Raw genomic sequence first — 120,043 nt, 5'->3', positions numbered from 1 at the left:
CAAAATGTCTACCAAAAAAATCTTAAACAAAAGAAAAAACAAACAACCAAACAACCCTCAAACAACGTCGGTGTTGATATGTGCAACTCGATGTTACAAGATAGCACTCAACACAATATTGTAGTTCCGAGAACTACATCATCTTCTATCCCCCAAGGCGGGTTCCGTACCTCCACAACAAAATTTCGGGTTTGGATACGGACTTCCACAAGGCGGGTCCTCGGGTTACGCACCGCATCAAGGCGGGTTCTCGGGTTACGCGCCTCAGCAAGGCGGTTTGTCACGACCCTACTTTTTCCGTTATCTTTTTTCGTTAATTATTTAACGACCGTTAACTGTTAGTGCGCCACGTCATTTCTATGACCTATATTATTATTTTTGTAATAATATATATATATATATATATATATATATATATATATATATATATATATATATATATATTAATTATTATGTGTTATGTGAATATATGTATTCATATTTTAATTTATACGTTTCTAAGTCTCGCGGATTTCCATCCGGCGAATCTTTTCGGTTTTTAAACCAACGGACGAGCTTTCGGGATTTTTAAATCCTAAATAATTTAAATATGATATTTTATAATCATATTATTAATATGTGTATTTATATTTATTTTTCGTCGCGCGTTTGATATCTTTCCGGATTTTTAATCGCGTAAGCGTGTTTTCGCGTTTCGGGCTTCGTTCGGGATTTCGGGCCACAAGGAAATTAACATTTATCAAAGTTGGACCCATGGGGCCCACCCCCATGTAAATTCGGCCGAAGCCAAGGGGGGGGGGGAGGGGGTTACTCCTCCTTGTTTTTCTTTTTTTGAGATTTTATCTTATCACTTTCCATTTTATTCTAAAACCTAAATTAATTTTTGCTCTCCTCTTCTCCCTCTCCCTTTGCCATCGCCATCACCAACCCTAGCATCATCATCATCAAAAATTATTGCTTGATTCAAGAATTGAAGATCATAATCGCGTTCCTTGTTCCGTTCTCTACACGATTCTACTCTTTGATTCTCGATTTGGGTATAAACCCTAACCCTAGCTTTTTGATTTTTCATATATATTACTGATTTTGTATGTTATATTATTAGTATGATGTTTATTAGTTGTTGTAATGTTGTTTGGATGCGTAGAATTACTCGTTTGCATATGATTTTGGTTTGTAAATTTTGGACAGCAGCATAATTCGTATATTCTGACTTTGTAACTGATATGAATGTTAAAATAAAGTACATAAATGAGTTCCTCTCATCAAGACATTAATTTTAGACTCCGGATTCATGTCGTTTCGATTCCCGGAGCCCTAGATATGCTAAATTTGATTTTTGTTAAAGATTGAAAGGTGTTCTTGGCATGAACAAGGTTGGGTCCGACTTTGTGACCATCCTTGGTGTCTTTAGGGTGTCTCATTTGGTTAGGACTGATGGTGGGACGAATTTTCATGTTCGGGTCACCTAAATCCGAGCCACGGTTCACCCGTTGTGCCCGAATTACTGTTTTGAGTAAATTGATTTCCCAAATGTTGTCATGGCTGATATCCACGACCTAGAGACTGTTCTTGGAGTGTTCTTGAGTTCATAATTGTGTCGGGTGGTTTGAGTAGGTGAAGTTGCATATGTGGCTTGCCCGAAACCGACACCCGGGGCTCAAGATACGACCCGATGAACTTTTAAACTTAAAACTTATGGTTAATGATTTAACTTATGATAAAAATTATGGATTTCATTATTAATTAATTACTTATGATAAAAGAAGTAATTATTATTATTTAAGACCTATGATATAAATATTTATTATATCATTTAATTATTAATTATGATTTAATTATTAAATACTTATGATTTAATAATTTTAATTAGAAACTTATGATATAATTAATAATTCATTATTAATTTATAATACTTATGATATGATTTAAAATTATTATTAATTAATAATATTTATATTATGATTAATATTTAATTAATTAATTAAATACTTATGTTATACTAATTATAACATTTTAACTTATATTAACTTTAATAATTCATTTTATTTAATTAAACTTATGTTAAGACATATTTATACACTTTTGACTTTAATAAACATTATAACCTATGTTATTATTATAATTTACACTTTTCAAATTTATGTTGACTATGTTTGACCAAGGTTGACTTTTGAGTTGACTTTCGGTTGACTTTGACTTTTAGTTGACTTCTGTTGACTTTCTAAATAAGGAAACTTTCCTAACTTCAAAACTTTCTAAAAATAGAAGTTTCTAAATTTGGAAACTTTCCTAAAATAGAAAACTTTCCAAAAATGGAAACCTGCTAAATATAGAAACTTTCTAAAAATAGAAAGTGTGTGTCCTTATGTTGTTCCAATCAAACCGATGCTTGATGAGTAATGTTCTATGTCTACTTGCAACATGTACAATAGCTATCATACTAAGACTTGACCTAAGTTAGTTATTTATATCGACCTGCTTTATTTATAGGTCGGCGTTGTGATCTTTCTTGATCACTTTACTTTACTTGCTGTTCGTTTGTTTGTGAGATTTCTTCAGTTGCTATTTAAGGTGAGTTATAGTCCCGTTTTTAAATACTTTTCAAAGTATACTTTTTGGGATGTGATTACATGCATATTTTTATTTACGGTTAGACACAAGTAACAGTTAAATTTAATTATTCATTGTGAGTTGGACAAAAATATTCTCTAGTCTGGTAACTGTAATCATTGGTTTCTACCGGTGAACGCGAATCCTACGGATAGATCTATCGGGTTTGACAACCCCATTTCGAGCTAGTCGCGCTAGCAATTTGTTTATCGAAATGTTTAGTACTTCGTATTTTGTTGTAGATACACTGTCCAAGTGTATATTTTTATTGTGTTTGGTAAGGGTAATTAAAGGGTTAAGTGGTTACCAGGTGGCTCATTGATAATGGAATAATGTTTAATGTTTTCTAACATTTTTAAATCTTGTGGTCTAAAGTTTACTTATTTATTTAAACCTATAATTCACTCAACCTTTGTGTTGACAGTTTACTTGCATGTTTTCACAGGTACTTGAGTTATTTGATGCTTCCGCTGTCGTTAGAAGAGTCTGCATGCATTTGGGCAGATATTATGAAACAATTTATGAAACTTAAGTTTGCATTCTATTTTTGGATAATTTAAAGTGTGGTTTTGTTGGCAATGTTTGGTGTCAACTTTTGGTTTATTACTATGGTTGGTTGATTTTAAATTACTTAATTTGGTTTGTTTCCTTTTTGGGCAACATTTTGAAATAAAAGAATGCAACTTTATTTATTTAATTCATTTAAGTCCGATCAAGCTATGGGACCAAGTGACGGATCCGTTAAGTGTTTTGACGGGGTCGTCACATGTGGTATTAGAGCTCTGGTTGTAGGGAACTAGGCGGTCTTAATGTGGTCAACTCGTGGTTCTTAGGGTGCATTAGAGTCTAGTCTACAGCCTGACCTTTTTGCTATAGCATTAATATGCATTTCATTCCATATTAGTTTTATATCTTTTGGTATGTGGTTTGCGGTTTTGCTGTTTGCAGATGTCGACTTCGAGTGATAGCTCCGTTGCTGCTCCTGCCCCGCCGTCTCCTGCTAGACGTCATGTTCATCAACCTCGGATCGATGATCCCGTTCCTTACTATTTTACTACTATTACTCATATGACTCGGGCCTTCAATCATGAGACACGTATCAACGCCCTTAGTGATTGCTTGCGCACTTTACCGCATAATAAGGTTATGGACGAGATTCGTGCGGACATGGCGGAATTTATCAGTTTTAAGTATAAGGTTGAGGATGGTAACCGCAAGCGTGATCGTGAAACTACTGCAAAGTTCGAGGCTCTTGAGAGCACTGTTCGTGTGCTGAAGGAAGAGTTGGAAGTTGTGAAAGGGAAGTTGCGTAAGTATGAGGATCCTCCCGAGACTCATACTGGACCAGCTCATCACACCCGCTCTAAGCGAATGTGATATGATTATTCATTTTGATTATCTATTTCATCAGACTTAATGTCCTTTTCATACATACATTTTGGGTTATGTACGGCGTTTTGCCGAGGATTTAATTAAGATTTTGTTATGGGATATTTCTTTCATTATGTATGGATGGTTATTTTATGACATCTATGATCATTATCATGTTTTATTTCGGATGTTGTGACTCTTGGCATGTTATATTATGCGTAATATATGTTCATGTATGTTAGGTGCTATGTATGTTGTATGATGTTATCATAAAATATGTATGCATGTGATGGTTATTTCTATAACAATCATAACTATCATGTTATTACTCATAGTGTTAGTTGGCTAATATCTTAATGGTTAGTCTTTTCGTGGTTGATCTATTTCTTTATGACACTAGTATTATTCTTGGTACTAATTAATGTGTTATTCTATTTTGAAGATCATGCCTCCAAGAGAGTCTGCTGAAGCGCGTATGCAACGCTTGATCAATGAAGGAATTGCTGCTGCTATGGCAGCGAATGCTAATGTTAATGCGAATGTCAACAACAACAACCAGGTGGGATGTTCCCACAAGACTTTTATGGCTGGTCGACCTCAGGAATTCAGTGGTACGGAGGGACCGATAGGACTCACTCGATGGTTTGAGAAAATCGAATCAATTTTCAGGGTTAGTCGGGTCCGTGAAGAGGACAAAGTTAGTTTTGCGAGTTGCACCCTCAAGGATAGCGCCTTGACATGGTGGAACAATCTAGTTGGTAGTTTGGGTAACGATGTTGCTTATGGTTTAACGTGGAATGATTTTAAGGAGAGATTGATCACCCGCTATAGACCTCGGGGTGAACTCAAGAAGCTAGAAGTTGAGCTTAAGAATCTGAAAATGCATGGCACCGAGTTAGATGCCTATGAACGCAAGTTTTTCGAGTTAACTTTACTGTGTCCTAGGGTTTATGCGGATGAGGACCGCAAAATTGAGGCTTATATTGATGGTTTGTCGGAGAAGATTGAACACGGGGTTGAGTCTAGTAAACCCCAGACTATTGAGGCGGCTATGTCTATGGCCCACAAGTTGAATGACAAAGTGTTGAGGAGAAGTAAGACTCCTGTTACTGAAACTAGTGAAGAGGTTGTCAAAAAGGCTGATAATGGGAAACGAAAGTGGGATAATAACCGCAATCAGAACCAAAATCAGCAAAAGAGACAGGATACCTCGGGTGCTGCTAATAGAAATCAGCGTGTGTGTCCCCGTTGCTATAAGGCTCATGAAGGTTACTGTACTATTACTTGTAAGAGGTGCTCTAAGCAAGGGAACATTGCGAAAGATTGCACAGTGTTGTTACCGGGTTCTGCTACTCCCGCGGCTGGTGGTAATAATGTTGGTAATAGAATGGTAATGGTAATGGTAATGGTAATGGAAAGTCTAATAATGGAGGTAATCAAAGGGTTTGCTATGAGTGTGGGAAGCCAGGGCATTTTTGAGATGCTTGTCCGAACAAGAAGACTACCGAAGCTGCACGCGGCCGAGCGTTCAACATTAATGCGAAGGATGCTGAAGAAGATCCTAAGCTTGTTACTGGTACGTTCTCAGTCAACGATTTATCAGTTTATGTTCTATTTGATTCAGGGGCTGATTTAAGTTTTGTGTCGAATAAGTTAAGTCCAAAGATCAAAACGCCGTTAACTCCCTTAGACAATACTTATGTTGTTGAAGTAGCTAATGGTAAAGAACTTACTGCTAAGACTGTATACCGTAAATGTAACATTAATTTGGGTGGTAGGGATTTTGACATAGATTTGATACCGATTGAACTTGGTAGTTTTGATGTTGTTATTGGTATGGATTGGTTGTTTGCGAACCGTGTCGAGATCGTCTGTTATGATAAGGCTATTCGTGTTACTGATGTTATTGGAGAGCCACTGATGGTCTATGGAGATAAGAAATGTGCACAGTTAAACCTTATTAGCTGTATGAAAGTTCGTAAACATCTCCGTAAGGGCTGTCATGCTATTCTTGCTCATGTTGTTGATTCTAGTAAAGAAGTGATGAACGTTGAAGATGTTCACATTGTTAGGGATTTTCCCGAAGTGTTTCCTGATGATTTACCGGGTCTTCCGCCACAACGCGCGGTAGAATTCCAAATTGATCTTGTTCCCGGTGCTGCTCCTGTAGCACGTGCTCCTTATCGTCTTGCGCCTTCTGAACTTCAAGAATTGTCGAGTCAACTCCGCGAGTTGTTAGACAAAGGTTTTATTCGTCCGAGTTCGTCCCCTTGGGGAGCTCCTGTTCTGTTTGTTAAAAAGAAGGATGGTTCATTTCGTTTATGTATTGATTATCGTGAGTTGAATAAACTTACTGTTAAAAATCGTTATCCTCTTCCGAGAATTGATGATCTGTTCGATCAACTTCAAGGTTCTTCTGTTTATTCAAAGATTGATCTTCGTTCTGGCTATCATCAGTTGCGCGTTAAAGAATCTGATGTTTCGAAAACTGCCTTTCGCACGCGTTACGGTCATTTTGAATTTCTTGTTATGCCGTTCGGATTGACGAATGCACCTGCTGTGTTCATGGACCTCATGAATCGTGTGTGCAGACCCTATCTGGACAAGTTCGTTATAGTTTTCATCGATGACATTCTTATCTATTCTAAGAGTGATGAAGAGCACGAAGAACATTTGAGTTTAGTGCTTGATCTGTTAAAGAAAGAAGAGTTGTACGCTAAGTTTTCTAAGTGTGCATTTTGGTTAAAAGAAGTTCAGTTCCTTGGTCACATTGTTAGCAAACAAGGAATACAAGTTGATCCTGCTAAAATTGAGGCGATTGAAAAGTGGGAAACTCCGAAAACTCCTACTCAAATTCGTCAGTTCTTAGGATTGGCAGGTTACTATCGAAGGTTCATTCAGGATTTCTCTCGTATAGCGAAACCTCTGACTGCTTTAACGCATAAGGGGAAGAAGTATGAGTGGAAGGATGAACAAGAGAAAGCTTTTCAGATTTTGAAGAAAAAGTTGACTACCGCTCCGATATTGTCTTTACCGGAGGGTAATGATGATTTTGTAGTTTATTGCGATGCATCACGCCAAGGCTATGGTTGTGTTTTGATGCAACGAAAGAAGGTTATTGCGTATGCGTCACGTCAGTTGAAGGTTCACGAACAGAATTATACAACTCATGATTTAGAGTTGGGGGCTGTTATTTTCGCACTTAAGATTTGGAGACACTATCTTTTAGGTGTTAAGAGTACTGTGTACACCGATCACAAGAGTCTTCAACATATCCTCGATCAAAAACATTTGAACATGAGACAACGAAGATGGATTGAGACGTTGAATGATTACGATTGTGACCTTTTATATCATCCGGGTAAAGCCAATGTTGTGGCTGATGCGTTGAGTCGTAAAGAAAGAGCTGAACCTCGAAGGGTTAGAGCTTTGAATATGACAGTTAGATCAAACCTCGTTAGGCAGATTCTTGAGGCACAACAAGAAGCCTTAAAGGAGGAGAATTTTGTGAAAGAGAATGCAGCCAAGGTAGCTAAGAAGTTTGAAGTTCGAGCTGATGGTACTAGGTACTTTGCGGGACGTCTTTGGGTTCCGAAGTTTGGAGGTCTTCGACAGTTGATTCTAGATGAGGCTCATAAGTCTAGATACTCTATTCATCCTGGTTCAGGAAAGATGTATCAGGATCTTAAGGAGTTGTATTGGTGGCATAATTTGAAGGGTGACATAGCTAAGTATGTGTCTAAGTGTTTGACCTGTTCTAAGGTCAAAGCTGAGCATCAAAAACCGTCCGGATTGTTGATACAACCAGAAATTCCCGAGTGGAAGTGGGAAGGTATCACTATGGATTTTATCACTAAGTTATCAAGAGTTTCGGGTGGCTATGATGCGATTTGGGTGATCGTAGATCGACTCACTAAGTCGGCCCACTTTTTGCCGATTAGGGAAACCGATTCGATGGAGAAACTCACCCATTTGTATTTGAAAGAGATTGTTTCGAGGCATGGTGTTCCCGTTTCTATTATTTCCGACAGAGATAGTCGATTTGTATCGAGATTTTGGCAATCGTTGCAAGAAGCCTTGGGCACTAGATTGGATATGAGCACCGCTTATCATCCTCAAACAGATGGTCAAAGTGAGAGGACCATTCAGACATTAGAAGATATGTTGCGAGCTTGTGTGATTGATTTTGGAAATGGGTGGGATAAGTATTTGCCGTTAGCTGAGTTTTCTTATAACAACAGTTATCATGCGAGTATTAAAGCCGCACCGTTTGAAGCTTTGTACGGTAGGAAATGTAGGTCTCCTATTTGTTGGAATGAGGTTGGGGATGCTCAACTTACAGGTCCGGAGATTATTCACGAGACTACAGAGAAGATTGTTCAAATTAAAGAAAGGTTAAGAACTGCTAGAAGTCGGCAAAAGAGTTATGCCGATAAAGGAAGGAAAGATGTTGAATTTCAAGCTGGTGATCATGTTATGTTAAAAGTTTCACCTTGGAAGGGTGTTATTCGTTTTGGTAAAAGAGGGAAGTTAAGTCCTCGTTATGTGGGACCGTTTTAGATTATCGAAAGAGTTGGACCGGTGGCTTATCGTTTGAAGTTGCCACAAGAACTCAGTGCTGGTTACGATGTTTTTCATATTTCGAACTTAAAGAAGTGTTTGGCTGAATATGATCAGACTATTCCATTGGAGGAACTTCAGGTTGACAAGCAATTGCATTTTATTGAGGAGCCCGTTGAGATTATGGACCGAGAGGTAAAGACTCTTAAACAGAGCAGAATTCCTATTGTTCGGGTTCGATGGAACGCTAGACGCGGTCCCGAGTTCACTTGGGAGCGTGAGGACCAAACGAAGCAGAAGTACCCGCATTTGTTCTCAGATGCCGAGTCAACCCCTGCGCCTGCTTAAATTTCGGGACGAAATTTCCGTAACGGGAAGGTACTGTCACGACCCTACTTTTTCCGTTATCTTTTTCCGTTAATTATTTAACGACCGTTAACTGTTAGTGCGCCACGTCATTTCTATGACCTATATTATTATTTTTGTAATAATATATATATTAATTATTATGTGTTATGTGAATATATGTATTCATATTTTAATTTATACGTTTCTAAGTCTCGCGGATTTCCATCCGGCGAATCTTTTCGGTTTTTAAACCAACGGACGAGCTTTCGGGATTTTTAAATCCTAAATAATTTAAATATGATATTTTATAATCATATTATTAATATGTGTATTTATATTTATTTTTCGTCGCGCGTTTGATATCTTTCCGGATTTTTAATCGCGTAAGCGTGTTTTCGCGTTTCGGGCTTCGTTCGGGATTTCGGGCCACAAGGAAATTAACATTTATCAAAGTTGGACCCATGGGGCCCACCCCCATGTAAATTCGGTTGAAGCCAAGGGGGGGAGGGGGTTACTCCTCCTTGTTTTTCTTTTTTTGAGATTTTATCTTATCACTTTCCATTTTATTCTAAAACCTAAATTAATTTTTGCTCTCCTCTTCTCCCTCTCCCTTTGCCGTCGCCATCACCAACCCTAGCATCATCATCATCAAAAATTATTGCTTGATTCAAGAATTGAAGATCATAATCGCGTTCCTTGTTCCGTTCTCTACACGATTCTACTCTTTGATTCTCGATTTGGGTATAAACCCTAACCCTAGCTTTTTGATTTTTCATATATATTACTGATTTTGTATGTTATATTATTAGTATGATGTTTATTAGTTGTTGTAATGTTGTTTGGATGCGTAGAATTACTCGTTTGCATATGATTTCGGTTTGTAAATTTTGGACAGCAGCATAATTCGTATATTCTGACTTTTTAACTGATATGAATGTTAAAATAAAGTACATAAATGAGTTCCTCTCATCAAGACATTAATTTTAGACTCCGGATTCATGTCGTTTCGATTCCCGGAGCCCTAGATATGCTAAATTTGATTTTTGTTAAAGATTGAAAGGTGTTCTTGGCATGAACAAGGTTGGGTCCGACTTTGTGACCATCCTTGATGTCTTTAGGGTGTCTCATTTGGTTAGGACTGATGGTGGGACGAATTTTCATGTTCGGGTCACCTAAATCCGAGCCACGGTTCACCCGTTGTGCCCGAATTACTGTTTTGAGTAAATTGATTTCCCAAATGTTGTCATGGCTGATATCCACGACCTAGGGACTGTTCTTGGAGTGTTCTTGTGTTCATAATTGTGTCGGGTGGTTTGAGTAGGTGAAGTTGCATATGTGGCTTGCCCGAAACACACACTCGGGGCTCAAGATACGACCCGATGAACTTTTAAACTTAAAACTTATGGTTAATGATTTAACTTATGATAAAAATTATGAATTTCATTATTAATTAATTACTTATGATAAAAGAAGTAATTATTATTATTTAAGACCTATGATATAAATATTTATTATATCATTTAATTATTAATTATGATTTAATTATTAAATACTTATGATTTAATAATTTTAATTAGAAACTTATGATATAATTAATAATTCATTATTAATTTATAATACTTATGATATGATTTAAAATTATTATTAATTAATAATATTTATATTATGATTAATATTTAATTAATTAATTAAATACTTATGTTATACTAATTATAACATTTTAACTTATATTAACTTTAATAATTCATTTTATTTAATTAAACTTATGTTAAGACATATTTATACACTTTTGACTTTAATAAACATTATAACCTATGTTATTATTATAATTTACACTTTTCAAATTTATGTTGACTATGTTTGACCAAGGTTGACTTTTGAGTTGACTTTCGGTTGACTTTGACTTTCAGTTGACTTCTGTTGACTTTCTAAATAAGGAAACTTTCCTAACTTCAAAACTTTCTAAAAATAGAACTTTCTAAATTTGGAAACTTTCATAAAATAGAAAATTTTTCAAAAATGGAAACCTGCTAAAAATAGAAACTTTCTAAAAATAGAAAGTGTGTGTCCTTATGCTGTTCCAATCAAACCGATGCTTGATGAGTAATGTTCTATGTCTACTTGCAACATGTACAATAGCTATCATACTAAGACTTGACCTAAGTTAGTTATTTATATCGACCTGCTTTATTTATAGGTCGGCGTTGTGATCTTTCTTGATCACTTTACTTTACTTGCTGTTCGTTTGTTTGTGAGATTTCTTCAGTTGCTATTTAAGGTGAGTTATAGTCCCGTTTTTAAATACTTTTCAAAGTATACTTTTTGGGATGTGATTACATGCATATTTTTATTTACGGTTAGACACAAGTAACAGTTAAATTTAATTATTCATTGTGAGTTGGACAAAAATATTCCCTAGTCTGGTAACTGTAATCATTGGTTTCTACCGGTGAACGCGAATCCTACGGATAGATCTATCGGGTTTGACAACCCCATTTCGAGCTAGTCGCGCTAGCAATTTGTTTATCGGAATGTTTAGTACTTCGTAATTTGTTGTAGATACACTGTCCAAGTGTATATTTTTGTGTTTGGTAAGGGTAATTAAAGGGTTAAGTGGTTACCAGGTGGCTCATTGATAATGGAATAATGTTTAATGTTTTCTAACATTTTTAAATCTTGTGGTCTAAAGTTTACTTATTTATTTAAACCTATAATTCACTCAACCTTTGTGTTGACAGTTTACTTGCATGTTTTCACAGGTACTTGAGTTATTTGATGCTTCCGCTGTCGTTAGAAGAGTCTGCATGCATTTGGGCAGATATTATGAAACAATTTATGAAACTTAAGTTTGCATTCTATTTTTGGATAATTTAAAGTGTGGTTTTGTTGGCAATGTTTGGTGTCAACTTTTGGTTTATTACTATGGTTGGTTGATTTTAAACTACTTAATTTGGTTTGTTTCCTTTTTGGGCAACATTTTGAAATAAAAGAATGCAACTTTGTTTATTTAATTCATTTAAGTCCGATCAAGCTATGGGACCAACTGACGGATCCGTTAAGTGTTTTGACGGGGTCGTCACACGGTTTTTCGGGTTACGAACCCGTGTATCACCCGACCTCCCCTACACCAAATGTCATACCGTCCGAAAATTCGCAACCCGATGTAGATGAGGTCCAAGAAACTCAATTTGATGAGGAAGAAGTTGAAGAACAGGGAAAAAGGAAAACGCGCCAAGGTTATGTGGTCCGAAGAAGAAAGCCGAATTTTAAAGAGTGTTGGGCACGAGCTTCTGAAAACAACATTGTCGGGAACTCGCAAAGTACGAGGACATTTCGGTGCACCGTCCGAGCCGAGTACAACTCTTTGGTTCGTGATCCTCGCCGACAAGATCAATTAACACGTAAATGGAGTAACATGTGTAAAGACGTCAAGCTCTTCATTGCAATTTACGAAAAGCTTGCAAAACATTGACAAAGTGGACACTCGGATGGCGATATTAAGAAACTTGCGAAAAAACACTTCAAATTGCAAACTAAAAATAGGTCATTTGTTTATGAAGAAGCTTGGTGAAGTTTAAAAGATTGTCCGCAATTTTTAACTTATGAAGGTTTTAATCACAAACGCTCCCAACCCGAGCCAATTAATCTCGAAGATCCTGACCCGACACCGACACCGAACATGAGTGCACCAAGTGTGGAGCCTTCATTCCGAGGAGATCCTATCTGTCGTCCTCGAGGTCGGGATAGTTCAAAAGCTGCTCGAAGTTCCGGTTCGTCGGATGCAACTTCTCGGTTATCTTCGGAGGAGGCTCGAGCTCGTGTTATTGATTCGGCGACTGCTACAAGACTTAATATGGAGGAGTTACGAAAGGAAGCACAAACGCGGCGAAATTTGATGGTTTAAGGCATTTATCTCAACCGGTTTCGACCGACATTCCTCCCGAACAATGTGATTTGGTCATGAAATATCGTAACAAACTCACCAAGAAATACGCCAAGGAGTACCAGTCCGAAGACGATGAAGAGTTTAGATTTCTAGTTTTAAATTATGTATTTTATTATTATTATTTGTGCTTTTTTTATGTAATGTGTGTTTTTAATTTAATGGAAGTTTTTAGTTTATTAAAAAATATATTTCGTTCCAAAATAAAATACATTTTAAATTTATAAATATAATTATAAAATTAATAATCATAAATAATAATAATAATAATAATAATAATAATAATATATAAAAATATAAAATATTGATGTGGGGTCAATGTAGTTGGTGTGATGGTTGATCGATGTCGAAGGGTCAATCAAAAATAGCCTAATTACTCTAACTTAGCTAGGGTAAGCAGGATTCGTTCCACGGGAAGTTATGGTCAACAAGCAAGCAATTTCCAGATTTTGTTGTTTGATTAACTAACTTAACTAAATTGAAAACTAGAGAAATAACTAAAATGTAACTTGAATAGCTAAAACAATGAATTAAACGAAAGTTGTAAGCAATGGATTAAAAGCCTTTATCCCTTCACAATCCCAATCTAACATGCATTCAATTCAAACAAGTATTGTGCTCACCATTCATTAACCAAATCTCATAGACAAGATTTCCTTAAGTTTATCGATTCTAACTATTTTGAGATTGAATCATGCAACCTATACACTTTGTCTTTCTCCCTAATCTAACTTAATGCTAAGTGGATTCAGCACAAAATGTTAAATCACTATAATTCAACTTGCAACAATCACAATCAACAAAACTTGCATTGATCAACAAATAATCGATTCATAACATTACAATTCAACAGACTGAAGTTTCATAATATCATAAATCACACAACTTGAATGAATAAATACATGTATCAATTGTTCATGGAAGGAATAAAGTTTAAGAGACTAGCCAAGCATAGTGACGAAGACAACCAACGAATTTCTTGATGATTGCATGATGATTAGCACTTCGATCTTGACTTGAATCTTGAAAGAATGGTGATTTGAGTGATGATTTTTGGTGTTTTTAGGTGTTCTCTGCTGCAAAAACTGGTAGGAAAAAGTTGTTTTTCGTAACCCTAAAGACCTCCTTAAATAGGGGTTAAGAAATCCTATCCAAAAGCTAATTTTCATATTTCCCGGATCCTGAATTTTTGTACTGGCGTAATTTACGCCCAGCCAGGCGTAATTTGCGCCTTTGTTAAATCTGCTCAGCGTATTTTTACGGCTCCAAACGATTTCTGTTCTGAGAGGCATCTGAGTACTGGCGTAATTTACGCCAGATCAGGCGTAAATTACGCCTTTGTTAATTCAGCTGCTCCTGTTTTTGCTTCCAAATCACGTCCATCTTCCACTGTCTTTCACTCAAAATGCCATTTTTGCACGATCTTTTGCACCAACACCTTTAATACCTGTAAAAACATAAAACTCCATAAAAGTATCTCCTTGTTCACTTGCGTAACGTTAATTTTGCGTAATTAGTTAGAATTAATCGTGACAATTAAGGAACGATCAAATCCCCCACACTTGGCTTTTGCTTGTCCTCAAGCAAATCTGTTTTTAGCTACAAGACAATAACACCTAGGTGGTATTAACTCAAACAATTTTTCCACAAGCAAAATTAACTATAAATCAAGATGTAAAAACGATATGGGTTAACCACTCAAAACCTCAAATAACTTTCATCCTCTAAAACCTTCAATCATAACTTACTTTATCACAAATCATTTTCTTATTTCAACAATTCCTCCATTAATCATATTCTCATAATCCTCAAACATTTTCCTTAAATCATCATATGGACCAAAACTTAGCACTAAATCAAACAATTATCCTTAACAACTTCATGATCCACACTTATTCTTTTTAAGATCAAAATAAATGTATCTAAGTAACATGTCAAAAGAAACACAACATGGGTTAAATTAAATCCGGATTAATTTCATTGGGTTGGCCATGACTCAAATAAAAATGGTGTAAAACGGTTACGAATGTTGAACCAATCAAACTTTATAAGGTTTAGAAATTTTAACGTGACCCTCATCCGTACCAAGATAAATTAAAGTAAACCGGAATGTCAAACATAACTAGAATTGTGCACATGTTTGTGTTTTTGGTCCTCCTTAACTTTTCCATTAGCCAAACTCATGCCCTTGTCTACACTAGTACTAAGTGCATACCTTCTAAGTCTCGACACCAATGAACCCCCTAAGTCTAGTTAGAAGTACCCCATACCACAAGCTCGGTAAGGTGGAATTTTGGTTACATTGCCCATTTGTGCGAGGCATTCATGGAAGGTATAGGTTTTTGCGAGGTTATAAGGAATCTTATATTCTAAACTTAAACTTCAACGAGACGAATTTTATGCCTCAGTGGTCCATGCTTTATAAGGCACTCATTTCACAATTTTTGGCATACTCTTCTTCTACTCTTTTTTATTCTTTTAAATTCGTCTCTTCACTTCCTCCTTTCATAACATTTTTTTTTTCACAATCAACAACTTCAATGAACTAGCACATATCATATGAAACATTGAGAACATTTGGGATGCAATGGTGAATATATGGTGATGATGACAATGATATATATAGATGTATGTATGTAACATGGATAATGGGTGTTGGGTGTGGTGAATATCATTGCCAAAGCTTGTGATATAAAGTACCCCCTTTCGACCTTTGCCTAGGGAAGAGTAAACTCTACAAGTGTTGCATTGGTGACTATCATCATTGTTATGCACTTTCATACTAGTGAGTAAATCGTGGACTCCATTGTGGAACCCCGGAGACCACTTTGAGTCAAACTAATCAAAAAGCCACAAACACTATAACATAATAGCTAGTTATACTTGCCATGCTATTTTAAACTAATTATGTCTTAGCAAAAATGAGTTGCGTTGTCACCTAGCGTTACCAAATCTAAACAAGATAAAGTAAGATTAATTCAACATCAATAACCAAAAATAAGGGTAGGAATGGGAAGTTGGTTTGCTTTTTCTCAGATTTTTATATCACTTTTCTAAAGGTTTAGGCTGCTAATGGTCACTAATTGATTCTAGTACACAATTTGTGTACTAACGACCTGGGTAGACTGGCTGCAAAAATAAAAAGAATTGGTTTAAAAAGAAAAATCCTAAAGTGTTTCTTTATTATCCATGTTACCTAGCATACAACCTAGGGATCTTTTCCTTCTTTTCTTTTTAAACTTTCTTTTCTCCACAAAAGTATATTTCCTTAAAGTTACTTGTCAAGGTCAACAAGGTCAAATGCCTAACACTATCATTCCTCACCGGCCAAGTCCAAAAACTTCAAAGAAATTCCAAATTAATCCCTAATCACTAAGGTTACTCTCATGGGTCAACATCTTGATTATAGCCTTGAAATTAAAATTTTTCAAATTTTTACCACCTAGGCCATTTAAAACCATTTAAGTCATAAACCTTTAAACAACAAACATTTCCAAGCTAAGCCAAATGTGCAAATTTCCTTCCTCCCCCCCACACTTAAATCATGCTACGTCCTCGTACGCATGTTAAAAAGTTATGTTAAATTAAAGTGAGGAAATTAAATAAGGAGAAAGAAAAAGAACAATATTACCCGGGATTAAAAAGCAACTTCCCAAAATACCACTCGTGACAACGACACCAATCTCCCATTTTGTAATGACCCGAAAATTTCCGACCAAATTTAAACCTTAATCTTTATATGTTTCCGACACGATAAGCAAAATCTGTAATATTGAGTCTAGAAAGTTCAAAATCTATATTCGGATAATCAGTTACCCTTTTGACCTAGCCTGATGATTCACGAACAATTGTATGTAACTAAATAAGTAATACTATATATATTGTAATATATATATATATATATATATATATATATATATATATATATATATATAATTTATAAGGATTAAATATTCAAATATGTTATTTGATATAATATGATACAATTAATAAACTGATATATTAAAATACTAAAGGTGATTACAAGTCGAAAATATATTTGTTACTTTTAATAATATCAATATCTGTATTACAAATATTTTTTTTAAAAAAAATATATTTATATACATATGAAATTTGGTACAGTTAAAATTGTTATTATGATTATTAAATGTTATTGTTATCATTATTAATTTTGATAAACAGTATTATTAGAAATTATTATTTTTAGTTATTATTATCAGTACTTTTATTAGTATTATTATGATTGTTATATTCATTACTATTATTATTAGTTTTATTAATATTAATAATATTATTGATATTTTTATAGAAATCATTATTTTGATATCATTATGTTATTAATACTTTTATTATTAATATAATTGTTATAAATTTTATAAGTATTAGTATTAATATCATTAATAATTATATTATTGGTATTATCATTGTTAGTAAAATTATTAAAAATGTTATAACTTTAGATATAATACAATTTATTATTTTTTTTTATTAACATCATTATTATTATTATTATTACTATATTTGATATTTATATTATTATTTTTAGTATTTTTAATATTAAACATCTATTTAATATATTTATTAATATATTACTATATTTAATATAATTAATAATTTATAATACTGAATATATAATATATAGGATATAGAATCAGAAACGCGTATCTACCTGTCAATTAATCCAAACGACTTCTGTTTACCTGTGACTAGCTGTCGACTATCTACATAATCCAACAATTAAACTACTTCTCCAACGTTGAAAATTAACATCTGTATTCTTGTTAAATACCGAATTGCATCTGTTATCATAGGAAAAAAAAAACCAGAAGTTTAAGTAAACCAGAACCGTTTATCTCTGTTTTCGAACTCGTTTGGCCAACCCTCAATTTCGAATCGAATTTCAAATTGTATAAACGTAGTTCTGTTAGGAATCTCATGCTTAAATTAATTGCAAAGTTTCAAATCCCAAATCATTTTATCGAGAACGAATTGGACAGTCAAAGTTAAAAAATTTAAAAGACAAATTTTGTGTTCATCACAAAATTCGTTTGTGGAGTAATGTTTCTGTTGAAATTAAGGACCCAGAAAGTTTTTAGGAAGGATTTCAAATGTTTTTCATGTTGAAAGTTTTAATTAAAACGACCTAAAATTTTGAAATCGATTTGGAGTTCATCAATGACGTTAACGAGCTGTTATGGCTTTTCTTTTTATTTTTTTTCGTTTCTAATTAATTTCAAAAACAGATATTCGAATTATATTTTAGTTTAGTGCTCTGAAAACAATACTTAATTTGTGTTTATGAATATCCTACGGGTTGTAATCAATTGTGGTTATGGGAAGAAGATGAAGTTGGGGAATTAACTGGGTACGGGTTATAGCCAAATAAAATGGAAATAAATCAGAAAAGAATGGAGTGGAGGAGTGGTAAAGGGGCGTGTGTCTAATCGAGGGGTCTCGGGTTCGAACCCGGGCATGGACTGTTATTTCTTTTTAGGCCAGTTTCATTAAGGTAATCTTCTAATTTATTATTAATATTATTATTATTATTATTATTATTATTATTATTATTATTACAATAATATAAGTTGTCATTAATCTCATTAATAATAGTATTAGTATCAATTTTGTAACTATTGGTATAATTATTTTATTACTAAACAAATGTATTATTAATAGTAATATTATTAAATTTTTTTATGCTATCATTCTTAATAAAATTATTATTATTATTAGTAAATCATTAATAACTCTCATAAACAAGAAAAATAATATTTTACAAGTATTATTATTAATATCATAATTTTTATCATTAATAGGATTATTATTTTTTTAGTATCTATACAAAATTTAACAAATAAAAGATATATATACATTTAAATATACAAAAATGTATTAAATATATATAACATAACAAAATTAATATTTTCATTTAATTTAAATATATAAAATAAATATATGAAAAATATAAGTTATTAATATAACTTATAAATTATTATATATAAATTTATTCGATTATAATTATGTGTATTGATAAATAAACAAATGATATAGGTTCGTGAATCCGAGGCCAACCTTATACTTGATCAATGATGTTATATGTATTTTTACTACAAAATACAGTATGGTGAGTATATAGTCCCTTTTAAACTCTAAATATTTTTGGACTGAGAATACATGCGCTGTTTTTATAAATGATTTACGTTATGGACACAAGTGATCAAATTAAATTCTACGTTGAGTTGTACCATGGCATATCTCTTTATACTTGGTAACTGCTAATTACGTGAGGAGCGTAAACGCGAATCCTGTTGATAGATCTATCGGGCTGACATCCCCAACCGGGCTGGACGACCAGCATTTAACGGTTGCACAGTACTTCGTTCTCGTTACTACACTTTGGTACGGTGTAGGGTTTATTTAAGAGTATGCTGCTGTGACTTTTAGTTAAGTATGGTTACCAAGTGCTCAACGTCTTTTCTATACACGAGGAGTGTATTATGTATAAACTTAAAATCTTGTGGTCCATAGTTATTACGCTGCTAGCATCAAACCTATATATCTCACCAACTTTATGTTGACATTTTAAAGCATGTTATTCTCATGTACGAATTTAGTCTTCCGCTGTGCATTAGCTCATATTAAGGACATTACTTGGAGTCGATCATCGCGATGGGACCAACTGTTGATGACTTCATCCGGGAGGATTAGGACCAGTTGTTAAAGTTGGTATCAGAGCGTTGGTCTTAGTGAACCAGGTCTTGCATTAGTGTGTCTGACTAGTAGTTGTTAGGATACATTAATGAGTCTGGACTTTGACCGTGTCTGCATGTCGAAAGTTTTGCTTATCATATCTAATCGAAAATCATCTACTTATCATCCTTAGGAAGTTGCCTGCTTATTATTCTTAAGTCTAGACACGTCTTACTGCATTTGCTGCATTGATAGTGTATAGACGAAATTCATATCTTAGCTTATTTGATAATTCATATCTTAGCGCATCTGTAGACTTGCCTGACATATGCTGTAGGTTCCTCTGTAGTCTACGAAATCTTTAGGATTATAGATATTCTATCTAGTTAGAATATCATCCGACATCCGAAAAATCATTTCACATCGAAGATCTCTTCCATTCACCAAATTGCCCTTTTCAACCCGAAGCGCTTACCGGCGAACCTGTTCGAGAAACCATTTTCTCTCCCCTTTTTCCGAGTATTTCATCACGATTACATACTATCCCATATTTCGAATCTTATTCATTCGCTCGCTTCAACCGTCAATCATCCCGTAGTACTAGAAGAAGTTAACGGACTACGCGCTCGTGTGACGACTTTGGAGAACCTGGTGCGAAGGTTACGAACACCAGCAGCAGCACCAGCAGCATAACCAGTACCACCATCATCGACGTCGACAGTACCCCTATCATTCCTAAACCATAACCACACCGTAACTCTCAACATCACAATCTGTACCTCGAATATCAACATTACACGCCTCAATATCATCATCTGTACTTCGAGTATGAACTTCGTTCTACATATCGATCTACATCGACTATCTTCGCTTTACGTATCATTCTACCTCATTTTTTTTCTTCGTTCAACATGGTGATTATGAAATCTCTAATGTTTTAGAGATCATGTAATCCAGTATTAACAATAAATCAAATGAGTTTAATACCTTATTGACTCATTAGATTCGTGATTACATCTGAAGAAAATATATATGCAAGTATATTTTTATAAAGATTGTAATTAAAAATTCTTTTGTACAAACTGTTAATGATGAAAATATTTTAACGGGTGGGTAGTACCCGAGGAATATTTAGAATTCACATTAATAAGTTACACTGTACATTCTTCGAATCTGATTCAACAATCATTTACTATCCTACTCACAACTACCGATATACGTATCCGTTCACCACAGAATAACCATTTCTATTCAAATTTCATATTTGGATTTTGACCTATCAGAATCCAACAAGTGGCATAACGAAGAAAACATTGGACAAAAATAAAAAGTGTTAGAAACAAACGAATTAATTAATTGAAATTGTGATAGGATTTCACGCTAACTGTTCCAGCTAACTGTTCCCAGCTAACTGATTAACATTTAATTTATCGCAATTTACCTTCTCGCAATTTTAATTTCCGCACTGTACATACTGTCAGGACACATGTACAATAATACGACGGATAAATTCTGAGACAACACGTTGTATAATGGGTCATGATATATATTTATTTATTTTACGCATTTAAAATAACGGGACACGTATGCAAGGTTTCGACTTATCATATTGACCCATCTATATATATATTTTGGAACAACCATAGACACTCTATATGTGAAGGTGGGAGTTGGCTATACAGGGTCGGAGTTGATTCCAAAATATATATATACTTTGAGTTGTGATCGACACTGAGACCGGTACACGGGTCACGATACGTATTAATTATGTATATTAAATTATATATGAATATATTGAATTGTTGAACTATTGGACCATTGGACAATCAGACTATTGGACTGCTAACTTTGGACAAGTAAAATGAATTAAAATATTGATTATAACATATGAAACTAAACTAATCTTCAAGTTTGCCACTTGATTCTATCATAAACCTCATTCGTATCTTGACGATTACAATTCGCATTCACAACTTTTTATGATTCTTGAAAACACCTCGATCGAAAAGATGAACCAACCGCACTTCATCTACGGAAGAAAAGATTGATGCACCTGAAAAACTTTCGAATCCAAATTCATAGTTTAACACATATCGTGTTGAATCCTTTGCCATTTTTTTAGCAAAAACAACCCTACAATTTCTTTTCAGGAAGCTAATTCTGTCACAGCTCCACTTCGACTTCTCAGTGAGACTACTCCTATTATAATCTCGATATTTATACCTTGTCCTTTCGCCGTCATTACCGGAGAACCTTTTATATTTCACAACGTCATCAGCAGACGTATCAGCAACTCGTTATCTCTTTGGCGAAATCCGCAATTAGTATTTTGAAAATCTCGTAGAAATTCTCCCAGTTTTACCGAAAACGTCTATCCCTAAGAGTTACATATTTCGAATGTGAAGTCTCTGAAAAACACCCTGGACTATGAAGTAGTACTTGAAATGCTGATGAAGCAGCAAAAACTGTAAACGACATTAACGGTCAGAAGTTTGATGATATAGTACAGTGTATTGGTAAAGCTCCGAAAAAGAGAAGGTTGAGAACTGGAAAACGGATTGAGCAAAGTATGAAGGAGACCGGGGACAAATCATGAAAACTAAACCCGACTTCAAAGAATCCAAACAATTCAGTGCCTGCTGAAACCGTTAGTAAAAAACCCTACTCCTTATTCTAAACCTTTTCGGATGATATTCTTCATCATCATCTTATCTTAGATATTATAAGATATCTTCATATCTTCCGTTATACATATTCTCCATATTTCTGGAGATATTTTCACAACTATTCCTATCTGCGATCATGTATCTCTCCGTAATATCTGCGTTATAAAATAAAAGAAACTGTGTTATTTTTAAATTCTGAAACCTTCGAAATTAAAATATGAATGTTTTGAAGTAGTGTTGGGAACTAATGCATGAATTAGTATAATATAATGAAACTTGATCAACTTCATTATATTACAGTAAGTCATGTTAAGTTTCTAATGGGATGTAATGATTCACAGTACCGTCATCATGTGCCATGTTACACGGCTCTTACATTCTATCCAATCCCCAAACGTATTAGGAACATATCGTCTTGATAGTTCTAACTTTTCCAGGGTATACTGGTAATTTAACAAGTCAAAATCGTGTCAATACCCTTTATTTCTTAGAGCATTAGCTATGTTCATTCCAAATCTCATACCTACGAATTCCGGACCATTACAAGAGACGCTTAAACGCAAGAAGAGGAAACGAAAGAATGAAGCTTCGAAATAGAAATTAGGGTATAGATCGCAGCAAATAGGAGAAAGCATTAACTGTGGATGACAATGATTATAGAAAACAAAAGCAAGGACATCGAAGTATAAGGGAAGATATAAAACCCAACAATCACCCAGAAACTACAAACTGTGTATATCAATACGTATTGCGACGTAAAGACACGGGAGAATTAGAAACATTATAATTCCAATGAAATCATAAAAGTGAATAGATTCTTCTGGCGGCAAATGAAAAAGAAGAATGAAAGATATGAAAGTTAGAAGTATAATAAGAATCAGGATTGGATGGAGCATATTAAGAAAGAGTAGAGGGAGAAAGAATAGAAGGTGTGGAGAATAAGAAAAACGAAGGGGTGGATTTATAATGAATTATCCGACAAAGAAATCGAAACAGATTGCCGCATTAAATCAAAGAAGATCCTGATCGCCGAAGAACCAAATCTTATTACGTAAGAATTTCTTTAAATTCCGCGAATTCCGGAAATCAATCATAATTACGTCATCGGTTAAAACGAGTATATCTTACTCATCTCACTCTTTTGCGATAGCTTCATTCATATCCTTCGCGCAATCGAATCGTTTTATCTACATTACTTAATGATGATAAAACTCCATTATCACCTCATATTCGTCATGAAACTATTTTTATTGTTATCTATGACGACCTCTATCAAATTTCGGGGATGAAATTTTTTTTAACGGGTGGGTACTGTAATGACCCGGAAATTTCCGACCAAATTTAAACCTTAATCTTTATATGTTTCCGACACGATAAGCAAAATCTGTAATATTGAGTCTAGAAAGTTCAAAATCTATATTCGGATAATCAGTTACCCTTTTGACCTAGCCTGATGATTCACGAACAATTGTATGTAACTAAATAAGTAATACTATATATATTGTAATATATATATAGATATATATATATATATATATATATATATATATATATATATATATATATGTATATATATATATATATGTATATATATATATATATATATATATAGAATTTATAAGGATTAAATATTCAAATATGTTATTTGATATAATATGATACAATTAATAAACTGATATATTAAAATACTAAAGGTGATTACAAGTCGAAAATATATTTGTTACTTTTAATAATATCAATATCTGTATTACTAATATTTTAAAAAAATATATATATATTTATATACATATGAAATTTGGTACAGTTAAAATTGTTATTATGATTATTAAATGTTATTGTTATCATTATTAATTTTGATAAACAGTATTATTAGAAATTATTATTTTTAGTTATTATTATCAGTACTTTTATTAGTATTATTATGATTGTTATATTCATTACTATTATTATTAGTTTTATTAATATTAATAATATTATTGATATTTTTATAGAAATCATTATTTTGATATCATTATGTTATTAATACTTTTATTATTAATATAATTGTTATAAATTTTATAAGTATTAGTATTAATATCATTAATAATTATATTATTGGTATTATCATTGTTAGTAAAATTATTAAAAATGTTATAACTTTAGATATAATACAATTTATTGATTTTTTTTATTAACATCATTATTATTATTATTATTATTACTATATTTGATATTTATATTATTATTTTTAGTATTTTTAATATTAAACATCTATTTAATATATTTATTAATATATTACTATATTTAATATAATTAATAATTTATAATACTGAATATATAATATATAGGATATAGAATCAGAAACGCGTATCTACCTGTCAATTAATCCAAACGACTTCTGTTTACCTGTGACTAGCTGTCGACTATCTACATAATCCAACAATTAAACTACTGCTCCAACGTTGAAAATTAACATCTGTATTCTTGTTAAATACCGAATTGCATCTGTTATCATAGGAAAAAAAAACAGAAGTTTAAGTAAACCAGAACCGTTTATCTCTGTTTTCGAACTCGTTTGGCCAACCCTCAATTTCGAATCGAATTTCAAATTGTATAAACGTAGTTCTGTTAGGAATCTCATGCTTAAATTAATTACAAAGTTTCAAATCCCAAATCATTTTATCGAGAACGAATTGGACAGTCAAAGTTAAAAAATTTAAAAGACAAATTTTATGTTCATCACAAAATTCGTTTGTGGTGTAATGTTTCTGTTGAAATTAAGGACCCAGAAAGTTTTTAGGAAGGATTTCAAATGTTTTTCATGTTGAAAGTTTTAATTAAAACGACCTAAAATTTTAAAATCGATTTGGAGTTCATCAATGACGTTAACGAGCTGTTATGGCTTTTCTTTTTATTTTTTTTCGTTTCTAATTAATTTCAAACACAGATAGTCGAATTATATTTTAGTTTAGTGCTCTGAAAACAATACTTAATTTGTGTTTATGAATATCCTACGGGTTGTAATCAATTGTGGTTATGAGAAGAAGATGAAGTTGGGGAATTAACTGGGTACGAGTTATAGCCAAATAAAATGGAAATAAATTAGAAAAGAATGGAGTGGAGGAGTGGTAAAGGGGCGTGTGTCTAACCGAGGGGTCTCGAGTTCGAACCCGGGCATGGACTGTTATTTCTTTTTAGGCCAGTTTCATTAAGGTAGTCTTCTAATTTATTATTATTATTATTATTATTATTATTATTATTATTATTATTATTATTATTATTATTATTATTATTATTATTATTATTATTACAATAATATAAGTTTTCATTAATCTCATTAATAATAGTATTAGTATCAATTTTGTAACTATTGGTATAATTATTTTATTACTAAACAAATGTATTATTAATAGTAATATTATTATATTTTTTTTATGCTATCATTCTTAATAAAATTATTATTATTATTATTAGTAAATCATTAATAACTCTCATAAACAAGAAAATTAATATTTTACAAGTATTATTATTAATATCATAATTTTTATCATTAATAGGATTATTATTTTTTTAGTATCTATACAAAATTTAACAAATAAAAGATATATATACATTTAAATATACAAAAATGTATTAAATATATATAACATAACAAAATTAATATTTTCATTTAATTTAAATATATAAAATAAATATATGAAAAATATAAGTTATTAATATAACTTATAAATTATTATATATAAATTTATTCGATTATAATTATGTGTATTGATAAATAAACAAATGATATAGGTTCGTGAATCCGAGGCCAACCTTATACTTGATCAATGATGTTATATGTATTTTTACTACAAAATACAGTATGGTGAGTATATAGTCCCTTTTAAACTCTAAATATTTTTGGGCTGAGAATACATGCGCTGTTTTTATAAATGATTTACGTTATGGACACAAGTGATCAAATTAAATTCTACGTTGAGTTGTACCATGGCATATCTCTTTATACTTGGTAACTGCTAATTACGTGAGGAGCGTAAACGCGAATCCTGTTGATAGATCTATCGGGCTGACATCCCCAACCGGGCTGGACGACCAGCATTTAACGGTTGCACAGTACTTCGTTCTCGTTACTACACTTTGGTACGGTGTAGGGTTTATTTAAGAGTATGCTGCTGTGACTTTTAGTTAAGTATGGTTACCAAGTGCTCAACGTCTTTTCTATACACGAGGAGTGTATTATGTATAAACTTAAAATCTTGTGGTCCATAGTTATTACGCTGCTAGCATCAAACCTATATATCTCACCAACTTTATGTTGACATTTTAAAGCATGTTATTCTCAGGTACGAATTTAGTCTTCCGCTGTGCATTAGCTCATATTAAGGACATTACTTGGAGTCGATCATCACGATGGGACCAACTGTTGATGACTTCGTTCGGGAGGATTAGGACCGGTTGTTAAACATTTCATCTCACAACATGTTTCCTTCCATCCAATTTTATTCTCACAAAACAAAAACAAAAGAAAAAGTAAAAACTAACTAGCCCTTTTACGGAGGGATCCCGCTTTAAACCACCCGATAGCTCGGGTGGACGAGTTTTGTCTCGTGAGGGCTTATAGCGAACATACCCACAAATTTCATTTAACTACTAAAAATAAAAAGAAAAATAAAAATGAAAATAAAGGAAAAATTAAAAGAAAAGTAAGTGTACATGTTTATTACAGACGGAGCACAGGACCTGATAAAAATCAGAGAGGCTCATTCCATTCGGGAATCAGGACCAAAAATACTCTCAAACATACTCTTCGCCAACGGTGCCATGTCAAACACCGACTTCCTCCCTTCTTCCCGAACTCTCTCCATCTCCGGTGGTAATGGTGTAGGCTGCTGATAGAACAATGGTGGTGCAATAGATGGTGCGGGTGGGGCCACATATCCCATCCCGGGTGCAGATCCCGAAGCATAAGTAGTATAATCAATCGGCTCATAATATGGTGTATGATAACTCCTAAATTATACAGTTTTTTAATAACATTTCGAGGAGTTATCTTAGTGTTTTTAAGTCATTTTTATTCCAAAACACACTAAAATGGGTAAAAAGGGGAAAATGTTATTTTTAATGATTATGTTCAAGTTTTGTATCAAACAGGATCAAAAATACAAGAAAAATGCAGATTGGCTGATGAAGCCGCCGGCCTGGTTATGATGAAGCCGCCGGCTTGGGGTTGAATGTTCCAGAAAGTCTGAAATTCGATAAAATATTGAAAGAACTTGTTGATCAAGCAAAAAGGCAATGAAGCCGCCGGCTTTACACTGAAGCCGCCGGCCTGGATAACACGGTTTTCTACTTATTGATCAAGTCAAGTAAAAATGGAAACAAAATCAAGATAAAAGCAGAAAGATCCGGCAAAAAGTTGAAGCCGCCGGCCTGGCTTTGAAGCCGCCGGCTTTGCTAGGACGGTTACAAAGTTTACTTGTTGATTACGTATAACTTGCACAAGGAGTCACCGACTCAAGGGCAAGCCGCCGGCTTCCCACTGAAGCCGCCGGCTTGGTCTGGCCGACTCAAAACACTATAAATTGAAGTTTTCTGTTCAGTTTTTCATATGTTCGAAAGTTAAAAGCTTTTGTAGAGTAGTTGGTTCGTTTAGGGGTTCTCTCTAAACCCTATTAGAGTAGATTTGGTATTTTGTAATCAAGATTCAAGTTTTAATCAAGTTATTTTACATCTACCTTCATTTATAAGGTATGATTCTATCCTTATTTTATTATTTTGTCTCATTTATTTACTGTTTCTGTTTCTGTTCGTCTTTTATTATGAATTAAACGTTTACGTGGATTAAAAGTCACTTCATCTGGAATTCAGATGAAGCCGCCGGCTTGGAGTGAGCAAAGCCGCCGGCTTTGGGCTTTATTCTGTGCAGTTTCTGGTTCTTTTCCAGATCTGTATGGTTGAGTTTCTGTGATGATATTTGAACTATTTTAAATCTGTTTTGTTTGATTATGCTTGTTTGCCATGCTTAATGTTTAAATAACATGATTTTAGGATTGATTAGTCCTTGATCTTATAAATCTACTTATTTGATTCATGCTACTTGTTTAGATCTAGTCCATCAAACTTGTTAAATTGAATTGCATGCAACTAAGTTAAAGAACTTAATAGAGATAAATGTGTTTAATTGGAGTTACGCTTATATAATAAAGATTGATTTTGTTAGGTTTAATCAAAGATCCTTCGTTTGGATTTGTTTAATTAATGATTGCATGAGAACTTAGTAGTAATTGACTTTCAGCTAGTAACTTGAGTTGATCTACTTGGTGTTTAATAGCTTATATAATTTGTCAGTCTATTTGCATATTGGTCCTCATCACAAGATTGATATGTATCATGTAATTGAATTAAACATGAAGAATTGAGATGTTAGTTATGCACATCACATATCTAGCATATGCTTTAAATCCTACTTATTAATTGATATGCGACACTTAGTTTAACCTGTTAAGGGATAATGATTGGTCTATGATTATTATTCTACTTTGTGTTAATATAAGTTATGATCTCTTCTAAATATGAATTCCGTATGATTTGATTATCCATGTAATTGCTTGTATAATAGTTTGTATTTTGAATTTTTAATTCCTTGTTTTGTTTTATTTATATCTTGAAAAACCCAAAACTCTTTCTTAAGAGAAATCTATCCTTTAAAACTACAAAAATATATCTTTAATTCTTTAATAAGAATTAAATAATAATAACAACTTTATTCGTTTACAAGTTTCTCTCTTGGGACGATCACCTTAAATACTACACTTGATCGGGTTATCTTGCTCGTTAGGGTGTTAAAAGTGTATTAAATAAAGGTTATATAAATTTAAAAGTTTGAAAGGCAAATTAAGCACTACACACTTTTGCACATCAACTTTTTGGCGCCGCTGCCGGGGAGAGAAGCAAGCTGTCTTTCTTTGGTTTTTACCAAGGATCAGCGCGGTAAATATGGAATTTGGATATACTTTGGTTATTGATATTTCTTGAAAACGAGTGATGACTGCCTTCCTCTAGGAAGAGGGTTGCTGGGGTTCCGATTTAAAGGCTCCTGCCCAAACCTAGACGCGGACGGGTCACTTAAGTATTGAAAGACTCAATAGGCCGAGTATGTTTGATTATTCGTTGTTATGCGATAAAAGTTGTTAGATAAATTTATTATTATTAATTATTATATATATTTAATATAATTAAATTTTTAATTTAAAATATTTCTTAAATAGAAAATTAAAAAGAGAAACATAAATCCGTTAAGACTTAAATTTTTCTTCTAAAACATTTCTTTTTATGATTCTAGATTAAATGAATACTCGATCCAAGAAACCGGTCTTACAAAGAACTTTGTCAAATCCTGATATATTACTTAAACGTCCTAAGGAATTGAAAATAGTTAAGAAATTAGATTTTCAAGAAGGAACTACTTCTGATGATGATTCGTTATCTAGTCCCCCATCTAATCCTAGTTCTAATGTGGGATGTCTTTTTGGTTCAGAAATTAGAATGACTGATTCAATGGAAGCGTTAATGAAAGCTGGTCGAGAGGGGTTAGGTCATGCTATTACTCAGCCCGTAATTAAAGAGAATTTTGATATTAAGGGGCCGATTTTTCATTTGTTAAAAGATAATCAATTTAGGGGTACGGAGAAGGAAGATGCTAATGCTCACATTCGAAATTTTAAAGATATCTGTAATCTGTTTAATATTAATAATGTGGAGAGTAATGTTATTTATCTTCGTCTCTTCCCATGGTCACTAAAGGATGAAGCTAGGGAATGGTTGAATTCGTTACCTGCTGGAGATATTACTAGTTGGGATACGATGGGTGAAAAATTTCTTACTAGATTCTTTCCTGCATCTAAAACTGTCACGCTGCAAACTGAAATTGCTAATTTTCGTCAGAAAACTAATGAATCTCTTTATTCTGCGTGGGTTCGATTTGGTCAAATGCTTAGAGGTTGTCCGCAACATGGTTTGGATAAGTTTAAGATAGTAACTACTTTTTATAAGGGTTGTGATATTGCTACTAGAAGGGAAATTGATACATCTGCTGGAGGAAACATTATGAGCAAAACTGCTGAAGAAGCCGAATCTCTTATTAACAAGTTGGCTGCTCATTCCCACGAATGGCACCAAGACTTAGATATTTCTCGTTCGGTGAAATCTGTTAGTTATGATTCTGAAGATATGGTTAAAGCTATGAATGTGCAACTGGGTAATTTAGGCAGGCAGATTGAGAAGCTTACTAAGGAAATGCATATGATTAAAGTAGGTTGTGAAAAATGCCAAGGTCCTCATGCTACTAAGGATTGTGTTGCTAGTCTTACCATGGAGCAAGTTGAGAATGTTTCGTATGTTAATCAATTTCAAGGAAACCCGAATTACAGAAATAATTATAATACACCTTATCCTAATAATAATAACAATAATAAAAACCCACCTGGTTTCTTTCCTGTTAGAGCACCTTTTATTCCGAATTCTAATGTTCAAAAGTCTAATCTTGAAGAAAGCATCCTCACGTTTATTAAAAATCAAAATGAAGCTAATGATAACATAAAAGCTCAACTTTCCCAAGTGCAAAATAATCATCAAGCGTCGATACAAAACTTAGAGCGTAATGTTACTAAGTTATTCAAACTTGTCGAGGGAAAAGTTCCGGTTGAATCTGAAGTTTCTAAGGATGTTCGTTGTGAAAAGGTGAATGTTATTAGAGAAGTAAATAGGGTTGATGTTTATGAGCCTGGTGTAAAGTACTTGTGGGAGTTTGATATGGTTGAGGAAGAGTATGAAAAAGAAATAAAGAAGTTAACTGCTGTTGAGGAAGATAAGTCAAAGGATGTGAAGGTTCGAGGTCTTGATCGTGATGAGGTAATTTTTATGCATGAGTTGTTTGATGAAGAGGAGGTTAGTAAAAAGGATGACGAAAAAGATGTCGTTGAGAGTGAGAAAGTTGAAAAATCGGAAGGTGAAAATAAGGAAGATTGGTTAGCTGATAATATGAGGGAGTTAGAAAGAAGAAGAAAGGAAGGTTTCCGTCCTCTTTATTCATTCACCATTAATCCGGTAGATCCGTATTCATCACCTGAAGTTCCTATTGCCATGTGCACTGATCCTGGGGAATTTCAAATTCCGTGTTTGATTCAAGGTCCAATACCTGTTATGGGGTTGGCGGACACTGGTTCTAGTATTAACGTTATGCCGTTTTCTGTCTATAACCGTTTGGGGTTACCATCATTAGAACCAATCAGAGGGAATGTTTGTTTTGCTGATAGTCATCCACATAAGCCGTTGGGGATTGTTAAAAATATTGAAGTTATTGTTGGTTTTGCTTTTTATAAGATTGATTTTATTGTGATGGACATGAAAGAAGATCCGATAACTCCGTTAATCTTAGGATCTCCGTTTTTAGCCACTGCTCGTGCTACCATTAACTACGCTGATAATTCATTAACTATCCGTTATGGTGCAATATTCGAGACTATTCCGTTAGTTCCGAGATCTAAGGTTCCCCGCTCTAATGTTAAGATGGTTAAAGTTGATAAGGAGGAGGATGATGACTTCACAGTAGATAGAATTGTTACTAGATTCATACAAGAACAATATAAGCTTAGTACTGAAGTAAGAAAGCATATCCATGATTTAAGTGTTTCGTTCGAAATGTCGTTCCGTAGGGGTCTTGACACTACATTGAACTTCTTACATGAAATTAAAGCTTTGAATGAGTATGAAAAGAGTAAGAGTGAAGGAAATAAGTCTAAGGAGTAATTGGTTGAGGAAGAAAGAGACGCGAAAACGACTCTATAATCTAAACTACCTATCCCTATATGTTTTGTTTATTAGGACTATATTATTGTCCAAGTGTTTTAAGTATTTTAATTATTTTTGTTATGGTTGTAAGAGCAATATAGCTCATAAGTGTTTAAGTGTTTTAATGATTAAGTAATGATTGAATAATGAATAAAATATTATGTTTGTGTTATTTTTGTTATTTAATATTTCTGTTAAGTTATCTATTTAATTCAAAAGAAATCTGCAAAAGTAAAAATCAAAATCTATGATGATCCTGCAAATCAAGTAACATCACTCTTTCCCTTATTTTTATTTATGTCCTTTAAATTAATTATTTTATTCTTTCATAAATGCAATGAGGACATTGCATAATCTAAGTGTGGGGAGGGAAGTGATTAATCACTTAAGTATAATGAACATAAAAAAATTGTTAAATTTTCCCGAAAAGGTTGAAAAATGGGTATAATTTTAAAATTTTTCGATTTTTCGAAAGTATAAATTCTTAGTCAAACGTATGTCTTTCTAACTAACTTAATTATAAAATTAATAAAAGAACTATTCTCAATTTCGAGATCGGATTATTTGTTTAAGATAAGTAAGTTGAAAGCCAAAAATTGTGAAACGAGTGCGAACTTATAGCCACTACCATATGGCATAATAAGCATGGACCACTGAGGCAAAAGTAAAAGAGTCCCAATGAAGGGCCAAATTAGAAAATTGCAAAGTGTAAAGCTAAAAGCTAAGCATAAAAGCAAAAGAAATGAAAAGGAAAAAGAGCCCAATGAAGGCCAATGAATGAAAAGAGTTCCAATGAGAACCATACACTTATAAAAGTTAGAAAACAAAAGAGTCCAATGATGACCAAACTGTATAAATTTGACTTAATAACCATTAGGATTGCTTATAATCCTTGGTCTGGTTCGGATTAGTTCTTATGAATAATAAATACTAACTTTTTAGTAAGACATATTTTTGCCTTTGTAATTTTACTTTGAAATACCCATGATAAAAGTTCTAAGTTTTACTTGAGGACAAGTAAAGTTTAAGTGTGGGGAATTTGATAACTCCTAAATTATACAGTTTTTTAATAACATTTCGAGGAGTTATCTTAGTGTTTTTAAGTCATTTTTATTCCAAAACACACAAAAATGGGTAAAAAGGGGAAAATGTTATTTCTAATGATTATGTTCAAGTTTTGTATCAAACATGATCAAAAATACAGGAAAAATGCAGATTGGCTGATGAAGCCGCCGGCCTGGTTATGATGAAGCCGCCGGCTTGGGGTTGAATGTTCCAGAAAGTCTGAAATTCGATAAAATATTGAAAGAACTTGTTGATCAAGCAAAAAGGCAATGAAGCCGCCGGCTTTACACTGAAGCCGCCGGCCTGGATAACACGGTTTTCTACTTATTGATCAAGTCAAGTAAAAATGGAAACAAAATCAAGATAAAAGCAGAAAGATCCGGCAAAAAGTTGAAGCCGCCGGCCTGGCTTTGAAGCCGCCGGCTTTGCTAGGACGGTTACAAAGTTTACTTGTTGATTACGTATAACTTGCACAAGGAGTCACCGACTCAAGGGCAAGCCGCCGGCTTCCCACTGAAGCCGCCGGCTTGGTCTGGCCGACTCAAAACACTATAAATTGAAGTTTTCTGTTCAGTTTTTCATATGTTCGAAAGTTAAAAGCTTTTGTAGAGTAGTTGGTTCGTTTAGGGGTTCTCTCTAAACCCTATTAGAGTAGATTTGGTATTTTGTAATCAAGATTCAAGTTTTAATCAAGTTATTTTACATCTACCTTCATTTATAAGGTATGATTCTATCCTTATTTTATTATTTTGTCTCATTTATTTACTGTTTCTGTTTCTGTTCGTCTTTTATTATGAATTAAACGTTTACGTGGATTAAAAGTCACTTCATCTGGAATTCAGATGAAGCCGCCGGCTTCACTCCCAAGCCGCCGGCTTGGAGTGAGCAAAGCCGCCGGCTTTGGGCTTTATTCTGTGCAGTTTCTGGTTCTTTTCCAGATCTGTATGGTTGAGTTTCTGTGATGATATTTGAACTATTTTAAATCTGTTTTGTTTGATTATGCTTGTTTGCCATGCTTAATGTTTAAATAACATGATTTTAGGATTGATTAGTCCTTGATCTTATAAATCTACTTATTTGATTCATGCTACTTGTTTAGATCTAGTCCATCAAACTTGTTAAATTGAATTGCATGCAACTAAGTTAAAGAACTTAATAGAGATAAATGTGTTTAATTGGAGTTACGCTTATATAATAAAGATTGATTTTGTTAGGTTTAATCGAAGATCCTTCGTTTGGATTTGTTTAATTAATGATTGCATGAGAACTTAGTAGTAATTGACTTTCAGCTAGTAACTTGAGTTAATCTACTTGGTGTTTAATAGCTTATATAATTTGTCAGTCTATTTGCATATTAGTCCTCATCACAAGATTGATATGTATCATGTAATTGAATTAAACATGAAGAATTGAGATGTTAGTTATGCACATCACATATCTAGCATATGCTTTAAATCCTACTTATTAATTGATATGCGACACTTAGTTTAACCTGTTAAGGGATAATGATTGGTCTATGATTATTATTCTACTTTGTGTTAATATAAGTTATGATCTCTTCTAAATATGAATTCCGTATGATTTGATTATCCATGTAATTGCTTGTATAATAGTTTGTATTTTGAATTTTTAATTCCTTGTTTTGTTTTATTTATATCTTGAAAAACCCAAAACTCTTTCTTAAGAGAAATCTATCCTTTAAAACTACAAAAATATATCTTTAATTCTTTAATAAGAATTAAATAATAATAACAACTTTATTCGTTTACAAGTTTCTCTCTTGGGACGATCACCTTAAATACTACACTTGATCGGGTTATCTTGCTCGTTAGGGTGTTAAAAGTGTATTAAATAAAGGTTATATAAATTTAAAAGTTTGAAAGGCAAATTAAGCACTACACACTTTTGCACATCAGTGTAACTGGCCGATTATGCACCAAATCATCATACTGCCGCCTCCGGTTATCCCTCTCAAATACCTCCTGCTGATATCACTCAGTCATGTAAATCTGAGCCCTAGCTATGTCCATGAGGGTACCCTGCTGCTCCTCCATTCGCACCCACTGTCGTTCATCCACCTGAACATAACGCCTGCCCCTACTCGATCCCTCGCCATGAGGGTTAAAATCCGGATCGTCCCTTTCCTCTAACTCATCCAATTGTCGCCCGAGCCGCTCATTTGAATCATCCGTATCATACTCTGCTTCCTCCGCAGGAAGATTATCATCATTAACCCCAAAAGTATACCTTTCCACATAAGCCGCATTCTCAATCACATAACCCGCTCCTTCTCTCATAAACTGTAGCCCAGCCACATTTTCCTTAACATACCTCATTGTTTCCTTAGTACCCCTGGGATTATTAGAAAGTGCTCCCTTTCTCCACAAGAAAAACGACAAGAACCTCATGTAAGGGATCACCGCCCTTTGCTTTAGCTGCTGTCGACACTCCCATATCCACGTCATCATAACCAACCGCGAAGAAGGCACCATCGAATTAGTCACCATAGCATACAACAATGGTAACTCATACGACCGAACATGAGTGAGATCACTTTTTCGTTGAAATATGTTGTAATGCATCACAGTTGACAACAACTTCGGAATGATTCTCAGTTTACTTCTTTCTAACTCGAAATTCTCAATGTCATTCCGGTCGACATGAAACAATGTCCTTATCACATGAGCATACTGATCAGCTGGAACCTCAAACAATTGTTTTTCAGTTGGGTAGTCATACGCATCTTTCCCCGGAATAAGAATTCCCGAATCATATGGAATATCGGGATGAGCTAACTCATTGAAAGTCTCCATCCTAAGCGGAACCACGGTGTTACCCACCTTGCCCTCCAAGATTAATGTTTCTGGAAAATTATCCCCGGGAATCCATTTTAAAGTGGACATCCATTGAAAAACCTGACTGGGATAGGTCATTTCCCAAGAACACTCTAATGGTGCCTGCTCGAACCCTGTTTGAATCGGTTGAAGCATAGCACTCCAACCCCAATCGACAAACACTTTAAAAACCCCGTATTTTTGCCACTCGCTTGAAGTGATAAACCTTTCGCAAAAGGCATTCCTCAAAAGTTGATCCTTTTTTCAGTATACAACCGAACCTGCAAATCATAAGGCAATTCACTTAACCATCTCTTGTCTTCCCACTTCTGTGCCCAAGTTTGGTTACTACCACGACCTCTTTTAAGTCCTTTCAACATTTTCTGCAATTACACATCTCAACAAACTCATTAGTACTTAACAAAATACCTCACATGTTATTGCTCAACATATCACATGTAAACATCTAGCAATACATGTCATTCCTACTCTCATGCACTAACATATCATCCTTGCCTACTTAATTCAACCACAAACACATATTTCAACATGTTTCACATTAACATTTACACTAGTCAACTCCTTTTCTCAAGTATCAATCACATAAGCATGGTAATCATCATATTAACGAAAACTATAAACTTTACTAATGAACATTATTGCATTGACTCGTAACACACATCAATTGAAACATTAAACACTTAGAAACACACAATCAAATTACTAACATTATCAATTCTTGGTCAAAGTCAACCCTAGTCAACTACTTGAAAGCAATTAACAAGTTTTAACCCTAACTTCCAAATTAATTATGCACACAAGCTACATTGACATATTTAAACACAATTAACACAAGCTAGAACAAAAACAATAATCAAACATCACTAATTCGGACTAACCCTAGCACATAAACATGAACATAGCAAAAACCTTAAATTAACAACAAAAAACAATGAAAAACACAAGAATAATGATTACCTTGATGTTTAAAACACACGAATTGGATGATTACTCGAAGAATTGAACTCACAAACCAAAACCCCCAAACTTGATTTTTACCCAAGAACACCAATTAAACCCAATTTGTATGATTTGAGAAGGATTTGGATGTTTAATTAAAGTGTTATAACGAATTGATGATGATTCAAGCTTAGATTGGATGTTTAGATGAAGAAAATTAGAGTTTGGAGTGTGTGTGTTCGTGTTTATGGCTGCGTGGTTTGTGGGTTTTAAATAAATAAATTTTTCACCAATTTTTGAACCCTTATCCCGGCATCAGCAATTTTGAACTGGCGTAATTTACGCCGGACCGGGCGTAAATTACGCCTTTGTATTTTCAGGCGTAAAAACTGGGCTTAATTGTACGCCTCCAACTCGATTTTTGACTGAATTTACACATTATAAAGGCGTAAATTACGCCCAGAATGGCGTAATTTACGCCATCATGCAGCATTTTTCAGTTTTTTAATTTTTCAATTTTCGCCTTGTTTTCGCACGAAACTTCCGTTTTTCTCGTTTCCTTTTCACAAAACATTTTAGGGACTAAAAACCTTGACCCCCTCCCACACTTTAAGCATTGCATTGTCCTCAATGCAAAAAGTTAGAGATAGTCTTTTAAACCGTTCCCGTTTTAAAATTTACCATTTTGGTACTTTGCCCCGCCCGCATGTACAAAACAAAATAAAAACTTACAAACTTTACAAGGGTGTGCGTGTTTTTGATGGAGTCGCGCACTCGACTCCTTTTCCGGCTTAGTTTTCGTCCGAATCATCGGCTCCTTTGTTACCGAAGCCGAATCCATCCTCCATGCCAAACGTGAGCATATTATCTCGATCTCTAATCGTCAACGTTCTCGCATCAAAATCTAAAGTCATTCTTGCGGTCGCTGGAAATCCTCGTCCCAATATGAGTGGCGTGAATTCGTCCGGTTCACAATCCCTAATGAAGAAATCCTCCTTATACCCAATACCATGAATAGTGAAACGAACATCTTCCGCAATCCCAATTGGATCATCAATCGTTTGGTTAGCCATCCGAATATTCGTAGTAGTTCGAACCAACTCTCGAATGCCTATTTCTTTTGCAATTTTAGTTGGCATCATGTTAACACTTGCACCCGAATCTAGCAATGCTCGGTAGGCCCCTTTCTTCTTGAATTGACAAATAACCGCAAATTCACCCGGATCTCTATATTTAATACGAGGCTTAAACTCACATTTCGGGTTAGGCTTAACATACTCTACTTCAACCGTCCAACCCTCATCATCAACAAAAGACGTCTTATTATTATTCATGAATCTATCCGTGTTCTTCTTACCCCACATACTCTCAAGCGTCTTTCGAATCTCGTCTACATCTACCTCTTTTCCTTTATCCAACTCCAGAGTTTCCTTAACCGTGCTAACACCTATATTTTCAACTCCCTCCGAATTCTCATTACTTTTCTCAAAATCCAAGTGTTGATCAAGGGAAATGCCCCCACACTCAACATTTTGACAGCTTTCACCTATATCTACCGTGTCATCCATCACATTCTCACCGACTTCTTCACTTACTCCATTCTTTTCTACCTTAAGTTTCCTGCAATAATTTTCATCAAACTCTCTTTCTACTAAATAGGCTGAAGGGAAACGCATATTTTCTGAGTTACAAAACCTAAATGTCCCGTCTCCTCCTTCAAAAGTGATGCATCCCGCCCCCGGATCTAATTTACCACCCGCGGTTGAAATGAACCCCCTACCTACTAGCAATAGAACATCGTGATCGGTTGGCATATCAAAGACGGTGAACGGTACCTCTATAAAAACACCTTTCACACTAACCATAACCTTATTAACCACCCCGAGTGCCCTACATGTAGTATTATTACCAAGCGTGATTTCGGCATCGGATTTCTTCAACTTACACAACGAACATCCATCATGAAAAAGTTGCTTGTACGTCTCATATGACATTATGTTAATCGAAGACCCCGAATCGGCTATCACCTTAAACTCCCGATGACTACTAAAAAAGTGAGGTAACACCCCTATAATACTTAACTCAAATAGTATCTCGCCCGGATCATCTTCTTGGTAAAGAATCACCGGTTTACCACGTGCACTCTCATCCAAAGGTGATTCTTCATAAAGGTCATCAAAACATTCATCCGAAATAACTTCGGACACCTCATCATCGGGCGCATCATCAAATCGCCCATCATCTTCCCACTCAACGGAATCAGGCACATGACTAATAGAAACATTTTGATCAAGCCATGAGTCAACACTTTCTTTGCTATCACCTTTTCTCGGTTCATTCACTCTAATCACCCTAAGTTGTTGCATTTGCATAGGTTCAAACCGGATTGTTTCAGCTACTTTAGCATCATCAAGTGACAACCCGGTAGCAATCTCCACTCGTTGCCCATTAACTAAGAACGGTTCCCCACCTTTCGGATCCTTAATTTCAATTGCCCCATACGGAGTAACCTTAGTAACCACATAAGGACCGTTCCACTTACTTCTCAACTTACCCGCAAACAACTTTAACCTAGAGTTGAACAACCATACACTTTGCCCCACTTCAAACGTCCTTCTACTAATTTGCTTGTCATGAAAAGCTTTCGTTTTCTCCTTGTAAATCTTTGAGCTTTCATATGCCTCACGTCTAAGTTCCTCTAATGCTGTCAATTCCAACTTTCTTGCATTTCCTGCCTCATCTAAACTCATGTTCACCTGTTTAATAGCCCATTCTGCACGATGCTCAATTTCAACAGGTAAGTGACATGCCTTTCCATAAACTAGTCGGTAAGGTGAAGTACCAATAGGGGTTTTAAAAGCTGTCCGATAAGCCCAAAGCGCATCGTCTAGTCTTAGAGACCAATCTTTGCGATTAGGATTTACGATTTTTTCCAAAATTCTTTTTAATTCCCTATTAGGTACCTCCACTTGCCCACTTGTTTGGGGATGGTAAGGCGTAGCAATTCGGTGATTTACCCCATAATCCCTTAAAAGTTTAGCAAAGTAGGAGTTCTTAAAGTGTGAACCCCCATCACTAATTATGGCCTTAGGTACACCATGACGACAGAAAATGTTTTTCTTGACAAATTTAAGGACAACTTTGTGGTCATTTGTTCGTGTAGCCTCAGCCTCCACCCACTTGGAGACATAATCCACGGCTACCAGAATATATTCAAAACCAAAAGACGGGGGAAAAGGTCCCATAAAATCAATACCCCAAACATCAAAGATCTCACAAACCAAAATTGGGTTCATGGGCATTTCATTACGTTTATATATTCCCCCCATTCTTTGACACCTAGCACAATTTTTGACATATTCAAATGCATCTTTAAAAATAGAAGGCCAAAAGAAACCTGAATCGAGTACTTTGTACCCGGTTTTCTTTACCCCATAGTGTCCTCCACATGCAAAAGTATGACAATGTGCCAAAATGTCCTTATGCTCCTCTTCCGCCACGCATCTCCTAATGATTTGGTCGGGTCCAATTCGGTAAAGAACCGGATCCTCCCAAATATAATGCTTAACCTGCGACAAAAAGTAATCCCTCTTTTGCTTGCTCCAATGTTCCGGTATCTTGTTAGTCACCAAATAATTCACAATATGAGCGAACCAAGGTACCTGCACAACACTAAACAAACATTCGTCCGGGAAATTCTCCTGGATCGGTTTAGTAGGGTCAAATGGTGGTGGGGGTATCCTAGATAAATGGTCAGCTACCACATTTTCTATACCCTTTTTATCCCGGATCTCTAAATCAAATTCCTGTAGCAACAATATCCACCTAATCAATCTAGGCTTAGACTCTTTCTTCTCAAGCAAGTGCCTTAAAGCACTATGGTCCGAAAACACTACTACCTTAGACCCCCACAAATACGATCTAAACTTGTCTAAGGCAAACACAACTGCTAGTAACTCTTTCTCGGTGGTGGTGTAATTGATTTGGGCATCTGAGAACGTCTTACTAGCATAATAAATCACTACCGGTTTCCTATCAACTCTTTGTCCTAAAACAGCCCCTGCTGCATAATCATTAGCATCACACATTATTTCAAAAGGTTTGGTCCAATCGGGTGACTGTAAGATGGGTGCTTCGGTCAACTTTCGCTTAAGGGTGTTAAAAGCTTCTTTACATTGGTCATCAAAGTCAAATGGTGCGTCCTTTAGTAGTAAATTACATAATGGCTTAGAAATGACGCTAAAGTCCTTGATAAACCTACGGTAAAAACCCGCGTGTCCCAAAAACAATCTCACCCCCTTAACATTGGTCGGGTAAGGTAGGGTAGAAATAAGTTGAACCTTTGCCCTATCGACTTCAAATCCCCGTTCAGACACAATATGTCCCAAAACCACCCCTTCCCTAACCATGAAGTGGCTCTTTTCCCAACTAAGAACTAGGTTGGTTTCGGTACATCTTTTCAAAACTTTTTCCAACATACTCAAACACGACTCAAAAGATTTGCCAAAAATTGAAAAGTCATTCATAAAAATCTCTAACGACTCACCTATTAATTCAGAAAAAATGCTCATCATACACCTTTGAAAAGTCGCGGGTGCATTACATAAACCGAAAGGCATACGCCTAAAAGCATAGGTTCCGTATGGACAAGTAAAAGTCGTTTTCTCTTGGTCATTAGGATGAATAGGTATTTGATTATAACCCGAATACCCATCCAAGAAACAATAAAACTTCTGATCTGACAGTTTTTCAATGATCTGATCAATAAATGGCAAAGGAAAGTGATCCTTTGAAGTTGCAGCGTTCAGCTTCCTGTAATCAATGCACACCCTCCAACCCGTCACGGGACGAGTTGTGATCTTTTCACCTTCCTCAGTCTCCATCACTGTTATTCCTGCTTTCTTCGGCACTGTTTGTGTGGGACTTACCCACTGACTGTCTGAGATAGGGAAGATTATCCCTGCATCCAACCACTTAAGAACTTCCTTTTTCACCACCTCCTGCATATTTGGGTTTAACCTGCTTTGTGTATCGCGAGCAGGTTTAACCTCCGGATCGGTAACTATCCTATGCATACATACCGAGGGACTTATCCCTTTCAAATCAGCTATTGTCCACCCTATTGCAGCTTTGTACTTATGAAGAACTTCCATCAAAGCCTTTTCCTGCACACCTGTCAAATCTGAAGCAATAATAACTGGCAAAGTGCCGTTAGTTCCCAAAAACGCATATTTCAAATGAGACGGTAAGGGTTTTAACTCAAGAGTCGGTGGTGACTCTAGTGAAGGTCTCGTGTTAGTATCAATGGATTTAGGTAGTGGCTCATATTTATGAGTCCAAGGTGGCAACTTAGAATCCATTGTACTTGCTACCGCTAATTCTACCGCTTTGACCTCTTCACACTCAACATCCTCTTCATCACCTAAACAAAATATTTCTACCGGGTCATCGGTTATTAGGTGAGAAGTATGCTTATCCACTAATTCATCAATCACATCTATCCTATAGCACTCATGGACATCCGGTGCGCGAAGAGAATTAAAGATGTTAATCCTCATCTTGCGATTACCGAAAGATATGTCCATAGCACCCGTTCTACAATTAATGTGAGCATTAATGGTGGCCAAGAACGGGCATCCCAAAATTATAGTGGGTTGGGTATCTCTATTCCTAGTCTCAATATCCATAACAAAAAAGTATACCGGGTAATAGAAATCCTCCACTTTTACTATTACATCCTCTAGTATCCCCCTAGGCGTTTTAATTGATTGGTCCGCTAATTGAATGATTATGTCGGTTCATTTCATTAGGCCCAATTCAAGTCGGTCAACTAGATAAAAAGGTAAAATATTAATGCTAGCACCTAAATCCAACAACGCCTTTTTAACATTCACATTCCCTAAGCTCACAGCTATCAATGGGGTTCCTGGATCCTTAAACTTAGGTGGAAGTGTACCCGAGACAACCGCACTTAGGTGCTCGGTTAACTCCACCTTCTTAGGCAAGTTTGCCCTTTGCTTTCTCTTTTGAGTGCAAAGGTCCTTCAAAAATTTAGCATAAGAAGGAACTTGCCTAATAGCATCAAGAAGGGGTAAATTTATTTTAACCTGTTGAAAAGTTTCCCACATGTCCTCTTGTTGTGGTCCCTTTTTCCCATAAGGGAATTAGTTCGGGGACTCTAGGGCCTTGGGAAATGGGACGGTTTTTGATTCCGTCTCCACTTTCTCGGTCTCAGTAACAGTTGGTTCGGTCAATTTCACCCCCTCCCCATTGTTATCACTTTTACTTACCTCATCCTCGTCAAGAACAATAGGAGACTTACTTGACTCCGGTTGCATTACCTCTTTTTCACCAACTTTATTATCATACTTTTTCCCGCTTCTCAAGGTACCTACCATATTAACACTATGACCTTTTCCTTGCTCTTTGTGATTTGGATTCAAAACCGTATAGCTTGGAATGGTTCCCGGTTCCCGATTACCCTTACTTTCCGCAACATTACCTATCTCCTTGGCCAACGCACCAATCAACTTATTTTGCACTTCTATCATCTTTCGCATTTCGGATATGAACGCATCCATCTTAGCATCCGTGCTAGGTGGTTGGTTGGATGAAGTACTAGTTTGGTTATGGTTATGGTTTTGGTTTTGGCTCTGAATTTGGTAATTGTTTTGGTTTCGGTTGTTACGGTAAGGATTTTGGTAGTTTCGTTGGTAGTTGCCTTGATTCTGAAAATTACCCTGATTTTGGAAGTTGTTTGGTGGTCTAAGTTGGTTCCTTTGGTTAGCATTCAGCGCGTTGTTATTACTCCAACTAAAATTCGGATGATTTCTCCAACCTGGGTTATATGTGTTAGAGTATGGATCAAACCGCCTTCCCTGAACCTCATTGACTTGTTCCTCCACCATTTGTTGATTTACCGGTGGAATCCCATTTCTGCATCCGTATGCATAGTGAGAAGGATCTCCACAAATCTCACACACTTCCTGTACCTGCGAAACATTACAAGCAAGACCCTGGTTTGGGCTGTTAAATATAAGCATTTTTAAATCATCCAATTCTTACTCTAAATTCCTAGATGAACTTCCCGAGTCGGAAACATGGTTTACTCGGGAAGTACTAGGTTGCTTACGACTAACCGAAGCTTGGGTCTTTGAACCCTTGCTTAACTGTTCAAAGAAGGTCCACTCTTCCTCACTAGGTCGAGTTAAAAACGCCCCCCACTAGCGGCCAAAAGAAACTGCCTGTTTTGGGAATCTAGACTATCATAGAAAACTTTTACCAATTCCCACTTGGGTATCTCATGATGTGGACACGCCCTAAGTAACTCCTTCAGACGCTCGTACGCTTCATGAAATAGTTCACCTGGTAACTGTTTAAAAGATTTAATTTGCGTACGCATATCTGAAGTTTTACTTATGGGATAGAATTCCTCTAAAAACCGTTTTTTCATTTCCTCCCAAGTATTAATACTACGGGCGGGCAAGGAGAGAAACCATCTTTTTGCCTTTTCCTTAAGTGAGTAAGGAAATAATCGGAGACGTACCTCATCATCAGTGAAACCGTTTACCTGATTAGTAGCACAGATCTCATTAAATTCGGTGATATGTTCGTATGGTTCCTCATTAGCCATACCTCGGTAGGTTGGCAAGATCGAAATAAGTTGAGGTCGGACCTCAAATCGTTGGTTGTTTCCTCCTGCCGGTGCAGGATAAACAATGGGTGAATGATCCTCGAAATCACCCGGTTGGTAGTAGGTATCTACTCCTCTTGGTTGGTCAGCCATATCGTCTCGTTGCTCAAAAACTTCCTCTTCAGTATCGGAATCTGACTTAAGAGAGTTTGGTGGAACAATGGTATGTGACTCTAACTGTGCTTGACTTGATGCTGAAGCCACTGTTGAACCCTTAAGAATTCTTGAAGCTTTTCGATTAGCATTTGCTGATTTCTCGATTTCCGGGTCTAAAGGTTTAAGATTTTTGTCTCCCAAACTCCGAGTTTGCATACACTAACCTGAAATGCAACAAAAACAAGAACACCGAGCGTAAAACTGACAAAAATAAGAATAAACAAAATAATATTTTTGGATTTTTTTTTGTTGGTTTTATGATTTTTATGGTTTTTTAGTTTAACAAGAAAGCAAATAAAATAAGAGCTTGCAAATCAAGCGCACACCTCCCCGGCAGCGGCGCCAAAATTTGATCGATGTCGAAGGGTCAATCAAAAATAGCCTAATTACTCTAACTTAGCTAGGGTAAGCAGGATTCGTTCCACGGGAAGTTATGGTCAACAAGCAAGCAATTTCCAGATTTTGTTGTTTGATTAACTAACTTAACTAAATTGAAAACTAGAGAAATAACTAAAATGTAACTTGAATAGCTAAAACAATGAATTAAACGAAAGTTGTAAGCAATGGATTAAAAGCCTTTATCCCTTCACAATCCCAATCTAACATGCATTCAATTCAAACAAGTATTGTGCTCACCATTCATTAACCAAATCTCATAGACAAGATTTCCTTAAGTTTATCGATTCTAACTATTTTGAGATTGAATCATGCAACCTATACACTTTGTCTTTCTCCCTAATCTAACTTAATGCTAAGTGGATTCAGCACAAAATGTTAAATCACTATAATTCAACTTGCAACAATCACAATCAACAAAACTTGCATTGATCAACAAATAATCGATTCATAACATTACAATTCAACAGACTGAAGTTTCATAATATCATAAATCACACAACTTGAATGAATAAATACATGTATCAATTGTTCATGGAAGGAATAAAGTTAAAGAGACTAGCCAAGCATAGTGACGAAGACAACCAACGAATTTCTTGATGATTGCATGATGATTAGCACTTCGATCTTGACTTGAATCTTGAAAGAATGGTGATTTGAGTGATGATTTTTGGTGTTTTTAGGTGTTCTCTGCTGCAAAAACTGGTAGGAAAAAGTTGTTTTTCGTAACCCTAAAGACCTCCTTAAATAGGGGTTAAGAAATCCTATCCAAAAGCTAATTTTCGTATTTCCCGGATCCTGAATTTTTGTACTGGCGTAATTTACGCCCAGCCAGGCGTAATTTACGCCTTTGTTAAATCTGCTCAGCGTATTTTTACGGCTCCAAACGATTTCTGTTCTGAGAGGCATCTGAGTACTGGCGTAATTTACGCCAGATCAGGCGTAAATTACGCCTTTGTTAATTCAGCTACTCCTGTTTTTGCTTCCAAATCACGTCCATCTTCCACTGTCTTTCACTCAAAACGCCATTTTTGCACGATCTTTTGCACCAACACCTTTAATACCTGTAAACACATAAAACTCCATAAAAGTATCTCCTTGTTCACTTGCGTAACGTTAATTTTGCGTAATTAGTTAGAATTAATCGTGACAATTAAGGAACGATCAATGGTTGTTAGTGAATGTGGTTGGAAGAAGCTGTCGAGGTGACACTGATGTGGCAGAGTATGGTTGAAAAAATGTAGTGATGGTTAAGACTTAAGAGTGATCTTAAGAATTCAAAACCTTTTTCTTTATATGAAAAATGAAAAAATATACATCCAAATCAAATGTAGAAAATGAAATGAAATAGAATGTAGTATGTTTTAAGCTCATCTATCATAACTCCGTATAAGACCACTTCCATAGGTACGTGATGGGGAGTGTCATGAAAGCAAACCCTCGAAGGCTCCATTGGCAATCACCCTGCCCTCACTCGTCCTCAATTACCCCGCCCTCGCCCATTTCTTCGCCATGACATGTTTCAGGACGGTGGAGAGAGAATTTTGTGCAGTAATTATTTGTATAAAAGTTTAAAAACTTGTACCTTAATTTATTTAATTAATTTTGTGAGGTATGTAATGAGTAAGAGTATGTTATGGCAGTGTTATGGGAGGAAATTGCAAAGAAGGTAGAGAGAGAAAATTGACATGACGCTGAAGAAAGTGTTGATAACAGCGTCATGGTTAGGAGTGGTCTAAGTATATATGGAATGTAGATATAACCAAAATTGATTGACCATACAAAAGTTTATATAGCCAACTTTTTATCATGTATTTAACCCGTGAGACAAAGATCAGTATAGAAAGATCATGCATGAATGTATATTCGGTATATATGTATTGTATTTCGACTTGCATATGCCTTACCTATTGGTTGTTTCCTTCTTATACATTTACAATCATCACCCGTATGGCAAATATATAACTTGTACTTTTGTCAAAATAAAAATCATAAATTAAATAAGTTACAGCTATACAAAGTAAAATACATAGACGACATGGTTAGGGTCGTGGAGCACATAACTACATATAACTTATTATGGTTATGAGTTTATGACCATATAAACCATTGCCATTCTCAGGCATCAACCCAACTCGATCCAGATCTTACTGGATTTTTGGTTGCTTCTTCCACCTATATATTGACATACTAGTTAAAGACCCGCGAATTCGCGAGATTCTTTAAAAAAAATCATAGTAAAGTAGAAACGGAGTTTTTATAACTTGGTTTTCGATTGTTATAGCAAAGAATCAAATGATTTTTTGTCAAATTCTTGTGGGGCTATACACAGATTAACAAAGTAATATAAAGCATAAACAACTATGAACAACAATCTTAAATAAAAACATTTTACATAACATAAATCAATCAAGTTACTAAATTAAGTTTCATGTAGCATCAATATAACATTTGAAATACTGATAAACATAGTTCATAGATCATAACACGGTTTAAATGTGCACTACAAAATAGAATAATAGAGTTCAAAGATAGCCATCAAAGATGGTTTTACTTAAAAAAAAAAAATAAATGAACATAACACTAACGTTATACAAAATTGCCAATATCCACACCATATGATGTACTTTACCACATTGTGTTCATAATGCCAACAATGGAATCTGAAAACTCGCAACGCTCTTTGTATGAAAGTCACTCAATTTGTCAGGTTTTTAACCCCATATACATCTGCATCTTGAGTACCTATTTGAAGAATGACTCAACCAACAAAAAGAATTATCGTTATACCCTCCTGGTAGCAAACTTAAAGTCTGGCTCTGTATATTTTCAGAAAAGGCAAGTTTCTTCTTATTATTAAGTATTCAATGAAGATATGCACAATAACACAATAGCTACACATTGTTTGTACAAACTCATGAATATACATCATAAAATATTTATATTATCTTTCTACATTCAGAAGATAGCAATTTGAAACTCAAATAGGCAGATCCAAATTAAAACCTACTCAGAAGATGAAATCACATATACTTGAACAAAATGGTACTCCAATTTAGCAAACTTACGAATACTTATTACCAGATGACAATCATTAAAGAGTGACACACATGCGCTATATTTACATAAGAGAAAAAATCAATATAAATTGTGGTATGTAACGGATGACATATATAGTCACGACTCACAAGTCCAAATATGTAAAATTTGTTATGGTCATGTTGGGTTGACCCAAAAAGAATTTAGATGATATTTAGTTTTTATTATTAAGTAGCATGTCAAATACGACTACTAAACCTATATGTAATAATTAAATAGTAGTTTGACCAATTATAGAAAACCCATTCATAAGTCAGTGGATCAAATATTGCTATCCCTATCAATAAAAAAGGTAAGAACCTGCACGCAATCTACTCACCGATTCAATAGCCAATAATAGCATGAGACAGTTTCTTTGGCGTCTGTATCGATGACAAGTCCCAATAAATGGCATCTCAGCTAGCTGGATACCATGGATCCGAAACAGATGATGTGAATTAGATTTATTTTCCCAACAAAAACCAGTAGCATCCACTATCTACGCATAACATGACAGATCATATAAACGTTACATATTAAATTGGCCCCACTTCTCCTATCAGTGAAAGGTAAAAAAAAAAAATCATCCATGACTAACATAGCAAAAGCCAATATATAATTTATTGCACACGTTAAGAATATTTAACGGAAGAATCGTCTGTTGATATATCAGAATCGACTTTTCATGCTTCACTCCAAAGAGCTTCTGCAAGTTACTGTATACCTGAAATTTTAATAGGTAACTATGATCACCAGCCATTAATCAGAATTACTACAACAATATGATTAACCGCAAAAATATATAAAAAAAATAAGAGTTGAAAATACCTCATGGCACTTCTGTCCACATGATTCATGATCTAAAACATTATAGATCTTTCAAAGATAGCCCTCTAACATAGTTTTAACTAAGAAACTTTATGCGATAGATGGATACTTTAAAATCAAAATAATTACTATAAGCATAACAACAAACCTATGCATTCTTCGCTAGACACTGTATACCGAACTGCAACAGAAGGAGAGACCGTATGTCACTCTCCTGATAGCAAACCAATGCATAATAAGTGAAGATGAGAATAAACAATGGACGGCTTTGAGCTTACATGTAACAACCCAAACCAAACCACGACAAAACCCCGTTAATTTTCACAACATAAAAAAATTTTTGCTGATCAGTTCATTCGCGCGGCGCGCCAGGTGGGTGCGCGGCGCGCCAAACCACCTGGACAGCCCGCTGTCCCCGGAAGTCAATTTAACGAAAATGTTTGACTAGTTCCCGACATTTTTAGCCAAAACGCTTTTAACCATAAATTCATATATATAAAACTAGCACGTTTAACTAATAAAAATTAAGCTTACGGAGTGGGTCCCACATCGACCCATATTACCACCTTAAGTACCAAAATACAATTTTCGACTTTAAGATTTTAATACAAAACAAAGCCGAGCATGGCGATCGGGAATACACTACCCAATCCTAAACAATCCAAGAGCAAGTCACTAAAGCAACTATGCAAGCCTTCTAGTCCTCGCGCTTACCCGAGCCACCGTCCGCATGCAATCTATAAAAAGAGTCAACAACGAGAGGGTAAGCTAATGCTTAGTGAATGATAATATACTACATACATATATATGTATAAAATGAATACGCCACACAAACAAATACCGCATACCGTAGCATCCAAGTATAAAGCAACTACACTAAGCATACCGTACAATCTCTAAGCATCAAGCTAAAGATACAACAACGAATTATAAGTCCACCAACGGCCAAGTGAAACAACGCCAAATGGCTACACCCGGAGGGTTAGCTACAACACAACTACACATTAATATAATAATAATATAAACGAACAAGGTTAACACCTTAACCCATTACCGAGAACCCAAAGATACCACAATGAAGATTGGCCGAACTACACGAGCCTTAGTAATCCGAAACCACACGAGATTACTATCTTCACAACATCGAGGTTGGCCGAACTACACGAGCCTTAGTAATCCGAAACCACACGAGATTACTACCTCAATAAGATGACCGAACTACACGAGTCACCATGAATCCGAACTACACGAGATTCATTTGATAAGATGACCGAAACCACACGCGTCATCGTGAATCCGAAACCACACGCGATTCACTTCTCCAACTCAAACCCACGGTCACGGGATTATAAAATCCACCACATCGGGGCCACAACATCCAAATCACAATCACGTGTGATAATGTACACACGAACGTGTACTTCGCCAAAGATGGTCAACCAAAACGCACAACCGTGCCAATTGGACTTATACAAAAGTCCATCAAGTCCACCTACATGTGAAGTGAGCTCTATAGCCGAGATTCACTTCACCCGACCCGCACCCATCCTACACATACATATGTACATAGGATAATATCACTCACCTTGAAGTCTTGAAGAAAGCTTCCAAGTAATCTGCAATTCGCCAATGGAAAATACCTAATCCATTATCACAAATATCACAACACAATTAGGATGGATTTACAAACCACCCAATTCGACCCTTAGTGCAATTTCGACCCAATTGCACTTCCAAGTACAAACCGCGCCCTAAGTCAACCAATAACTACTAACACAAATGAGAATGGTCCTAATATGCCAATTAAACCCGAACTCAAGTGTTAAACACGTGTCATACCCATTTTGACACTTAAACCCTAATTTTGACCCATAAAGGTCAAAATCTCATTCTTTACCAATTTTGACACCGAAACACATTTAACTCGGTTTAATACTTCAACTTAATCCATTTTAAGTTTACAAACCTCATTAAATCGCCAAATGGGTCATAATCACCACCAAACCCTAATTTGACCCAAAGTCACAACTAGTCAACCAAATTACCCTAAATGGGTTTCAACACTTCCATAATCACTAACTTAAGTGATTAAACTCAAATTAAAGTTCTAAACATGGCCAATTAGTTCACCAAACCCAAAATCCACCAACAATTAACAACAAACCCGATTACTAGCTTCACTAAACCCATTTCATCACATAAAAGGGTTTTACAACTAATTAACTCAAAACCCTAACTTGAATATCAAATTAAATAATTGAAATTCGGAGTTTGAGCTTACCAATACTATCACCGTGTAGCCGAGAACGAAAGGAACAACTTTAAAACCCGAGACTTTGAACGATTCGAGCTTCTTCCTCACCAAAACCTCCAATCTCTCTCTAAACTCTTACTCTCTCTCTAAAAATGGATGAAGATGATGAGTGGATGTGAAAGTGATCCAAAACTGATCCAAACCAGCTCATATGCCTCACAAATCCGGCCTCAAGTGAAATTACCCATTTGCCCTTCATTTAAACCAATTAAAAACAAGGGATTCTGTCAGCAGCAAACGGCGCGGCGCGCCCCTACCCCGCGCGGCGCGCGACCTCTCTGAAACAGATTCTTTTTCATTTTAAACTTTATATAAATAATCCGCGAAACCCAATCTCGAACGTCTTAATACACAAACAAGCAAGATAAATATTCGGGTCTTACAACTCTCCCCCACTTAAACTCGATCACGTCCTCGTGATCCTCATCACTTAACCAAGTGGACCTCACCCTACGGTCCTCGACATAAGTCCCAATCCGACTTTCCTAAGCAATTCCTTCCCAACGAATCGCCTTCCACAACTAAATCGTCACCCGCGATTTATTCAAATCACTATCCGAGCACTAAAACCATGCTCATTCCCCAACATCGGGAAAACTCAACCAATCTCGTACCAAGATATCGATCCCTTAGCGCACACTTACCGAGTACAACGCTAAAAACAGCCAAGTCACAACCTAAGGTCAACAATCCGAAACGATGAAGACCGAACAAAACGAATCCTTACGGATAACACCAATCACTAAACATCCATTGTAGTGCGCAGTACGACTAATACGCAACTACCGTAACATCAATAATCCAACGGTTAGAAACTGATAGCGTCCAAACGACTATGGCAACGCTAATCCCAAGGTGTACAAAATCAACCATCGTCATACCCGTAACCAACACGTGAGCGAAATACGGCTATCGCATCACTAATCACACAACATGGCCCTCACGACCCCACCATCGGTGTATCAAACAACCGATAGATCAAACAACACGGTCCTTACGACCCCACCATCGGCGTATAAAACAACCAATGGATCACACAACACACGAAGGCTGGCCGAAAACACACGCGCCTTAGTGAATCCGAACTACACGCGACTCACTACCTTCACCACAACAACAATCGGGAATGGCCGAACTACACGCGCCATAGTGAATCCGAACTACACGAGAGTCACTATCCCGGAGGAATGACCGAACTACACGAGTCATTTGTGAATCCGAACTACACGAGACTCACTCCTCAATACAATGACCGAAACCACACGAGTCATTGGTGAATCCGAACTACACGAGATTCACTTCCACAACATCGAGGTTGGCCGAACTACACGAGCCTTAGTAATCCGAAACCACACGAGATTACTACCTCAATAAGATGACCGAACTACACGAGTCACCATGAATCCGAACCACACGAGATTCATTTGATAAGATGACCGAAACCACACGCGTCATCGTGAATCCGAAACCACACGCGATTCACAACCATGATGAAGTCAGCGGACCCGAAGATCATGCTTCACCAATCTCAACACCGGATGAAGTCAGCGGACCCGAAGATCATGCTTCACCGATATCAACACCACGCTCATGATGAAGTCAGCGGACCCTAAAGATCATGCTCCACCAATCACGTACTCCCATGATGAAGTCAGCGGACCCTAAAGATCATGCTCCATCAATCAACCATACCATAATGAAGTCAGCGGACCCTAAAGATCATGCTTCATTAATCGTCAATCCCATGATGAAGTCAGCGGACTCCGAAAGTCATGCTTCATCAATCACATACGCACTTTCGGCCTCAAACAACGAGTAGTGCAACATCGCGCTCTGCTACACTATAGTGAATCCTAACGGATATCACTAACCATCCCCACAATCGAGCAAGAACCACCTACATCAAACATAGGTACCAAACAATAATTCTCCAAAAGAGAATCCGACACACACCTCCCTTAACCGAAGGATTTCACCTTGCTCGCCAAACACGTCCATTATCTCTCAACGAGATTTTACCACATTACCACCTCGGTGGTAATTCCAATCCAAACCATAAGTACAATTTATCCGAAATCGTACTCTACCACAAATCGACCAAAACTAGGTCTCCACAAAATTTCCGGATCTACCAAAAGCATCATCCGAAATATCACACTAAAACTTCCTCATGCGGGAGTGCGACTCCCCCACTTGGAACCACGTTCTTATATCACAATTCGTAGAACCGTACAATGCTACCAAAGGTAGACTTTACCAAGGATTGGGTACACACGACCCATCACCACACCTTGCTCCAACCTTGAGCACACGAAGGATTTCAAACGATCCTCAGACACTTCGAACGAAAAGTGCACCACGATTTCACAACCCATACCCTCGCAATCATCCAATTGCTTTAGTTTGTCAAATTCCACCTAGTCACTCATGTACTTAAGGGTTTCTCCCGGTACCCTAAGTACAATGTAACCACAACACAATCGGAGTCGACACCACGCTAGTAGGTATAAAAGAGGCACCTAATGTCGCGTCATAAAGACTCCAATACCAACATACATCGAGATTTAAAACACTCGATCTCAAGGGTTCCAACCAACCGACGAACCTCATGGTTCATCACTTCAACACAAAGCGAACACGCGCTTGACAATCGAACACCAAAACCATTTCCATGGCTTGGTAGAAACATATCCCAAATACTAAGGAATGCTTGGTTGCACCAAGTCTTACGCCCTTCGCCCGACAATCAAACATCACCTTAGGGTACTTCCATTAGGAACGTCACCCATAGCATAACATGCACAACAAAAGGCATACAATTCAAACTCCAACGGCACTTAATAAATAATCAAAGGACATATTATTAAAATGAAACGTACCTTAACGTCTCCTCGCCGCACCCGTCCCCGCTAACTTGGGACATTCCGACTTACGATGTCCTTCCTTTTGGCAATTGAAGCACACCATACCACCACCCTTTGGTACCGAACATTCCCAAGACTTGTGACCCCTCACGCCACAATTGTAACATCTAGCCGCACTAGAATCCGATATACCCGTTCGCGTACCACCCGTGCTCACACTCGGACCCTTAGTCCTCTTACTCGGAGCACCATAAGAAACAACTCTTCTCTCACTTGAAGATTCACCCCTCTTCGATCGTGAATACGACTCGAAACCTCTAGCCAAGTCGAATAATTCCGAAAACGATTTCGCTTGACCCCGACTAATCTTACCCTTCAAGTCATCATTCAAGGTCCGATAGAAATCCCCCATTAACAAACGATCATTCCCCAAATACTCCGGACAAAAACGAGCCTTCGCCATAAAGGTCGTCTTAAGAGTACTCAAATCCATAGATCCTTGTCGCAAATTTCGCAACTCATTACGCAATTCCCACAAATCGGCCGAAGTCCGGAACTCCTCAAAGAATTCTTCCTTAAACTCGTCCCATGATAAGGCCATAAACGTCTCACCACCGACAAGATCAATCTTACCATCCAACCAATCCCTTGCCCTACCCCGCAACAAACTCGTAGCGAGTCTCGTCTTCCTCTCGGGAGGGCAATCAATAGTACGAAAACACCCTTCGACATCCGAAATCCATGTTGTGCTCACCAAAGGATCCGGTTTTCCGTCGTACATCGGGGGTTTAGTCCTCATGAAGCTTTTAAGATAACGCTCCATTTCACTACTACTTTGAAGTTCGGAATACTTCCTCTCCATTCTTTCTTCCAACCCACGCATTTGCTCCGCAACGGCGGCCGCAACTCTAGCGTTAAACTCCGCGTCGTTCGTATCGATCCCACTTCCCGTCGCCATTCTAAGGAATGCAAAACGATTAGATCACGAACGTATAAAATCGCACGCACAACTCCGTCCCATCTTGCTAAACACTCGTCGTACATCACTTGTTAGACACGATTTGCACCCGTAATAAGGTCTGCAAGTTCTTATTACGCACGCACGCCGCATCGACTCGTTAGTACAACGACCGCCTCGCTCGATGTTATAAACACACACAAACAAAATTCTACGCGATAGAAGCACACGCGAGAATTACACCACAACACAAATAATATATTAATAATATCCGCATTACTAATATAAACGTTAGTCAACCTATAACAAGGCACTAACTAACCCATTCCTGACCCGTAATCCTACAAGTCCCGCAACAAATAAGCACACACAAAAGTCTAAGTCTAGGCACCTATCTCAAGTCACCTAAATCCCTTAGACCATGCTCTGATACCACTTGTAACAACCCAAACCAAACCACGACAAAACCCCGTTAATTTTCACAACATAAAAAAAAATTTGCTGATCAGTTCATTCGCGCGGCGCGCCAAACCACCTGGACAGCCCGCTGTCCCCGGAAGTCAATTTAACGAAAATGTTTGACTAGTTCCCGACATTTTTAGCCAAAACGCTTTTAACCATAAATTCATATATATAAAACTAGCACGTTTAACTAATAAAAATTAAGCTTACGGAGTGGGTCCCACATCGACCCATATTACCACCTTAAGTACCAAAATACAATTTTTGACTTTAAGATTTTAATACAAAACAAAGCCGAGCATGGCGATCGGGAATACACTACCCAATCCTAAACAATCCAAGAGCAAGTCACTAAAGCAACTATGCAAGCCTTCTAGTCCTCGCGCTTACTCGAGCCACCGTCCGCATGCAATCTATAAAAAGAGTCAACAACGAGAGGGTAAGCTAATGCTTAGTGAATGATAATATACTACATACATATATATGTATAAAATGAATACGCCACACAAACAAATACCGCATACCGTAGCATCCAAGTATAAAGCAACTACACTAAGCATACCGTACAATCTCTAAGCATCAAGCTAAAGATACAACAACGAATTATAAGTCCACTAACGGCCAAGTGAAACAACGCCAAATGGCTACACCCGGAGGGTTAGCTACAACACAACTACACATTAATATAATAATAATATAAACGAACAAGGTTAACACCTTAACCCATTACCGAGAACCCAAAGATACCACAATGAAGATTGGCCGAACTACACGAGCCTTAGTAATCCGAAACCACACGAGATTACTATCTTCACAACATCGAGGTTGGCAGAACTACACGAGCCTTAGTAATCCGAAACCACACGAGATTACTACCTCAATAAGATGACCGAACTACACGAGTCACCATGAATCCGAACTACACGAGATTCATTTGATAAGATGACCGAAACCACACGCGTCATCGTGAATCCGAAACCACACGCGATTCACTTCTCCAACTCAAACCCACGGTCACGGGATTATAAAATCCACCACATCGGGGCCACAACATCCAAATCACAATCACGTGTGATAATGTACACACGAACGTGTACTTCGCCAAAGATGGTCAACCAAAACGCACAACCGTGCCAATTGGACTTATACAAAAGTCCATCAAGTCCACCTACATGTGAAGTGAGCTCTATAGCCGAGATTCACTTCACCCGACCCGCACCCATCCTACACATACATATGTACATAGGATAATATCACTCACCTTGAAGTCTTGAAGAAAGCTTCCAAGTAATCCGCAAGTCGCCAATGGAAAATACCTAATCCATTATCACAAATATCACAACACAATTAGGATGGATTTACAAACCACCCAATTCGACCCTTAGTGCAATTTCGACCCAATTGCACTTCCAAGTACAAACCGCGCCCTAAGTCAACCAATAACTACTAACACAAGTGAGAATGGTCCTAATATGCCAATTAAACCCGAACTCAAGTGTTAAACACGTGTCATACCCATTTTGACACTTAAACCCTAATTTTGACCCATAAAGGTCAAAATCTCATTCTTTACCAATTTTGACACCGAAACACATTTAACTCGGTTTAATAATTCAACTTAATCCATTTTAAGTTTACAAACCTCATTAAATCGCCAAATGGGTCATAATCACCACCAAACCCTAATTTGACCCAAAGTCACAACTAGTCAACCAAATTACCCTAAATGGGTTTCAACACTTCCATAATCACTAACTTAAGTGATTAAACTCAAATTAAAGTTCTAAACATGGCCAATTAGTTCACCAAACCCAAAATCCACCAACAATTAACAACAAACCCGATTACTAGCTTCACTAAACCCATTTCATCACATAAAAGGGTTTTACAACTAATTAACTCAAAACCCTAACTTGAATATCAAATTAAATAATTGAAATTCGGAGTTTGAGCTTACCAATACTATCACCGTGTAGCCGAGAACGAAAGGAACAACTTTAAAACCCGAGACTTTGAACGATTCGAGCTTCTTCCTCACCAAAACCTCCAATCTCTCTCTAAACTCTTACTCTCTCTCTAAAAATGGATGAAGATGATGAGTGGATGTGAAAGTGATCCAAAACTGATCCAAACCAGCTCATATGCCTCACAAATCCGGCCTCAAGTGAAATTACCCATTTGCCCTTCATTTAAACCAATTAAAAACAAGGGATTCTGTCAGCAGCAAACGGCGCGGCGCGCCCCTACCCCGCGCGGCGCGCGACCTCTCTGAAACAGATTCTTTTTCATTTTAAACTTTATATAAATAATCCGCGAAACCCAATCTCGAACGTCTTAATACACAAACAAGCAAGATAAATATTCGGGTCTTACATTACACCCATTTGACATGTGACAAAATATGTTCCACATTGACACACAACTTTGAGTACCTTTTGCGATTAACAATTGCATCATTTGCATAATATGAAATCTATGTGGGCACTCTACCCATTAATATGGAAACTGGCAAAATGGCTAACTCAAGCCGACTAACAGTCCAAAAGCAAATCACGTTTTTTTCTAACTTCCCATTAATACTTTCATGTCTTATGTTTTCTAGAAGTTCATGGATATTTGATGTTATAAATGAATTCATATAACACTGCTTATTGCTTATAACGATAATTTACCAATTAAAATAAAAACAATTAAATAGCTTGCTTTCATTTTGAAAACATTTCGGGTAACTTTCCTATCAACCCACTTCTTAGCATTCTTTAATTACCTTTCAAAACTGACTCATCAGTGATAAAGTATAGCCTAAAACAACTTATTATCTCTTAACAGGTTAAAGAACAAATAATCAAACAAGAAACATATATTGAGGTATCTCCCACCATAATGATGAGCAACAACAAATTTGAACTCAACCGTGATGAGCATTGCGGGATCATCTTTTATAGCTTGTTTGGCATTATGCATAATTTCAAGATATTGATCGTTAATATAACTGCATCATACCTTGTTTATTTTTTTATTTTTTTTGAAAAGCAAGATAATTTTATATTAATCACAAAAGCTCACAATATACAAGGCTTTAGTACATACATATAATGATCTTGTAATTCGAAGTTTAAGGTTGCAAAGCAAGCAACCGCTAACAAGCTATACTAACACGAAAGATAAATATGCGCGCTACTAAACCAAGTAAGCCAATCGAAATTTTTCCCCCTTAGTGTAACGACCCCAAATCCGATTAACCAAAAACGAAGCACAATTTTTTTATTAGTTAGGTCCCATTTTAACAACCAAAATATACAACCATTCCAAAACAGTTTTAACCGAATACATATTATCATAACAACACATTTAACTTTATAATACGACCCTTGGTATTCAAATGACACAATACACTACTACGAGAATAAATCTCGAATATAAAGTTTGACTCATTTAGACATATTACGGGTTAAAGCACAATAACCTAACCCGATACTAAGAGCATAATGGGGGGGGGGATCTACCAATTCACAATCTGTGTCCAACATCCAAAAGCTACCCCGTCGAGCCCAAACGCTCCTAAGCCTCTAGTCTAACATCTAGCAAGCTTCAATAACACAAGTACATGTAAAAAGGTAAACAACGAGAGGGTTAAGCTTACGCTTAGTGAATGCAATAGTTATACGCCTACATATATAACTTACCTACTTGCATATACATACACAAATACCTCGAAAGAGCTAGAAATTCGAATATCGTACAATCACAATGTATAATGCTAAATAATCACAATTTGCACAAGCTAGCATCACTAATAGCATATATTTGCAATGATAATAATTATGCTTTCACATAAACCAAAACACACAACATCGTTAGCTAAATAATCTCGAATATTAAATAGCTAATTAAAACACACAAACCATGGTTAACCAAAATCCAAAGGGAACGATTCTCGCGAATGAATCGTTGGCACACATAAGCCGTTAGTATGCATCGCTAACCCCTTGAGCGGTATCAAACGCCCGAACTTATGACCACCCGTCACGCTCAATGTGGTATCGATCGCTCGAACTTAAAACCCACATTTCACGCTCAACACACATGATGATATGGTATCGAACGCCCGAACTTAAAACCCATATCCCACGCAACTGACAATGAGGTATCGAACGCCCGAACTTTAAACCCTCATCTCATGTCAAGTACAATGTGGTATCAAACGCCCGAAATTTAAACCCACATTGCATCCACACACACAAGCAAATAAATTATATACATACACGTATAATTATTCCACTCACTTCTTTCCGCCGATAGGGTGATTTCAAGTAAGCAATCTTCGGCCGAGAATGTAATCAACCTATTACATTATAACAATCATCAGTGTCTAAACCACTAGGACTCACGACCCGCCCAAATAGACATAAAGTGCAAAATACATCTTTTTGCACTTTTAATGTTACCCGAAGGTCCAAAATTACCAAGGCTAGTTCTTGCGTTCCCGAAATATCTAATTACACCATCTTTAGCCCTTAAACACACACTTGCACGAATTTTGCACAAAAACCCGTTCGTGGTTGACCAAACTTATTTCTAAAATACCAATTTTAACCCGAAATCACTTCCAGCGATTTATTACACTCAAAAACGTCATTTAACACTTACACTAGTGTTCAAACATTCATTTGACCCAAACTCGTGTCATTGTCAATTTTGACCCATTTAAATTCACCCATTTTGACATAAGTCATAACAACATTATTAATCACTTAACAACTGGTGATTAAGTTCCCAAAAACACTTTTTAACACTTGAATCAAACACTTATACACTTGATTCGTCAAATCTTAACCCAAAACATAATTTGACACAATTAAAAGTCAATACCCATTTTGACTAGCACACAAGTTCTTATGAATTTCCAAATCACTAACACACTTACAATTTAGTGATTAAACCCCCAAACCATGACAATTACCCCAAAATCATCATCTAACCCTAAACCCACGATAATTAGGTCTAAACATACCAACAACACTCAAAACCTCCAAATCTTGCAATAAGTGGGGTTTATAACACTAACTAGTCACAAACCCTAAACATGAACGAGAATCATACACAATGAAATTCGGATTCAAGGCTTACCATTACAACCAAAATGTAGCCGTGAACGATAGGGACAACATTAGCACTTGTGACTTCGATCGATTCCACCTTCTTCTTCTCCAAATGGAGCTTTCTCACTCTAAAACACCCTTTCTCACTCTAGGGTTTGGAAATGTTGCGTGTGAAGAACAAAAGAATGAAATGATGATAATGGATAAGGTTCCCATCAGTTTTATAGCTCAAAACCGTCCACTATGCAAAAAGACCCTTTTACCCCTCATTTAAAATCATTAAAAGTTCTAAAAGTTCGTCCAGGTACACACATAGCCGCGTCGCGACCTCTACCTCCTGCGTCGCAAAGGATAGCGCTTTTCATCGACAACTTTTGTTCCAAATTACTCGCATACTGACCCACATTTTAGAGTAAACCCGCGCCGCGGGTCCCACCCCTCGCGCCGCGACCTAGGGCGTGATTCATCCAGTTTTGTAGCAACGACAAACGAGCACTTGTTGCTACGTCGTACCCCACGTATACACTTTTATATACAATATGCACAACTTATATGCGACATATATATATGTTATGTACATTATTTACACGATATGTACGTCAAAGATTTCGGGTCTTACACTTAGCTCTAAGCGAAATCCATTCGAATGACTTAAATTGAATTTTGTTAAGAGTAACCGGAGCACACCACGACGTTCCACGAAATGTTTTGTCGTTTCGATTCCTCCATATGTAGTACGCGCTAATCCACTCGACGGTTTGCCAAATTTTCTTTTAAAATGTCGACATCGAGACCCCGAAATTTCCTTTGAGGATTTCGATGAAGCTTAGATTTGAGAACACACCCAACCCCCACCATTGAGACACCCGGGACCAAATATCACGTGCGAACGAACAAAATAAAATAGTATGATCTGTCGTTTCTATATCATTATCACAAAGTGCACATCTAACACTATGAAGGTCGATACCCCTTTTATCCAATTCAAACCTTATTGATAGTCTTTTATTCATTAGCCGCCACATGAAAATCTCGATCTTTTTTGGTACTAAATTGTTCCGTAAAGTACTTATGAGATTACTTTCCGGAGCAAGAATAGAATCATCACATATACCCGCTAATCTCTTAACCGTGAATGCTTTTCCTCCATCGAGGGCCCATTCCCACTTGTCTTTTTCCTCACTGATTTGAACCTCCGCGAGCTGCATCTTCAAGGCGTCAAGTTCACCTAGACCGCTACCCATAGGTTGACGGGCCCAGGCCCAGTTAAACACCCCGCTTGTTTGTAACTGCATGCTGACCGAAGCTTCTTTCTGTGTTTCTAACCGAAATAAGCGTGGATATGCATCTTTGAGAAAACTGTTTCCCACCCATACTTTATTCAAAAAGGATGTATCCGACTCATTTCCAATTTGCTTAGTGAAAGAATTCTTGAACTCTATACCCATGTCATCGATCGTATTTTTTGCACCAATAATATTATACCACGTACCCAAGGTAGATTGGTAACTTAAGTCACCTCCCGACCTCAAGTCGCCATTAAAACCATAAATGCTACGAATGACTTAACCCAGAGTGAGTTAGTTTCGGTTTTACTAGATCATTTAATTATTTAATTAATTTGAATATGATATGTGTGTAATCTACTAGATCATCTTATTTACTTTTATCGTCTTTATTTACATGTCAAACTAACAGATTAAAAAAGGTATTGTATTATTCTGTTATGATTAGTTAGTTTTTAGAGGTTGCTGATTAAAACTGTATTGTATTATTTTGTTATGAGTAGTTAGTTTTTAGAGGTTGCTGATTGAAATTCAAAAACTTGCTTCTGATTAAAAGGGTATATATTTCTTATTACCTGAAGTTTCTGTTTTTTTAGAGAGGTGTTAAAATGAAGAAGGACTATCGAAGCGTCACGTACAATGGGGCTTGCTTGTTCCATGTATGTGCAAGTCATAAACCAGATGATCACAAAGGAGGTCAATCAATTAAATAGTAACAAGTTGATCAACAACCAACCAACCAATTATAAAAATCTATTCCACAATAAAAAATAAATAAAAAACCAATCAAATCATTAAAACATAACAATTAGAATCACCAATTAGAAAGAAAAAAATAGGGTGTAAACTTTTGTTGTTACTTTTCCATGTTTATGTCAAACTTTTTTTAATCGATTCTTCATGTCCAGGTAATCCCATTACTGAAAGATATCATAACACACATGTACAACTTAAATTTTAGCAAGTTCATCATGATCATCTTTAACACGGTGTGGTTCTAAACTTAATCGATGGAGTTTGATATTTCTTGGTGTGTATTTTATGATGATTTTGACTCTTTTTTTTTAATTGCATTTGTAGAGTTGCATATGGAATCTATGAAAATCTATGAGATGAAAGGTATTTTTTGGTATTTGTTTGTTTACATTTGTAACGAATAATAAATAGTAAAGTGGGTTGGTTGTATTCTTTGGCATTAGATTTGAACTAATTTTTTGGTATGTGTTCGTTGGTCTACTGGGTTGGTTGTATTCTTTGGTTGGTTATGTTTACCCTTGAAACTCAACATTCACAACTTATTAGTCCAGTCCAAGTTTTTAATGCTAGTAGGCTTAAATCACTATTTAAAAAAGCAGCCCAGTCCATTTGAGTGATAACCTAACAAAACTGTAGCCTTTTAAGTTGACCCACCCAAAACTAATATGGAAACTGCAACCTTGGTCGGTCTAATTCAATAGGGCAACCTAACCCCCTTTTCCAACTATTAAACATAAACCGCTGAGCAGTACCGTAGTCTATCTCTTCGTATTACAGGTACGTTTTTTTTTTTTTAATTAATTAATAGCAGTACGTACGTGGTGATTCTAATTTTTATGTTTTAACGATTTGATTGGTGATTTTTTCTTTAATTGTGGATTCGAATTTTATGATTATTTGATTTGATGATTGTGTGTTTGTGAAACATCAGTCACTCTAATTGGTTTTAGTAATTGGTTTGTTGTTGTTGATAAACTTGTTTGTAAAAGTTTGCTAGTAACAGATAACAATTTAGCCAAAGACTTAAAGAAAAAATCGGTTTAGCTTTCTAAACCGAATATATTCAACAGTCCCTCTCCCTTGAACTCATTGCCCTAAACCGACAATTAGTTCAAATCTGATGCAGCTCTCATGCCCATGCCACATCGAAGTTTTTTAAAACTTTCTAACTTCAATGCCTTTGTCATCACATCAGCTAACTGATCTTGAGTTCCACAATATATTAATCGAACAATTTCTTGTTTGGTGAGCTCCCTAAGAAAATGATATCTGACCCGAATATGTTTTGTACGACCATGGAAAACTGAATTTTTCGAAAGCTTAATTGTTGAGGTATTGTCACACATGATCAACACAACACCTTCTTCATGATCTTGACCGATTTCAGCCATCACTTTCTTCAACCACACAGCCTGACAGGCACATCCCACAGCAGCTACAAATTCAGCCTCTGTAGTAGATAAGGTAACACAATGGGTTGTTTTTTAGAGGACCACGCTATTGCACCACCTGCCATCATAAAAACATACCCTGAGGTACTCCTGCTATCCACCTGCGTAGTCGCGCTATCTGTGTAACAAATCAAGTTGCCACTGCACCCCTTCTCATAGAAAATCCCATAATCAATTGTAGCCTTAATGTACCTGATTATTCGCTTGAGTATTGACATATGCAGCTGCGTAGGACTCGACATGTATCTGCTAACCAAGCTAACTCCAAACACAATATCAGGTCGTGTAGCGGATAGATACATTAGGCTACCAACGATTTGCTTAAACAGCGTAGGATCCACCTTGACTCCAGTTTCGCCTTTATCAACCTTGCCATAGGACTCCATGTACCATTGTATTCACCCATTTTAAAACGTTTCAAAACCTCATTTGCATATTTTCTTTGGCATATGAAGATGCCATCTTTACGTTGTGAAACTTCAATGCCTAAGAAAAAATTTCATCTGACCCAAATCGGTCATATCAAATTCGGGCTTCATTGAACTCTTAAACTTAGTAAGCATTGAATCACTGTCACTTGTGTAAACAATAAATCCTCCACATATACGCTAACAATGATAAAATTACCTCCCTCCCTTTTTAACGAAAAAGTGTTTGCTCACTCGGGCTCGCCTCAAAACCTTCTTTGATAAAAAAAAAAAAAAAAAAAAAAAAAAAAAAAAAAAAAAAAAGACTCGAGATTCGACTAAACCAAGCCCGGGGCGCTTGTTTCAATCCATACAACGCTTTCCTTAACTTATACACCTTGTGTTCACACCACCCTTCTGCTCATAACCTCTCGGTTGCTGCTCCACATACAAGAAAGCTGATTTCACATCCAACTGGTGTGTATTTTCCATCCATTTGAGGCAGCGAGAGATATATAATTAATCGAACAGTATCCAGTCGTGCAACCGGAGCGAAAACTTTGGTGTAATCGACCCCCCATGCTCTTGTGAATATCCTTTTCACAACTAGACGAGAGCCTTATACTTGTCAATTTTGTCTGTTTCGCTGAGTTTAGTTTTGTAAACCCATTTGACTCCAATCTTCTTTGCACCCAACAGGTAAATCAACAAGTACCCATGTGTCGTTTCGTTCAAATGCCTCAATTTCATCATTCATGCATGGCCATCCTCTAGTGTTGTGAGTGCTGAGAGCAGCTTCTTCATAATTTAGTGGATCAGATGTAATCATTAATGCCATATTTGCTGTATCTTCTTCATCTGATAAACCATCTCCACTCACATACATAGTCATATGACCAAATCGGTGGTTGTTTCCGTCCCTCCCTTGCTGTTACATCAGCCCTTGTTGAGCATTATCTTCAACAATTACCGGATGATGCTGCTCTACAGATTCTGCTTCTATGACTTCGTCTTCATCATCGATAATAACCATTGTGTTCCGTACTAGTAGTTTCACCCCCCAATCCAGTTCAACACCTTTGGAAAGAAACATCATTCTCATCCCAATTCCATGCCAAATCTTCATCAAAGACGACATCTCGACTGACCAAAATCTTCTTTGTTACTGGATCAAACATTCGGTAACCCTTATTAGATGCGTCACTAATACCAAGAAGAGTGCAGCGAACGCTTTTTATTCTCAACTTTGTTTCGTCTTGCATCTGGCACATGTACCCCCCCCCCCCCCCCCCCCCCCCACCACCACCACCACCCCACATGCTTCTTCCGGAGTAACATTTTTATTTAACAGCAATGGTAGGAGAACGATTACGAACATAATTTACCCAATTGACTGCTTCTGGCCAGAAAACACGAGGGGCTTTCTTCTCATTTAAAACAGATTGAACAAGGTTCATAATAGTTCGGTCTCTGCTACTCCGTTTTGTTGTGGCGTATATGCCGTGGTAAGTTGCCTTTTAATCCCCATGTTCCTTACAGAAATCATTGAACTCGGTCGAGTTGAATTCACCACCCCCTCTATCTGTCCTTAAGAAGCATTTTATAGTCAAGCCTGTCTCATTCTCAACTTGTATCTTAAACATATTTTTTAGAGGTAACGAAGGCTTCTGACTTTTCCTTGAGTAAACAAACCCCAACTCTTCCTTGAAAAATCATCATCAATTATACAAAACACGTACCCCTCCTATCGCCGTTTGAAGATGGGAGTTATCGGACCCACATAGATCCGCGTCCAGGTGCTCCAATCTTACACTTGCTCTCCACTTACTTGCCTTTGAAATTGGACTTGTATGCTGTTTGCCTTTCATACACGACTCACAATTGACTGTCTCCTTCACCACATTAGGTAAACCATGCACGCACCATCTGCTTTTGAAACAATATGTAGTCATCCCCTCCTTATAACTTAAGTGACCGACCATATCTATGATGCCAGAGTAGTTTAGATATGTCACTGCTACTGCTCTTGCATTCAGGCACTTCTGATCACTACTTGTACTACTACTTGACTCGACTGACAGCTTTATACATACGATTTGAAGACATAGGGGTACACTCACAATTCTTCCACGTTGGGGATGATGGTAGATGGAACATGTATCATTCTTGAAGAGTATTGCCAGCCCCTTCTCCTCTTGCACTTGTCCAACACTTAAATAAATTGTTGTACAATTCTCAGGTACATAGTAAACATCACCAATCACATAATTCCCACCCATTAATGGTTAGCTTGACAGACCCCCTTTCCATCTACCTTCAACTTTGAATCGTTGCCAAGACAAACAGTATGCTTAAAAAAGTGTCATCAATGTTAATGAAAGTATTATTATAGTTACACCGCACATATGCTTGGAGCAGCCCGAGTCTAGAAACCACACGTCACGTTTGGGATGATAGCTTTGAACCTTTTCATAAGTCATTAACAACATATGCTCTTCTTCTTCTTCTTCTTCTTCTTCAACATAGTTCGCCTCATTGTTCCATTTGGGACACTCGTATTGAAAGTGTCCCAAAGTGTATGGCACTTGTAATAACATTCGATAGTGGATTTAATGAAATTGGATCTGCCACGATCTCGTCCCCTTCCTCGATACGAATTAAAACGGCACCTGCTTTTGGTTCTTCTACTCCTTTCTCAACGATGTACCAAAGTCCCTTTGCTCTGATCAAATTCTCCATCAACTCACTCCCCAATGGTCGTAATGACCATCAAAGTGAGAAAAATTTGAATGTATGATGACTTCTCTTCTCCCATCGTTGCTTACTGTTGTAACACACAAATATTTTTGATTGAAGGCTCTGATGCCAAATGTTAAAAGTTTGCTAGTAACAGATAACACAGTTTAGCCAAAGACTTGGCGCTTTTATTAATAATGGATATCAAGAGCTGCTATAAATATAGCTGGTACATCATAACAGAAAATAATAAAGAACGTGTGCCATTCCCTACACAATCGGATCATGGCTAATAAAAAAGGAGGACTAAATCAAAAATTCAGAAAAAACAACTAAAAGGTCCTCTAAAGAATCGGTCTTTCTAAACCGAATTTATTCAACAGTTTCTTCTTTTATATATGTATGTTTGATTGATTGATTGATTATCTGGTTTATGCAAATTGCAGAGACATGGAACAAGCAAGCCCCATCGTACCTGCCCCCTCCTTGGTCCTCCGTCGTTGCAACGACTCCCTGAAAAGGATAGAAACTTCAGGTAAATAAGAAAGAAATATATATACCCTTTTAATCAGAAGCAAATTTTTGAATTTCAATCAGCAAAGAACTAACTGATCATAACAAAATAATTCAGTACCCTTTTAATCCGTTTCACTTGTAAATTATTAATTAAGACGCTAAAAGTAAATAAGATAAAGGTATAAGGTTTTCCTATTCGGGCTAGGGTTACCCGGGAGGGCGAGTAATCCGACTCCATACTCTAATGTACGCAGCCCAGCATGATTACTTCTTGGTTGTTTCGAATCCATCTCTGGCCACCACTAAATATTCTCCCTAGACATGAGACCTCTTGCAAGGAACTCATGGCCCCGACTCCGACCCAATACTCTGCCAAAAGTAAATAAGATGATCTAGTAAATTAAATTATTTTAAATATTGTTTGTTTTTAGACTCTGATGTGATGTGTGTAATGCATCTTAAGCCATTCACCACCCTTGTATTCAATTCAATAGATTCGTGAAGCTTTTTTTGGTTAAGAATTAAAATTCAATCATAGATTTTGGCGTATTGCATTGCAGGGGGGGTTTCTATCTATCATCATCATAAAAGACAAAAAAAGTCAACCTGTGATGTATCGAAAAATAATAAAATTATTATGGGTGATGATTATTTGTTGCCGGTTGACACCATATACAACATCTTGTCTAGAATGCCTCTAAAATCTTTGGCTCGTTTTCAATGTGTAAGCAAGGTATGGTGCAAGTATATTAACGATCCGTACCTTGAAATCATGCATAATGCCAAACGAGCTACTATGAAAGATGATCCCACGATGCTCATCATGGTTCAGTTAAAAATTGTTGATGTACGTGTAAAACCTTGGCATGCATCTGCATCACTCACTATGTTGACTACTAAAGAAGAAGAATCTTGTGCACGTAATCATGAAGAAGTGGTGATCACAAAAAAGAATCAACCATATATGGAGTTTCGCTCTAAACATTGGGGTCCTAGATTTGTTCTAGAAGATATAATTTTAGGTTCGTGCAAGGGTCTGATGATTTCATCACAAGACCCTCACAACAACAACAACAATGATGGCACCACTGTTTTACTTGTGATCAATCCTTTAAGGAAAGAATGTTATAAGCTGCCACCAATTAAAATTTGGTCATGTACATCAGTGGCTTACGAACGCGAGGCATGTGGGCTTGGTTTTGATGATTCTACCAATACTTACAAAATGGTCTGTGTTGTGCTTCGAAATCAAAAGAAGATTAGGTCGCATGATGATGATGATGATGATGATGTGGTGAAGGAGGATTTATGTACCATGGTACATGTATTGGGTGGCACGGATGACTCATCATCATCATCATGGCGGGAGATACCCCAAGTTCCACCTTATCCCATAAGTGGTGAAGGTGTATTTGCTAATGGATGTTTGCACTGGTTGGTTAGTTATAATCTTAAATACTGGCCGTTTGGTGTAGTAAGGAAAATAATTTGTTTTGACATGAATAAAGAGGAATTTGGGTTGATAGATCCGCCTAATAAACATAATTATATGGGTGGTAGGGGGGAGCATTTGGTTGATCTAGATGGTCAAGTTGGATTTGTGTATAACGGAGTCACTTTCCACCAACGATACATAGAGGTGTGGTTACTGAATCCTAAAACAAAATGTTGGGTCATCCATTGTCGGTTTGACAAAAAACCGCCTCTTCCTCTTAATTCGTATATAAAGGTTATAGGATATTGGAACAAGGATGCAGGGGACTTATTAATAACAGGCGGTTGCCCTACACAGTTGTTTATTTACCGCTTAAAGCATGGCGTTTTGCATGAAGCCAACTTTATTTATCATAATGATGCATGTAAAGTAGATTTTCGACTGTATCAAACTACGTTTTCTTCAACCCTCCGCCGCGGTTCAATCAAAAATTGATGATGGGGAAAGTTGCTCGATGCAAAGTTAACAAAACACACACACCAGCTCTCCACATTCACTTTTATTTTTTCATTTTCGTCACTATGTGTATATATATATTTGTGCATACTGCTTGCTACCTTATAATAATAATCTTAATGATGAACTGTAATATCTTCGGGCACATGTATTTGCGTCTTTTTTTCATTGATTGTATCTTTTACATCTTTGCATATGCTTGTATAGTTTTTGACGCACGCAATATGATAAATCAAGCTCTTTACGATGTTTGGAGAGGTAAAAATTCGAGTCGAGATCGATTTAGCTTGTAATTTTAAGCTCGAGCTCGGCTATTAACGTAACCAAAATTATTATTAATAATAAAATAATATAATATTTAATGTAAATTAATGTAATAGTAACGGACTGAATATATACTTGTTCTACCCGACTCGAATTTTATTATAAAGTGCACTTTTAAGGTGGTAAATAAACATAGTAATAGTAATAAGGGTAAAAAGATAAAAAGATCACAAGCTTAACAAAGCTCGCGAGGTTTGGAGCCGAATATTTTAATACACGTGCTCAACTCAATTTGTACCGAGTCTATTTGGAATATTTTGCAAGCCTATTTTTTTAAAAAGCAAACAATCGATTATCAATAAGTTCAATATGTGATATGATCACACGTGCATAAGCTAGGTGCATGTGAGTTCTTTCTCTCCTGTCCTTAGTTTTCCATGGATCCACACACACAATGCACAATCACATTAAATTATCAAGACCAAGCTTTTCAAAAAAATAAAAAATTATCAAGAACGAAACTACTGCATTACTTTGTACCACATACAATGCACAATCACTCTTTTCACTTAGAGTGCTCCAAGTGTGAAACCAAGTTTTCTCTCATCTTTCTCCCTATAGGATCAACATGGTTACACCGTTGCTCAACATACCCCGAATCATGATGGCTTAACAAACAATCATCCGAATTTATAACATCACCACAATCAATTATTATATTATGAAGCAAACAACATACCACAATAATGCTAGGAAGTTTCTTTTTATCGGGTCTCCACATAACCTTATTAAGAATCCTCCATCTTCCTTTAACTTGCGAAAAAGCTTTCACCGCAAGCGATCTTGCACCTTCATGAACCTTATTAAAACCCGCCACCTCATCACTTTCATTGTACGGCGTTATCAACCATGGTAAAAGCGGATAGTTAACCCCACCCACTATATATTCTCTAATCTCCGATTCACCCGAAAACGCTTTCGGGTTTCCATCTAAACGCTCACCATCTTCACAAAGTTTGTAAAAGCCCGAAAATTTTAGAAGTTTTGGGATAGTCAACCCACCGGGCCAACCTGTTACAATATCAAGAAACCTAGATTTATCATCAACGATACCTTGTACTAACATACTATAATTTTTAACTTGATCGCACCAATCGTCTGAAGTTTGCACTGCGGGTAGGGTCATAACTATGTGGGTCGCATCAATGGCTCCACAACAATTAGGTAACTTAAATAAAGATTCGAAATTTGATTTTATTTTCTGTAAGTTATCATGATCGGGCCATTTGAGATGGTGTCTACCACGCTCTTCCATGGCTTCTATAAACCGCCAAGTGACTTGAGAAACCGTTGATTGCCCAACTCCAAATGAAGATCCTACTAAAACTTGTGATTCGCCAGATGCTAATCTTCTTAAAGCAATTGCAACTTGTTTCTCGACACTAAGAAGTCGTCCCTCGATGTTAATAAGTCCCGAAGGAGGACGTGAAATGAGATCCTCTCTTACAATAGAACATATGTACTCAAACGTCTTCTTTGAGACCCGGAAAAAGTACTTGAATCCTTCTTCTTCATCTATGGGCACACCTATAATCAAAATTTGAGTTAAACTAAAGTTAAAGGTCGATTATGTATCTACATAAATGTCAAATTGCATACAAAAGTAACCAACTTCAGTTTGTTTTCTACAAATATAAATCTGCTTAGTAAGCATAAATTGTTGCACCAATGTAACTTTAAACACAACTTGCATACGAAGCTTAAAGTTCGGTTATATTCGTGTAAAAGGCTAATTGCATAAAAAGGTAACCAACTTTGGTTCAATTTATGTTTTACCTTTTTGGTAACCAATTTAACTTTGGGCTGTAAGTCCAATACATAATCAAATTACAATGCACATGAAATAAATTCATTTATACAACACCAAGTCTTAATCACATTATCACTTCCGTAGATATCGAATAGAGATAGAAATTACCATATATCAAACCCCCTATTTTCATAAATTAGGCAGACAAACCCTAACGCTTAAAATTGAAGTAATTGAATGCATCAAAAGTTCAATTAGCATAGAAATGAAATTTCTAAGACTAGTAATGATCTAATTTCAGTTACAAACTTATATATAATCAGCTCTACATTGATAAATCATACACAATTTAATAAAAAAGGCAGAAATAATACCAGGAGCGGAAGCATTTTTTTCCCAAAAAGAAATCCACCATTCAGAATCAACACCTCGGTTTTCACTACCACTTACTGATGCCGTTGCTGCTGCTGTGTTTGAGCTTGATGATGTTTTTTTCTTCTTTATTTTCATTTTGGGATCTTTTTGTATTTTGATATTTTTGGGTGAAAATTCATGGTTTGATTTCTTTGGAGCCATTTAGGAATTGGATTATTGGTGAAATGATAGAAATTATTACAGTTACGTTTTGTGAAATTTTGAGTAAGGTTTTTACTGAAATTGAAGTTTGAAATCAGATTGGAAATGGTAGTATAAGGGTCTGTTCCTAGTTTTTTTTAAAGGAAATGAAAGGGAATGGAGAGGGATTTCAAATTCTTCTAATTTGAAAGGAAGAGATCTAGAGTAAAATATCCTTCCAAATCAATCCCTTTCTAGCCTAAGAGAATCCGGACTTGTGTTTTTTTTTTTCACGGTCAACTTGACTAATAACTAAGGGCGACCAGCCCGGAGTCATTGCAGGCAAACATTTGTGGTCATGAGTGGATAATTGTGGGTGCTTGAATCGAACCCTTGACCTCCATTATGGAAGGTCAGGGTTTAATTATTCAACCACCACACTCATGATTATCTAGAATTCGTGTTTGACCTTGACCTTTGGTTAAGAGTACAAATAAGTAGTCACATTCGTTTTTGGAATTTGGATTGTCGTTAAACAAACAAATACGGAGAAAGTAATTTATTAGATTTTTCATTACCAAGAAACTGTAGCACATAATTCATGTTATTCAAAGATAAAAGAGTTAAACATAAGTAGATTTAGGGTGTATTTAGATGACAAACTTATTGAAACTTATGAGAATTATAATTTATTTTTTGGAAAATGCTAAATGTAGGCCTTAGAGCAATGGGAGTGGTGACTGAGGTCACTTGGCATGTCAGGCCTGACTTGCTGAGTCAGAAAAAGTGGGAAGTGGTGAGCTCTGTCAGTCAGGCATGTCAGTTTATATTTTTATTATTTTTTTTATGATGTTAAATATAACATAAATAAATATAATTATAAAAATTAACAAAAAATAAAATAACTTCCATTAAAATAAAATAAAAAACATTACAATTCCTAAAAAAAAAAAACATTACATTTCCTAAAAAATTTTAAAAAAAACAATACGTTATCGCGATTAAAAAGTTACAAATCGTTAACAACTGGGTCATCGCGATTATGCCATAGATGCGAAACTAGAGTATGTCGAAGATACTCATGCTCGTCTTTGTCACGCAGCTCTTTTGTCTTCTCGGCATACACATCACACCTTTCGTACCAAGTTGATCCCTGTAGGTTGTTGACAGGCAAGTAGTAAGATTTATTTTCAGCGATGTTAAAACCATTGTCTTCAATTATCATGTTGTGCAATATGATGCAAGCATACATGATTCTTTTGATTGCGTTTACACTATATGCCCTAGCTCGTTGTCTTAAAATACCCCAACGACCTTGCAAAATTCCAAATGTCCTCTCAACGTCTTTACGAGCTGCAGATTGTTTCTTTGTAAAGTATTTCCTTTTTGCGTCAACAACACTTGAGAATCCCTTAACGAAAGAAGCCCACGAAGGGTAAATCCCATCGGCAAGATAGTAGCCTCGATCAAAATCAACGTCCCCAATTTCGTATGGAACTTGAGGAGCCGTGTCAGTTAGTAAACTATCAAACAATGGAGATGCATTAAGGACATTCAAGTCATTGTTCGAACCGGCCATTCCAAAATATGCATGCCAAATCCAATTGTCATACGATGCAACGGCTTCCAACATGATTGTGGGGTAACCGTGATCGCCTCGGGTGAAATGCCCTTTCCATGCATTTGGACATTTACCCTAAGCCCAATGCATACAATCAATGCTTCCAAGCATTCCAGGAAAGCCGTGAAGTTCTTCATGTTTATGATACAACCGACGTATATCGTCCTCGGTCGGTTCTCTCATATATACATTACCATACAAGTCTATAATACATCTTGTAAAATATTGCAAAGACTCACGTGATGTTCTCTCTGACATTTGTAAATATTCGTCAAATAGATCCGGTGAATCACCGTATGCTAGTTGACGAATGGCAGAAGTGACTTTTAAAATAGTAGATACTCCGAGAACACCACGTGCATCGGGACGTTGTTGAAAATAAGTAAACCACTTTGGTGCATTGGGACGAGTAGAGTAAGAAAGTATACCTTCGATTATTTTTTCAAGAAGACTTTGTGACATTCGATAGCGTCGTTTGAAATATTCAGGGGGATACTTCGGATCTTGAACAAAATAATCTTTCATCAAACGATTGTGCGCTTCTACACGATCACGATAAATGTAGCGACGTCTTCGTCTTGAGCTTTGAGCCTCATTTTGTTCCTCGACCTCTCTACGTATTACCACGTTATTTCGATAGGCAAATATACTTTTCATTGCGTTAACCAAACTTTCTTCGTCGGAACTACTCATTTTAAAAAAAATATATTATTATTTTGAGGATAGAATTTGGATTTGATTGTGGGAGTATATGTTGAGTAAATTGGATGTTTTGTGTTTGAGTTTGTGTTTGTGTTTGTATATGTGTAGTGTATTTATAGCATTAAAAAAGAAAAAAAAATAAAAAAAATTGCAACGGTCCAAATTAGATCCGTTGGAGTATTAATTTTTTTTTTTTTTTTTTTTTTAAATGGAAGCCAACTTCGTCGCCTGGGCGACTGACCGGGCCGGAATGGGAGAACCGAAAAGGGGTGGGGAGTGGGGTGACGTGGAACGAGGAAGGCGACGGGGCAAGTGACGCACACCACTCCCCTTGCTCTTAGGGCTACGTTTAAGCTTATCAAACCTAATTTAATTTCAATAATATAACACAATCATGCCATGAATAACATAATTATCAAATTATATAAGGAAAGTCGATATAAAAAAAAAAAGAATATTTATACTTTGTAATTAATTAACCAGTGTTTTTAAACCTAAATTTGGTAAGCTTAAACGTAGCCCTAAGGGCTACGTTTAGCATTGTCCTTTATTTTTTCATAACGTTTAATTATAAGATTTGTTTGGCATACAAAATTAAAGAAGCTTATTGGTAACTTATTGAAACCATAAGCTCTAGATTTTTAAGCTACTTAAAGTAACTTATGAAGAAAAAAAAATAGAACTTACTCCCTCCGTTCCATATTAATAATCCACAGACAAAAGACACACAATTTAAGAAAATGTCATAAAAGTACTGTACTTTCTGTTTACTTTGTAGTTTTACCCTTACCTTTTCTTTCTCCTTTAATCCTATTCACATACATTAAGAACATAATAGAACTTAAGCTTCTTATTCTTTTCTATTTATGAAAGTTGACTATTAATTTGGGACATCTGAAAATGAAATACTAGACTATTAATATGGAACGGAGAGAGTATAAAAAATTAAATTACTAGAAAGCCCTTCAATATATTATCTTATAAATTTATATTATGTCCTTTTATATCATTTTATAATAATAAGCTTTCAGCTACTGACGAAAAATAAGCTCCAGCTACCAACTTGAAAAATAAACTTCCAGCTCCAGCTTTCAATTTTAACTTCCAGCTTCAGTTACCAGTTCATCCAAACAGAACCTTACTAGTAGGGATGGCAACGAACATCCGATCCGATGGACATCCATCCAATCCGATTCGCTTAAAGTGGATACGGATGGTCTTAAATCGATATGGATACGGATATGGATGAACCTAAATGGATATGGATATGGATACGGATGAAAATTTTCATCCATGGATATATCCATTTACACCCGAAATGCATAAGGAAACACATGAATGTGTATATATATATATATATATATATATATATATATATATATATATATATATATATATATATATATATATATATATATATATATATATATATATATATGCATATACAATAACTATTACACATGTATTTACCATTACACATACATTTTGCTTGCAATCATATATTGAATTCACTATGAGTACTCGTAGTAAACATGTATATCTAACTTAATAAACATATAAATTACACATTTAATTTGTGATAATCTATGTTTGATAGTATAGTTAACAAATTGTGTTCAATCTTTGACAAAGATTACACATTTTGGTGGAAGGATTTCAATTTAGGTCAAATTATATTTACTTTTTGTTATACAACGTTTTTGTTTTCGTTACATACTAGAAAATTTTATAACATTTCTTAAATATCGAATGGATATCCAATAAACCGCTTAATCCATTGGATATGGATATGGATGGATGAACTGAATTTAAATGGATATGAACATGGATATGAATGAACAAAAACTAAATGAATATGGATATGAATATGACATCACCCGATCTATATCCGATCCATTGTCATCGCTACTTACTAGCACCCTAAATCCAAACACATCATTCTTCCTCATATAACCCTATGGTCTTTATTGTTTTTCAGAAAATTAATAATATTTAAAAATGAGAAACTAATTCTAAGAGCTTGATATAATGATTAATTTTGACAATAATAACTCAGAGTTATGGTTAAAATTACTTATTTGCATTAGCATAAATTCGTATTTTTGCTTTTGTATTAATCCTACTAGCTTAAGACCCGCGAATTCGCGGGGTTTTTTTAGGGACGAATTAAGTATCGAATTGTAGCAGTAATATGATTTCATATGGTATTTGTTTAGAAACCAAAACAATATAAGAGAAAACAAAGTATTCTTTTTCCACCTTTATCTAATACATTAACATTGACGTCTCAAAAATGTTTGGCTCTTCAAATATGCGAGTCTTCATGTCTTTCAATTCACTTCTAAGACTGTTACTCTTAATAACCCAGATTCCAATCCTTATATCACCACTTCGTCACTGTGTAGTCGGCCCATCTTAAAAAAATTCTCCATCTACATTTAGATGAATGGTATAAACTTGAAGTAATTCGTACTCCGCTAACAAATTAGCATACAATTTTCTCAAGTTCTTTATGGAATATCAAGCATAAACAATTTTGGCCTAAATGTTTCTTGGATCAACATAATTAAGCATGTAGAAGATAACCATCACATGTACCCTATATCGAACATATTGATAACCAGTAAGATAAATATAAATCAAAGCAGTTATGTTGTTAATCGTATAATCGGTTTAATAATAAAATTCCAAAGATCATCAAGAGGATGAGATTTACCCTTCTAAGGATGACAAAATCCCTTTAAGCACCGACTTTAACGCTCTTGCAGCCGTAGCACCGAGACATATGAAAAAAAAACAAATATATGGAAACTGAGTTCACCCTACAACATCAGAATATAAGCAGGTTTAGTATTCGTATAGCCAAAAAAGGGTAGTATTCGAAGATAAAGATCCCATGAAGAGTATTCGTTACAAATCATGACATTTTTATGATAAAACCAACATTTTGAGCAGGGATTAAAATATACTTGTACATTAGTAATTTTGGGCCAAGCTTGTCAAATTCAAAGAAGACCCGTGTTCAATCCCCGACTACACTTTGAGGTCTTGCCTTTTAAAAAAAATAATAAATAAATAAATGATAATGTATGAAACTTAACACCAGAAACTTACGGATTTTGTTACAAACCTTACAATGAATAGCCTCACGTGCACATCCCGGATAAAGTAGTGCAAAATATTAGTATGAGAACAACTTGAAGAGATTGCTATAACGAACTCCGCTGAACTGGTAACAAACTGGAGCCACCTGAATGCCATAATCAAAACCTATAAACTCATCAGATATAGTTAAAAAAAATGCGTAAAACTACAAAATGCAAAGTTTCTTCAACAAAATATGCACCCTAAACAAAAAATACAAACTGAAAGCGCATGTCAACTGGTGTATAGAATTAATTTCGCTTAGCTTCACAATAGATTAGATGTGGTCAACAATTGTGCAGCAATAAAATAAACTTTGCATCAGAGAACATAGAACCCCTAATTATGAGAGTTACAGTAAGAAAGTTAACTACAAATGTGTGTTAGTCAACACATTCTACACTTATTCATTAGCTCATCTATAATCAAATATGTACTACCCTATAATAATGATGATACATCAGAGTGAGTGAGACACAATGTGCTCAAATCTTCCATCAACAGGCACCGGTGATTTTACGACGGGTGGAAACATAAAAGGCAAGAAAGCTCTTTATTGTCTCAGTATATCTCTCTAATTGTATGAAAGGTAAGAAAAACTTGCCTGCAGTACGACAGAATTGATGACATCAACATATCTAAGGCCAAGTTAAGTGACATACATCTGGCGGGTGCAATAAAAACATCGAACCCTCTTCCTATCTATGTTTCGAAACCTATCTCGGTTTGTGACCACCACCATGGCCAAAAATGCAGCCACAACTGACCCAAGTGAGAGTTAACATATAGCGGTGACTCTCTAGCAGCTTCTTCAAAGTGTCACTTTCGGCATCCAATATAACTCCTGCACCTTTTAACAACCCATTATGAACATACCCACCATCTAATTTCCTTCGACCCAACTTAGTATCAAGCAAGACCGCATAATCTGTATGGATGGCCAAGTTAAGGCCTGTAATAGCAAGAACTATATCACAATGAGCATGATCTAATTAGAACAAATACGGTGGGGCCCGGCCTTGAGTATCATTAGAAATTCTCTTCAAAATTATATTATTCGGATCGATTTCATATCCACCTGGAAGTTCCCAAATAGGGTAGTTTGAATCATCTTCATAGACTGCTAAAATATAATGACAAATCCAAGAAACGGGTTCAGATTCTTCGACGGTGGCAACACCTCATGACTAACCGTCGAGTCCTGCATTATAAACGCATCGTTTCGAAGCCCATCGAGCACAACTATTTAGAAGCTATATATCACATAACTATTCACCAGTAAGTTAATGAACTAAAAGTCACAAAAAAGAAAAGTTCTGAATTCTGCAATCATAATTTTTGTACACGTAAGTTGCACATTACTTGAACACAAAATTGTATATAAGCTGTCTCATATGAAGAAAACTTAGTTGGTCCATTAGAAAGTAGATGTTAAAACACCTGAGATGTCATGTTTTGATGTCCATTCATCTATAATTCTTTGAGCCTCTTAGTTGCCATTGCAGCGCCTTCGTCTTTCTTTGAAGAACCTATATAAATATGATTATATATACGTGGAAATACTTATTGATTCAAAGGCTTAAACAGAATTTTAGCTGATTAAAATTGATTGACTCATATTTAAAATTTGCTTCCATGGAATACCTACACAGACTATAGAAACTGAAGTCAACACAAACATTAACGCAGATGATCACAATATTTTCAGTATTTACCAAAATATACATAAAGTTCTAGAATGTGATTTTATCATATCATACCTTTTGGGAAAATCAGACATACAGTGTAATTTTTCTGACCGAATTGTGAGATAGTTGGTACTCGACTTGGATTGGCTGCAAAATCACAAATACAAAAACATCTTACTAAATTAAAGAATAATAAGTTAGGGTTTATGGTTATCTCCTTCTAGCGTTTCAACAACGGAATCATCGATTTATATAAATGAAGAATAGTTCCATCAATTAACAATTGATTCTAGGGTTTCGGTTGATGTACATCTAAATTTGAATTCGATCTGTAGTCGAAAATAATCATAAAGATCAAAATACCTTCAAAAGTGTCTCTGCCATGGTTCCAAAGAAATCGTTTTGCTATATGGTAGTTTTGTCTCCAATCAACGTGATAATGAACCAATTGGTTGTTGATTGTTTGTTTATTTTGATTCGAGAGAAATTGGGAAAATTCTAGGGTTGCAAAAAAAATTTGAATGCCTAATGAAAAACTGTTGAAGAAGACATAGAACCCCTGATTTTGAAAATCCCTTAAGAAATGCAGACACACCCAAAAACACCATAATTATAGCCCTAGAACCAAGAACACAAACTCCAAACATATGATTAGCAACCATTAGCGTGGTGCCCTATGATATGCACGAACATAAATAATGAGCCAACAATGAACAATCTTGCAAAAAAGTAGAAGGAAAAACACAAAATTGCATGAGTACCTGATTGTCATAGGTTGATTTAGAAATTCATGTCAATGTGTAATATGGCCTAGCTTAAAACCCGCAAATTCGCGGAGTTTTTTTTAAGGGTCAAATCAATTTTTTATTTGTACTATTAATAGAATCATATATAGGATTAGGTTGATTAGAAAGCATAACCATGTTGAAAGTAATGGTGTATTAATGATGCAAAAACCAAATAACATAAAGGTGTAAATCATAATATATATAAAAAGCAATACTTTGTAGTTAATTTTACGCCGAATTCCCCACAGGCCACAACATACCCCCATGATACTTTGTAGTTAACTTGTAAATTTGCTGAACATGTTATTTCTATTTGAATAATTTGTCTTTCAAATAAAAAATCAAATTGCAACACAAATATTTTTGCAAGTCGCATGCCCATTTTTCTATTGTAAAATTAGCTAACGAAGACTAAAGATTATATAGTTGGTCATTTTATAAAATTAGCCAGCCCTTACTATAAATTATACAGCTGGTCATTCTGAATATATAGCACAATCAAGAGTAATTAAAGATTATGCAGCTAGTCATTCTATAAAATTAGCCCAACCCACACTAAAAATTATACAGCTGAGCACAACACATACTTTAATTTAGACAGCTGCCCGTTGTAGGATATTGCATTGCAGACATATCCAACCCAAAACAAAATACCTGTAGTGGCCTGCACATTTTTCAACATTTTTCAGTACTACAATGCAGCAGCTGAGGAATACATATCATACAATAATATAAGCATCAATGTTTACGATCGGAGGTAACCGCCTGCTAAAAACATAGATTAAAGAGAATAATATGTATCTCTACTGATCATAACCAATTCATGTAAGGATGCTTTTGAGAACCATATTCTTTGTTTCCATTTCAAATTATTTCTAATCGAGATTATTAGAAATAATTAAATATCGAAAAGCAGCTGGGTGCCTGGTCAGTGAACTTGTATTTTTTGTAGAGGAAAACTAACCCTCGTCTTTTTCAGATCAATATCGAAAAGATCTGTGTAACAGAGTGATTTGTTTACAAATAGCAAAGAGTACATATTGGGATGAACCGATTTGTTTACAAAGGCAGACAAATCACTTTAATAATGGGTCAGATTATTAGAAATAAATAAATATCGAAAAGCAGCTGGGTGCCTGGTCAGTGAACTTGTATTAGTAAAACCCATTTCACCAAAAAAAAAAGATGAAACCAACAAATAAATCAGAATAAGAATCGGACTGGAGATTAGTTGTGTATATACTCAAACTATTCATGATCACCAGATAAATCAATAATACAAATCAATCCAATTAAGAAGATTAATCGGTACCTGTAGATCTAAAGTATAGTTTGATTCTCAAAATGATTCCATTAATGAAAGATGCTTGACTGTAGGTGATTGAATACTAAACATTAATCGATCGAAATGTTTTGGCTCAACCTGCAAATCGGAAACATTAATCGATTATGTTCTGCCTCAACCTGCAAATCGAAAACTCATCTGGTTGTTGTTTCTGATTTGCGGTTTGGTTTTTTTTTTTGCAAGGAATGATTGAATATTGAATTGCTTGTGAAGAACCCTTTTTGTGACCTAATAATATTATGAGCTTTATCATATTTTTAAGTATGAACGTGTGTTTTTCAGAGAGTATTAGGGTTTTTTTTTTTTTTCTGCAGACTCCTGTTTTTCCCTATTGATACCGCCCCTTTTATTAGAAGGGTAATTTAGTCATCAAACAAATAATCAAGGTGATTATGAGGTCATAATCAAGATTAAAAAGTTTGGATGGTCTAGATTATGAATGTTAATGACAATGGAAGGCTAGGATTAGCAATTTGAATTTTAGATGATCTATTTTTAGTTTTGTTATTATAATATAAAGAGATATATAAATAAACTAGGTTTTGAGCCCGTGCGTTGCACGGCTGTTCAAAAACCTTTTCAAATAAGTTATGTAGATGTAGATGTATACAAATGATAAACCCGTTGTATACAATCGTAGTCTCGGTATACATTTTTCACAAAATTGCACTAAACGACTTATTAACGTTTTAAGTTAGGCTATAGCACTAAATGCCTTATTGACTTTCGAAGTTAGGCTAAAAATCTTATAGAACTTATCTTAAATTTTAAATGTTAATCTACAATTTATTGAGCACCAAGTTTAAAACTTTTTGATTGTAAACTTTTACCATAACTAACTCTCTTATATGCGAATGTTAATAAAAAAAATTCAAGTTGAACGGCTGTAAAAGTTGATAGAATGTTAATCTACAATTTATTGAGCACTAAGTTTAAAAATCTCTCAATAGTGTTATTTTAGATCCTTTGAAGCATACTAAAAAGGAAAAAAAAAGAAAAGGATGAGTTATGATCTTGAAATATGAATGCTTTCAACATCATAAAATAACATGTTTTTTAGCATATAAATTAATATCTTAAAAGTTTATGGTGTTTTTGTTTTCTCCTATATCCTACCAAAAGTTTCTCAATTACGAAATTGATTATATAATTCGTTTCTTTTATATGTTTTATATTATATTATATTATTATTGTTATTATTATTATAATATTATAATATTATTATTATTATATTGGATATTGGATATTAGATAGATTAGAATATGAAAATTATTACGAGTAGTAATTAACTAATGTTGTATCTTCGACACATACCGACTTGATACATATCCATAATCCATTCTGTATAAAAAAAATAAAAAGTATCCTCCATTGCATAAAAAAAATAAAACAAATACTCCGTATATGATGGTATAATAATCCTCCGATCATAATTGATCCCATATTTTTTTAAAATAAAAAACAAAATACTCTAGTAATAATAGGCCTCATCTTCCCTACCTGCAACATAATTGATTGAAGTATTCAACCTAAATAGAAAAATCATTCAGTTAATCCCTCAAAACTTAACCAAAGTCCTAAACCCAACACCACTCCCTTCCCTCACTATATACCGCTGCCCTCTCCCATTCCGCCGCCACTGCTCGCTCTTCTACCACCACACTCGCCAGATCTTCTCCAACAACCCCACACCACTCCTCTCCAAACATCACAGCTCCGCCGCTCATCTACTTATCTATCAACCACTAAAGCGACATGCTCTCCTTGTATGCCAAACCCACCACTAATCTACTTCTCCATCAACTACCAAACCGCCTCATGTACTAACTTAGATCTGTGTTATTTCAAACTAATTAACCAACTTTAGTGTTTTAATCGCGTTTTTTAGATCCGGTTAGAGTTACTTGTGGCTACCGGAGGTTGTTGTCGACAGTCATGGCCGCCGTTTATGGCTGGTAATGATGGCTGACTGATACAATCCCACATTGACTAGAGACTAAACTAGTTGATGCCTTATAAGGGTGGGTGTTCCCTCCTCCTTCAAACTAGCTTTTGGGAGTGAGTTCTACACTTCCCCTTGTAAGGTTGATACATGCCTAGTGTGGGATAGGCTTGTATCATTGGTGCTTTCATTGAGAGGCCTCGGAGTGGTGACTTGGACCGAAAGAAAGGGTGCCAACCGTGACCAACGAGGACGTTGGATCTTTAAAGGGTGGGGTATTGATACAATCGCCTCGGAGTGGTGACTTGGACCGAAAGAAAGGGTGCCAACCGTGACCAACGAGGACGTTGGATCTTTAAAGGGTGGGGTATTGATACAATCCCACATTGACTAGAGACTAAACTAGTTGATGCCTTATAAGGGTGGGTGTTCTCTCCTCCTTCAAGCTAGCTTTTGGGAGTGAGTTCTACACTTCCCCTTGTAAGGTTGATACATGCCTAGTGTGGGATAGGCTTGTATCACTGACGGTGGAGTATAATGTGTAAAAATTGAAAGTTGTATAAGAATAAGAAAAATCTATGATCAATTAAAATAAGAAAAATCTACTCAAATTGAAAATATGAGAGAATAACAAAATACAGGTAAAGTACGAGTAAATAAAAATTTGGAAAGATTCGAATCAAGAAAAAAGTTTACTGCAAATTTCTGATAATCAAGAAAAGGTGAATTTTTATAAGCACTGATTTAATTTAATTTAATTATTTTATTAATAATTAATAGTTTTCAAAATTAGTGAGGTATGAACATGTGGATTTTACACTTGGCGGAATTTGCTAAAATTAAGCTAGTAATGACATATCAGCTATTTAAAACTCTCTTTTATATAAGTATATAGATAGATATAGATGTATAAATAATACCAATCAACATCTTTGATTGAGTGATATTATATCATTAATCGTATTTTTAATTTTGTGTAATCGTAGTTTAATTTATATAACCGTAGTTTAAGTTTTATGTAATCTTAATTTAATTTTACGTGATCGTTTTTTAATTGTATGTAATCGGTTTTTAATTTTGTGTTATTGTTTTTTAGTTATGTAATGTATTCATTGTTTTCTTCAACATTATATATGGTCGTAGTTATATTCCTCCAAGGTATATAAAACACTTATTAAGAATCCAATATGGAACCACGCTAAAATCCAACTCATCGACAACAACAATACGATTTCTTTTATGAATATGAAATGTATAAGTTCTTCAAAACGTTTCTTTCATGAATATGAAATGTACAAATTCATTGAAGATTAAATAGTAAACTGAAAAGTATTTTCTAAATTTGTTTAGAGATCTGACAATTATATAGTAAAAAATATAGAGATCTGACGATCTGAGTGTTACATGATGACTAATAGAGATTTGATGATCTATTTAAGACCTACACACGCGTTCAACATGGAACACAATTGATAACTACTAAAAAAATATTGAAATAGAACATGGAACAAACAGGTCTCATTGTCAAAAAAGACCGACTAAATTGTTGTTTTGTTGTTGAATTGATTATGGAACTGCCACCAAGACCACCAAACCAATTATTTTTACCCTTTATAAGTCATATAATCTGTCATAATGAGCAAAGAATCCCGAAGTAAAATGAAGCAAATTATTTTGAACAAAATACAAATAAATAAATTACTATCGACACAACAGAATCAAATCAAATAGCAGAAAGGATAGCCCATCTCCAAGGGTGGGCATAGTAATATAACTTGATTCGGTTTAACAAACTTAGCCCGGTTGCTAATGCCTGCCCTGAATCACCCTCTTCCGGATCATCTGCAAAACCAGTAACATTATTACTATATAAACTCACATTGTGCTTAGATAAGAACTACAAGACATTTTCGATGTTTCAAAGTACCTATAATGCAGATACTTGAATGTGTAGTACGGGTGGAAATAAGAATTTGTGTTGGAATACGATAGATGAAACGCTCAACGGGTTAACATTTGAAGAAGGTGAATGGGTTAGTTGGGGTTTTATTGCATTAAAACCATCAAGACGAAACCCTGATACAACGGGTGAAGATGGCGAAATGTTGTGTTCTGAGTCCGTTGGAACCTGCAACAAAGAAGATGATCTTGTAATTAACTTGGATTGTAGTAAACCTTCGTGCCTGAAATGGAACCGACTCCAGATTGATCTTTGAATCGTGTGAACACTTTCATAATCGAATATTTTGACCCTATTAGCCACGGGTTACACGAAGTTTCGATTGGGATAAGACAAAGACTAGATTGTTGTCTTGGCTAAAAGAAAACAATCAAAAACAATTGCAGAGATTTATCTTCTAATTGTTTAAGTTGAAAGTGTGTGTAAAAAGACAAAATTCTGGAACCTTTTTCAAATACACAAAGAATGTACTTATAATGGGTCAAAAGGTTTCTTGAAAAGTCACAACAATTTGATTCATACCCATTAGTGACTTGGAAGTTTACATTTATGTATTTAGACTTAAAATGGTCTAAAAACATGTAAAAATGCAGTTTAAATGCCCTGGAACAACCACAAAACGTTTGGGGTTTAAATGTGCCTTTTGGGTTGAAAAGGCACATTTTCAGCGAGTTCAGTGTTAAGCCGCGACGCGGGCCAGAAGCCGCGCCGCGGGCTAACAAAGCAAAACACTTCCAAACATGCCAAAACTCTCGACCTTGAAATCATGCCTTAAGTCGCGCCGCGGGGCCCAGGAGCCGTGCCGCGGCTTAAAGCTACTGCACACCAAAATACATTTTAAGCTTATTTTCAAGTGTGTTTAGCCTTTCAAGTCGCGTTCGCATTCCTTAAGTTCCAATTCGCATTCCTTATGTTCCAAACATTATATCCAAGTCCAAAATAATACCTCAAACCACCTCACGTTTTACGAACGTGTACTCCACACTCTCTGAATAATCTCATACAGTATCACACTACTATAGAGTACTTTTTTTACATTTAAAACAAATGACAACCAACAACTCAACTTTTTAATGATATATGTTCACTTTTTCCAAACTTTTGATTTAAATGACCTTACATGAGCAGATTAACGAGCTTATCGAGAAGGTAAAACGAGCTTATAACAGAAGGTAAACAGTAATAGAAAACATTGTCATATAGGTTAAATAGTAGTAGAAACATTGTTCATATAGGTAAAACAGTAGTACATTGTTCATATGGTTAAAACAGTAGCAGAAACATTGTTCATATAGGTAAAACAGTAATAGAAACATTGTTTATATAGGTAAAACCGAAAATACAGAGCTTCAAATCCTCCTCATGACTAACAAACTAGGAAACTTCTTTCTTTTCACGATTCATGAACCAAACGCTTTCTTTTCATCTTTATTCCTTGAGATTATCAACAATCAAAAGCTTCAAGTTTTCCACGCGGTCAACTTCAATTTGAACCTGTTTGGATAATAAAAGAACGGAATTTTTATACATATCTTAAATTTCTGTAAAAAGTACTTAAATATTGTCTAAACTAAATCACTTGCTAATGCAGCCAAATACACAAATAACATGACCCGTAATTCTAGAAAGTTACCATTTTCATTATCCCAGCCAAGCAAGTTTGAACATTATCCGCTTCCAAATTGACATTATTGAGAAATTCACGAGTAACATAAACTGCAATATAAACAAAGAGTTAGCAAAGTTTTAACATAAGTCACATACAAAATAAAAAAACAAAAATTCTTACCTTTTTCATCTCTACCAACAATTGACCCACTAGCTTCATCAAGACTACTAGCACTAGATTTTGTATCCTTAGTAGCCAACCATGTTGGAAATAAACCTAAGACATTACTAGACATTTCAGAATCCTTGAGATTATTAACAATCAAACTGTGACGCCCCGTACAAAACCATCGTGTACGATTTGTCAACAACAGGATCTTTACATGGTCAAACACTATATGTTGTTTGAAAACGATTTGCATTCATTGAAAAGATAACGTTTTACAAAGATAACATGACATAAGACTTATTACAAAACCATTGTTTCAAAATAACATAAGTTTTCCATAAATTGAGACATCTTTAGTAATGCAGCGGATAACTAAACAGCAGGTCCATAATAGCAATTCAATAACAGCATGACAACAAGTCTAACAGCGGAAACTATAACCTCTAAGCACCTGAGAAATACACGCTTAAAAATTCAACAATAATGTTGGTGAGCTATAGTTTAAGTATTAACAGTAAGTAAGATAGGCCACGAGATTTCAGTGCTGCAACAGCGTAACAAAACAGTATGAAAAGTATATGCATAACTGTGGGCACCCGGTAAGTAGACTTAACGTTTATAACCCCCTGAAAGTGCACTTGGCGAGTGCGTATGACTACGAAGTATTAAACACCCGTTAAATGCTAGCGCGACTAGCCCGAGTGGGGATGTCAAACCCTATGGATCCATATCTAAGATTCGCGTTCACCGGTACAAATACCAATGACTAAACGTTACCGTGCTAAAGGGAATATTTATGCCGTTATATAACCCACATACATACAAAGTTTAAGTACTCATGCCTAACATGTAAAACGTATAAAAAGCGCATGCATTCTCAGTCCCAAAAATAGTAAAAGTAGTAAAAAGGGATGCTATAACTCACAGTGAATAAGCAAGACAAGTTGTAACGAAAGTAGACAAGTAGCAAGTCGGTCCGTAAGGTCGTCAACCTAAGTCAAAGGTCACTAAGTCAGTAGGTTGTCTATACAAGTTCAAATAGTTCATAATTAAGTTTAAGTGTCATCATCATCATCAATCATCATCTCATAATCTAAGTAAACTAGTCAAGTGTAGAGGTCGAAACAATAGGCTGAAATGAATCAGCTGCTACGGCCTCTACGTAAATCGAAAACACGCAAAATCAGTGGCTATAGCTCCGTATGGGAGTCCTATAGTTGCTGACCAATTCCTAGACTCAAACTCGACTTAGTTTGACAGTGGTGACGGTCGGAGTGCGAGTAGGTCCGAATTTTCAGCACGACGTTACAAAGGTGTTACGATAAAGAAAAGGCCATAACTCACAAACCGTAACTCGGTTTGAGACGAGTCTTAAACGAAAATTCATCTACTCGAACTAGACTATCTGAAAATCAAGTTTCCCAGTAGCCCAGGAGCCTGATCAGACACGAAAAATAGAAGGTAAGGTGCTCCGGTGGGATTCTTAGTGCTTGATGCTCATCACGGTTCTCATCCTTGATGCTTGTAGCTTCAAGTGTACAACTCGTTGATGACTTAGCATCAATTTGACTAAGAATTCACCATCAATACACAATATGTTAAGACCAAGTAATAATACAACTCATTCATGAGTCTTAGATGGATGATGAACCAAGGTTACATCATATCCTTAGTTTTAACACCAAAACAAATCAAAACAACAACTAAAGTTACAAACTTTACAACAAATAAGCAAGTATAAACATATTCTAAGTCAAATGAGGTGATAAAACCCTAAGCTAGAGAGCTTGGATCCATTTCACACAAGTAACAAGGTCACAAAGCTAGAAAACTTGAACCTTTGAGTGTTCTTGAAGATCTTGAAGCATAAAGCTTGGATCTTGAAGATACATGAAGATTACAAACCAAAGTTTGAATCTTTTCAACAAAACAACATGATCAAAGTAAAAAGAACTTAAATACAACAAAGGATATGAAGATTCAAGCTAGAAAGCTTGCATCTTAAGTGTTCTTGAAGATCTTGAAGCATAAAGCCTAGATCTTGAAGATGCATGAAGATTACAAACAAAAGTTTGAATCTTTTTAACAAAATAACAAGATTAAAGTAAAAGAAAGATAGATCTAACAAGTTGGTGAAGATTCAAAGCTAGAAAGCTTGAATCTTCTTTGTTCTTGAAGGATTCATGCTTGAACCAACAAGATATAAGCAAGATCAAAGCTACAAGGAAACTTGATCTCCATGTAATGATGATGATGATACACGAATTGAAAGGAAAAGGAGGAAGGAAAGAAAACTTACAAGTAAGGAAAAGAAAGAAAGAAAGTGTGTGTGAAAAACCAAAATGATCAAGTGTTGGAATGAAGGAAAATGGCTAGTATTTATAGACAATTAGGGATCACATGGATTGATGACATGGCAAGGATGATGGTGGTTAAGGTGGACGGCATCATGGGGAGGAGGAAGGATAACCTTTTTACTTTTTGGCTAATGGTGTCTAAAGTGTGTCCTTATGCTAGAATCTTATGGGACATGTGAATTAACCTTATCCATAATGCTTACATGACTCACTAATTAATTTATTATTTATTTATTTATTATTATGGGCCACTAGTAATTATAGTTGGGCTAACTAATTGGGTCACTAGCTAGAGTAGGGTGGGCTTGAGCCCAACAAGACAAAAAGTCCAAAAGGCTAACTACTGGGCTTAAGCAATTAAGTAGATAAAATCAAGCAACCAAAGGCCCAAGTAATTATTATTATAAAATAATAATTAATATTTCGCTGCCCAAAAGTTCCGGTTCCGACAAAAGTCAAACGTACGCGCAGTCCGCGGTTTAATAGTAACGGCAAGTAACGCTAACGATTATAAAGCATCCAAAGGACAAGTTAAGCATTCTAATCATACCAGGGCAAGTTTTAAAGTATATATACATATATAACACGTGTAAACAAGCTACCAGAGTAATAAAGTAACACAGTACGCACAAAAGCGCAGTTACGCGAAAACACAAGGCACAAAAGCAAGTCGGAAAAGCTGGGTCGTCACAATACCCACCTGTTAATGGAAATTTCATCCCGAAATTTAAGCTGAAGGTGAGGGAAGAGCAGGGAAGAGGTGAGGATATTTCTTCTTCATTTGATCCTCTCGTTCCCAAGTAAACTCAGGCCCTCTCTTGGCATTCCATCGTACTCGGACGATCGGGATTCGATTGTGTTTCAGAACCTTGACCTCTCGGTCCATAACTTCAACAGGTTCTTCCACGAAGTGGAGTCGATCATCAGTCGTAAGTTCTTCCAATGGTATGACGAGTTTCGGTGGTGCAAGACACTTCTTCAAGTTTGACACGTGAAAAGTAGGATGAATTGCGCTCAATTGCTCCGGAAGATCCAATCGGTAAGCTACGGGTCCAACACGTTCCACAATCTCGAAAGGACCAATATATCGCGGGTTTAACTTTCCGCGCTTCCCAAAGCGGATTACACCCTTCCAAGGTGTGACCTTCAACATCACTCGGTCTCCTACGTTATATTCAAAGTCCTTCCGTTTTTGACCAGCATAACTCTTTTGGCGATCACGGGCTATCTTAAGTCTCGCTTGAATCTGAGAGATCTTCTCCGTCTTCTCGTGGACTATCTCTGGTCCAGTGATTTGTACTTCTCCTAACTCCGCCCAACAAATAGGGGATCGGCACTTACGGCCATACAACGCTTCAAACGGTGCGGCATTAATGCTTGAATGGTAACTGTTGTTGTAAGAAAACTCAGCTAACGGCAGATGCCTTTCCCAAGAATTTCCAAAGTCGATAACACAGGCACGCAACATGTCCTCCAATGTCTGAATCGTCCGTTCACTCTGGCCGTCGGTCTGAGGGTGGTAAGCGGTGCCCATGTCGAGACAGGTTCCCAAGGCTTCTTGCAGAGAACGCCAAAATCTGGAGGCAAAACGGGAATCGCGATCTGAGATAATCGATAGAGGTACACCATGACAAGATACAACTTCCTTGATGTACAGTTGAGCAAGTCTCTCCATTGTGTCAGTTTCCTTCATCGCTAGGAAATGAGCTCATTTGGTCAGACGGTCAACGATAACCCAGATTGTATCGTATCCGCCCACCGTCTTCGGTAGCTTTGTGATGAAATCCATCGTAATCGCTTCCCATTTCCATTTCGGGATCTCCGGTTGTTGCAAAAATCCAGATGGCCTCTGATGTTCTGCCTTGACCTTCGAACAAGTCAAACATCGCCTAACGTAAGTTGCAACATCCTTCTTGAGATTCGGCCACCAATACTGCTCCTTGAGGTCATGGTACATTTTGCCGGCTCCGGGATGGATTAAATACCTTAATTTGTGGGCTTCTTCAAGTAGAAGACTTCGCAGATCTCCATAACGTGGCACCCAAATCCTTCCGGCATAACATCGGAGTCCTGACTCCCTAACCACGAATTTGGAGACAAGAATGTTCAGGCATTCACGAGATATGTTCTCCTCCTTGAGAGCTTCTTCTTGAGCTGCTCGAATCTGACCGTGGAGGTTCGAATGGATGGTGATATTCAGAGCCCGAACACGAAGAGGTACCGCTCTCTCCTTCCGGCTTAGAGCGTCGGCTACAACGTTAGCTTTACCAGGGTGGTAACGAAGTTCACAATTCTAGTCGTTCATCGTCTCAATCCAGCGTCGCTGCCTCATGTTCAGGTGTTTCTGGTCAAAGATGTGTTGGAGACTCTTATGATCGGTAAAGATGGTACACTTAGTCTCGTAGAGATAGTGTCTCCACAGCTTCAATGCGAAGACAACTGCTCCAAAAGAATGAAATGATGATAATGGATAAGGTTCCCATCAGTTTTATAGCTCAAAACCGTCCACTATGCGAAAAGACCCTTTTACCCCTCATTTAAAATCATTAAAAGTTCTAAAAGTTCGTCCAGGTACACACATAGCCGCGTCGCGACCTCTACCTCCTGCGTCGCAAAGGATAGCGCTTTTCATCGACAACTTTTGTTCCAAATTACTCGCATACTGACCCACATTTTAGAGTAAACCCGCGCCACGGGTCCCACCCCTCGCGCCGCGACCTAGGGCGTGATTCGTCCAGTTTTGTAGCAACGACAAACGAGCACTTGTTGCTACGTCGTACCCCACGTATACACTTTTATATACAATATGCACAACTTATATGCGACATATATATACGTTATGTACATTATTTACACGATATGTACGTCAAAGATTTCGGGTCTTACACTTAGCTCTAAGCGAAATCCATTCGAATGACTTAAATTGAATTTTGTTAAGAGTAACCGGAGCACACCACGACGTTCCACGAAATGTTTTGTCGTTTCGATTCCTCCATATGTAGTACGCGCTAATCCACTCGACGGTTTGCCAAATTTTCTTTCCAAATGTCGACATCGAGACCCCGAAATTTCCTTTGAGGATTTCGATGAAGCTTAGATTTGAGAACACACCCAACCCCCACCATTGAGACACCCGGGACCAAATATCACGTGCGAACGAACAAAATAAAATAGTATGATCTGTCGTTTCTATATCATTATCACAAAGTGCACATCTAACACTATGAAGGTCGATACCCCTTTTATCCAATTCAAACCTTATTGATAGTCTTTTATTCATTAGCCGCCACATGAAAATCTCGATCTTTTTTGGTACTAAATTGTTCCGTAAAGTACTTATGAGATTACTTTCCGGAGCAAGAATAGAATCATCACATATACCCGCTAATCTCTTAACCGTGAATGCTTTTCCTCCATCGAGGGCCCATTCCCACTTGTCTTTTTCCTCACTGATTTGAACCTCCGCGAGCTGCATCTTCAAGGCGTCAAGTTCACCTAGACCGCTACCCATAGGTTGACGGGCCCATGCCCAGTTAAACACCCCGCTTGTTTGTAACTGCATGCTGACCGAAGCTTCTTTCTGTGTTTCTAACCGAAATAAGCGTGTATATGCATCTTTGAGAAAACTGTTTCCCACCCATACTTTATTCAAAAAGGATGTATCCGACTCATTTCCAATTTGCTTAGTGAAAGAATTCTTGAACTCTATACCCATGTCATCGATCGTATTTTTTGCACCAATAATATTATACCACGTACCCAAGGTAGATTGGTAACTTAAGTCACCTCCCGACCTCAAGTCGCCATTAAAACCATAAATGCTACGAATGACTTAACCCAGAGTGAGTTAGTTTCGGTTTTACTAGATCATTTAATTATTTAATTAATTTGAATATGATATGTGTGTAATCTACTAGATCATCTTATTTACTTTTATCGTCTTTATTTACATGTCAAACTAACAGATTAAAAAAGGTATTGTATTATTCTGTTATGATTAGTTAGTTTTTAGAGGTTGCTGATTAAAACTGTATTGTATTATTTTGTTATGAGTAGTTAGTTTTTAGAGGTTGCTGATTGAAATTCAAAAACTTGCTTCTGATTAAAAGGGTATATATTTCTTATTACCTGAAGTTTCTGTTTTTTTAGAGAGGTGTTAAAATGAAGAAGGACTATCGAAGCGTCACGTACAATGGGGCTTGCTTGTTCCATGTATGTGCAAGTCATAAACCAGATGATCACAAAGGAGGTCAATCAATTAAATAGTAACAAGTTGATCAACAACCAACCAACCAATTATAAAAATCTATTCCACAATAAAAAATAAATAAAAAACCAATCAAATCATTAAAACATAACAATTAGAATCACCAATTAGAAAGAAAAAAATAGGGTGTAAACTTTTGTTGTTACTTTTCCATGTTTATGTCAAACTTTTTTTAATCGATTCTTCATGTCCAGGTAATCCCATTACTGAAAGATATCATAACACACATGTACAACTTAAATTTTAGCAAGTTCATCATGATCATCTTTAACACGGTGTGGTTCTAAACTTAATCGATGGAGTTTGATATTTCTTGGTGTGTATTTTATGATGATTTTGACTCTTTTTTTTTAATTGCATTTGTAGAGTTGCATATGGAATCTATGAAAATCTATGAGATGAAAGGTATTTTTTGGTATTTGTTTGTTTACATTTGTAACGAATAATAAATAGTAAAGTGGGTTGGTTGTATTCTTTGGCATTAGATTTGAACTAATTTTTTGGTATGTGTTCGTTGGTCTACTGGGTTGGTTGTATTCTTTGGTTGGTTATGTTTACCCTTGAAACTCAACATTCACAACTTATTAGTCCAGTCCAAGTTTTTAATGCTAGTAGGCTTAAATCACTATTTAAAAAAGCAGCCCAGTCCATTTGAGTGATAACCTAACAAAACTGTAGCCTTTTAAGTTGACCCACCCAAAACTAATATGGAAACTGCAACCTTGGTCGGTCTAATTCAATAGGGCAACCTAACCCCCTTTTCCAACTATTAAACATAAACCGCTGAGCAGTACCGTAGTCTATCTCTTCGTATTACAGGTACGTTTTTTTTTTTTTAATTAATTAATAGCAGTACGTACGTGGTGATTCTAATTTTTATGTTTTAACGATTTGATTGGTGATTTTTTCTTTAATTGTGGATTCGAATTTTATGATTATTTGATTTGATGATTGTGTGTTTGTGAAACATCAGTCACTCTAATTGGTTTTAGTAATTGGTTTGTTGTTGTTGATAAACTTGTTTGTAAAAGTTTGCTAGTAACAGATAACAATTTAGCCAAAGACTTAAAGAAAAAATCGGTTTAGCTTTCTAAACCGAATATATTCAACAGTCCCTCTCCCTTGAACTCATTGCCCTAAACCGACAATTAGTTCAAATCTGATGCAGCTCTCATGCCCATGCCACATCGAAGTTTTTTAAAACTTTCTAACTTCAATGCCTTTGTCATCACATCAGCTAACTGATCTTGAGTTCCACAATATATTAATCGAACAATTTCTTGTTTGGTGAGCTCCCTAAGAAAATGATATCTGACCCGAATATGTTTTGTACGACCATGGAAAACTGAATTTTTCGAAAGCTTAATTGTTGAGGTATTGTCACACATGATCAACACAACACCTTCTTCATGATCTTGACCGATTTCAGCCATCACTTTCTTCAACCACACAGCCTGACAGGCACATCCCACAGCAGCTACAAATTCAGCCTCTGTAGTAGATAAGGTAACACAATGGGTTGTTTTTTAGAGGACCACGCTATTGCACCACCTGCCATCATAAAAACATACCCTGAGGTACTCCTGCTATCCACCTGCGTAGTCGCGCTATCTGTGTAACAAATCAAGTTGCCACTGCACCCCTTCTCATAGAAAATCCCATAATCAATTGTAGCCTTAATGTACCTGATTATTCGCTTGAGTATTGACATATGCAGCTGCGTAGGACTCGACATGTATCTGCTAACCAAGCTAACTCCAAACACAATATCAGGTCGTGTAGCGGATAGATACATTAGGCTACCAACGATTTGCTTAAACAGCGTAGGATCCACCTTGACTCCAGTTTCGCCTTTATCAACCTTGCCATAGGACTCCATGTACCATTGTATTCACCCATTTTAAAACGTTTCAAAACCTCATTTGCATATTTTCTTTGGCATATGAAGATGCCATCTTTACGTTGTGAAACTTCAATGCCTAAGAAAAAATTTCATCTGACCCAAATCGGTCATATCAAATTCGGGCTTCATTGAACTCTTAAACTTAGTAAGCATTGAATCACTGTCACTTGTGTAAACAATAAATCCTCCACATATACGCTAACAATGATAAAATTACCTCCCTCCCTTTTTAACGAAAAAGTGTTTGCTCACTCGGGCTCGCCTCAAAACCTTCTTTGATAAAAAAAAAAAAAAAAAAAAAAAAAAAAAAAAAAAAAAAAAAAGACTCGAGATTCGACTAAACCAAGCCCGGGGCGCTTGTTTCAATCCATACAACGCTTTCCTTAACTTATACACCTTGTGTTCACACCACCCTTCTGCTCATAACCTCTCGGTTGCTGCTCCACATACAAGAAAGCTGATTTCACATCCAACTGGTGTGTATTTTCCATCCATTTGAGGCAGCGAGAGATATATAATTAATCGAACAGTATCCAGTCGTGCAACCGGAGCGAAAACTTTGGTGTAATCGACCCCCCATGCTCTTGTGAATATCCTTTTCACAACTAGACGAGAGCCTTATACTTGTCAATTTTGTCTGTTTCGCTGAGTTTAGTTTTGTAAACCCATTTGACTCCAATCTTCTTTGCACCCAACAGGTAAATCAACAAGTACCCATGTGTCGTTTCGTTCAAATGCCTCAATTTCATCATTCATGCATGGCCATCCTCTAGTGTTGTGAGTGCTGAGAGCAGCTTCTTCATAATTTAGTGGATCAGATGTAATCATTAATGCCATATTTGCTGTATCTTCTTCATCTGATAAACCATCTCCACTCACATACATAGTCATATGACCAAATCGGTGGTTGTTTCCGTCCCTCCCTTGCTGTTACATCAGCCCTTGTTGAGCATTATCTTCAACAATTACCGGATGATGCTGCTCTACAGATTCTGCTTCTATGACTTCGTCTTCATCATCGATAATAACCATTGTGTTCCGTACTAGTAGTTTCACCCCCCAATCCAGTTCAACACCTTTGGAAAGAAACATCATTCTCATCCCAATTCCATGCCAAATCTTCATCAAAGACGACATCTCGACTGACCAAAATCTTCTTTGTTACTGGATCAAACATTCGGTAACCCTTATTAGATGCGTCACTAATACCAAGAAGAGTGCAGCGAACGCTTTTTATTCTCAACTTTGTTTCGTCTTGCATCTGGCACATGTAAACCCCCCCCCACCACCACCACCACCCCACATGCTTCTTCCGGAGTAACATTTTTATTTAACAGCAATGGTAGGAGAACGATTACGAACATAATTTACCCAATTGACTGCTTCTGGCCAGAAAACACGAGGGGCTTTCTTCTCATTTAAAACAGATTGAACAAGGTTCATAATAGTTCGGTCTCTGCTACTCCGTTTTGTTGTGGCGTATATGCCGTGGTAAGTTGCCTTTTAATCCCCATGTTCCTTACAGAAATCATCGAACTCGGTCGAGTTGAATTCACCACCCCCTCTATCTGTCCTTAAGAAGCATTTTATAGTCAAGCCTGTCTCATTCTCAACTTGTATCTTAAACATATTTTTTAGAGGTAACGAAGGCTTCTGACTTTTCCTTGAGTAAACAAACCCCAACTCTTCCTTGAAAAATCATCATCAATTATACAAAACACGTACCCCTCCTATCGCCGTTTGAAGATGGGAGTTATCGGACCCACATAGATCCGCGTCCAGGTGCTCCAATCTTACACTTGCTCTCCACTTACTTGCCTTTGAAATTGGACTTGTATGCTGTTTGCCTTTCATACACGACTCACAATTGACTGTCTCCTTCACCACATTAGGTAAACCATGCACGCACCATCTGCTTTTGAAACAATATGTAGTCATCCCCTCCTTATAACTTAAGTGACCGACCATATCTATGATGCCAGAGTAGTTTAGATATGTCACTGCTACTGCTCTTGCATTCAGGCACTTCTGATCACTACTTGTACTACTACTTGACTCGACTGACAGCTTTATACATACGATTTGAAGACATAGGGGTACACTCACAATTCTTCCACGTTGGGGATGATGGTAGATGGAACATGTATCATTCTTGAAGAGTATTGCCAGCCCCTTCTCCTCTTGCACTTGTCCAACACTTAAATAAATTGTTGTACAATTCTCAGGTACATAGTAAACATCACCAATCACATAATTCCCACCCATTAATGGTTAGCTTGACAGACCCCCTTTCCATCTACCTTCAACTTTGAATCGTTGCCAAGACAAACAGTATGCTTAAAAAAGTGTCATCAATGTTAATGAAAGTATTATTATAGTTACACCGCACATATGCTTGGAGCAGCCCGAGTCTAGAAACCACACGTCACGTTTGGGATGATAGCTTTGAACCTTTTCATAAGTCATTAACAACATATGCTCTTCTTCTTCTTCTTCTTCTTCTTCAACATAGTTCGCCTCATTGTTCCATTTGGGACACTCGTATTGAAAGTGTCCCAAAGTGTATGGCACTTGTAATAACATTCGATAGTGGATTTAATGAAATTGGATCTGCCACGATCTCGTCCTCTTCCTCGATACGAATTAAAACGGCACCTGCTTTTGGTTCTTCTACTCCTTTCTCAACGATGTACCAAAGTCCCTTTGCTCTGATCAAATTCTCCATCAACTCACTCCCCAATGGTCGTAATGACCATCAAAGTGAGAAAAATTTGAATGTATGATGACTTCTCTTCTCCCATCGTTGCTTACTGTTGTAACACACAAATATTTTTGATTGAAGGCTCTGATGCCAAATGTTAAAAGTTTGCTAGTAACAGATAACACAGTTTAGCCAAAGACTTGGCGCTTTTATTAATAATGGATATCAAGAGCTGCTATAAATATAGCTGGTACATCATAACAGAAAATAATAAAGAACGTGTGCCATTCCCTACACAATCGGATCATGGCTAATAAAAAAGGAGGACTAAATCAAAAATTCAGAAAAAACAACTAAAAGGTCCTCTAAAGAATCGGTCTTTCTAAACCGAATTTATTCAACAGTTTCTTCTTTTATATATGTATGTTTGATTGATTGATTGATTATCTGGTTTATGCAAATTGCAGAGACATGGAACAAGCAAGCCCCATCGTACCTGCCCCCTCCTTGGTCCTCCGTCGTTGCAACGACTCCCTGAAAAGGATAGAAACTTCAGGTAAATAAGAAAGAAATATATATACCCTTTTAATCAGAAGCAAATTTTTGAATTTCAATCAGCAAAGAACTAACTGATCATAACAAAATAATTCAGTACCCTTTTAATCCGTTTCACTTGTAAATTATTAATTAAGACGCTAAAAGTAAATAAGATAAAGGTATAAGGTTTTCCTATTCGGGCTAGGGTTACCCGGGAGGGCGAGTAATCCGACTCCATACTCTAATGTACGCAGCCCAGCATGATTACTTCTTGGTTGTTTCGAATCCATCTCTGGCCACCACTAAATATTCTCCCTAGACATGAGACCTCTTGCAAGGAACTCATGGCCCCGACTCCGACCCAATACTCTGCCAAAAGTAAATAAGATGATCTAGTAAATTAAATTATTTTAAATATTGTTTGTTTTTAGACTCTGATGTGATGTGTGTAATGCATCTTAAGCCATTCACCACCCTTGTATTCAATTCAATAGATTCGTGAAGCTTTTTTTGGTTAAGAATTAAAATTCAATCATAGATTTTGGCGTATTGCATTGCAGGGGGGGTTTCTATCTATCATCATCATAAAAGACAAAAAAAGTCAACCTGTGATGTATCGAAAAATAATAAAATTATTATGGGTGATGATTATTTGTTGCCGGTTGACACCATATACAACATCTTGTCTAGAATGCCTCTAAAATCTTTGGCTCGTTTTCAATGTGTAAGCAAGGTATGGTGCAAGTATATTAACGATCCGTACCTTGAAATCATGCATAATGCCAAACGAGCTACTATGAAAGATGATCCCACGATGCTCATCATGGTTCAGTTAAAAATTGTTGATGTACGTGTAAAACCTTGGCATGCATCTGCATCACTCACTATGTTGACTACTAAAGAAGAAGAATCTTGTGCACGTAATCATGAAGAAGTGGTGATCACAAAAAAGAATCAACCATATATGGAGTTTCGCTCTAAACATTGGGGTCCTAGATTTGTTCTAGAAGATATAATTTTAGGTTCGTGCAAGGGTCTGATGATTTCATCACAAGACCCTCACAACAACAACAACAATGATGGCACCACTGTTTTACTTGTGATCAATCCTTTAAGGAAAGAATGTTATAAGCTGCCACCAATTAAAATTTGGTCATGTACATCAGTGGCTTACGAACGCGAGGCATGTGGGCTTGGTTTTGATGATTCTACCAATACTTACAAAATGGTCTGTGTTGTGCTTCGAAATCAAAAGAAGATTAGGTCGCATGATGATGATGATGATGATGATGTGGTGAAGGAGGATTTATGTACCATGGTACATGTATTGGGTGGCACGGATGACTCATCATCATCATCATGGCGGGAGATACCCCAAGTTCCACCTTATCCCATAAGTGGTGAAGGTGTATTTGCTAATGGATGTTTGCACTGGTTGGTTAGTTATAATCTTAAATACTGGCCGTTTGGTGTAGTAAGGAAAATAATTTGTTTTGACATGAATAAAGAGGAATTTGGGTTGATAGATCCGCCTAATAAACATAATTATATGGGTGGTAGGGGGGAGCATTTGGTTGATCTAGATGGTCAAGTTGGATTTGTGTATAACGGAGTCACTTTCCACCAACGATACATAGAGGTGTGGTTACTGAATCCTAAAACAAAATGTTGGGTCATCCATTGTCGGTTTGACAAAAAACCGCCTCTTCCTCTTAATTCGTATATAAAGGTTATAGGATATTGGAACAAGGATGCAGGGGACTTATTAATAACAGGCGGTTGCCCTACACAGTTGTTTATTTACCGCTTAAAGCATGGCGTTTTGCATGAAGCCAACTTTATTTATCATAATGATGCATGTAAAGTAGATTTTCGACTGTATCAAACTACGTTTTCTTCAACCCTCCGCCGCGGTTCAATCAAAAATTGATGATGGGGAAAGTTGCTCGATGCAAAGTTAACAAAACACACACACCAGCTCTCCACATTCACTTTTATTTTTTCATTTTCGTCACTATGTGTATATATATATTTGTGCATACTGCTTGCTACCTTATAATAATAATCTTAATGATGAACTGTAATATCTTCGGGCACATGTATTTGCGTCTTTTTTTCATTGATTGTATCTTTTACATCTTTGCATATGCTTGTATAGTTTTTGACGCACGCAATATGATAAATCAAGCTCTTTACGATGTTTGGAGAGGTAAAAATTCGAGTCGAGATCGATTTAGCTTGTAATTTTAAGCTCGAGCTCGGCTATTAACGTAACCAAAATTATTATTAATAATAAAATAATATAATATTTAATGTAAATTAATGTAATAGTAACGGACTGAATATATACTTGTTCTACCCGACTCGAATTTTATTATAAAGTGCACTTTTAAGGTGGTAAATAAACATAGTAATAGTAATAAGGGTAAAAAGATAAAAAGATCACAAGCTTAACAAAGCTCGCGAGGTTTGGAGCCGAATATTTTAATACACGTGCTCAACTCAATTTGTACCGAGTCTATTTGGAATATTTTGCAAGCCTATTTTTTTAAAAAGCAAACAATCGATTATCAATAAGTTCAATATGTGATATGATCACACGTGCATAAGCTAGGTGCATGTGAGTTCTTTCTCTCCTGTCCTTAGTTTTCCATGGATCCACACACACAATGCACAATCACATTAAATTATCAAGACCAAGCTTTTCAAAAAAATAAAAAATTATCAAGAACGAAACTACTGCATTACTTTGTACCACATACAATGCACAATCACTCTTTTCACTTAGAGTGCTCCAAGTGTGAAACCAAGTTTTCTCTCATCTTTCTCCCTATAGGATCAACATGGTTACACCGTTGCTCAACATACCCCGAATCATGATGGCTTAACAAACAATCATCCGAATTTATAACATCACCACAATCAATTATTATATTATGAAGCAAACAACATACCACAATAATGCTAGGAAGTTTCTTTTTATCGGGTCTCCACATAACCTTATTAAGAATCCTCCATCTTCCTTTAACTTGCGAAAAAGCTTTCACCGCAAGCGATCTTGCACCTTCATGAACCTTATTAAAACCCGCCACCTCATCACTTTCATTGTACGGCGTTATCAACCATGGTAAAAGCGGATAGTTAACCCCACCCACTATATATTCTCTAATCTCCGATTCACCCGAAAACGCTTTCGGGTTTCCATCTAAACGCTCACCATCTTCACAAAGTTTGTAAAAGCCCGAAAATTTTAGAAGTTTTGGGATAGTCAACCCACCGGGCCAACCTGTTACAATATCAAGAAACCTAGATTTATCATCAACGATACCTTGTACTAACATACTATAATTTTTAACTTGATCGCACCAATCGTCTGAAGTTTGCACTGCGGGTAGGGTCATAACTATGTGGGTCGCATCAATGGCTCCACAACAATTAGGTAACTTAAATAAAGATTCGAAATTTGATTTTATTTTCTGTAAGTTATCATGATCGGGCCATTTGAGATGGTGTCTACCACGCTCTTCCATGGCTTCTATAAACCGCCAAGTGACTTGAGAAACCGTTGATTGCCCAACTCCAAATGAAGATCCTACTAAAACTTGTGATTCGCCAGATGCTAATCTTCTTAAAGCAATTGCAACTTGTTTCTCGACACTAAGAAGTCGTCCCTCGATGTTAATAAGTCCCGAAGGAGGACGTGAAATGAGATCCTCTCTTACAATAGAACATATGTACTCAAACGTCTTCTTTGAGACCCGGAAAAAGTACTTGAATCCTTCTTCTTCATCTATGGGCACACCTATAATCAAAATTTGAGTTAAACTAAAGTTAAAGGTCGATTATGTATCTACATAAATGTCAAATTGCATACAAAAGTAACCAACTTCAGTTTGTTTTCTACAAATATAAATCTGCTTAGTAAGCATAAATTGTTGCACCAATGTAACTTTAAACACAACTTGCATACGAAGCTTAAAGTTCGGTTATATTCGTGTAAAAGGCTAATTGCATAAAAAGGTAACCAACTTTGGTTCAATTTATGTTTTACCTTTTTGGTAACCAATTTAACTTTGGGCTGTAAGTCCAATACATAATCAAATTACAATGCACATGAAATAAATTCATTTATACAACACCAAGTCTTAATCACATTATCACTTCCGTAGATATCGAATAGAGATAGAAATTACCATATATCAAACCCCCTATTTTCATAAATTAGGCAGACAAACCCTAACGCTTAAAATTGAAGTAATTGAATGCATCAAAAGTTCAATTAGCATAGAAATGAAATTTCTAAGACTAGTAATGATCTAATTTCAGTTACAAACTTATATATAATCAGCTCTACATTGATAAATCATACACAATTTAATAAAAAAGGCAGAAATAATACCAGGAGCGGAAGCATTTTTTTCCCAAAAAGAAATCCACCATTCAGAATCAACACCTCGGTTTTCACTACCACTTACTGATGCCGTTGCTGCTGCTGTGTTTGAGCTTGATGATGTTTTTTTCTTCTTTATTTTCATTTTGGGATCTTTTTGTATTTTGATATTTTTGGGTGAAAATTCATGGTTTGATTTCTTTGGAGCCATTTAGGAATTGGATTATTGGTGAAATGATAGAAATTATTACAGTTACGTTTTGTGAAATTTTGAGTAAGGTTTTTACTGAAATTGAAGTTTGAAATCAGATTGGAAATGGTAGTATAAGGGTCTGTTCCTAGTTTTTTTTAAAGGAAATGAAAGGGAATGGAGAGGGATTTCAAATTCTTCTAATTTGAAAGGAAGAGATCTAGAGTAAAATATCCTTCCAAATCAATCCCTTTCTAGCCTAAGAGAATCCGGACTTGTGTTTTTTTTTTTCACGGTCAACTTGACTAATAACTAAGGGCGACCAGCCCGGAGTCATTGCAGGCAAACATTTGTGGTCATGAGTGGATAATTGTGGGTGCTTGAATCGAACCCTTGACCTCCATTATGGAAGGTCAGGGTTTAATTATTCAACCACCACACTCATGATTATCTAGAATTCGTGTTTGACCTTGACCTTTGGTTAAGAGTACAAATAAGTAGTCACATTCGTTTTTGGAATTTGGATTGTCGTTAAACAAACAAATACGGAGAAAGTAATTTATTAGATTTTTCATTACCAAGAAACTGTAGCACATAATTCATGTTATTCAAAGATAAAAGAGTTAAACATAAGTAGATTTAGGGTGTATTTAGATGACAAACTTATTGAAACTTATGAGAATTATAATTTATTTTTTGGAAAATGCTAAATGTAGGCCTTAGAGCAATGGGAGTGGTGACTGAGGTCACTTGGCATGTCAGGCCTGACTTGCTGAGTCAGAAAAAGTGGGAAGTGGTGAGCTCTGTCAGTCAGGCATGTCAGTTTATATTTTTATTATTTTTTTTATGATGTTAAATATAACATAAATAAATATAATTATAAAAATTAACAAAAAATAAAATAACTTCCATTAAAATAAAATAAAAAACATTACAATTCCTAAAAAAAAAAAACATTACATTTCCTAAAAAATTTTAAAAAAAACAATACGTTATCGCGATTAAAAAGTTACAAATCGTTAACAACTGGGTCATCGCGATTATGCCATAGATGCGAAACTAGAGTATGTCGAAGATACTCATGCTCGTCTTTGTCACGCAGCTCTTTTGTCTTCTCGGCATACACATCACACCTTTCGTACCAAGTTGATCCCTGTAGGTTGTTGACAGGCAAGTAGTAAGATTTATTTTCAGCGATGTTAAAACCATTGTCTTCAATTATCATGTTGTGCAATATGATGCAAGCATACATGATTCTTTTGATTGCGTTTACACTATATGCCCTAGCTCGTTGTCTTAAAATACCCCAACGACCTTGCAAAATTCCAAATGTCCTCTCAACGTCTTTACGAGCTGCAGATTGTTTCTTTGTAAAGTATTTCCTTTTTGCGTCAACAACACTTGAGAATCCCTTAACGAAAGAAGCCCACGAAGGGTAAATCCCATCGGCAAGATAGTAGCCTCGATCAAAATCAACGTCCCCAATTTCGTATGGAACTTGAGGAGCCGTGTCAGTTAGTAAACTATCAAACAATGGAGATGCATTAAGGACATTCAAGTCATTGTTCGAACCGGCCATTCCAAAATATGCATGCCAAATCCAATTGTCATACGATGCAACGGCTTCCAACATGATTGTGGGGTAACCGTGATCGCCTCGGGTGAAATGCCCTTTCCATGCATTTGGACATTTACCCTAAGCCCAATGCATACAATCAATGCTTCCAAGCATTCCAGGAAAGCCGTGAAGTTCTTCATGTTTATGATACAACCGACGTATATCGTCCTCGGTCGGTTCTCTCATATATACATTACCATACAAGTCTATAATACATCTTGTAAAATATTGCAAAGACTCACGTGATGTTCTCTCTGACATTTGTAAATATTCGTCAAATAGATCCGGTGAATCACCGTATGCTAGTTGACGAATGGCAGAAGTGACTTTTAAAATAGTAGATACTCCGAGAACACCACGTGCATCGGGACGTTGTTGAAAATAAGTAAACCACTTTGGTGCATTGGGACGAGTAGAGTAAGAAAGTATACCTTCGATTATTTTTTCAAGAAGACTTTGTGACATTCGATAGCGTCGTTTGAAATATTCAGGGGGATACTTCGGATCTTGAACAAAATAATCTTTCATCAAACGATTGTGCGCTTCTACACGATCACGATAAATGTAGCGACGTCTTCGTCTTGAGCTTTGAGCCTCATTTTGTTCCTCGACCTCTCTACGTATTACCACGTTATTTCGATAGGCAAATATACTTTTCATTGCGTTAACCAAACTTTCTTCGTCGGAACTACTCATTTTAAAAAAAATATATTATTATTTTGAGGATAGAATTTGGATTTGATTGTGGGAGTATATGTTGAGTAAATTGGATGTTTTGTGTTTGAGTTTGTGTTTGTGTTTGTATATGTGTAGTGTATTTATAGCATTAAAAAAGAAAAAAAAATAAAAAAAATTGCAACGGTCCAAATTAGATCCGTTGGAGTATTAATTTTTTTTTTTTTTTTTTTTAAATGGAAGCCAACTTCGTCGCCTGGGCGACTGACCGGGCCGGAATGGGAGAACCGAAAAGGGGTGGGGAGTGGGGTGACGTGGAACGAGGAAGGCGACGGGGCAAGTGACGCACACCACTCCCCTTGCTCTTAGGGCTACGTTTAAGCTTATCAAATCTAATTTAATTTCAATAATATAACACAATCATGCCATGAATAACATAATTATCAAATTATATAAGGAAAGTCGATATAAAAAAAAAAAGAATATTTATACTTTGTAATTAATTAACCAGTGTTTTTAAACCTAAATTTGGTAAGCTTAAACGTAGCCCTAAGGGCTACGTTTAGCATTGTCCTTTATTTTTTCATAACGTTTAATTATAAGATTTGTTTGGCATACAAAATTAAAGAAGCTTATTGGTAACTTATTGAAACCATAAGCTCTAGATTTTTAAGCTACTTAAAGTAACTTATGAAAAAAAAAAATAGAACTTACTCCCTCCGTTCCATATTAATAATCCACAGACAAAAGACACACAATTTAAGAAAATGTCATAAAAGTACTGTACTTTCTGTTTACTTTGTAGTTTTACCCTTACCTTTTCTTTCTCCTTTAATCCTATTCACATACATTAAGAACATAATAGAACTTAAGCTTCTTATTCTTTTCTATTTATGAAAGTTGACTATTAATTTGGGACATCTGAAAATGAAATACTAGACTATTAATATGGAACGGAGAGAGTATAAAAAATTAAATTACTAGAAAGCCCTTCAATATATTATCTTATAAATTTATATTATGTCCTTTTATATCATTTTATAATAATAAGCTTTCAGCTACTGACGAAAAATAAGCTCCAGCTACCAACTTGAAAAATAAACTTCCAGCTCCAGCTTTCAATTTTAACTTCCAGCTTCAGTTACCAGTTCATCCAAACAGAACCTTACTAGTAGGGATGGCAACGAACATCCGATCCGATGGACATCCATCCAATCCGATTCGCTTAAAGTGGATACGGATGGTCTTAAATCGATATGGATACGGATATGGATGAACCTAAATGGATATGGATATGGATACGGATGAAAATTTTCATCCATGGATATATCCATTTACACCCGAAATGCATAAGGAAACACATGAATGTGTATATATATATATATATATATATATATATATATATATATATATATATATATATATATATATATATATATATATATATATGCATATACAATAACTATTACACATGTATTTACCATTACACATACATTTTGCTTGCAATCATATATTGAATTCACTATGAGTACTCGTAGTAAACATGTATATCTAACTTAATAAACATATAAATTACACATTTAATTTGTGATAATCTATGTTTGATAGTATAGTTAACAAATTGTGTTCAATCTTTGACAAAGATTACACATTTTGGTGGAAGGATTTCAATTTAGGTCAAATTATATTTACTTTTTGTTATACAACGTTTTTGTTTTCGTTACATACTAGAAAATTTTATAACATTTCTTAAATATCGAATGGATATCCAATAAACCGCTTAATCCATTGGATATGGATATGGATGGATGAACTGAATTTAAATGGATATGAACATGGATATGAATGAACAAAAACTAAATGAATATGGATATGAATATGACATCACCCGATCTATATCCGATCCATTGTCATCGCTACTTACTAGCACCCTAAATCCAAACACCACATCATTCTTCCTCATATAACCCTATGGTCTTTATTGTTTTTCAGAAAATTAATAATATTTAAAAATGAGAAACTAATTCTAAGAGCTTGATATAATGATTAATTTTGACAATAATAACTCAGAGTTATGGTTAAAATTACTTATTTGCATTAGCATAAATTCGTATTTTTGCTTTTGTATTAATCCTACTAGCTTAAGACCCGCGAATTCGCGGGGTTTTTTTAGGGACGAATTAAGTATCGAATTGTAGCAGTAATATGATTTCATATGGTATTTGTTTAGAAACCAAAACAATATAAGAGAAAACAAAGTATTCTTTTTCCACCTTTATCTAATACATTAACATTGACGTCTCAAAAATGTTTGGCTCTTCAAATATGCGAGTCTTCATGTCTTTCAATTCACTTCTAAGACTGTTACTCTTAATAACCCAGATTCCAATCCTTATATCACCACTTCGTCACTGTGTAGTCGGCCCATCTTAAAAAAATTCTCCATCTACATTTAGATGAATGGTATAAACTTGAAGTAATTCGTACTCCGCTAACAAATTAGCATACAATTTTCTCAAGTTCTTTATGGAATATCAAGCATAAACAATTTTGGCCTAAATGTTTCTTGGATCAACATAATTAAGCATGTAGAAGATAACCATCACATGTACCCTATATCGAACATATTGATAACCAGTAAGATAAATATAAATCAAAGCAGTTATGTTGTTAATCGTATAATCGGTTTAATAATAAAATTCCAAAGATCATCAAGAGGATGAGATTTACCCTTCTAAGGATGACAAAATCCCTTTAAGCACCGACTTTAACGCTCTTGCAGCCGTAGCACCGAGACATATGAAAAAAAAACAAATATATGGAAACTGAGTTCACCCTACAACATCAGAATATAAGCAGGTTTAGTATTCGTATAGCCAAAAAAGGGTAGTATTCGAAGATAAAGATCCCATGAAGAGTATTCGTTACAAATCATGACATTTTTATGATAAAACCAACATTTTGAGCAGGGATTAAAATATACTTGTACATTAGTAATTTTGGGCCAAGCTTGTCAAATTCAAAGAAGACCCGTGTTCAATCCCCGACTACACTTTGAGGTCTTGCCTTTTAAAAAAAATAATAAATAAATAAATGATAATGTATGAAACTTAACACCAGAAACTTACGGATTTTGTTACAAACCTTACAATGAATAGCCTCACGTGCACATCCCGGATAAAGTAGTGCAAAATATTAGTATGAGAACAACTTGAAGAGATTGCTATAACGAACTCCGCTGAACTGGTAACAAACTGGAGCCACCTGAATGCCATAATCAAAACCTATAAACTCATCAGATATAGTTAAAAAAAATGCGTAAAACTACAAAATGCAAAGTTTCTTCAACAAAATATGCACCCTAAACAAAAAATACAAACTGAAAGCGCATGTCAACTGGTGTATAGAATTAATTTCGCTTAGCTTCACAATAGATTAGATGTGGTCAACAATTGTGCAGCAATAAAATAAACTTTGCATCAGAGAACATAGAACCCCTAATTATGAGAGTTACAGTAAGAAAGTTAACTACAAATGTGTGTTAGTCAACACATTCTACACTTATTCATTAGCTCATCTATAATCAAATATGTACTACCCTATAATAATGATGATACATCAGAGTGAGTGAGACACAATGTGCTCAAATCTTCCATCAACAGGCACCGGTGATTTTACGACGGGTGGAAACATAAAAGGCAAGAAAGCTCTTTATTGTCTCAGTATATCTCTCTAATTGTATGAAAGGTAAGAAAAACTTGCCTGCAGTACGACAGAATTGATGACATCAACATATCTAAGGCCAAGTTAAGTGACATACATCTGGCGGGTGCAATAAAAACATCGAACCCTCTTCCTATCTATGTTTCGAAACCTATCTCGGTTTGTGACCACCACCATGGCCAAAAATGCAGCCACAACTGACCCAAGTGAGAGTTAACATATAGCGGTGACTCTCTAGCAGCTTCTTCAAAGTGTCACTTTCGGCATCCAATATAACTCCTGCACCTTTTAACAACCCATTATGAACATACCCACCATCTAATTTCCTTCGACCCAACTTAGTATCAAGCAAGACCGCATAATCTGTATGGATGGCCAAGTTAAGGCCTGTAATAGCAAGAACTATATCACAATGAGCATGATCTAATTAGAACAAATACGGTGGGGCCCGGCCTTGAGTATCATTAGAAATTCTCTTCAAAATTATATTATTCGGATCGATTTCATATCCACCTGGAAGTTCCCAAATAGGGTAGTTTGAATCATCTTCATAGACTGCTAAAATATAATGACAAATCCAAGAAACGGGTTCAGATTCTTCGACGGTGGCAACACCTCATGACTAACCGTCGAGTCCTGCATTATAAACGCATCGTTTCGAAGCCCATCGAGCACAACTATTTAGAAGCTATATATCACATAACTATTCACCAGTAAGTTAATGAACTAAAAGTCACAAAAAAGAAAAGTTCTGAATTCTGCAATCATAATTTTTGTACACGTAAGTTGCACATTACTTGAACACAAAATTGTATATAAGCTGTCTCATATGAAGAAAACTTAGTTGGTCCATTAGAAAGTAGATGTTAAAACACCTGAGATGTCATGTTTTGATGTCCATTCATCTATAATTCTTTGAGCCTCTTAGTTGCCATTGCAGCGCCTTCGTCTTTCTTTGAAGAACCTATATAAATATGATTATATATACGTGGAAATACTTATTGATTCAAAGGCTTAAACAGAATTTTAGCTGATTAAAATTGATTGACTCATATTTAAAATTTGCTTCCATGGAATACCTACACAGACTATAGAAACTGAAGTCAACACAAACATTAACGCAGATGATCACAATATTTTCAGTATTTACCAAAATATACATAAAGTTCTAGAATGTGATTTTATCATATCATACCTTTTGGGAAAATCAGACATACAGTGTAATTTTTCTGACCGAATTGTGAGATAGTTGGTACTCGACTTGGATTGGCTGCAAAATCACAAATACAAAAACATCTTACTAAATTAAAGAATAATAAGTTAGGGTTTATGGTTATCTCCTTCTAGCGTTTCAACAACGGAATCATCGATTTATATAAATGAAGAATAGTTCCATCAATTAACAATTGATTCTAGGGTTTCGGTTGATGTACATCTAAATTTGAATTCGATCTGTAGTCGAAAATAATCATAAAGATCAAAATACCTTCAAAAGTGTCTCTGCCATGGTTCCAAAGAAATCGTTTTGCTATATGGTAGTTTTGTCTCCAATCAACGTGATAATGAACCAATTGGTTGTTGATTGTTTGTTTATTTTGATTCGAGAGAAATTGGGAAAATTCTAGGGTTGCAAAAAAAATTTGAATGCCTAATGAAAAACTGTTGAAGAAGACATAGAACCCCTGATTTTGAAAATCCCTTAAGAAATGCAGACACACCCAAAAACACCATAATTATAGCCCTAGAACCAAGAACACAAACTCCAAACATATGATTAGCAACCATTAGCGTGGTGCCCTATGATATGCACGAACATAAATAATGAGCCAACAATGAACAATCTTGCAAAAAAGTAGAAGGAAAAACACAAAATTGCATGAGTACCTGATTGTCATAGGTTGATTTAGAAATTCATGTCAATGTGTAATATGGCCTAGCTTAAAACCCGCAAATTCGCGGAGTTTTTTTTAAGGGTCAAATCAATTTTTTATTTGTACTATTAATAGAATCATATATAGGATTAGGTTGATTAGAAAGCATAACCATGTTGAAAGTAATGGTGTATTAATGATGCAAAAACCAAATAACATAAAGGTGTAAATCATAATATATATAAAAAGCAATACTTTGTAGTTAATTTTACGCCGAATTCCCCACAGGCCACAACATACCCCCATGATACTTTGTAGTTAACTTGTAAATTTGCTGAACATGTTATTTCTATTTGAATAATTTGTCTTTCAAATAAAAAATCAAATTGCAACACAAATATTTTTGCAAGTCGCATGCCCATTTTTCTATTGTAAAATTAGCTAACGAAGACTAAAGATTATATAGTTGGTCATTTTATAAAATTAGCCAGCCCTTACTATAAATTATACAGCTGGTCATTCTGAATATATAGCACAATCAAGAGTAATTAAAGATTATGCAGCTAGTCATTCTATAAAATTAGCCCAACCCACACTAAAAATTATACAGCTGAGCACAACACATACTTTAATTTAGACAGCTGCCCGTTGTAGGATATTGCATTGCAGACATATCCAACCCAAAACAAAATACCTGTAGTGGCCTGCACATTTTTCAACATTTTTCAGTACTACAATGCAGCAGCTGAGGAATACATATCATACAATAATATAAGCATCAATGTTTACGATCGGAGGTAACCGCCTGCTAAAAACATAGATTAAAGAGAATAATATGTATCTCTACTGATCATAACCAATTCATGTAAGGATGCTTTTGAGAACCATATTCTTTGTTTCCATTTCAAATTATTTCTAATCGAGATTATTAGAAATAATTAAATATCGAAAAGCAGCTGGGTGCCTGGTCAGTGAACTTGTATTTTTTGTAGAGGAAAACTAACCCTCGTCTTTTTCAGATCAATATCGAAAAGATCTGTGTAACAGAGTGATTTGTTTACAAATAGCAAAGAGTACATATTGGGATGAACCGATTTGTTTACAAAGGCAGACAAATCACTTTAATAATGGGTCAGATTATTAGAAATAAATAAATATCGAAAAGCAGCTGGGTGCCTGGTCAGTGAACTTGTATTAGTAAAACCCATTTCACCAAAAAAAAAAGATGAAACCAACAAATAAATCAGAATAAGAATCGGACTGGAGATTAGTTGTGTATATACTCAAACTATTCATGATCACCAGATAAATCAATAATACAAATCAATCCAATTAAGAAGATTAATCGGTACCTGTAGATCTAAAGTATAGTTTGATTCTCAAAATGATTCCATTAATGAAAGATGCTTGACTGTAGGTGATTGAATACTAAACATTAATCGATCGAAATGTTTTGGCTCAACCTGCAAATCGGAAACATTAATCGATTATGTTCTGCCTCAACCTGCAAATCGAAAACTCATCTGGTTGTTGTTTCTGATTTGCGGTTTGGTTTTTTTTTTTGCAAGGAATGATTGAATATTGAATTGCTTGTGAAGAACCCTTTTTGTGACCTAATAATATTATGAGCTTTATCATATTTTTAAGTATGAACGTGTGTTTTTCAGAGAGTATTAGGGTTTTTTTTTTTTTTCTGCAGACTCCTGTTTTTCCCTATTGATACCGCCCCTTTTATTAGAAGGGTAATTTAGTCATCAAACAAATAATCAAGGTGATTATGAGGTCATAATCAAGATTAAAAAGTTTGGATGGTCTAGATTATGAATGTTAATGACAATGGAAGGCTAGGATTAGCAATTTGAATTTTAGATGATCTATTTTTAGTTTTGTTATTATAATATAAAGAGATATATAAATAAACTAGGTTTTGAGCCCGTGCGTTGCACGGCTGTTCAAAAACCTTTTCAAATAAGTTATGTAGATGTAGATGTATACAAATGATAAACCCGTTGTATACAATCGTAGTCTCGGTATACATTTTTCACAAAATTGCACTAAACGACTTATTAACGTTTTAAGTTAGGCTATAGCACTAAATGCCTTATTGACTTTCGAAGTTAGGCTAAAAATCTTATAGAACTTATCTTAAATTTTAAATGTTAATCTACAATTTATTGAGCACCAAGTTTAAAACTTTTTGATTGTAAACTTTTACCATAACTAACTCTCTTATATGCGAATGTTAATAAAAAAAATTCAAGTTGAACGGCTGTAAAAGTTGATAGAATGTTAATCTACAATTTATTGAGCACTAAGTTTAAAAATCTCTCAATAGTGTTATTTTAGATCCTTTGAAGCATACTAAATGTAGTGACCCGAACTTTTCCATGTTTATATATATTAATTGAGATTGATGTTTACATGATTAAATGTTTCCAACATGTTAAGCAATCAAACTTGTTAAGACTTGATTAATTGAAATAGGTTTCATATAGACAATTGACCACCCAAGTTGACCGGTGATTCACGAACGTTAAAACTTGTAAAAAAACTATATGATGACATATATATGGTTATATGTATAGTTAACATGATATTATGATAAGTAAACATATCATTAATTATATTAACAATGAACTACATATGTAAAAACAAGACTACTAACTTAATGATTTTGAAACGAGACATATATGTAACGTTTATCGTTGTAACGACATTTAATGTATATATATCATATTAAGAGATATTCGTACATCATAATATCATGATAATATAATAATTTAAAATCTCTTTTGATATTATAAACATTGGGTTAACAACATTTAACAAGATCGTTAACCTAAAGGTTTCAAAACAACACTTACATGTAACGACTAACGATGACTTAACGACTCAGTTAAAATGTATATACATGTAGTGTTTTAATATGTATTTATACACTTTTGAAAGACTTCAATACACTTATCAAAATACTTCTACTTAACAAAAATGCTTACAATTACATTCTCGTTCAGTTTCATCAACAATTCTACTCGTATGCACCCGTATTCGTACTCGTACAATACACAGCTTTTAGATGTATGTACTATTGGTATATACACTCCAATGATCAGCTCTTAGCAGCCCATGTGAGTCACCTAACACATGTGGGAACCATCATTTGGCAACTAGCAAGAAATATCTCATAAGATTACAAAAATATGAGTAATCATTCATGACTTATTTACATGAAAACAAAATTACATATCCTTTATATCTAATCCATACACCAACGACCAAAAACACCTACAAACACTTTCATTCTTCAATTTTCTTCATCTAATTGAACTCTCTCAAGTTCTATCTTCAAGTTCTAAGTGTTCTTCATAAATTCCAAAAGTTCTAGTTTCATAAAATCAAGAATACTTTCAAGTTTGCTAGCTCACTTCCAATCTTGTAAGGTGATCATCCAACCTCAAGAAATCTTTGTTTCTTACAGTAGGTTATCATTCTAATACAAGGTAATAATCATATTCAAACTTTGGTTCAATTTCTATAACTATAACACTCTTATTTCAAGTGATGATCTTACTTGAACTTGTTTTCGTGTCATGATTTTGCTTCAAGAACTTTGAGCCATCCAAGGATCCATTGAAGCTAGATCCATTTTTCTCTTTTCCAGTAGGTTCATCCAAGGAACTTAAGGTAGTAATGATGTTCATAACATCATTCGATTCATACATATAAAGCTATCTTATTCGAAGGTTTAAACTTGTAATCACTAGAACATAGTTTAGTTAATTCTAAACTTGTTCGCAAACAAAAGTTAATCCTTCTAACTTGACTTTTAAAATCAACTAAACACATGTTCTATATCTATATGATATGCTAACTTAATGATTTAAAACCTGGAAACACGAAAAACACCGTAAAACCGGATTTACGCCGTCGTAGTAGCTGTTTTGGGTTAGTTAATTAAAAACTATGATAAACTTTGATTTAAAAGTTGTTATTCTGAGAAAATGATTTTTATTATGAACATGAAACTATATCCAAAAATTATGGTTAAACTCAAAGTGGAAGTATGTTTTCTAAAATGGTCATCTAGACGTCGTTCTTTCGACTGAAATGACTACCTTTACAAAAACGACTTGTAACTTATTTTTCCGACTAGAAACCTATACTTTTTTGGTTTAGATTCATAAAATAGAGTTCAATATGAAACCATAGCAATTTGATTCACTCAAAACGGATTTAAAATGAAGAAGTTATGGGTAAAACAAGATTGGATAATTTTTCTCATTTTAGCTACGTGAAAATTGGTAACAAATCTATTCCAACCATAACTTAATCAACTTGTATTATATATTATGTAATCTTGAGATACCATAGACACGTATACAATGTTTCGACCTATCATGTCGACACATCTATATATATTTCGGAACAACCATAGACACTCTATATGTGAATGTTGGAGTTAGCTATACAGGGTTGAGGTTGATTCCAAAATATATATAGTTTGAGTTGTGATCAATACTGAGATACGTATACACTGGGTCGTGGATTGATTCAAGATAATATTTATCGATTTATTTCTGTACATCTAACTGTGGACAACTAGTTGTAGGTTACTAACGAGGACAGCTGACTTAATAAACTTAAAACATCAAAATATATTAAAAGTGTTGTAAATATATTTTGAACATACTTTGATATATATGTATATATTGTTATAGGTTCGTGAATCAACCAGTGGCCAAGTCTTACTTCCCGACGAAGTAAAAATCTGTGAAAGTGAGTTATAGTCCCACTTTTAAAATCTAATATTTTTGGGATGAGAATACATGCAGGTTTTATAAATGATTTACAAAATAGACACAAGTACGTGAAACTACATTCTATGGTTGAATTATCGAAATCGAATATGCCCCTTTTTATTAAGTCTGGTAATCTAAGAATTAGGGAACAGACACCCTAATTGACGCGAATCCTAAAGATAGATCTATTGGGCCTAACAAACCCCATCCAAAGTACCGGATGCTTTAGTACTTCGAAATTTATATCATATCCGAAGGGTGTCCCGGAATGATGGGGATATTCTTATATATGCATCTTGTTATTGTCGGTTACCAGGTGTTCACCATATGAATGATTTTTATCTCTATGTATGGGATGTGTATTGAAATATGAAATCTTGTGGTCTATTGTTACGATTTGATATATATAGGTTAAACCTATAACTCACCAACATTTTTGTTGACGTTTTAAGCATGTTTATTCTCAGGTGATTATTAAGAGCTTCCGCTGTCGCATATTTAAATAAGGACAAGATTTGGAGTCCATGCTTGTATGATATTATGTAAAAACTGCATTCAAGAAACTTATTTTGTTGTAACATATTTGTATTGTAAACCATTATGTAATGGTCGCGTGTAAACAGGATATTTTAGATTATCATTATTTGATAATCTACATAAAGCTTTTTAAACCTTTATTGATGAAATAAAGGTTATGGTTTGTTTAAAAATGAATGCAGTCTTTGAAAAACGTCTCATATAGAGGTCAAAACCTCGCAACGAAATCAATTAATATGGAACGTTTTTAATCAATAAGAACGGGACATTTCACTAAAAAGGAAAAAAAAAGAAAAGGATGAGTTATGATCTTGAAATATGAATGCTTTCAACATCATAAAATAACATGTTTTTTAGCATATAAATTAATATCTTAAAAGTTTATGGTGTTTTTGTTTTCTCCTATATCCTACCAAAAGTTTCTCAATTACGAAATTGATTATATAATTCGTTTCTTTTATATGTTTTATATTATATTATATTATTATTGTTATTATTATTATAATATTATAATATTATTATTATTATATTGGATATTGGATATTAGATAGATTAGAATATGAAAATTATTACGAGTAGTAATTAACTAATGTTGTATCTTCGACACATACCGACTTGATACATATCCATAATCCATTCTGTATAAAAAAAATAAAAAGTATCCTCCATTGCATAAAAAAAATAAAACAAATACTCCGTATATGATGGTATAATAATCCTCCGATCATAATTGATCCCATATTTTTTTAAAATAAAAAACAAAATACTCTAGTAATAATAGGCCTCATCTTCCCTACCTGCAACATAATTGATTGAAGTATTCAACCTAAATAGAAAAATCATTCAGTTAATCCCTCAAAACTTAACCAAAGTCCTAAACCCAACACCACTCCCTTCCCTCACTATATACCGCTGCCCTCTCCCATTCCGCCGCCACTGCTCGCTCTTCTACCACCACACTCGCCAGATCTTCTCCAACAACCCCACACCACTCCTCTCCAAACATCACAGCTCCGCCGCTCATCTACTTATCTATCAACCACTAAAGCGACATGCTCTCCTTGTATGCCAAACCCACCACTAATCTACTTCTCCATCAACTACCAAACCGCCTCATGTACTAACTTAGATCTGTGTTATTTCAAACTAATTAACCAACTTTAGTGTTTTAATCGCGTTTTTTAGATCCGGTTAGAGTTACTTGTGGCTACCGGAGGTTGTTGTCGACAGTCATGGCCGCCGTTTATGGCTGGTAATGATGGCTGACTGATACAATCCCACATTGACTAGAGACTAAACTAGTTGATGCCTTATAAGGGTGGGTGTTCCCTCCTCCTTCAAACTAGCTTTTGGGAGTGAGTTCTACACTTCCCCTTGTAAGGTTGATACATGCCTAGTGTGGGATAGGCTTGTATCATTGGTGCTTTCATTGAGAGGCCTCGGAGTGGTGACTTGGACCGAAAGAAAGGGTGCCAACCGTGACCAACGAGGACGTTGGATCTTTAAAGGGTGGGGTATTGATACAATCGCCTCGGAGTGGTGACTTGGACCGAAAGAAAGGGTGCCAACCGTGACCAACGAGGACGTTGGATCTTTAAAGGGTGGGGTATTGATACAATCCCACATTGACTAGAGACTAAACTAGTTGATGCCTTATAAGGGTGGGTGTTCTCTCCTCCTTCAAGCTAGCTTTTGGGAGTGAGTTCTACACTTCCCCTTGTAAGGTTGATACATGCCTAGTGTGGGATAGGCTTGTATCACTGACGGTGGAGTATAATGTGTAAAAATTGAAAGTTGTATAAGAATAAGAAAAATCTATGATCAATTAAAATAAGAAAAATCTACTCAAATTGAAAATATGAGAGAATAACAAAATACAGGTAAAGTACGAGTAAATAAAAATTTGGAAAGATTCGAATCAAGAAAAAAGTTTACTGCAAATTTCTGATAATCAAGAAAAGGTGAATTTTTATAAGCACTGATTTAATTTAATTTAATTATTTTATTAATAATTAATAGTTTTCAAAATTAGTGAGGTATGAACATGTGGATTTTACACTTGGCGGAATTTGCTAAAATTAAGCTAGTAATGACATATCAGCTATTTAAAACTCTCTTTTATATAAGTATATAGATAGATATAGATGTATAAATAATACCAATCAACATCTTTGATTGAGTGATATTATATCATTAATCGTATTTTTAATTTTGTGTAATCGTAGTTTAATTTATATAACCGTAGTTTAAGTTTTATGTAATCTTAATTTAATTTTACGTGATCGTTTTTTAATTGTATGTAATCGGTTTTTAATTTTGTGTTATTGTTTTTTAGTTATGTAATGTATTCATTGTTTTCTTCAACATTATATATGGTCGTAGTTATATTCCTCCAAGGTATATAAAACACTTATTAAGAATCCAATATGGAACCACGCTAAAATCCAACTCATCGACAACAACAATACGATTTCTTTTATGAATATGAAATGTATAAGTTCTTCAAAACGTTTCTTTCATGAATATGAAATGTACAAATTCATTGAAGATTAAATAGTAAACTGAAAAGTATTTTCTAAATTTGTTTAGAGATCTGACAATTATATAGTAAAAAATATAGAGATCTGACGATCTGAGTGTTACATGATGACTAATAGAGATTTGATGATCTATTTAAGACCTACACACGCGTTCAACATGGAACACAATTGATAACTACTAAAAAAATATTGAAATAGAACATGGAACAAACAGGTCTCATTGTCAAAAAAGACCGACTAAATTGTTGTTTTGTTGTTGAATTGATTATGGAACTGCCACCAAGACCACCAAACCAATTATTTTTACCCTTTATAAGTCATATAATCTGTCATAATGAGCAAAGAATCCCGAAGTAAAATGAAGCAAATTATTTTGAACAAAATACAAATAAATAAATTACTATCGACACAACAGAATCAAATCAAATAGCAGAAAGGATAGCCCATCTCCAAGGGTGGGCATAGTAATATAACTTGATTCGGTTTAACAAACTTAGCCCGGTT

The 120,043-nt window shown here is 35.6% G+C and overlaps 10 protein-coding genes, 2 long non-coding RNA genes and 1 pseudogene across 32 annotated transcripts; 3 read left to right on the top strand and 10 right to left on the bottom strand.

Annotated features, from left to right (window-relative positions):
* Window positions 1-37,672: 37,672 nt before the first annotated feature.
* Window positions 37,673-43,009, bottom strand: LOC139902598 (uncharacterized). Its single transcript, XM_071885205.1, has 4 exons — window positions 42,791-43,009; window positions 41,335-42,292; window positions 40,369-41,235; window positions 37,673-40,233 (listed from the first exon to the last, which is right to left on the bottom strand). The coding sequence occupies exons 1-4, from the start codon at window positions 43,007-43,009 to the stop codon at window positions 37,673-37,675; spliced, it is 4,605 nt and encodes a 1,534-aa protein (XP_071741306.1).
* Window positions 43,010-44,179: 1,170 nt separating this feature from the next.
* LOC139903222 (small nucleolar RNA R71) lies at window positions 44,180-44,293 on the top strand (annotated as a pseudogene).
* Window positions 44,294-63,452: 19,159 nt separating this feature from the next.
* Window positions 63,453-69,984, top strand: LOC139902997 (putative F-box protein At4g38870). 3 transcript variants are annotated; one of them, XM_071885747.1, is made up of 4 exons: window positions 63,527-63,551; window positions 67,612-67,707; window positions 67,815-67,903; window positions 68,445-69,984. In XM_071885747.1, exons 3-4 carry the CDS (start codon window positions 67,819-67,821, stop codon window positions 69,812-69,814), a joined length of 1,455 nt encoding a protein of 484 aa, XP_071741848.1. In that variant the 5' UTR covers window positions 63,527-63,551; window positions 67,612-67,707; window positions 67,815-67,818; the 3' UTR covers window positions 69,815-69,984. The 3 variants fall into 3 exon arrangements, with proteins under 3 accessions (XP_071741849.1, XP_071741848.1, XP_071741847.1); XM_071885748.1 differs by lacking the exon at window positions 67,612-67,707 and having other exon boundaries at window positions 63,453-63,551; XM_071885746.1 differs by lacking the exon at window positions 63,527-63,551 and having other exon boundaries at window positions 67,294-67,707.
* A 518-nt stretch (window positions 69,985-70,502) lies between these two features.
* On the bottom strand, window positions 70,503-72,598 carry LOC139902998 (protein ANTAGONIST OF LIKE HETEROCHROMATIN PROTEIN 1-like). The gene is made up of 2 exons (XM_071885749.1): window positions 72,284-72,598; window positions 70,503-71,686 (listed from the first exon to the last, which is right to left on the bottom strand). The coding sequence occupies exons 1-2, from the start codon at window positions 72,483-72,485 to the stop codon at window positions 70,665-70,667; spliced, it is 1,224 nt and encodes a 407-aa protein (XP_071741850.1). The 5' UTR covers window positions 72,486-72,598; the 3' UTR covers window positions 70,503-70,664.
* An 875-nt stretch (window positions 72,599-73,473) lies between these two features.
* LOC139902597 (uncharacterized) lies at window positions 73,474-74,097 on the bottom strand. Its single transcript, XM_071885203.1, has one exon. It carries the CDS (start codon window positions 74,095-74,097, stop codon window positions 73,474-73,476), a length of 624 nt encoding a protein of 207 aa, XP_071741304.1.
* A 63-nt stretch (window positions 74,098-74,160) lies between these two features.
* Window positions 74,161-74,778, bottom strand: LOC139902596 (uncharacterized). The gene has a single exon (XM_071885202.1). The coding sequence runs from the start codon at window positions 74,776-74,778 to the stop codon at window positions 74,161-74,163; it is 618 nt and encodes a 205-aa protein (XP_071741303.1).
* Window positions 74,779-76,888: 2,110 nt separating this feature from the next.
* Window positions 76,889-82,050, bottom strand: LOC139902996 (uncharacterized). Of its 9 annotated transcripts, none has more exons than XR_011777852.1 (6): window positions 81,720-82,050; window positions 79,983-81,071; window positions 79,692-79,766; window positions 77,918-79,460; window positions 77,504-77,609; window positions 76,889-77,386 (listed from the first exon to the last, which is right to left on the bottom strand). It is a non-coding gene; the product is annotated as an uncharacterized lncRNA (long non-coding RNA). The 9 variants fall into 9 exon arrangements; XR_011777854.1 differs by having other exon boundaries at window positions 80,995-81,071; XR_011777851.1 differs by having other exon boundaries at window positions 77,918-78,037; window positions 78,536-81,071.
* A 10,604-nt stretch (window positions 82,051-92,654) lies between these two features.
* On the bottom strand, window positions 92,655-93,503 carry LOC139902595 (uncharacterized). Its single transcript, XM_071885201.1, has one exon. The coding sequence runs from the start codon at window positions 93,501-93,503 to the stop codon at window positions 92,655-92,657; it is 849 nt and encodes a 282-aa protein (XP_071741302.1).
* A 1,272-nt stretch (window positions 93,504-94,775) lies between these two features.
* Window positions 94,776-101,296, top strand: LOC139902994 (putative F-box protein At4g38870). 3 transcript variants are annotated; one of them, XM_071885743.1, is made up of 4 exons: window positions 94,851-94,874; window positions 98,924-99,019; window positions 99,127-99,215; window positions 99,757-101,296. In XM_071885743.1, exons 3-4 carry the CDS (start codon window positions 99,131-99,133, stop codon window positions 101,124-101,126), a joined length of 1,455 nt encoding a protein of 484 aa, XP_071741844.1. In that variant the 5' UTR covers window positions 94,851-94,874; window positions 98,924-99,019; window positions 99,127-99,130; the 3' UTR covers window positions 101,127-101,296. The 3 variants fall into 3 exon arrangements, with proteins under 3 accessions (XP_071741845.1, XP_071741844.1, XP_071741843.1); XM_071885742.1 differs by lacking the exon at window positions 94,851-94,874 and adding an exon at window positions 96,271-98,735 and having other exon boundaries at window positions 98,824-99,019; XM_071885744.1 differs by lacking the exon at window positions 98,924-99,019 and having other exon boundaries at window positions 94,776-94,874.
* Window positions 101,297-101,814: 518 nt separating this feature from the next.
* On the bottom strand, window positions 101,815-103,910 carry LOC139902995 (protein ANTAGONIST OF LIKE HETEROCHROMATIN PROTEIN 1-like). Its single transcript, XM_071885745.1, has 2 exons — window positions 103,596-103,910; window positions 101,815-102,998 (listed from the first exon to the last, which is right to left on the bottom strand). Exons 1-2 carry the CDS (start codon window positions 103,795-103,797, stop codon window positions 101,977-101,979), a joined length of 1,224 nt encoding a protein of 407 aa, XP_071741846.1. The 5' UTR covers window positions 103,798-103,910; the 3' UTR covers window positions 101,815-101,976.
* An 875-nt stretch (window positions 103,911-104,785) lies between these two features.
* Window positions 104,786-105,409, bottom strand: LOC139902593 (uncharacterized). Its single transcript, XM_071885200.1, has one exon. It carries the CDS (start codon window positions 105,407-105,409, stop codon window positions 104,786-104,788), a length of 624 nt encoding a protein of 207 aa, XP_071741301.1.
* A 63-nt stretch (window positions 105,410-105,472) lies between these two features.
* LOC139902592 (uncharacterized) lies at window positions 105,473-106,090 on the bottom strand. Its single transcript, XM_071885199.1, has one exon. It carries the CDS (start codon window positions 106,088-106,090, stop codon window positions 105,473-105,475), a length of 618 nt encoding a protein of 205 aa, XP_071741300.1.
* A 2,094-nt stretch (window positions 106,091-108,184) lies between these two features.
* Window positions 108,185-113,346, bottom strand: LOC139902993 (uncharacterized). 9 transcript variants are annotated; one of them, XR_011777843.1, is made up of 6 exons: window positions 113,016-113,346; window positions 111,279-112,367; window positions 110,988-111,062; window positions 109,214-110,756; window positions 108,800-108,905; window positions 108,185-108,682 (listed from the first exon to the last, which is right to left on the bottom strand). It is a non-coding gene; the product is annotated as an uncharacterized lncRNA (long non-coding RNA). The 9 variants fall into 9 exon arrangements; XR_011777845.1 differs by having other exon boundaries at window positions 112,291-112,367; XR_011777842.1 differs by having other exon boundaries at window positions 109,214-109,333; window positions 109,832-112,367.
* Window positions 113,347-120,043: the final 6,697 nt, after the last annotated feature.

This window comes from Rutidosis leptorrhynchoides, chromosome 3 (genome assembly GCF_046630445.1).
Source record: "Rutidosis leptorrhynchoides isolate AG116_Rl617_1_P2 chromosome 3, CSIRO_AGI_Rlap_v1, whole genome shotgun sequence".
NCBI classification, from domain to species: Eukaryota; Viridiplantae; Streptophyta; class Magnoliopsida; order Asterales; family Asteraceae; genus Rutidosis; species Rutidosis leptorrhynchoides.
Note: the sequence above shows the minus strand (reverse complement) of the source record. Positions and strands in the feature narration are given on the sequence as shown.

What these genes read in the sequence shown, in the direction of transcription:
- LOC139902997 (XM_071885748.1), top strand. Translation starts at nt 67,819, where the DNA reads ATGGAACAAGCAAGCCCCATCGTACCTGCCCCCTCCTTGGTCCTCCGT. An exon ending in GAAAAGGATAGAAACTTCAG is followed by an intron (nt 67,904 to 68,444) that starts GTAAATAAGAAA and finishes ATTGCATTGCAG; the next exon opens with GGGGGGTTTCTATCTATCAT.
- LOC139902598 (XM_071885205.1), bottom strand. Translation starts at nt 43,009, where the DNA reads ATGTGGGAAACTTTTCAACAGGTTAAAATAAATTTACCCCTTCTTGAT. An exon ending in CAGGAACCCCATTGATAGCT is followed by an intron (nt 42,293 to 42,790) that starts GTGAGCTTAGGG and finishes GGTGATGAAGAG; the next exon opens with GATGTTGAGTGTGAAGAGGT. An exon ending in GGAAAAAGTTTTGAAAAGAT is followed by an intron (nt 41,236 to 41,334) that starts GTACCGAAACCA and finishes GGGGATTTGAAG; the next exon opens with TCGATAGGGCAAAGGTTCAA.
- LOC139902593 (XM_071885200.1), bottom strand. Translation starts at nt 105,409, where the DNA reads ATGTTGGAAGCCGTTGCATCGTATGACAATTGGATTTGGCATGCATAT.
- LOC139902595 (XM_071885201.1), bottom strand. Translation starts at nt 93,503, where the DNA reads ATGGGTATAGAGTTCAAGAATTCTTTCACTAAGCAAATTGGAAATGAG.
- LOC139902995 (XM_071885745.1), bottom strand. Translation starts at nt 103,797, where the DNA reads ATGGCTCCAAAGAAATCAAACCATGAATTTTCACCCAAAAATATCAAA. An exon ending in AAAAAATGCTTCCGCTCCTG is followed by an intron (nt 102,999 to 103,595) that starts GTATTATTTCTG and finishes TTTTGATTATAG; the next exon opens with GTGTGCCCATAGATGAAGAA.
- LOC139902592 (XM_071885199.1), bottom strand. Translation starts at nt 106,090, where the DNA reads ATGAGTAGTTCCGACGAAGAAAGTTTGGTTAACGCAATGAAAAGTATA.
- LOC139902597 (XM_071885203.1), bottom strand. Translation starts at nt 74,097, where the DNA reads ATGTTGGAAGCCGTTGCATCGTATGACAATTGGATTTGGCATGCATAT.
- LOC139902998 (XM_071885749.1), bottom strand. Translation starts at nt 72,485, where the DNA reads ATGGCTCCAAAGAAATCAAACCATGAATTTTCACCCAAAAATATCAAA. An exon ending in AAAAAATGCTTCCGCTCCTG is followed by an intron (nt 71,687 to 72,283) that starts GTATTATTTCTG and finishes TTTTGATTATAG; the next exon opens with GTGTGCCCATAGATGAAGAA.
- LOC139902994 (XM_071885744.1), top strand. Translation starts at nt 99,131, where the DNA reads ATGGAACAAGCAAGCCCCATCGTACCTGCCCCCTCCTTGGTCCTCCGT. An exon ending in GAAAAGGATAGAAACTTCAG is followed by an intron (nt 99,216 to 99,756) that starts GTAAATAAGAAA and finishes ATTGCATTGCAG; the next exon opens with GGGGGGTTTCTATCTATCAT.
- LOC139902596 (XM_071885202.1), bottom strand. Translation starts at nt 74,778, where the DNA reads ATGAGTAGTTCCGACGAAGAAAGTTTGGTTAACGCAATGAAAAGTATA.